The following is a 137970-nucleotide window of genomic DNA, read 5'->3' as shown; positions in this document are numbered from 1 at the left end:
AAACCAGAAGTTTGGAAAAACTGTGAAACTCAGGAACTTAATTACCGATTACCTGACCTAAATAACCATCTCGATCTAGTTTAAATAGCACGCCAAAGTCGAACAATCCGCATCTCCAAGAAAATATGTGAAAGCGTATTTTTAGCCGCAGTGAAATAAACTCTCAATTTGTTCCGCGAGTGCTAATGCCTCCTACCAGTGACTAGCATATTTCAAAGTGTTTTTATGGTGCATTTGTTTATTTTCAATAATGAGTTCACTGACAATTAGGTCACTGAAAAAAAGTAAAAACGTCTCATGTATCTTTATATATCTTTTTTTTTCGAATAATACGGAAGTGGAGCATTTTACATCAAAGCGTCTTGATGACGTTGTACGATAATGAATGTGATCTCAATAATGTCGATGTGAATGATTTTCATATGAAATGTCTGATGACGTCGATGTTACTTATTGTGATGACGATGCTTAACTAATATCAATTTAATTATTTTGTATATTTGTTTTTGATATTAAGGACTTAAAGGTGGGTTAAGTCAGATGATGATAAATGAAATCGTGGAGCTTCGCTTTTCGAATCTACTTTTATCTGTAGACCTTTCCAGGGGCAGTTTCGAACAAAGCGATTTACAGCGAGCGTCCCTGGTTTTTAGAGTGTACGTCAGTGTTGCCTGACCGCGCCGTGATGTGGGTTTTCTCGTAAGTGGGCTGTGGCAGCCTAAGATGGTGTAATTCCGGGGCGTCAATAGCACCACTCTGGCAGAGTTTTTTTTATGTTTTATGGCAGACAGAATGTCCTAGAAGGTTAAAAAAACAAAAAAAAAACCATTGCATTATTTTTGAGAACAAAGAGAAACAAATAAAATCTATTTTTGATGAGTCCCATGCGCGACAAAACAAATGCAACTGGATTATTGGTTTGATTCCATTTTGATTCTTTGACCGCACCTTACACTCAGCAGTGTCAATATAGAAAGGTCTTAACTGTCAAAAATATTTGACAACACAAGATAGCTGAACCGCATGGGTATTCTCCGCTCACAACATGAATTTAGATAGGTCTGTTCGATTCGCCTGAACTGGCTGAACTAGTTCAGCAGTGCAGGAACTGGTGCATTCGATTCAACCGGAAGTTGTACGGCCTCTGCACTGGCGCGTTCGATTCATCCCAGTTCCGAACGAGTTCAAACCCAGTTCCTCAAAATCTTGCACCGGCTCCGGAGTCAGTTCAGCGTCCGTGCAGAAGCAGACGACAAGAGCAGACGGCTATAGCAGACGACACTCCTCGTCCGTCTCTGCTCGCGGTGCCATTTTTTCGCAGCTCTTGCTCAAATGTCTGCGATGTGTAAGAATAACGCCGATACGGAGGTTGCGTTTCCTCTCATTTATGATAATAACGTACCCGCAGTGGACGCGGAATTGAGATTATAACCGAGGGTAGGAATTTGATTGATTATGATATTCTGAAAGCGTTTTAGGCACCTGCTCGTGTAGGTTTGGCTCCCGGTGGTAAGTGTTGAAATGTTGGCTCACGTAAAATGTTTCTTTTTGATGCTATGTGGGGATCCAAAGTGTTGATATTCTTCCTTACAGACACGGGAAACGTATTGCACTCTTGATCGTCCCAGACTTCAGTTGCTCTTGGATGCATACTGACGACTCCGATACATTGCAGATGTCTGGGATTTAGTACATTGGCCCTCGCATACCCCGTAGCTGAGCATAATACTGCATGCTTTATTCCGCTGGTATCTGTGGACACCCACTAACGGGCATGAGAAAAACGCCGGGAATCGGAATTGGCTTGGTAGTTCCACGCAGGTCTTTCTTGAGAATCAGAATAAACGCTTCAGCTTGACGCCAAAGTTACGGTCGATAACTGTTTTGGCCAAAACGCTATCGTCAGGCCGTCGTCTTCGAGGTGACCGCCACCACTAACTCCCGACGGAAAATCATCCTGATGCCGCGAACCTATCGTCGAAATGCGAAACTCGAAAGACTTGGAGTGACTTTACTATTGCTAAATGAATGTGAAGGACACGAACGCTTAGGGAAACGACAGGAACCGAACGGCCGTTAAAAATGCAAACAGAAACACATTTCGCGAAGAAAACGTTTTTAGTACACTCGAAAAAAAAAATATTCACAGAAAAGATTCGGTTATAATACTTTAAAAGAAACACGAATGGTCTCATCAAACCGCAACTAATTAAATGTAGCATACAACGTGGCGTGGAGAAACAAGAGCCAACAGATGCAGACGACACCCTGCGTTTCCGCTCGGAAAGCCGATCACAGCGCCAGTCCTAGCGCGGCGGCTGCACTGGTTCTGCACCGCCGCTGCACGACTCCTGCACTCCTCTGAACTCGGACAGAACTGGTTCAGAACTTTCTGGTCGAATCGAACAGACCTAATGAGTCCCAACAATCGCAGAAAAAATATATTTTACGTACCCCAGGGTGCCGCGTTATCCGCACAGGATTTGAGAACAGTGTCAAATAAAAGCATAACCAAATACACACTGTCGACGCTAGTCACTTCACGACAATCGGACGGAATTTGGTGGGTTTTTTTGTTTGTTTTTTTCGGCACGTTTTGATTGGAGATGTTTTTTTGTGCAGTACCGAAACGACGAGCGTGTCTATTCACTATACCATGGACCCGACCCTATCAGCTATTTTTCGCGAAGACCGGGCACATAGCCGGGAACACTGATCTCAATGACGATTGCTGGATCGCGCTTCCCGGTCCCGCAAGTGAAGCCACCGGACGCAACCTTGCTGGGACACGATTTGCGGTTTTGCCAGCGTTTTGCTGCGGTTTTCCAGCGTGCTGTAAGCACGTTTTCTTCTGGTTTGTCGTCATTCACCGAAGAAGTTTTTTTAAGACTCTGTGTACCGTTGAGACTTGCCGTTGTGAACACGTGGAAAAGTTTACGAAAGCGCAGTGTCGCAGGAAAAAGGCACAACTCGTCGAAAGCAAGTTTCGCCTGTCTGGCGGCGTGTTCAAAGGTTCCTTGGCACGCCGAAGTGCCGTGTCTCTGTGCCTTCGCACGCTTGGATACCGACCAAAAATCGACGCCGTGTGGATGTATTTTGCGAGTGTAATGTGCGCTAGGCCGTACGTATATAAAGGTACAACTCATCGAAAACAAGTGTCGCCGGTCTCGCGACGTGATAAAAGCTTCCTTGGCACGCCGAGTGCTGCATCTTTGTGCCTTCGCACTCTTGTATACCCATCAGGAATCGACGCCGCACCAAAGTTCTGAACGTGTGTCACGCGCAGATGCCTTTAGATCATTTATATATACATATATACACTAAACGACTAAATTTTCGCGAGGACCTAATTTTCGCGAATCGCCTACAATTCGCGAAAAATAGTTCCGCGAACAATTCGGGCAATATGTGAACGCTATACGGAAACTACACTCGATTCGTGAAAATTAGAACCCGCGAATAATTTAAAAATTTCATCTTTGGCCCGATTCGCGAAAATTTTGAGCCCGCGAAAATTAAGTCGTTTACAGTGTATATATATATATCTATCTATCTATCTATCTATCTATATATATATATATATATATATATATATATATATATATATATATATATATATATATATATATATATATATATATATATATATATATATATATGTATGTATATATATATATATATATATATATATATATATATCGGCCACGGAGTTCTGGATCGTCCAGCTGTTCCGGTGAGTTGCTACCAATAAAGAGGGGAGGGGGAGATCTGTGCGTGTTCTTTTGTACTATTACCATGGCTATGTTCCATGTCTACTCTAATGGATAACATGAGAGCACGAATAGATCAAAGCTGTGGAGCAAGGAGGGTTTTAGAAGGCAAAAGTACAAGACGGCGAGAGTGAAAATCTTTGAAGCGCGGCCCGTATGGTCGTGGGCAATCCGTTGACCAATCACAAATAGGCGAGCCACGCTCAAACGTCAAATGCAGTTAAGTGGGTTGATAATGAGCCAGCACTGGTCAGTGATGAGGAGCTGTTTTGTGAAGTATTCTGTAAATAGTCTAAAGGCAAAAAAAAGACGTACCTCCCCCCCCCCCTCCCCCCCCCCCCCCCCTCCCTCTTCCGTCGCTACTGGACGCTGGAATAAGCTCGTTTCTGGACCGCGAGTGCCGCAGTATACAGTCGTCAGAGTAAAGTAAGACGCTGATCCAGAGGTGCATCGGTTTCACGCACATTGCACTCGCAAAATACATTCACACGGCGTCAATTCTTGGTCGGTATCCAAGCGTGCGAAGGCACAGAGACACGGCACTTCGGTGTGGCGAAACTTGCTTCGACGAGTTGTGCCTTTTTCCTGCGACACTGCGCTTTCGTAAAATTTTCTACGTGTTCACAACGGCAATTCTCAACGGTGCGCTGAATCTTAAAAAACTTCTTCGGTGAATGACGAAGAACGAGTAGAAAAGTGTCTACAGCACGCTGGAAAACCGCAGCAAAAGGCTAGCAAAACCGCAAATCGTATCCCAGCAAGGTTGCCGTCCGGTGGCTTCACTCGCGCTGCAGCGAACTAGCGGGGAAGCGCGATCCAGCAATTGTGATTGAGATTAGTGGCCAGGAAGGCTTTTCAGAGATTAGGGAGTTTAGCAAGTTGTTTTTGGAGCACACAGTTCCGAAATCACGAACGGGGCCGCTGGTCCGTCCTGTCAAACTGTACGTGAAATTTGACGTAGTTTAGCGAATCGTAAAACTGGCGAAACCATATAAACTATGATGATGATTGCGCTTGACCGGCAGCGCCATCTTCTAATAAAAGTATGAAACATTCTGCACCGTGCAAAATCGCCGCGGTTCGTGTTTCCAGAGCACGACTAATGTAATCGAGATGGCCGACGAAACATATATCGGTCGGAATATCAAGCCCTGCGAAGCTAGGAAGAGTAAAAGTTTCTGAACGACCGGATAGGTATGCGGTGCGCAGGTTCGTCTGCTTCTTTTGCAGGGGTTGTGGTGACGTCATAGAGACGTCGAGCTCTGATTGGCTCTGATTGAAGGATAGTGGGTAGACCTCAAAGCAAGCTGCCTTGAGGCCTACCCACTATCCTTCAATCAAAGCCAATAAGAGCTCGGCGTTTTGACGTCACCACAACCCACGCAAAAGAAGCAGACGAACCTGCGCTCCGCATAAGTGGTGTGTCTTTGTCGTCTTGAACTTGAACCATCGTTTACGTTGTGCCGTCAAACCAATTCATTTCGTTTGCTCGGGGACGTCAAGGCTAGTCAACCCGCAGATCGCAACAAATTAGTAGCATGCGTAGTATACAGCGTTCACTGTCGTTTACCATTGTGAGCCGTCTTCGAAATGACTTGGTTCAACCTCTCGAACGAAGCAGGGTAACATGAATGGCGAATCGCCTCCCGCTGTCCTAAGCCTAACGCTCGGCTGGGGAGGGGGACAAACCGACCACTATCCTTTTTTTACCCGAGTCTCGAACGGTGCTGGCTGCGTTCTGGTAACAACTCCAGCGGCCGGAGTGGGAGATATATGAACGAGAAGAGCCTCTCAAAGCCCTCAACGACTCGCGCGCGCATGCGCAGTGACGTCGCCGATGCGTTCGAGGACGAACCATTTGTGTAGAAACGACTCGCTAAAACTCCCTAATACCTCTACAGAAATAATCCTCGAAGGACGTCGAACGGCCCGCTGCTGCTTGAGGTTCGCTATCATCGTTTGTTCCATGCGAAGGTCGAGCAGCCTACGAGCCCTGGTATTCTCTGGCTCTCACAATGCAACATAACACAAAAAGTGTAAGCGTTTTGAACAGGCAAATAAAGTGAAAACTTTAAAGAAAAGCCAGCGGACTCCGAATGCACATTGCAGGTGGGGAGTCGTGCTGACCGGGTTTTCACAGCTCAGGTCATTGGCAGAAATTTCTGGCTGATAGGGGTCGCTCGACTTCCAGAGTGGTGGCGACCAGAGAGCTGTTTTTTCAAAAGTCTATATCTATCCTTTTCTTCCCTTTCCTCAACCATAACGCACCATAAATTATGATAAAGAAAATGTCACTCATTCACTCTTGACACCAAAATTGTATAGACTGCATTTGCTTGGTGAGCCTTATCATCGGTGTTGAGGGTGAACTGCGGCGTGGCGTTCACTCAGAGATTTTCGGATGCGTACATATAGTCCAGGAAATAGTGTGCTCCAATAAGCACAACGCATTTATCAAACTCAGTCACAGGTTGTGACGCGTTCGGTTTTTGCGCAATCAACGGAGTCCGTAAGTGGAGTTTCCTGCGACACGACTCTTCGCCTGGCCGCAGGGAGCTCCTCCTCAACGTTAATCCAATGATGAGCATCGTCGCACTGCTCAACAAACCGTACAAACTCAATGTGGGCGGAAGGTTCAGCGGTAAAATGGAGAACCATTGCCGGTTAGCCAATAATACCCCCCCCCCCCCCCCCCCGCCAGAGACGTCTCTCAATTGAGGAAGCTCTCAGGGGTGGTGGGAGAGCTCGAGAGATTCTTCGAGAAACAAAATCGGTCTTAGATCTCTCTTTCCTTGAGAATTGAGGAAGAATATCGTAGTACAGTGGTCCGAAAATGAGTTAAATGACAACTTCGTGCGCCGCAAGCTGCCATACCTGTTTCACATCAAAGGAGATCCCCGTGAACTGGATAATTTTGCAGGCCCTGAAGAAAACGCAATTATGTCCTGACCCGCTTGAACATGAGACAAGTCAACTTTAGTATCAGGGTAATAGTTTCAAAATAACGAATAAAAAAAGCGTGCAACAAGCTAAAAAGAAATGCCTTCTATTATTGGACAAGGAGGAAATAATCAACCAGTTCGTCGTTTACCCTGAGACTGAGGGGTTTTTAGAAGAGCAGAAGTAACAGAAAAAACAGACAGGTCTCAAACTCAACTACATGTTTATTTCAGCAACCTCCTCTTATATAGTTCGTTCTCGTCGTAGGAGAGTTGTCTCCAAAGTGTTTTGTGAAAAGATTTGTGGATGATATTTTAGTTTGCTCTGTTTAGGAAGGGTTGGACCAAGTTTTAGAACAAGTAGTAAGGTCAGCGGCGCCAGAGTTGAGATTCACGTTAGAGAGGTCAAGGGGCGAGGTCCTGCAATTTCTCGACCTGCGTTTACATTTGGAACGAGGTCTTTGTTGGGAGTATGGGAAGGAAAACCCAAAACCGGTTCTGTCAAAGAGTAGCTGTCACTCGAAAAATGTAATCAGATCTTTGATTAGTAATGCTTTGGTGAGATCTTGCATGCATTTCGGACCGGAGGCACTAAAAAACCAGTGGGAAAGACTGGTAATGGCAGGATATGGGGAAGAGTACATCAAAAGCCAGATTTCCCTACAGTGCAGGGAGAAAAAGGGGAAGACGCAAGAAACCAGGAATAGGTACGCCGTGGTTCCGTATTTTTACGAGGTGTCCCACAATCTTAGAGCATGTGCAAGAAAATATGGCGTGGATGTCGTATTCAGCACGGATTTTAGGTTAGATAGATTGACACCTTTTAAAACGGTTCAGAGGGGCTGTCAGAAGGCGCATAGGGAAAAGTCGGTGCCGTGTAGCGTAGGCGTGGTGTATGAGGTTCCTTTGGCGTGTGGTTTTAAGTATGTAGGCCAAACCTCGATCGTTTAACAGAACACAAAAGGAATGTTAAAAATAATGCAGCAAATTCGGAGTTGGCTAAGCATCTGGAGGAGTGTAGAAACTGCACAACGGATTGGTCTGGAACCGATGTAGTTGTCAAGGAAAGCAACGATGTTAAAAGGGTGGTACGAGAAATAATTAGGATTAGATCGTTGGGAAATTGCATTAGTCAACCTTCCATGCAAATAGGGAACCGCTGCAAGCAATTTTTACAGTTTTAAGTGTTTTTTTTAGTCATCCTGAAAGGCTTCTTTGGTGTGTATTGTCTGTGGTGTGTATTGGTGTGTATTGTCTGTTTTCTATAATTTTGGAGGCGACCAGTTTTGAGTGGGATGTTGTTGTGGATGTCCTGTTTATTGTGAGGACACAAAGGAGTTGCTTGAAGTCTTTGTGAAGCATATCTTCTGCTAGAACCTTTTCACTTGGAAACGTTGGGAGTGTCCGCTTCTGTTGTGATAGAGTGGAACCTGTAAAGTCACGGTGCAGAGGACAAGTCGTATGTGATTGGTGGATGACGACGAGAACGAACTATATAAGAGGAGGTTGTTGAAATAAACATGTAGCTGAGTTTGAGACCTGTCTATTTTTTCTGTTACTTCTGCTCTTCTAAAAAAAAAACAGTCTCAGGGTAAACGACGAAATGGTTGACTTCCACCAGCTAGCCTGTACTTTGACCCTTTTCTCGAGGAAATAATGGCTTCTGCTAAATGTTCCAGGGCACGCTTAAGTTTTCGAAGAAAACCAATTTACTTTCATCAATAGACCCTTTCAAAAGTTCATCAAGCAACGTTGGCGGTCACCACTGCTTTCTCACGAAGCTCGTGATTGGATCCGAGTCCTCGCCGAACGCTGACGCAGTGCTCGTGACCAATACAGGCTCAGAGTATCTGAGCAGGCAATGGCAGACAGGCGTGGGTGCGGACTTTTGAAAAGGGTTGATTACGGAGCTTCTTGGCAATTGATTACGTGCACATGATTGTTCTTTTTCGTTCTGTGCACATCCACTCCTGTAGAAGCCCTATTAAAAGTTTACAGTATCCATAAATAAACGAATCGATCGTAGTGATTCACATTCCAATGTCTGGAAATCTAATCCATGTATACGGGAATTTGACAGAGCACACTCAGCAAACGTTTTTACGAGTCCAGAAGCCAGTGCATTCCGCATTTTGCCTGGATCTGACGTAGCCTCGATATCTAAATTCGATCTGTTTACTCTCCATAGATAGTAATATTTGAGTATACTAAGATACTTATTTGTGTATGCATCGTAGATAAGCTTCGAAATGGTCCAAGAGGTACACTGCAAAAAACATCCGTGAATCTCCTGACCTCATAGCTTGCGCGTAGTTGATCGCTGATTTAGACTGAATGCACCTAAAATTCATAAGATCCAGGAACGTATTAGTCAATGTAACTCAATCAGATGCACTTTTTGACTCTTCTCGCATACTGTCAACAGTGCAGTGAAGGTTTGACTACTTCAAAACGCATGATAAACACCAGAGAAAATTACAGTAGTAATTTAATGATGCAGAGCGTTCGCTTTCTGATAATCAAGCTAGCTTCGTACATGGTGCCATCTCTGTTCCAACATGTAAACTTAAGATCTGACCTCGAGTGTTGACACCTTGTCACCGTGGCTAGATTAATAAAAACTAGTACTTAAACTAAAAAAAACAAAATAAACACAATGTAGATATAAAGAAAAAAAACTCTCCACATTCAAATTTCGGTAAACCTCTGTTTTACAACGTTCTCGTTAACTGTAAATTGATGTTTGAGCTAGTTATGTCCTTTTAAGTGTTGCTGTTTCTCACTAAGCGCATCCATTCTTTACAATCCACTCACATTATACGAGGGCTTAATTGCATGGAATATATCGATCCGAAATATCAGTGTATCAAAAGAAGATTTGAAACAAAACACAAGGTGGCGCACCTACACGAAGAAAACCTTCCGACCCCAATGTGTTGTCTGACATGGGACACTAAACATAAAATTCACCACACACAGTGACTCACGACGGTTGACGAATTATCTGTCCAAAAAAGCTCTGCTTTCCTCTATTCGCGAACACCCTAAAACGTGCCTGTTAATATACTGCTTCAAAATCTCCTTATTTATTTGACTGCTTAGTTTCAGAATAAAACCGTATACCAAGGCCATAGTGCTCGCCCCGTAGCGCCCCCTACACATTTTCTGGTCCAAACTTTGATGGTGCGGTTAGACTCCATGGAAATCGATGTCAATTCTGCAACAGCATCAAGCCCCAAAAAAGAAGAGATGGACTGGGAGACAAGAGCCTCCCACCTGTCTGGTGCGCAGGGACCGAACCAGGCGACGAGGGAAGCTGGGACGACGGACAACGGGAGATTGGAAGGGGGACTCTTGCGCTGGAAACGGGCGATGTCGGACGTTCGCGGTGGTGGCAACCGCGACGTCAACTCTGGCGACGGCCCCTTGACATGGTCCGGACTTAGACCCAGGATTCAAAACTCGACGGCGACGTCCCCGGGATGCGGTGTGGACTAGCACCGCAGGAACGATCGGCATGCAGCATGCGGCATCAGCATGCATGCATGGCGCACCCCTTCCAGTCTTCCTCAATCACCTCTCCCGACTCCGAAACCCCCCAGCAGAATATGAGTGGAATAAAGCCTTTCTGCCGAGAGCTATGCATTGCTGTGTCACGTTCATCCGGAGAGAGGGGACTGGGGAATCGGAGGAGAACCCTACAAAGTTAAGGCAAGTAGGCAGGCGAGCTGGTTAAGGATAGAAATAGTTTCATGACTCTCCGTCCTCTTTTTTTTCTTTTTTTTGTTATCTCGCTTTAGGGTTACTATGTCGATCTACTTGTCATGTAGCAAGCAATGCGACGAAAGATGTCGTACTTGCATGCCAGCGATAAATTGCCACGTGTACTTATCGCAGCAGCAAGGTTTTATCCACCATGAAAAAGCGCGATCTCAAAGTGGCTAGACTCCATGGAAATCGATGTCAATTCTGCAAAAGCATCAAGCCCCAAAAAAGAAGAGATGGACTGGGAGACAAGAGCCTCCCACCTGTCGGCGTGATTCTCGTGAGACACACGCCGTGCTACGCGCCTCGCTTTTTTGTTAAACTACAGGGTGAAACAAGGAGACGCCAGGCTCTTTAAATCGACCGGAAAAAGTCGGTTTCTTAAGATAACCGCGCTAACGACTTTGTGCAGCGTTGCCCACAGATGGTGCATTTTTTTGTGTAAAAATTTGCGAAGAGCGAACTTACCTGAGGAAAAAAGTAAAGAAAGAAAAAATGAAAGCCGTTTACAACTCTCTGTAACACCGAATTTGAGCGCAGCTCTTGAGGAGGAGGAGGGAAGGGTACTGGGGGGATCAGTTGACCTCGGAAGGGGGGGGGGGGGGGTCACGTGACCTGGGAGATCACGTGACCCCCCCCCCCTAGGTCCTCCCGAAGGAACCCGAGGTCCTCCCGAAGGAGCCCGAGGTCTTCCCGAGGCCCTCCCGAAGGAACCCGAGGTCTTTCCGAGGTCCTCCCGAAGGAACCCGAGGTCCTTCCGAGGTCCTCCCGAAGGAACCCGAGGTCTTTCCGAGGTCCTCCCGAAGGAACCCGAGGTCCTCCCGAAGGACCTCGGGTTCCTTCGGGAGGACCTCGGGTGGACCTCGGGTTCCTTCGGGAAAATTTACCCATAATGCACCGCGCGGCGACGCCGCTCAAGCCGGAAACGGGCGCCTAAGAGCTGCGCCTCTAAAAGGCTTAGCTCCTATGGAAACGCAGTGACGCCACCGGTCTTCAAAGAGCACGGCGCCGTTTCGCACGGGAGACAAGAGATGGCGCAACGAACGCCGCCAACGAACGAGCATACGGCGCCGAGAGCCAGCGTCTTTAGCAGACAATCTTTTCGACTCAAAAGCGGCGCGCGTTCCGCAGGCGGCGACAGTCGCAGAAACAAAAACAGGCGCGGGAACCTCAGGGACCTGCAGTTGCTTGTCTGCTAAATACGCCGGCTCCTCGGCGTCGTCTGCTCGTTCGTTGGCGGCAGTTGGCGTCGTGACCGCTTGCGCCATCTCTTGTCTCCCGTGAGAAAACGGCGCCGTGCTCTTTGAAGACTGGTGGCGTCGCTGCGTTTCCATAGCAGCTAAGCCTTTTTCTTTCTTTACTTTTTCCTCAGGTAAGTTCGCTCTTCGCAAACTTTACAAAAAAAAAAAAGCCCCATCTGTGGGCAACGCTGCACAAAGTCGTAGCGCGATAGGTTAAGAAACCGAATTTTCCGGTCGATTTAAAGAGCCTGGCGTCTCCTTGTTTCACCTGTAGTTGTACCTCCGCCAAATCTCCGCAGCTCCGCTTTTCCTCCGCTAGCTCCGCGCATGGGCAGTAGTGGGATCGCTCTAGGTGACGACAACCAAGCTCTCAAGTTGCCGTCACCGCCATTGAACATATGTTCGCGGCGACAGCGGCGGTTCGTCAACATGAAGGAGGAATTTTCGTCCCTTTTTCAAGCGCCACCAGGTGGAGCTGCATGTGAATCAATAATATGAAGGAAGGGGTGCAATTTCCTCCCTTCCGTCGGCGACAGGGAAATCCATCGTTTATTCCTCCATTTCTCCTCCTTCTTTTTTTTTTTTTTTAGAGTGCATGGTAAAGCTTTTTATTGCTTTTCCTTGGTAGCCTTAGCCATCTCTAGCTTTTTATATGATCTGCTAAAGAATGTTGTATGGGGAAGGATTGTTCTTTTTGGAACATGCCCCACGAATTATAAAAATTTGAAGCAAAATAAAAAATACGACTGCACCTCGTTGTCTGAATTCAAATGAAAGGGGGTAAAACGACAACCATGAAATTTCGGGGGGTGTTCCGACCCTTAAACCCCCCTCCCCCCCCCCCCCCCCCCCCCCCCCCCCCCCCCCTGTCTACGCCACTGCACCTGGGGGAATACGCTGTAGGGATTGTGGATGCATTCTGAATTTGGAAAAACGTTCTGTAATTGGAAGAAGTCGGGACCCGCTGACCAGAGAAACAATGGAAGCTCAAAAAATAGAGCTTCTCACTGACAAGTCTGTTAGTAGACAGTCCTTAACACTGTCTCAAAAAGAGCTCGAATTTTTATCCTGATAATTGCGGTGAGGAGCGAGAAGCACATTTAGAAGTGTTTCCTGCACTCGTGCTATTGTGCTGGTCATGGAGATTGGGAGAGTCAACCCAATGACGAGAACAAAGAAGTGACAGAATACAAAACGAGTTCTAAGTCAGCGCGTGTGTTTGTCCTTTTGTGCGTCGGTGTGTGTGATGGACCTTGCGCTGTTAACCTTAGAAGCGTTTGCGTTTGCATGTGGGGCTTGTGCGAGACGATGAGTTCTCCGTGAGGCCTGATTTCGCTTGAAGGCGCAGAGAACTTGTGAGGGTTCGTAGCGGTATTGTGACCTCTCGCGGCATACTCCCGGGAAATGGGGTTGGCCCCCGCCTCGCGACAATTTCGCCGCGCGGAGACTTGGTGCGGTTTGATTATCGGGTTACGGGTGGGAAAGAAGGGATTAGAGCGAGCTAAGGCTCGCTGCTTGGCCGCTATTTGATAGCGCGGTTTGCGCATCCCGCGGCCGAAATCGCTGCCACTAGCGGTGCGCGGGCATGGATCGCGAGGTCCCATTTCTCATGAGCGTTTTCTCCCGTAGCGATGGCCAACGGGAGAAAACTGGTCATGGTGGTTGAACTGATTACACTGGTTGACTTGTCACGCTGGTTTGACAAAACATATTTTAATTTGTTCACACCACCACTGCGCTTCGGAAAGTCTTGTTATACACAAATGTTGGCATAATACGCCTACTACAAGCATCAGCTGAACATACATTGAGCGGATACACATACACGGCGCATACAAACATCAATACAACAGCACACTAACCCAATCACTACTTCCAAGCTGCGTTACCATCTTTTATACTGGTCGTTTTGAACGTACGGAATCTCTCGGTGACCGCTTAAGCAATAAAAAATATTCCCAGCGTGTTGATTTTTTTTCCAGCAATGTCATACGTCTGAGAGTATATTGAACGGCTCAGGGGATTAGTCTCTTAGTAACAAGTAAACGCTCGATCATGCCGTAATTATTTGCAAGCCAATAAATCAAATTGAGAAAGCCAATAAAGAAAGTGAGAAAGAGGCATCAAACTGGTAACCAGTTAGACCAGGTAGGCCAATCTGGTGACCAGTTTGGTCAATCTGGTTACCAGTTGGACCAGTTCGGCCAATCTACTGACCAGTTAGGCCAATATGGTGACCAGTCAGGTCATTATGGTGACCAGTCAGGCCAATGTGGTGACCAGTTAGAAGGCAGTCTGGAGACCAGTTAGGCCAGTTAGATCAATATGGTTACCAGTTAGACCAGTCTGGCTACCAATTGCACCAGTTTGGTTTCCTGTTAGACCAGTCTGACCAGTCCAAATACCAGTTTGACCAATCCAAATACCAGTCTGACCTGCTAGATTTTCAAACTGGTCTTTCCAATAGGGCGTGTATAGAAACTTTTATGGCCCCGAGTCTAAAGACTAGGAACCAATAAAGTTTCTTTGCCCGCCTAAAGAAACTTTTATGGCACCGTGTCAAAAGGCATAAAACATGCGCTTTAACCTGCTATAGAAAATCGGATGTCTCCAAGGCTATATCCCTGTGAACATTCAACCTTCTTTAGCCGGACATAAATAGGTGGATGCCTCAAAAGCTATAGACCAGTGACCATTTAATTTCTTTAGCCACCTGTAGAAAAGCGTATCTCCAAGGCTATTTGCGACTCCAGCGAACTTGAGGGGGCGCGCTGGTCAGGCAAAATAGCGGACAAATGGAGGTCGTTTTCGTCGTTCAGCACGCGGATCGCCATAAATTTCTTGCACTGCAGTGTAGAATCGGTGTTACATATTACTTTTCGACAGTAAAAAGCATATAAGATGCTAAAATGGCTAACGACACCAAAGGAACAGCCATCGATCGGCAGCTATAGCATATATGCTGGCTATAGACCAACACGCGGCCCTGACGTCACGCAGCTGCGGTGGCACTGTCGACAGCACTGCATATGCGCAGACCCTTCACCTCACGCGAATTCGGTTTCTGCGCGCGCGCAGTGCCCACATTTGGTGTGGGCAAACGCCGGCTTGTTTGTAAACAGCATGTTGGTCTATAGAGAGCCATAGGATGACCCACAGAACATCCTTTAGCAGAACATGTAAAAAGCTATAGATGGCTAAATAAACCAAAGGAAAACCAATAAGAAGCTATAGCACACTGGCTTAAAGGGATACTTTAAAGAAAGTTGAAATATTCCCGTCGTGTTCCAAAATAGGTTGAATATGATCCACAATATCCGTAGATGACAATCGCACGTTTGTATTTTGAGCCTGGTGGCTGTATTTTTCGTTATAAACGGCCCACTCTGGCAAGCGCTCGGAGAAGGCCCAGCGGAGACCACGTGACATCTAACGCAATCGTGACCTAGGTCATCTCGAGACGAGCAAAGCTACGGCGAGGCTGACGTCGAGAGGATGGCCTAGTCGTTCCAGCCACCGAAGCGGCTGCTTTTGTACGAATTTTGAGTGACGGGTTAATCTCTAATCTTGTAGGGGGACAATATCAACACACAAAAGGCACACACTTCTGCGACACACAAAAGGCATTCTCGGGAAGAGGGGAGTTCCTCTTTCCCCTCTTCTCTCGTCGTGGCCGGAGGCGAGACACTCACCGTCACTAGCTGTCAAGGTTCCTAGACAGGCATTACAAGCGAGGCGTTAGCGACATCTACCAGGTGCTCTTTGCTAATCGTTTAATTCGTTTTAAAATTTCTTTTCGAGACTTTTTTGACGAGATATTGGTATGTTCGATGTGATACTGCTCCTTTGAACACATATAGACCAAAAAATGAGCGCCGAAATTTCGTTGTAGTATCCCTTTAATGTCCTGACATGTTTTGTCTCTGAAAAAACAAATCTCAAAGAAGCAGGAAAGAACGACGTGGTTTCGACGATTGTCGTGTGTGGCGTTTTTGAATCACTATCAATCTCAAAATATTCAAAAGAGCTTCTATATTTTTTATTGTGATATATATGCAAGTAGGTAACACGATAGTCAAACTACTATTTATTATTCGTCGCTCCAATTTTTGTAAAAATCCCCAAACATGCCTCCGCGAACAACTGTAACCTAAACTGCGGATCTTTTTTTAAGTCCATTATGCTTAGTATCGCTTTTAAAATAATACCACGTGTAGAATCTTTCATTGCTTTCCACATTATGTAAATTTTGTCTCTTAATCATATGTACGACTATTGATAAATAAATTGCAAAACAGAGAAGGTTTTCACTTTTCTTTAGAGCGCAGCTCTTAGGCGCCCGTTTCCGGCTTGAGCGGCGTCGGCGTCGCCGTCGGCGTAACCGCGCGGTGCATTATGGGTAAATTTCCCCGCTAAATCTAGCGGAAAAATTTCCCCGCTAAATCTAGCAGAAAACTTTCCCCGCTAAATCTAGCGGAAATATTTCCCCGCTAAATTTAGTGGAAAAATTTCCCCGCTAAATCTAGTGGAAAAATTTCCCCGCTAAATCTAGCGGTAAAATTTCCCCGCTAAATCTAGCGGAAAAAATTTCCCCGCTAAATCTAGTGGAAAAAAGTGAAAGCCGCTTACAACTCCCTGTAACGCCGAATTAGAGCGCAGCTCTTGAGGAGGAGGAGGGAAGGGCGCTGGGGGGGGGGGGGTTAGACTAACCAGGGGGGGGTCACGTGACCTTGGGGGTCGCGTGACCCCCTATGCCGATGATGTCATCACTGACGTCACTGATGATGTCATCAGTGACGATGACGATGCGGGTACCGATGACGTCATTAGTGACGTCACTGATGACTTCACCAGTGATGATGACGATGACGATGCGAATGTCGGTGACGTCATCAGTGACGTCGCTGACGACGTCATCAGTGATGATGACGATGCGGATGCCGGTGACGACATCAGTGACGTCACTGATGACGTCATAAGTGATGATGACGATGACGATGCGGATGTCGGTAACGTCACCGGCATCCACATCGTCATCGTCATCATCACTGATGACGTCACCGGCATCCACATCGTCATTGTCTTCATCACTGATGACGTCACCGGCATCCGCATCGTCATCGTCATCGTCACTGATGACGTCATCATCACTGATGACGTCACCGGCATCCACATCGTCATCGTCATCATCACTGATGACGTCACCGGCATCCACATCGTCATCGTCACTGATGACGTCATCATCATTGATGACGTAATCATCACTGATGACGTCACCGGCATCCACATCGTCATCGTCATCATCACTGATGACGTCACCGGCATCCACATCGTCATCGTCATCATCACTGATGACGTCACCGGCATCCGCGTCGTCATCGTCGTCATCACTGATGATGACGTCATCAGTTATGATGACGATGACGATGTGGATGCCGGCGACGTCATCAGTGTCGATGACGTCATCGGGGGTCACGCGGCATCGGCGGGGGTCACGTGACCTCGGGGGGTCACGTGACCTCGAGGAGGGTCACGTGACCTCAGGGGAGTCACGTGGCCTCGGGGGGTCACGTGCCCCCCCACGAAGTCACGTGACCCCGGTGGGGGGCTCGCGCAGTGCATTATGGGACATTTCCCATGATGCACCGCGCGGTTACGCCGACGCCGACGCCGACGCCGACGGCGACGCCGACGCCGCTCAAGCCGGAAACGGGCCCCTAAGAGCTGCGCTCTAAAATTTCTCTGGGGGTCACGTGACCCCCGTGGTCACGTGACACCCCCAGGTCGCGTGACCCCCACGTGACCTTGGGGTGGGGGTCATGTGACCCCACTAAGGTCACGTGACCACCCCCCCCCCCGAAAACACGTGAACCTCAGTACCCTTCCCTCCTCCTCCTCAAGAGCTAGGCTCTAATTCGGCGTTGCAGGAAGTTGTAAACGCCTTTCATTTTTTTGTTGAATTTCATCAAGTATGCAGACGGCTGAACTAAAGTCCCCTTACTCTTTAAGTCTCAAGGACTCTAATACAATTTCAGGGCAGCGAAACAAGATTTCAAAATAGCAATACTCTGATTTTATGAACCCTATAATGCGGAAAAAACGGGACAACAAAATGACGAACTTAACTTTTTTTTTAGAGCGCAGCTCTTAGGCGCCCGTTTCCGGCTTAAGCGGCGTCGGCGTCGCCGTCGCCGTCGGCGTAACCGCCGGTGCATTATGGGTAAATTTCCCCGCTAAATTTAGCGGAAAAATTTCCCCGCTAAATTTTGCGGAAAAATTTCCCCGCTGAATCTAGCGGAAAAATTTCCCTGCTAAATTTACCGGAAAAATTTCCCCGCTAAATCTAGCGGAAATATTTCCCCGCTATATCTAGCGGAAAATTTCCCCGCTAAATCTAGCGGACAAATTTCCCCGCTAAATTTAGCGGAAAAATTTTCCCGCTAAATTCAGTGGAAAAAATTCCCTGCTAAATCTAGCGGAGAAACGTCCCCGCTAAATCTAGCGGAAAAATTTCCCCGCTAAATCCAGCGGAAAAATTTACCCGCTAAATCTAGCGGAATAGTTTCCCCGCTAAATCTAGCGGAAAAATTTCCCCGCTAAATCCAGCGGAAAAATTTCCCCGCTAAATCTAGCGAAAACATTTCCTCACTAAATCTAGCGGAATAATTTCCCCGCCAAATCTAGCGGAAAAATTTCACGTCTGAATCTAGCGAAATTTCCCCGCTAAATCTAGCGGAATAATTTCCCCGCCAAATCTAGCGGAAAACTTTCCCCGCTAAATCTAGCGGAAAAATTCCCCGCTAAATCTAGCGGAAAAATTTCCCTGCTAAATCTAGCGGAAAAATTTCCCTGCTAAATTTACCGGAAAAATTTCCCCGCTAACTCTAGCGGAAATATTTCCCCGCTATATCTAGCGGAAAAATTTCCCCGCTAAATCTAGCGGAATAATTTCCCCGCTAAATCTAGCGGAAAAATTTCCCCGCTAAATCTAGCGGAAAAATTTCCCCGCTAAATCCAACGGAAAAATTTCCCCGCTAAGTCTAGTGGAAAAACGTCCCCGCTAAATCTAGCGGAAAAATTTTCCCGCTAAATCTAGCGTAAAAATTTCCCCGCTAAATCCAGCGGAAAAATTTCCCCGCTAAATCTAGCGCAAAAACGTCCCCCGCTAAATCTAGCGGAAAAATTTCCCTGCTAAATCTAGCGAAAACATTTCCCCGCCAAATCCAGCGGAAAAATTTCCCCGCTAAATCTAGCGAGAAAATTTCCCCGCTAAATCTAGCAAAAAAATTTTCCCGCTAAATCTAGTGGAATAATTTCCCCTCTAAATCGTGGAAAAATTTCCCCGCTAAATCTAGCGGAATAATTTCCCTGCCAAATCTAGCGGACAAATTTCCCCGCTAAATTTAGCGGAAAAATTTTCCCGCTAAATTCAGCGGAAAAAATTCCCTGCTAAATCTAGCGGAGAAACGTCCCCGCTAAATCTAGCGGGGACGTTTCTCCGCTATATATAGCGGAATAATTTCCCCGCTAAATCTAGCGGGAAAATATCCCCGCTAAATCCAGCGGAAAACTTTCCCCGCTAAATCTAGTGGGAAAATTTTCCCGCTAAATCTAGCGAAAAAATTTCCCCGCTGTCTAGCGGAAAAATTTCCCCGCTAAATCTAGCGGAAACATTTTCCCGCTTAGTCTAGCGGAAAAATTTCCCCGCCAAATCTAGCGGAAAAATTTCCCCGCCAAATCTAGCGAAAAAATTTCCCCGCTAAATCTAGCGGAATAATTTCCCCGCTAAATCTAGCGGAAAAATTTCCCCGCTAAATCTAGCGAAAACATTTCCCCGCTAAATCTAGCGGAATAGTTTCCCCGCTAAATCTAGCAGAAATATTTCCCCGCTAAATCCAGCGGAAAAATTTCCCCGCTAAATCTAGCGAAAACATTTCCCCGCTAAATCTAGCGGAATGATTTCCCCGCCAAATCTAGCGGAAACATTTCCCGTCTAAATCTAGCGGAATTTCCCCGCTAAATCTAGCGGAATAATTTCCCCGCCAAATCTAGTGGAAAGATTTCCCCGCTAAATCTAGCGGAATTTCCCCGCTACATCTAGCAAAAAAATTTCCTCGCTAAATCTAGCGGAAAAATTTTCCCCCTAAATCTGGCAGAAAAATTTCCCCACTAAATCTAGCGGAAAAATTTCCCCGCTAAATCTAGCGGAAAATTTTCTGACCACCTGACCTCCCGAGGTTTAAGACCTCGGGGGGTCACGTGACCTCGGGGGGTCACGTGACACCCCCAGGTCACGTGACCCCCACGTGACCTTGGCGAGGGGGTCACGTGACCCCTCCAAGGTCACGTGACCACCCCTCCCCCCGATAACACGTGAACCTCAGTACCCTTCCCTCCTCCTCCTCAAGAGCTGCGCTCTAATTCGGCGTTACAGGGAGTTGTAAACGGCTTTCATTTTTTGTCCGGTTATTTTTTTTTAGGGTTTACTCGCCTGTACTCCTTTAGCTTCAGTAACACACCAACAAAAGTGTAAAAACACACACAAAAAAGACATATTTTTCAATTAAAAAAGATGCAAGAGAAAAGCGGCCGCATATGCACTTTTGAAGCAGCTTTGGAATGCTCATAATCACTTGGTTTCAAAGCTTTCCTAGTTGACTTCTTTAATCGCTGCAGTGGATAATGCTTACATGCTTGCGTTCAGCACGTGAGTCGTGGAACTTCCTTTACGTATATTGACTCTCAAAAATTAGTTCAACAGTCAAGCTGTTCCCTGACGCTTTTTTTAAGGTATGATTATTGACCTGCCACTTCAAGCGTGCCATCAACGTCTCCAACAGAGTCGCCACATTCGCGTCAGGCAGCATCGTCCGCCCTAGGCAAAAGCGATGTTGTGGCCAATGACGTCGGTCTCTATGTCGCAAGCCTCGATTTCGAGCAAATCTCCTGCCTCTGCGGAGCATTCGTTTCGTTAAATAAACTTCCTGAGGAAGTACTGGTTTTGACAAAGATGGTGGAGGGACCGCGCCGGCTTAGCACGTCTCGGCGGTACAGGCAACTTGCATTTGTCCAGAGGCCTTGTATCCTCATGTAAACCGCCTGCTGCAAATCCTGGCCACCATGCCCGTTAGAACCGCTGAAGCGGAACGTTCGCTCTTGAGACTTTGAAAACTGAAGTCATACCTGAGCGCTTCAACGACCCAGGAGCGCTTGCTACACCGTTCTAAACCTTCAGCGCGAGCTCGCTGGCTTCGGAAGCGCTTTGGTTGCGCGTGCCTGCACGATCAGTGGCACGCCGATCACTTTTGTTAACAAGGCGGAGCTTCAAATTGCTGGTATCGCTGTAGTGACACAAAATACGACCCCAGCCAAAATATTACGTCCGTGGGAAGCCGCGTTCTCAACTTATGCCGATAATACAAATGCGACCCGCCGCGAGCCGCTGCTTTTTAGCGGGCGGTCAGCGGGTTGCCGATCGCTAAAGCAACATTGGGCCGTGACGTCAGTATCGTTCTCTTTTTTTCCTCCGGTCCGGGCGTTGCGCGGAGTGCGCTTCTTTGAGCCGCTACCACCACTACTTCGGCTTGTGATTGGCGTGTTTAGCCGTTGCTTTTATCTGTAGCCCGTGTAGCTTCGGTATAGCCTTTTGTTTATTTGCCCTTGTGAGTACTCCAAGACTCGTTTTAGCGAGCAATTTGGTGCGCCCAAGACTGCCCAGCTGTCGGTCTGGTCTCTCTCGGTCTTATTCGGTCGCAAGAGTGTGAACGGGCCTTTAAGCGCCATTCACACTCTTGCGACCGAGTAAGACCGAGAGAGGCCACCAGACCGGTTTTTAAGCCTCTTGCGACTTCTTAGGACCGGATGCGCTGCAGCGGAGCTGGTCCTAAGAGATCGCAAGAGGCTTAAAAACGGTCTGGTCTCTCTCGGTCTTACTCGGTCGCAAGAGTGTGAACGGGTCTTTAACCTTTCTTTCTTGGCTCGAAAAACTTTGGTCAACGTTATAAACGAGCCTTTCTTATATTCGGCCACATTAAACCTCGAAAATCCCGCAAAACATTCGCTCTTGTGGTATGCAGTTCCAGAGTCACCGCATAGATGGCGCCAGAGCGCCAGTGTGTCCTCTCATCCTAAGAAATTTTAAGAGGTTTCAACAGGTCTCGTCTCTCTCGGTCGTACTCGGTTGCAAGAGTGTGAGCGGGCCTTTTGTAGTCCGTTCTTAACACTGTCTCAAAAAGAGCTTGAATTTTTATCCTGATAATTGCGGTAAGGAGCAAGAAGCATATTTAGAAGTGTTCCCTGTATTAGTGCTATCGTGCTGGCCACGGAAATTGGGAGAGTCAACCCAATGACGAGAACAAACAAGTGACAGAATACAAAACGAGTTGCAAGTCAGCGCGTGTGTTTGTCCTTTTGTGTATCGGTGTGTGTGATGGATCTTGCGCTGTTAACCTTAGAATATGAATCACCAGGACGCCCAAGTTTCCATTTTAACTAAAGCTTCATTTGATCTCAGATCCAACGAACTGATGACCCTCACCGCCGTCATGGCCCTTACACCCCTCACGCACTCACGGTCCTCACACCCCTCACGCACTCATAACCCTCGCGCACTTGCCGCCCTCACGCCCCCTCGCACTCATGCCCTTCACGCACGCACTAGCCTCACACCCCTCACCACCCTCACGCACCCATACACCCATACCCGCCGCGCACTCACGGTCCTCACACCCCTCACGCACGCCTCACGTTCTCACCGCCCTCAAGCCCCTCACGCACTCAGACCTCTCACGCACTCACGCCCCTCACACCCAGGGGCGGATCCAGAATTCCGTTTGTGCACCGGGGGGCGGGGGCGGATCCAGAACTCCATTTTTTTTTTTTTTGGGGGGGGGGGGGGGGCGGAAAATTTGCAAGGATACTATTCTCTCATTCTTTCTTGTGCACCGGGGGGTCCACCAATGGCGAATTGCCCTCCGAGAAGGGGGATGGCCTTGTTTGGGGTGGCGGCCCCCCTCGTCGCCACCCCCTTCTCCTTGGATCCGCCACTGCGGATCCACCCATGTCTAATTGCCCTCCGAGAAGGGGGGAGGAAGGGAGGTCGACTTTGTTTGGGGGGGGGAAGCGGTCGCCCCGTCGCCCCCCCCCCCCCCCCCCTTTGGATCCGCCCCTGATTCAAATAACGGAAGTCTAGGTAGAAAGGTGCATGTGTATACACTTTCCAGAAACATATGGTTCCTTAGTGTGCGGCGAGTACGTGTTTAGGCATCAGTAAAGATCTCTTAGTTGGAGAATTGCAGTCAACTGTACTGCTGCACGCCTTGTCATGGATCTCTTATTCTGCACATGCATCCTTCCTCCAACGAGTAAAAAGAAGTATAACAATAAAGAGCCGACCAGCAAAAGTACTCGGATCTTTTTTAGTTGTTCACTCGCACGCGAAATTCGAATTAACTAAATGTGACAGCGAAAAACAGCAAGAAAGTAGAGAATCTGCCTTTTTGCGTTTCCAGGAAGTTTGAAGTTAATTGCTATAAATTACTTACTCACCGGCTTCTTTTTTTTTCAATTTAGCAAGCAGAAAAACTAAATCTATTGCTATCGCCCATATCCAAATGTAAATTCCGATACTTCAACGAATTTTGAAATATTCCCGTCGTGTTCAAAAATAGGTTGAATATGATCCACAATATCCGTAAATGACAATCGCACGTTTGTATTTTGATCCTGGTGGCTGTATTTTTCGTTATTCGCGACTCCAGCAAAACGGACGCCACCAAGCGGGAAAACCGGGAACCAGCCGGTCCAGGTCGCTCCGCGCCCCTCCGCGTCTCAGGTGGCTTTCGCGGACACGTGTTGTCGGAGCGATGGCGAAAAGTGTAATTTCACGAAGGTCCGAAAATTTCTTAAGTTTGCCTGAGTGTTCATTAGTGCGGTGAAGCCTCAGTAGATTTTTTCCTTCCACCACGTGTTTTCGATTTCTTGGATGGGGACGAATCGCGGAAAAACGTTTTGATTTCTTGTCTGTCTCGAATCAGATTCAAAGTGACGACTGCTTGGTAACTGATAAGGGGTTTCTTTATAAGGATGTAGAAAAGTGGGAGGACGACAGACGAGGAATTTCACTGGAGGGAACACCAATGCCACCTCCTTCAAGTGAATGGGAAGGTTCGATAGCTGCTTTTCTTGAGCTTGGTTGTGTTCGATTAGCTTCAAGTTTGAGCCACCCACGCCGGTCAGTGCGTTGGCTATAAAATCCTCTGGACCACTCTGAAGGAGTTGGGCTGATTTCGCAATTATTTGATTCAGGAAAGCCTGCTCCCTGCAAATGATGAATGAGGGAAATTATCTGTTTTTTAAAAGGTGGGGGACGCGTCTCGCAACGTTAGAAGCTGTCACGGCATTATGATCTATCGCGCCTCCAATATTTATATTATACCCCCGTCGAATTAAGCCAGCAGCAATGTACGTCTACATTTCTCGGGTTGACCGGCCACAAAAACACTCATTTTTTCCGTTCAGGATTCGAAGTCAAGTTCAATGCTGAGAGGTTCTGCGTGAACCTCCAATGAATAAGTTTGTCCGTATTCGTCTCCGTGCTACCGGCCAGAACCATTTCGCTAAGTTTAACTTAGTATCTCTCTGTCTGTCAAATATACTTTTATTCAGCAGTTCACCTACTAGCTAATTAATTAAGCTCATATTTCAAACCGAAGGATATACCAATATCGCTTTAGTGGGACATAGTACGTAATATAATACATAACCCGCTCGTCAAAATGACTTCTCGATTGCTACTAAAACCTGAATTGAAATACGAGTATCAGCTGCTAAGTGGGGCGCCAGCGGGTTAACATGGTCCTTGGCTCAAGAAGCGCTTGCTTAATTTTCTTAATTTTCCTGCAGCCTGTGTTGTTGACCGAGCACAAGACTGAAGCTGTTTCTTAAACGCGGATACGCACAAAAGCCCGATTTCGCGGACAGATAAGTCGCATGGTCGAGGCATGCAAGTTGGCTGAAAATTACTATCGGTAGGAGAATTCTGCAGTCATTGCCGCTTTCTTTAGATGATCAAAACTGATTAGTATATTACCGTCTCTCCAGAGCCCATAGTTTCGGTTTCGAACGAAATCTCCGAAACGAAAGTTTGACATGAAAAGAACAAAAAACACAGTTGGAAAACAAAACTATGCTCTGCAAGTTTACGTGCACCGGCTACACTTAACCGTCTCAGTTCAAATACCTATAAAATTGGGCATTAAACAAAAGAAAATCTGTTAAATTGAACGTGCCACCTGTTCAGGCGGCCCGGCCGAGCCGACGCGACCTGGACTCAGCCGCCATGTTTGTTTGGTGGTGGCGCCCCCTATAGGTCGCTGGAGTCGCGAATAAACGGCCAACTCTGGCAAGCGCTCGGAGAAGGCCCAGCTTAGAGCACGTGACATCCAAGGCAATCGTGACGTAGGTCGTCTCAAGACGAGCAAAGCTACGGCGAGGCTGACGTTGTACGAATTTTGAGTGACGGGTTAATCTTCTATAATCTTCTAGGGGGACAATAGCGACTTCTGCGACACACAAAAGGGATTCTCGGGAAGAGGGGAGTTCCTACTTCCCCTCTTCTCTCGTCGTGGCCGGGGGCGAGACACTCACCGTCACTAGCTGTCAAGGTTCCTAGACGGGTATTACAAACGAGGCGTTAGCGACATCCACCAGGTGCTCTTTGCTAATCGTTTAATTCGTTTTAAAATTCTTTTTCGAGACTCTTTTAACAAGATATTGGTATGTTCCATCTGATACTGCTCTTTTGAACACATATAGACCAAAATATGAGCGCCGAAATTTCGTTGTAGTATCCCTTTAAAGTATAGGTACGTGTATGAGTCACACCCCTCACGATCCTCAGTCACCCTCACACTCATGAAGATTCGTGGTTTGGAAACTCACTCACCCTCACCTTACCTCTGATGATGAGAGTGTGAGGGGATCGTGGGGTTTCCCGAGGTATGGTATCCAGGCGTGCGACGGCACGGAGGCGCAGCACTTCGTCGTGCCAAAGAAGTCACGCCGCGAGACCCGCAAAACTTGTTTTTGACGAGTTGTGTCTTTTTCCTATGGCACTGCGCTTTTGTAAACATGTTCTTGTGTTCACAACGGCAAGTATCACCGCTTACACAGGGTTTTATAAAACTTCTTCGGCGAATGATGACGATCAAAGAGAAAACTTGTCTGCAGTATGCTGCCGTTGGCTCTGCAACGCTAGCGAAATTGCGATTCCGCTGCATGCAAGATGGCCATCCAGTGGCCCTTTCAAAGATCCCTCCATGCAACACTGTGCGCGTGGTACGCTAGAAACCAGTTGGCCTCGAAGCGGAGTGGCATGGTTTCGGTTTCAATTAGACAGCCGCTGTCTGTTCTCCTGCAGCCAAGCACTTGAACTTCCAAGCCTGCAAAACTTTTCTTCGCGCGCACGCATGCTTGCACGACAGGGGTACCAGCAGGGACCTAGAAATCCATTGTTCTACATTTGTCTACCTTTGCCCAAAATCTGGCACATCGTGAACCACAAAAACAGTGCCAAGTATTTTGTTCAGTATCTCTCGGCAACGCCTACAGTATTGTGCACTTGTGGGAAGTCGCAGCAATGAAAACGCAATCAGCGTGTACCGTCACGACACGATAATCATGCGAAAATCTGAAACTGAAACCAAAACTAAGTGGTACCCAGAATTCCTTTTGTGCCACTGTGCCACCAGGGGCACCAGGGGCGCTTCGATTCGGGAAAAGATCTGTGCTTGGCCGGCTTGGCTAGGTTGGCTAGGTCGGCTAGGTCAGCTGCACTGGCTAAAGGGGCTAAAGTGAACTCACTGGCTGATAGATAACGGTGCCGACGTTGCCGCACGGTCAGCTGGATAGCTTTCTTTCATTGCTTTCGTTTGGTTGGTTACTCAAAGGGTAGTAACGGGTAGTAATACGTACTTTCGTCTAGTATTCATCGGTCTATCTTCTCGTTTGTAGCGGATTACTCTTGGTTGGTTTGTACGCTTCACTTTTCTGTTTCATTTCTCGACTGCGGCGTTTGTGCCCGATGTGCCGGCGTCTTGGCGGCAAATAAGAAGTGTAATCTCAAATATTCCAATTCCGTTGACGATCAGGTGAGCGCATTCGCTTTCATCAGCAGGAGGGATATACGCGCGAACAATAATTGCTGATTTCCCGGTACCTTTAAATGTTTTCTTTTTTACCACTTCACGTGTTTATTAAGTTTTTATCCCTAAACAAAATTGTTTTTCTTCTGGTTCGTACAAACTAGGGCATTTTTGTTCCTTGCAGGTAATCCTGGGATGCCCGACACCTTAATTCAATACTCCGAAAAATACTATGACGACAACTACGAGTACAGGTGGGCTCATGATAACCAATGCCTACGTGGCCTCGCACATTACACCTCGAACACTACTTGGAATACTACACCGATCAGCATGGCTGGCTGTGGTCTAGGCAGTAACGTACCAACTTGTTTTTAAGTTTTTAAGTGAGGGGGCAAACCAGACCCCCTCCCCAGGCCCGGGGGGGGGGGGGGGGGGGGGGGGTGTTTTTGGTATCCTTTGGGCGCCGCCGGCCAGGGTTTTCCCTGCCCAGTGGCTGTTTCATGGGGGGCAAAACATGCCTCCCCCCCCCCCCCCCCCCCCCCCTACTTTGAGAACTGGGGGGCAAGCGGCCTTGCCCCCCCGGTTGGTACGCCCATGGGTCTAGAGTAAGTGTTGTGTCTTTGATCCCCTCAATCTATTCAAAATTTATTCCAAAACGCTGGTTGGACTAATCTAAAAGGCAAGGGGCAATAGCCGTTAAGCTAATTGTGGTCAATTTGGAAAATAGTTACAGTCCATTGAGTCCTACTAGTTCACTTGAAAAGGCATATCTGACCAACGTCTCATGTTAATTGTCTTTGGTAGTTTGTTCCCCAGGTGACAGTAAACTCGACTGTGCACTTCGGGTAGCCTAACACCGGGAAAAAGCAAGCACCAGATTTCTCTTGGTGCTGCTGAGCCTTCAGCAACTGTCCATTGTTGACGTCGGTGACTGCACAGATGACAAAGTTTAAAAAAAATGTTTTGGGTAATCTGTAAATGTGAGGCACTGTACTCGTGTAACAAAACATGCTCCTTGGGGGATAAGATGAAATACCGCTGGCTAATCGTCCCAAACATAAAAGCTTTCCGCCCATGCACATGGAGCATGTTCACTTCATTTGTACCGTGCCTCGAAGCAGCTTTCTTTTGACTTGCAAACACTTAGCTTTCTACTGCCAGCTTTAGTGGTGTACTCCTGGCTTTCCCATAACAAACATGCGCTGAAGCACACCAAATCTGTGAATGTTTATTTCATGTTGCACCAGGAAACACTGGTACAACGTCGGTTCTTCCAGATTGAAGCAATCGGGTGCGAGTGACTTTTGCATTCTTGCACCTTGTGGATATTTGACACTGGACAGGATCGGGAGTAGAAGCTGCGCATTAAATGTAGCTTTGGAACAAGAACAAGCAGTTCTCTACATTGTTTCTAGGCACGTAATCCTTCCACCAGAACTGGCCCAGTCGGTTCCCAAGACACACCTCATGACCGAGACGGAATGGCGCAACCTTGGCGTGCAGCAGTCTTTGGGCTGGGAGCACTACATGGTCCACAGTCCAGGTAGGCTGCAGCCATGCAAACAGGCTGACGCTACTTGTAAATGACATCCAAGCCAACGTGGAGCCATTAGAAATTCTCGCAGAGCTGAGCCTCCTCGCTACAATCCAAAAGACTTGGAATTTAGTACCAATGATTTCTCTGGTTGCGAGGTTCCTTTTTTAGGGCCTTATGTGTCATCATGTGCAGAATCTGAAAGCTCCGAGCAGCAATCGTTGTAGCTTGAAGGAAGCAGATTTCACCTTGTAGAAGCTTGAGCTGTGGGCCAGTTTGATTTTATGTTTCTTGTAGTTTGGAGGAGGTAACAAGGAGCAGTGTTGGCTGGTCAGCTCTAAGTGCCTGAGGTTGCCCTGATGGAACTTGTTGAGTTGGTTCAAAAAATCATGTGGGGTGTCAAGGTCAGACCTTGTAGCATGCCTTGCATATTGTTGTGAACTGCCGTCAAAGCCGATGATAAGCAGATGTAAGATATGTTATGTTCTCCAGACAGTGTTAGTCAACTTTTGAGTGCCTGTGTCTATTAAAGGGCGACTCCCCTCGATTTCGGAAATTTTGAGATAGTGGGTGATATAAACGTGAAAAGTACTTCAAAACAACCCTAGACCGTTTGTCTCATTAAAGGCAAAATATTTTTCGTGCGATTTGTTATTTACCATAATCGCAAACCGAAACTGAAACTTCGGCACAGCCGGGCAACATTGTACCCTCAACGTCAGTTGCATACGCACTCACGTGGAACACAATGGGTCACGTGATCTACCAGCAGTAACCCAGAAAGGACACGGATGCGAGGGGAAGGGCGAGGAGGGAGGGCAGGCCTAGCCGCGGCGGCGAACAGGCAAAGCAAGCAGCGACGAAGCTGGCTATGTAGGCAAAAACCCAGGCGGTTAGCAAATAGTATTTGTGGTTAGTCTGTTGGCACCGGTTGGCATGTATGTCAGCGACACTCATCCCGTACAACTCTCTCTCCCTCTTTTTGTTTCTCTTGTTCTCGTTCATTTTTTTTTTCTTTGTCTGTCTCGCTTCTTTGCTTGCCCAGACGTGGAGCGCGTCCGTAGCACCGCCTGGTAAGCTCGCCCTGGAAAAGAAAATGCCAAGAAAAAAACTGCATATGCAACAGACGTCAACCACAACGGAAATGCAACGTTGGCTGCGCCACACGTCGCCCGCTAAATTAGCGGATTTTGGTGACTTCGCGCATCTCAGTTTTTGTCGGCTGGTTTAGTGATCTTTTAGGTGGTATTACGTTATAATATTTGACATTCGGTCTCTCTAGATGATACTAAAGAGAGTCGCAGTGTTTGCTAACAACCGAGAATGAAGCAGAGTTTCCCTTTAAGTGGCTATGTACCATATTTTCCGGTGTATAAGACGCACCCCCCACTTTTCGCAAGTTTCTAAGTAAAAATCGGTATATAAGACACACAGCCGAAAATTGTGGAAATCAAGTGTCTTATGTATGAAACGCATCGTTGTAAATATGCATCCCCCACTTTTCGCAAGTTTCTGAGTAAAAATTAGCATATAAACCGCACCGCCGAAAATTTGGGAAAAAAATTGTGTCTTATACACCAGAAAATGCGGTATCTGAATGCATATCTAGAATTCATTCTTTGTGCATTGTTTTCGCTGCACATTTAGCAGGGTGTCTAGTGATTGGGAATTGTCAGGGAAATTTTAATTACCGGGGAAAATCAGGGAGATTGTCAAAAAGCGAGCCCAGTCAGGGAAAATGAGCCGGAAACGCCATCGAGTGCCCTGAGCAAACACTTGAGGACTTAGGGGCTGAAAAATAGGCAATAAGTTCTGCTTAGAGGGGAGCGCAGGCTCTGCTCAACCAATGTACAGTGTGCTACCCGATGCAAAGGGAACAGCCGACAAATCCAGTCCAAGCCTTGGATTGAGTGTGCGACACTAGGCTAGATCCAGTTAGAGCTACTAGATTTAGTAACAAATGGAAAAGCCGTAGACCTTAATCCAATCCTATCCTTAAGCCGAAAGTATCCGAAAGTGTGCATATGGCTGCCATTCGGTTGTTGACGTGTGTGGTTGAGCGTCGTGTTTTCATCGTGTTTCCGGAATTGGCCTCTTCACTGAAGATGTCGGCGGCAAGAAAGTGCTCATTTAATCCGGACTGGATGAACCCAAATATTTCGGAATATGCAAGTTGGATTAAGCCCGTGCAAAATGATCCTCACGGTGCTTAATGCTCAATGCCTAGTGTTGTAATGGTCTTGTATCTTTAACCGCCTCTACAGTGGTCAGGGAATCTCACCTGAAATTGTCGAGGCAAACCTGGAAAAGTTGGGGAATTTCAAAATAATAATTTGCTAGACACCCTGTTAGGAAAACTTGTATGTGGAATACCTAGCAAAAAAAGGCTGGCCTGAAATTATACTCGGATGTTTGTCAAAGAACAAAGATCACCCTCCACTTCCGTACAAAAAGGTGTCAAGAAATAGAAGCAATATAAAACCCGAGTTCCATATTCCTTTTTGTACAGCTAAATTGATGACAAGAAAGATTCCGATTAAAATATTTCTACCTTTTGCCTTGACCGAGCAAAAAAAAACCTTTTTGTGGTTGTCTGTGCATGTGCATTGTTGCAGCAAAGCTTTCCATACACCATTGTCTATGTGAAATTATCGGTGGCCAGTCAGAGTGTACTAGAGCCAGGTTTTAGTTCAGCGTTTTAATTGCAACACGTTGTGGTTTGTTCCACCTTCGTTTAGACCAACCACACAGGCATAAAGCTGGTTAAAGTTTTTTTTGAAGGCCATCAAAAATGCTGCCTGGCTTGCCAATTGATAGTGTCAAACAGTTGTGGAAAAAGGGCTCCTTACTTGGAAGGCAAAATATTTGATAGCACCTTACTAGCACAGATTTTTCATCTGCATTCTGTCTTGTGGCACCCTCCGCCTTGTAGACTGCTTGGCACTGTAAGCCAGATCATAGCATTGCCACTTTTTCATCATTTAGTTCTGAAGGGAATTGATGGGCATAAAATTTTACCACTTTGGCAGATTAGTGCCTCAGATATGCACTTCTTATCAACTAGCGGCTTTGATAATAGTCCTTTGGTACTAAGAAATAAACAAACAAACCTGGCAAATGCTTTTTCGTGCTAACAGTGTAGTGCAGTGTACATGTTTCGGTTCCCTTACCAACCGTTTCCCTGGTAAGAGGAAACCAAATTTCGTTCGGGTGTATGCAGCGCAAGGTTGGTCTGCCTTTGAAATGCGGCAAAACTGGTTAACGCCGTAGATGAGAAATTTAGCCAGTGCAGTACGATGGCTAGCTTGGGGTGTTTAACGTGCTTCACGCAGTAGTGATACATGACCGCATGCCGGTGCAATGCTGCTCCAGGTCGAAACGGGCAGGGGTGGTGATTGAACCCAGAATCCCTGGGTTCTTCAATGCAAGCTTTTGCTCCACGTGCTCCGAGCTGAGCTGCACTAACATACTCGGCCGCCAATCCCCCACCCGTTTTCCTGGTCTTATGCCAAAACGGGCGGGGCAAGCTGTTGTGTAAATAATTACTTGATAGGATTAATTGTTGGAGGAAATAATAGGCAGAATACTTACTCTAATTACTACAGGCTGACATGGATCCACACCAATTCGTTGCTGAAGAATATTTCCATTTTCAGAAATGTAGCCAGTACTGCTGCACAAAGATTGAAAAAAGAATAAAGAACCTGCTGGAAGTCTTCAGAGTGGCAGTTGACACCGTGGTGGCTCGATCGCGGGCATAGTTCTGCAATCTAATGAGCACTTTTAGCGTCCATGCTGTTTCACCTTACGATGAACTGCACAGGACGCTTTGAGCCATAGAAGCCAGTCCGACGATGTGCAAGTGTCATGTGACCTCTGGGAAAAGCACAGCAATGTGGGGTGTGCGTAGTCACATGATACATTCATGGTAGTGAATTGGTTGGGATGGATCATACCATCTGCTGCGGCCCATCGTAAGGTGAAGCCACTCGAGTTCCCCTTACGGTGGTTTCCCGCCTTGCTGTGGGCTGGCAGCCGCTTTCTTCACCATCTAGTGGGAGTATAAGCAGACGCTTCGAGGAGCCCAGCGCCGGGGCATACCTTGTGGGATCGTTCTATGTTTTACTGCACCTGGTTCGATCCAGCCACGCTCCAGTCGTTCCCAAGGAAGTTGCACAACAGAGTAAGTGCAATCAAACAATTTAACTCGCATACCGTCGCCCCAAGTCCTGTCTTCCTCCGGTGGTGGCTGCAGCTGAACGGCTCCCTACAAGACCATCTACTAAAGACTATCCATGAGTCGAAACTCTCTCCACCCAAGACCTCCGATGAAGCCTCCCGATAAAGACCCCATTAAGACTGTCCCTTAAAGGACTCCTAACTGAAGACTCAAATCAAGACTGGCAAGCGAAGACTCCGAAAAGTGAAGACTCAAATCGAAACTGTCCTGACCCCTTGCCTGCTATCTCCTTATATAACCAGCCAAATCCCTTTGTCTCCTACTCCCTCACGCCTCATTCGAGAAACTCTTGCCCATATAAGGCCACGGGCAAGCGCTACGGCACCTGTCTGGCGAGAAATCCCAGCTCGGTACTGTAACCTCTACCTGAACCTGAGCCTCGACTGTGGTTCACTGGTAGGCAAGCGGCGTATGCCATCGTTGGCACTGTTTATGTGGCAGTGTTCAAAAGGTCCCAGACTGGCGGGGAATGTCGGCTTCGGCACTGGAGACAATGGAAGAGTCAACAAGTATTCACACTGGTGGGGAATGTGGGCTTTGGCACCGGGGACATAAAGGCAAAGTCAAAGGTTCTCCACTTTTCCCTCCCCTCAAGGCTCAGCCTCTGGGGAGCAGTCAAACCTTTGAACATCTTTGCTGGTGCCAGTCAAAAGAGATGGCAGAGCCGCTACAGCCGGACGGGGGGCAGGCGTCGGTGGGGGCCGGCTCCGGGATTTGGCTCCAAGGTGCGGTCGGCTCCAGGGCCGACCACCTCGTGACCCGGGACGCCAGGGTTTTGGGTGAGCACCCTGGGTGTCTGGAGGAATGGTTGCACCCACATTTGGGCAAAGCGGGCCCGCCGAATGGGGCCGTCTACGACTGGCACCACTTGCTCCTTCTAGACAATACTTTGAAGCAGGCTTCCTGCATAAAAATAACATTTAGAAACATGGAGAATGACTACGCTCTATATTGAAGGTTGTAACGACGGTCAGAGTTTTCCTCTGAAGTTTGCTCGCCAACGGTGTCATGCCTTGTTTGGCTGTTGTGTAGAGTCCGCACTCCATATTGCATATAAGGGTCACCTGAACAGGAATGTCCCATGTCTCTCTCCACAGACCCTGGTTCACTGCCGCCTCGATTGCGAAGGTAGTAACCCTTCAAGTTGGTGGTGTGAACAGGGCCGGACTCCTCGTCGGTGCTCGACTGATCAAGTCTATATGTAATGCGCGACACCGCGACTTTACCTCGTAAGGCTCCTCCCACTTTGCGGCCAGCGATGTTGCTAACTAACTAGTTGCGTTACTCAGCAGGTGAGTTCTTCTTAGGATGAAGTTCCCTCACGTTGTACTCCAGGTGACGATGGCTCTTATCATATTGGGCCGCTTGCTCGATCCTTGCGCCATCGAGGTTTCTTTTAGCGTCGTGCAATGCACTCGACAGGAGATTCTTGAGCTCCACCGCATACTCCATGAATCAAGACCCTCTGCTAAAGATTAGCCTCAAGTCGACAGTCTCTACTCAAGACCTTTGATGAAGCCTCCCGATAAAGACCCCATGAAGAATGTCCCTCAGACTCCTAACTGAAGACTCAAATCAAGACTGGCAAGTGAAGACTCCCAGATCAAGACTGTCAGGTGAAGACTTAAATCGAAACCGCTTCCACCCCCTCCCCTTCCCCCGCCTGCTATCTCCTTGTATAACCAGCTCGACCCCTTTGCCTCCCACCCCTCATGCTCCAAGCGAGGACGTCATGCCCAAGGCCACGGGCGAGCACTACGGTGCCTGTCCCGCGAGAAATCCTGGCTTGGTACTGTAACGTGAACCTCAACGGATGTTCACTGGTAGGCAAGCCGGGGCATGCCATCCTCGGCGATGTTTATGTGGCAGGGTTCAAGAGGTCCTGGACTGGCAGGGAATGTCAGCTTCAGTACTGGAGATAATGGAGGTGTCAACACATGTCCACACCAGCGGGGAATGTGTGCTTCGGCACCGGGCACGTGGAGGCAAGGTTGTAGATTCTCCACAACCTCGCACAGATAGTGAGAGGTGCATGCGGGAGCGCTGACCTTGGATGACACGTCCAAGGTCAGCGCTCCCGCGTGCATAAATACTCCTCAGATATGCTTCATGTGGGTTCTCCTTTAGCTTTGAGCAACGCAGCTCGAAATACCTGCTTTTCTCAGTGAAGAGTCAGCTGCCACTCTGGGGCTTCGAGAAATCCTTTCCATGTCTTGCGAGCCATTATAGGTTTTTTTTGGCTAAATAAAGGAACAAGGACCATTTAAAAGATTAAGGCAGCCTATGCTAACCTGGATTGTTGCAGTTGCTTTTAGAGTTTGTGCAAGTTTGTCTTAATCACCAGTGTGGCACATGTTCGGCTGTCAGAAATGTGCGAGGTCCATGTTGGCACGGTACCATAAAGTCGGGTCAACTGCACGGTTTTAAGGGATGTTCAGGAAAGAAAGTGATGGAGAACTTTTTTTTTTTTCCAGAGCCACACATTCTTTTGTTCAGGAGGTCCTTACAGAAAGGTGTCCAGTAGACCACTTCAGCAGACCCCATACGATACTCCTTGTACAGCGGTATAAACGGCTCTGGTTGCCGGTGGCGGGAATTCAGGCCACTGCCGCCACAAGACAACCGGATCTGTAAGCACCTTTCGGTTGCCACGGGAATGTTTCACACAGCTGAAAAAATGTCATTGTAATTCCACATGTTCCTTCATTAAACATACAATTTGCTAAAGGTCCGTGTTTTCGGCAACAATGCATAGCATGTCTGCTGTGCCGACTGTTTGACCCTGTCAATTTCTACTGTGTTTGTGATACTCATGTGAAAAGACCCTGGATCGTCACAAACACCATTCGGATTGCTGCACAGGCAGATGAATGGAGCTCAACCTTTTGGGTATGTCCAAATGCTTCCAGTTTGTTTAGAATCAAAGCGATGCACAATCTTTGTACCTCTCCGTAAGTCATAAGAGGTGCAAGGCACAGTCAACGTGGCTGTGGGGTTCGCCCTCGCTTACGTGTTATTTGTGTAGGTGAGCCTAGAGCAGAAGACTCCTTACAGAAGACCTTACCTTGCTCTGCCTGGAAATTAGGATTATCACATCTTGCAGCAACATTGCTGGAATTGCCAAAGAGGGAACATTGCCCCACTGACATTATTTTCATAGACATTACAAGTACAACTTTTGATTGAACAGCGCTTAATTGAAAAACTGCAAGCAGCAATGTCCCATGGACAAATCTGCCATTTGGGAAAATCAACACAGTTAGGCACGTACCTAAAAGTAAATGATTTTCTAGCTTTAGCTTGAATACTGCATTCCTAGATGAAGTCAAGAAAACAAATATCTTCACTGTGAAATACTTCTCCAATTCCGACCTCCCTGAAGAACTCTATCTTCAAGGCTGTGATGTTTCCCAGCCCCAAGAATCGTTCAACTTCTTATCTTATTTCTACCCGATACGAGCTGCAACTGAAAGTGAGGCTTTTCATGACCATTTGGCCATCACCCTGTGCAGAGGTTCGAAAACATCTCTAGGAACCTGTGTCTGCCTTGAATAACAGTTGGGGAAGCTGTCCGGGTCTTGGCATTCATGCAATATACCAGCGCAGAAGCCTAGACTTTCTCGACAACCCACACACTGGGGAGCGGTTGGCTCATAAATATGTAGCAGTGGGTGGTCGAAATAGTGCTTAGATTAGAAAAGCACTTTACTCAGAAGCCTGGACAGTTGAGGATATTTGGGAGCTTGGAAATCCAATAAAAGTGTTTTGGGTTCCTAGGAATACAGTAGGACAGTTCACAAACAAATGCATGTTCTCCCCCGGATAATATGAGCTGGGACACCCGATTTGGCCTCTTTCTCCATCTGCAGCTTCCAAAAACGGCCTCCAAAAGCTCTATTACCTCTCAATTTGGCAAATAGTCTGATGTATGAGACCTCAACTTCGCATTCCATTCCCAGTTCGGATTGCAGTGCTCTCGAAAACCGGAACGTACGCCAAAGAAGCACGAAGTACTGCTTTTGCTCATACTGTCCGCGACAGTACATTGCCACCTTCCGGTGTATATGATGTTAGAGTAATGGGCAGCTGCTTATAGCATAGCATCCTAGCATGCATGGATATCTGTGGCCTCGGGAAAGCAAGCAAAGCACTTGCTATTTGCACAAACACCAAAACTGGCACTGGCACAAACTCCAAAAATGGCATTTAATCTTAATTCAGAATTGGGTGTTTTACTACAATTGTTCGGAACTTCAACGAAACAACAATTTGGGGTGCTCGTAATTATTATATTCTAACATTATTTCAGTGGAATATACTATAGTCACGAAGTGAAAATGGTGGGGAAGAACTTCAATTGTCCTACCTCCAGCGCAAGCTTCTTACTTTCGGCAACGCTTGGGCGCCTCGTGCTGCTCGGCCAAAGCACGGTGGGAGGATGTAGCACATGCTGGAGGCTGGGAGTTTGAATGACCCGCCCTGCTGTTCTCACTTTGCCCGAGACTATTTTTTTGCTTACCTTTGATTCCATACCTAAAATAGACATTCAGAGCTGTTCATACTCTGTTCTTCATTACTCAGCATCTTGTTGCCGTGCTCGGTGCTTCCCCACACAACTAAACGGCTAGTTCTGTGTTTGAGGGAATCGAACCTGCCATGCAACTGTAGCTGACAAAAAGTTGCACGGGGGCGGGAAGGTTAAGCAGACATTGTCTTTTAGTTGAACGGGCCAACACGTGATTATGGACATAATATTGGCGGTTGTATGAATGAAAATGAAGTGTGTGCTTATGCTCCAAAATTGATTTCTAGCTGCTCCAAGAGGTGCTCCAAAATGGCTGGGACCAATCACATCGCTGCACTGGCCTTTTTTTTTCTTTTTTTTTTTTTCTCTTAGGGGCTTGTTTTCGGCTTGAGCGGTCAATGTGACCCCCCCCCCCCCCGAGGAGATTGAAGAGTGAGGGGAGGAGAAGGAGGAGAAAGAGGCGTATACCCTCCCCTCAGTACCCTTCCCTCTTCCTCCTCAAGAGTTGCACTCTAATTCGGCGTTACAAGAAATTGTAAATGGCTTTGACTTTTTTTTTTTTTTTTAAAGTAATGGTTATTTGTTAGGAGAAGTGCTCCACAGGTTTGCGGAAGGCATGCGTGCAACCTGAGGAGTTAGAACCATACATTATGTGCATGGAGCATGGAATAACACAATAGACGGATTTCGAATCGATGTGCTAGCATGCCAGAGGCAATAAAATATTTTCGCCGGCAAGCAGACTTTTTGCCTCCAAAGTACTGAAAGACTATGACTGATATGAGAATGTGGAAAATAAGCTTGCAAAATGTTTTAATCTCATTGTCAATGATAAAAATGCTAAAAAATATTTCTCACAAAAAAAAAAATTTTTTTTTTTCCGATATAGCTGGAAATAAGCTCTGAAAACATGTAATCTTCTCTTGTCTCCTAAGGCTCGTGATCTCTCCCTCCCTCCAGAACTCCCCTTCCCCCAAAACACCTTCAGCTGAACCACCTTTTCTGGAGTCTGATAACATCTGCAGATGATACCATTCTAGTGCTGTTTGATTAAAGATCCCTTGTTGTAGAGCTTCATTCAAGAACCGTAATGATTCAATGAAACATCTAAGACGAAGCGTTTCCGGCCCTCATTCGCTCGGCATTGAGGACAGTGGCACCTGTTCTAGCTTTTGTCTAGTTTCTCGGGGCCAAAGAAACTGCTCTATTTTGCACGAACACTGGGTGTTTGTACAAAAGCCAAACTGTTACCTAGAAACACTGCCAAATTGAGCATTTTTTTCAGAATGCAGTAGAATGCTGTTTGCACCTTCCATCTTTCTAAAATAACTTGATTTAGTGGCTTTCAATGATCCTCAATTAAGAAGTAAATTACTTGAAGTGAATTAATAAACAAATTATGCCAAACATTATTAATATTAACAAATGGTCCTTTAGGCAGAGAGCAATACGGCATTAACCTTTTTTCTTTGTGATGCATACTTTATGCAGGAACGGTATGGTTCACATTTTGAGAACAAGCTGTCAATACATGTATTTGTTTTTATACATGATCAAGTTCATGCTCGCAGTATTTTGCACGTTTGTCTTTGTTTGAACATTGCAGAAATAGTTCCAGGGAAGGGCTCGGAGTCGTCCTTCTTGAACATTATCATGTTCTTGCTGTTCTCGCTATGAGCTAGGAGAGGATAAGGAGAATATGGTGGGGCATTTGAAGTCTGTCTTGTATTATCCTTCTTCTCCAAGAACCATTTCTCTGTGTGTGCTGTGCAGGGCTTTGAAACTCTTTAATTTGGAGAAACACCGAACTGCTTTGAGCAACGACCATGCAGCCCCTCTCAGAACTTGGCGGGAGATGCGTCAGCGAACCGTCAGTGGCGCCATCTGACAAGAGTTCGGGTACCTGCGATTGACTATGACGGGCATTATGCTGCCACTGACTGGGCCTATCGTGACATAATATGCTGCTTGGTTGGCACGTTTGTGTGTGTCTATATATTTTTATTTGATTAAGATGCTTCTTGTTTTCTTCCTTTCCCTTTTGTGTAATAAACAACAGTTGTTAGTTCAGCGCCGTCCTGTCGTGTTTGTTCCTTTACTCTTGTCCAAGTTTCTTTGTTGCTGTTTCTTACCAAGATGTTCGCCTCGAACCAACTAGCCCAACACGTCACATTGTAGCCCCTCTCTCTTTCAGGCATTGTGTTGAAGCAAGTCAACATGTTTTGTTAACAACAATGTACAATAGTTTCATTCGATTTACCTGCACCAGTGCAAGAAAGTGTAGGGTCGTATCTCGATGCACGTACCGGAAGTACACTGCCCTACACTTTTCTGCACCGGTGCAGGTAAATTGAACGAAGTTACTATTGGCGACGTGCGCGACCGAAAGCATCGCTGTGGTCGGCCTTCCATGATTGGCCCAAAAGCTATGACGTCGGAAAGGGTATACCATCGACGGAAATAAGCGGAATGAAAGAACTTTAATTTCGACGGTGTTGGCAGTGTTGCTTTGAGAGCGCAATGATTTCAGGCTTCCACCATGCTATTTACAAACACCATCGAACTTGTTGTTTGCAAGGTAATGACGTCGCAAGGGGGAACCATAGGAGGGCGCCACCACAACATCTCGCCGCTAATAGGGAGCGCTTAGTTCATGCTCGGCTCAGATATGCCTAATTGGTGCTGGGAACACACCTTAGTTGAGGTCAGAGCGGATAGAGAATTTTGGCGCTTGAGGAGCTCCCGAGTTCCAATTAAGAAACCCAGTTCGACAATGCATGTTTCCCGAGACATGTCTGTTATGTGCTAATTGTAAAGGGAAATGTGAAGCTTGAAAAGGGTCATTTTTACTGCAAGGTGCCGTATGATGACGTTTAAATGAAATTTTCGCCCCAAGTATGCGTTTGGAATAAGCTTGTTGATAAATAGTAGGACAGCGCGCAAGTCTTCCGTCATGTAAACTTCCCATGTGAAGTTTCACATCGATTCACAAGTACACATTGTACTGCCACACCCATTACACGCTGGAAAGATTCATTTCCTCTTTCTTTTCTCTTCCGACGGGAACGAGTGCAAGTCGACACTCTTGTTTCCTATCGTGTCTCAACAGATGAAGTAAACCCGATTCCCCCTAATGCGCCGCTTTCCATGAAATCAGAACCGACGCAGCGACGAAATAATGCGATCTCACAGCGCGACTACTTGATGCTGTCTCGCAAACAATACCTTCGGCGGAGATTCCTCGACATGTTTCCCTGCCTGCGGCAACGGTTCGTTCGTCCTTTCTCTTTTATTTTTCTTTCTACGTTTGAACGTTTCAACTTTCAAACCCATCCCCAGCGACTTTCCACAGCTCCAGCCGCCACAGCGTCGCAGCCGTCGACCGCAGCAGCACGCCGAGCACGCATCGCGAGGTAGTAACCGTAGCAGCGAGCCGTGCGTCACCGCGAACGTAGTAAGCCAAACAGCGTCAAAAAATAAATAGGCAAATGTCTTTACCCTTGGAAAGGAGTTCGTGATATCATCAACCCTCGCGAGTAGCACCAAATATCGCCCATATGGCTTCGCTCTCGCTCATTGGCCGTAGTAGGTGACGTCAGGGTTTCCTGCGTGCACATGCTGTTACCGCACAAAGCCTGGGCATGGAATCTGCGAGCCGCCAAGGTGAGGCGTCGATCCGCGCTGCTCTTTGCTGCGTCTTAGCACGCTGCACTTGCAACGTCGCCAGCATGACAATGGCCATTTGTTGCACCAGCGCGAAGGCTCGGGGCATGGCGGGCGAGTGCACCAATTAGGGTTACCTTGCTCGGCTGGTGCGAGTGCAGCGAATAAACAATGTGAAAGAGCCGTGGGTGCACCGACCGCCACCAATCGGATCACAGAAATTCTTTCTATGGGGGGGCACGTGACGCGGTTCGGCCAATCGTGCCATTGCACAGTACTAGGTAACTACTCATTCACCATTTTTGCAGGGCTTGGTTTTGCTGGACGCGAGCGGAGAATTTCCCTTTTGCGGCGTTTTTCACGCGTTGATGGCCTCCGGACACTAGTTGACACCGGCATTCATGAAGGTGAGCGCCCGCAGGTTTTGCAAACTGCGACGAGTGTCATCCGTGTACGGGCCCGTGTGTCATTTGTGCGCGGTTGCTTCGCTTGCTGCCTGTGATGACATTTGCTTCGTGTTTACGCTCTTGTAATCAGATAATTATTGCACTCAAGTAGAGGGTCGGGAGGCTGGTGTGCGCGTCGTGGCATGTTTGCTGGACGCGGTGCATTGACCATATTTGCAGCTGCATCGGCCGAAGCTGGGCATTCGCGAATCGCGAGCCTGCACCCCCCCGCGCCTGACGCTTGCTGAGAAAGCCATATCGGATCTCTGAAAACTTAGCTGGCGTCCCGTCGTTACGGTCCGTTTTCGCTGTTCGCGACAACATGTCACTTTCAGTAAATTGGTGCTGCTACCACACGGGCTGCCAGTGTTTCGGTCGCGAGGCGTGCGAGACTGTTTTCTCAGCTGTTGGTCTACATTGCTTTTTGTTTTTGGTTACTTCGTCGGTGCCTGCCCCTGCGTGCGTTTTGTTTGTTTTTGTGGACTGGTTGTGTAAGAGTGCGGTGAAAATGGTCGGTTATGCCGCACGATCGCGGTGTCACCGTCTCCTTTTGCGCCGGACATTGCAATTTAAACGTTGTAAACATTTGCAATCGGCACTCGGAAAAATTGTTTTGCGCGTTGCTCGGTCCTGTGAAAGGTCTACAGAAAAGTTCATAGTTCGTTGTCATGGATCGCGCAACTTTCCGTTCAGCTCGGAATTTCTCTATATATTGTCTGCGTGCAAAGAAAGAAAGCTGCATACCATTGTACTATAAAGTATTAATGAAGCGCTCTCCTAATTCACTAATAACGTTTTTAATCACACCTGAATTTGATGTACCCATATGACTTATATGCGTGACGTCATTCGTTTATTCCCCGAACTACCACCTGTACCGTGCGAAATTAAGGCTGTGGAGCGATAGGTCAGCCTCTATAGCGTTGCCAAATTACGGGACAAAGAGAATATATATATATATATATATAATAGTAATAATATATATATATATCTTTTATGTGTGTGTGTGGAAAAGACATGTAGACTTTGCAATGTTATTTGCCATTGTTTATCAGTTGACTTTGCAATGTTATTTGCCATTGTTTATCAGTTGTCGTCTCCTATTCGCCATGTTTAGCGATGGTGGTACTGCGGTGTGAGAATCGAGCTCCCTAGCTCCTAAATGGTTGCCTTCACAATAAAGGTGCTTGCCTACACCTTCCCGACTTGACAGAATAAAGCAAGGCTCTAATATTGCTCATACATAGCAAAACTAGAATTACTAATACGTCGCAGACCCAGTCTCGTACTGCTGTTCTACAATGATCATCCAGATGGCAGTCATTTTGATAGGAGCCAGTGCGCCCCCTGTCGGTCGTGAAAGTTGCGAAAATACAGGAATAGGAATCGGACAGTATAGTTTTCTTCGAGGTCATCTGGGAAACATTATATACTTAATTATGTAAAATATGAGTGTTACATCTCTTTGTCCGGTATATATATGCTGATGCATATCGCCCATTGTCACAGACATTTGTTCTGACATTACTATGTTTTTGTGTCTTGTGATCAGCAGGTATTCCTTGCTCGCATTGCACCATCAAATTGTTTTGGATCGAGTTTGGTGGCACTGGTAGTTGGTCCTGCTGCTACATTTTTTACTTTTTCTTGCCAGGTCAAAACCTGTTCCTTGCTGGATATTCATGGCAATGCCAGAAATTAGAGAGCCACCATGAAAAACCCACAGCCCAGCTGTAAGGTCTGTAGCCCCCGCTCCTTGGAAACCAGCCGACTCTGTTCCTTCAAGTCCTTCCGAAGAAAGGACATAATTTTCTTCGGAGAAGCCCGCCATACTACAGACACTGGCCCGTTCTGCTTGTATTAGTTTGGCCAGTCTACCACAACCATGGATAGAGGAGTCACGAGTTCCTACCAAAGCTCCCTGGACTTAAAAAGGAAAGCGGAGGAGAAGCTGCTGCTCGAGGGACCAACTGTGGTTCAACAGTTGGACATTAGCTCTCTGCATCGCAAGAAGTCGGCCGAGTCGGGATACGAGGAGGAAGAGTCAAGGCTGGACGACGAACTAAAAAAGGCTGCGAGCAAGCTGCCGAAGAAGCGCAAGTTTGACTTTGACTTTGCCGAGGTAGACCCCCCGTATGGCGTTCGGAAGGGAAGCAGCACGGCGGACCTCGCCCCGGCCGTCGACCTGCGGGACTGGAAGGGTCAGCGCGTGCTGGTGCGTCTCAGGGACGTGTACGAGCCGGCAGTGATAAAAGACATTGCGGGCGACCGGGACGTGGTGGTCCAGGTGGACAGCTGCCAGCGGCAGCTGTTCTGCATAAAGGATGTGTTTGATTCGGCTCGCCTGGACATCATCAGCGACCACAGTCCGTCTTTGGGACAGGTCTCTGTTGGGATGGATGTGTGTGTGCGCGTCGAAGAGACAGTCTACGCCGAGGGAGTGGTGGTGGAGATAACGTCGCGTCCCCCCGTCCAGTACCGTGTCCGCTTCCCTAGGAGACCCGGCTGTGTGATGAGTGATACGCTGTCGGTGCCTCGTGCGGGGCTGCGCCTCAAGCAGCCCCCCTGGAGGGAGGAGCTGGAGTCTGTGTCTCCACTCTTCACTGTGCGCGAACCGCCGCCGCACATGCTGAACCCTCCTGTGCACCTATGCGAGGACGGCATGGGTGCGGTGATGCCTCCCGGGGCATTGCCTTCACACAACGTCTCAGTCATCACGGAGAGCGTCCACCGCCCGCTGCCTGTGCCGATGCTAATCCCGTTTGACCTCGACCGGTCCTCGAGTGAACTCCTGACGGCCCAGCGCATCCGCAAGTTAACCCTGGGCAGCTCTTCCCCGACCAACGCTGAAGACGACTCCTCGGACGACGACCTCAAGACGGGGCGCATTGAGTTCGACCCTAACCCGAGCCCGTCTCGTCCCAACTATTGTCGCGACAACAACAACCTTACCCCACGTTCGCGCCTGGCCACCTCCTCGTCTGCGGAGATGCGCGTGCTAACGCCGCGGTCGCCAGCATCCGCTGCGTCTGCTCAACAGAAGTACAAGAAGGGAGACATTGTATCCACACCGAACGGTATCCGCAAGAAGTTCAATGGCAAGCAGTGGCGGCGGCTCTGCTCCAAGGAAGGCTGTACCAAAGAGTCGCAACGCAGAGGCTACTGCTCGCGACACCTTTCGCTCAAGGGTAAGGCCAGTGGCAATGGCGCCCCTCGGAAACCGGGCTCTTCCCAGCAGCACCCCTTCCAGCCCGGACGGCTTGGCTCCGGCCGCGAGTGGGAAGAGTCGTCGCGGGAGAGTGACACGAGTCCTGGTGACCGCGGCGGAAGTCGCGTGCAAGGCCGCTTCGACTTGGACGAGACGGAGGCGGCCAACATGCTGGTCTCACTGGGGAACTCCCGGTCTGCAACGCCCTCTTCGGCCAGTCCGCCCGGAAGGCCCGAGCTTTTTGCCCCCATCAGGCACGCATCGGCGTCCCTTTGGCCTCCCGATCCGGCTGTGCTGTCTCCAGAGTCCAAGTTCCGGCCGACCGCGGTGGTGGTTCACCGGCCGAGAGTGGTGAAGACTTCGGAGCCGGTCTCGGTCATCCAGCACTCGCTGCCCGAGGCTGTGGCCCACAAGTTGCAGACGGCAGCCGCATTGAGCGAACAGCAGACGGCAGCACAGATGGTGCTCCTGCAGCAGGCTCTGCAAGGGAGTGCCAGGGCCAGTCTCGGGGACATGCCGACGTACGGCACAATCCAGCTGGCGCCCGGAGCGGTCAAGGGTCCAGAGCGAGAGGCCTGTGGCAGCATCAACGGACAGGTGGCCGCGGTCGCCTTGCAGACATCGCAGCACATGCAGCACCATCCGAGCCCGGCCCACTTGCTGCCCGTGATGCCCGTCGTAGTGGCCAATGGGGAGCCCGACAAGGAAGAGGCAGTTCTCGATTCCAGTGGGGGAAGTAAGTGCTTTCCCAGCTGTTGTTTTATTCTGGGGCATCTTAGTTGTTAGGCTTGCAGCTTTGTGTACATCTTTCATGCCTGCTTGGAATGCATCATTCTAATTTGGCGTAAGATTTTTTTTATTTACTCTTTATTCTCCATAAAAGCTTTTTTTTTAAAAACAACTTAAAAACCAAAAAATAAATTTTTTAAAAATTTATTTTGAAATGTGGCATCCTAACTATACCCTTTTTCTGTTTGAGAAAAGCAGGACAAGCTCCTTCTCCACTCTTTCCACTTTTGCCTCCTCTTGATCCTTTACTGTGCCAGGTGGAAAGAGTGGAAGAAGAACTTGTCCTGCTTTTTTTAAACTGCAACAATGTATAGGGTCCTACTTTTTGGAGTGCATTTTTAAACAGAATCTAAGGTTTTTACAGCAAAGCTGCTATATGCTGGTGTCTAGAAAAAAAATGCCTCCTCACATGTCAACAGAAAACCCCCCATTAATCGTGGCAAGTATGAATAAATAAAAAACAAAAAGAGGGGTCAAGTATGAATAAGTAAAAACAAAAAGAGGGGGCAACCAGCTTGAGTCAGCCTTCCTGGGCATTATAAGATCAGTGGTTCTCAGCCATTGATGATTTGCGGACCCCTTGTGGAGCGGCGGAGATGATGGAGGACCCTGTTCAATGTTAGGGGAAGGGAAAGGTATAGGTTAATTATGATGATTTATTAAGCGGATATTACTAAGGGCTGGTGTGACATAGACTTGTCTCTGACATATACGAGTGCGCCTCGTCCTGTTTACTCTCGTCTTTGTCCTGTCGTTTTTTGGCGCTGTATATACTGATCATGAATCTACTTTGCTACATATACATGAGAAAGCTCACCCGAAAGTTGGAATGCTGCTTCTCAGTCGGATAAAAGACAACTTTTATTGCCTGGCTCAATTGACGAGGGACGGCTTCGTGGACCCCTAGAATGCCTTCGCGGACCCCGAAGCATCTGCGGACCCCCATTTGAGAAACACTGTATTGGATAGTGAGGTCCTGATCCCTTGTAATCATTTCTAGGCATCGTCCTTGAGGTTGTCCAAGAGCTCGTTCTAGGGGTCGACCTTGAGGTCGATTTAGAAGTCGTCCGAGGGGTCATCCTCTAGGCGTCATCCTTGAGGTCGTCCTTTAAGTCGTCCTAAACGTCATCCTTCAAGTCGTCCTAGAAGTCGTTTGAGGCCACCCTAGGCATCGTCTTTGAGCTCGTCCTAGAAGTCGTCCTTGAGGTCGTCCTAGGCGTCGTCCTCAATGTCATCCTAGTCTAGAAGCCGTCCTTGAGGTTGTCCTAGACATCGTCCTCTAGGACATCCTAGAAGTCGTCCTAGACGTCCTCTAGGCATCGTCTTAGACGTAAAGATAACAGCTTCGCTGGTCCTCCATCTTCACGTAAAGGGGAAGGGCTCTACAATTTCCTTGTTTTTTCTTTATCCAGAATTTTTTTTTATGTTTAGCATTATTGGCTTAGAGAGAGCTATTTGTGAGTCCACTAAAGCAGCCATTTTTGTAAATGATGCAACGAGAGGGAATCCTTTCACCGTATAGACTTATTTGTCTGAAATGAGCATACATTTACTTAAATATATACATCTGTCTGGATACTGGCTCTGCATCCAATACTAGCTCTGCATGCAAACATGCCCATCGAAATTACAACGCTTTCTCCATTAGCCATGCTAACTGTTACGTAACAAAACTTAAAAACGTGAGGACAATAATGTCGTCACTTCAGATCACTTAAAAGTTTAGGTAATCTTTGGCTTAAATGATCGGAGAGCTTTTGCTTCCTGCCCATCGTGGGGAAGTGCTGAAGTCTGACTATCTTTTAGACCCCTGTCGTCACCAATGACGACAAGTTAATTAACCTTCAACGAAAAGAAACCAGGAAAGAGAGACTAACTAGAACGTCGGGCAATGCAAGGCGTATTGTTCGACTGTTGTCGTGGGAGCGCCACTTCATTTTTTTGGTAAAGGGTAAAAAGACATTCCTTGTGACGCTCACGCACAAAAATGGAAATGAGAAAAAAAATAGCAAAGGGTTGGGATTCTACAAAGTTCTGCCTGTCCGCAAATTCAGAGTTCTTCGGATATTTGAATCTTTAGTATGTTTACTTGTGAATATTTTATCGAAATTATCCAAAAACGTAACACCCTACTGATAGCTTTACTGCAAACTGTGGGGTGCTTAAGAAGGCAGGATCTGGTATTTGAGTTTGCTAATTCAGTTTATTATTTTGGTTTTGTTATCTTAGCAAGAGGCTTGAAACAATAGTTGTTCAGACAGTGGTGTCTATACAACACGAGTTGTACTGACACCACTCTCTAAATGTCCGCTCTGTATTTTTGGCAGTTCTTCTCAAAAGGAACAACTTCCAAACTGGCAATTTGCAGCTAACCTCTCATATTAGCGGAAAACAAACAGCGCAGGGACAAGGACAGAGTAGAAGGCAGTAGACACACACAGTACTGACTTACAACTGAGCTTTATTGGCACTGACAATCTGTGTAAATACACAATTTGCCCGGCCCAAAAGCCAAGAAAAGAAACAACACAAAAGGAGGACTACACGTGTTCCCAGAGTCATCTGGAGGCGCAGTTGTTCTTTGATCTGAGTAGAAAAATACACTCCTTTTCCGTCAAGGCAAGTCACGGGGCACTAGCACACTCAGAGCCCGAATAGAACCAATTGAACAATTTGTTCTATTTATTCTAGAAAGAGGAACAGTTCCTGCTTTAATGATAGATAGATAGATAGATAGATGGGGTTTATTTGCGTGCCTGCAAACACTCATTATGAGTGTTTGCAGTATAAGACACTCATTATGACTGATGCCAGTCATAATGAGTGTCCTATTTGCGGCTTCGGAGCCTGCAGTTCCGAAGCCGCAAATCAGAAAATTAGGCCTATTGTAGTGACAGTATTTACGTGTGGATGTTGGCATGGACCCTTATTTTTATTGGGTTGAATAAACAAGGCCAGGTTCTCAATTGACCTGTGACATATATAATTTGGGCAGTATTTTCCCTGGAAGTTAGCCCTCACAGCTCGGAGCATGTGGAACGAAAAGTTGCGGTACATGATTTTGGATTTGATCCTTTTCTCTGCCCGTTTCAATGTGGATGAGAATTGTACTAGCATGCATTTGTCTACCGCTACTGCGTGATACACATTAGAGGCACCAGACTAATGGTCATACTGCACTGGCTAAATTTCTCATCTGCAGGAAAGAGATTTTATGCCCCTTGGGGAAGACTAGCATTATATAACAAATTACCCTTTTTTTTACTCAAAGAAGGCTGAGATCTGATATTAGTTTGCAGCTTTGGTGCATGTCAAAAGCTGCTATAGTGCTGTGGCAACTCCAGTCACAAAGTTTACATACAGCTTCTCTTGAAGTGGCAGTCATACAATACAGTTGGGGAAAATAAAAGGAATGAGAGTGAAAGAACTTGACAAACTCAGTCCCGTTGATAGCGAAGCTTCTATTCATCTCTCGGAGCAAGATAACAGAAAGCAAAAGAGGCATACGGCATGACTGACGTGGCCCTGTTATCATGGGTCAAAAATACGCACAAAAACATTTTCTTTCTTTTAGCTTTTATGCGCCTATCAGCAAATAATCACCTAGTATGTCTATGTTTTTTTTTTCTCTTTTTTGTCCTTGCGCCTTTGCTCTTTTCACTCGGGTCGTTCAGCAGTCATCTTTAAGCAACCTGCAAGTGTAGCAGTATTTACTCGAGCGAACTGGCTTTTCGAGGGTAGCATGTGGCATGTGAATGTTGGGCTCAAGGCCAAGTCTTTCCTTTCTTGTGCTTTCTTTGTGTGGCGTGTAGTAGCTCGATGGGAGGGAAAGGGCTGGACGTGTCTACTCGCCTCTCTCCGCGTGTGCAGTACCTTTTGAACCTTCCAAACAACAATTGAAGGCGAAAAAGCAGTTGGCAGGAATCGGGGTTTGCTGTTGCAAGGCTTTTCCAACAAGCAGATGTTTCACAGGGCCCTTTGTCATTAGACTGCGTAGTTACAAATGCAACGAAGTTGCCGACAGCATGTGCTTGGAGGAGAACCCCCCTTTTTTTTTTTTTGGCTCCCCTTCCGTGGTGGTCTTTTCAACAAATCAACCTGAATATCATTTATAGTGTCTGTTGCAGGAAGATGAATAAGCTTAAAGTGCGAGTTATTAGTCATGGCAGATTTATGAACCCTTTCTTTCTTAACTCGCTTTGCAATTCCTTATTTCTTGCTTTTGCTATTTTGCACTAATGACTTAATTCTCTCTTGACTCGATAAAAAAGCCAGATTTGTGACATTGGCAAGTTTATCTGTCAGTGTTACTTTGTAGCAGTTTTCCGGCTACCAATCACTTCGCAGGAAACTTCAGAAGGCGAGTCCAATTTGTAGTTTATGTCGTCCCTCACTCTTTGTCAGAACCTCTTCTGTGTACATTCTTCATACTTATTTCCTCCACTGGTGGCACGCGCCTTTTAAACAGGAGAGACGTCCAGGGTTGAACCCAAGCTTTTTATGGTAGGTGGGTTAAAACTGTCAAGCACGCAGAGTACTGGAAACATGCTCTTTGGTTAGCGACCTAGCTTTCGGTGGCGTGAAAGGCTGGTAGTGATAAAGCCTTGGGAATCTGACGAGAGACTGGCTAGTTAGATTGACAGCAACATGCTCACAGTTTGAAGTTAAGTGGGTTCATTGCAAAAGACTTCAGCGCTAATTGCCATACTGCTCGGGCTAAATGTCATAGCTTCCTGCAATTTCAACCAAGCTGCACTTCGCTGCATTGCAGTAAAGCCTTCATGCGTCACTGACCGCGACAGGAGAAACGTCTTTTTTGCTCCCGGGTAGTCTTTGCACTTCCCCACCTCACCCATAGTGGTGTTATAGTGTCCCTGACACCCCCCAAAAAACTAAATTTCTTGCATTCAGCTTTATAATATGGTGTCAAAATTGCATTCAATTAATTCTCTTTTTGCCACAGAGTCATACATTTGTTGAGAAAATTAAAATCAGATTAGGGGACCGTTGCTGAGGAACGTGACATCAGTGACTGCAAATGTTTTCAGGTTTTTATCATTTAGGTTGTTTTGAAAATTGCGTTCCAAGGTTTTCTTTGTTTCTATTGAGGATTATATTCTGCAGATGACTGATTACCTAAATATTCTGAGTTTTGTGTTGTCATTGCATGTGTCTAAAGAAAAGGGAGCGAAGGCTGCTGCAAGCAGCGAGTGATATGCCTTTTCTGTTTTAGATATTCACGTTTCTGTGAAAACATAGGCAGGCATAAATACCATGCTGTAGTTCCTGAAGAGCTGCCTATTTTTGGTGCTAGTGCAGAGGCTTCATCATAGATTTGCTGAAGCAGGTGGCACTGCTTAACACTGTACGAACGCACAAATACTCGAATTATCTCCTTCGACGTCACTTCAATGTTGTGGGCTGCAAGAAAATATGGAGCCAGTGATACGACGCTAGAGTCCTGCATATTCTGAGTTTAATTTTAAACCAAACTCAAACCGTTTTTCAATTTTTTAAATTTCTTTTATTACAAGTTTGCAGTTTTTTAGAGCTTTCGTTCGTTGTACACAAAATCTTGAGTTGTTTGGGTGTTTGGTGCCATTGGTCTAGGTAGAGAATAGCAATCCGAAAATTTAGTAAAGTGACCTTTTCATAGTCACCATAATGAAAACTTGGCTTTTCACACTATAACTTAATTTTTTGGAAATAAACACAGAGTTAGTAAAGCACACTTAGTGTCTCGAGACTAGGTCTCTTCAGCTGGATTTGCCAATTGGAATACAAGTATTCAGTAATGTGCACCCTTCCCACTGGAAGTAATTTTAACTATTCAGTTCTGTAATAATGACATAGTCAGTTGCATCATGATGCATGAACCCTTGTTTACCTTTACATGTGTACAATTTGGATGCCCTGGCACTTGTTTGCTCCGCATGTGACAAAATGTTAAGAAAAAAAAAAAAGATTTCAGCTCTTGGGGCTTTCATAACAAAAAAAAAAAAAAAGAGGAGGTGTTCTGGAGTGTGAATAAAGAGCCCATGTTTTGTTTTCTTTTTGTGCCCAAAATGGATTTTTTTTTTTTTTAGATTGGCTTTAGTTTGAGATGGGAGTGAAATGTAACATTAAGAAATACTTCATTTAATAGTGGATGCAGGTAATTTTGTTGACATCTAAACCAGAGTTCCATAGTCCACCAATTTGTCCATATTGAATGAGTAACTGGGCTTCTGTTTCATGATGCTTAAGAAGGCCACGGCCCCAAGATTCTGCTGTCGGCAATTTATAAATGGGTGTTTAAACTGGCACACCCCAGCTACCAGCAGAGTTGGTCATATTTAGCGTTAAGGTATGTGTGGGCGGCTGTTGAAATTTTTTGTGGCTCCTTTTGAAAACCTATTTTAGGACCTATTTTCTGTGCTTCCTCTTTTTCTTCGTTAATGGTGTTAAGTATCAATTACCTCTGTTTGATTTTGTTTTTTCTGTCGATCTCTCACAATCATCTGTTTTAATCCCCCCTCTTGTTGCTTGCAATCTTTCTTGAAGTCAGTGAAAGTGGCTGTAGTGTTCTTATCAGTAGTAGTACCATGTGAAGTTTCAGTTTCAAGACGGCTTGTGTTGAAAGCTTGGTTGCATGCATGAAAATAATTGTTTTTTGAAACCATTTATGCGGAGCAATTTTTGTTGTTATTTCACAATACTGCCAGCCCTGTCAAGGGCCAAGGCAGGAGGGGTGGTACAAACATGGAAATCAAATGCAACACTGCTTTCAAATATCAACATTCATAGCAATCTTTAAGGAGTGCACCCCAAAAAATATGCACTCGTACATACACACAGAAGCGTCACCCTGTTACAGTTCGAATAATACGCGTATGGCATTCTCGAATTCAGAAAGGGTTTCCAGTGCAACGACACCATCAGGAGTTTATTTCACAACTCCACCGCCTGAACAAAAAATGACTGCTTGAAAATATTTATACGGCCATCAATGGCGGTTAAAACTCTTGGGTGATATAAGCGATCTAGCCAGTAGCTTTTTGGCTTCACATATTTGAACTTATCAATTTTAAGAAGGTTATTGTGTATTTGAAAAGAACAATTTCAGATGCTGGAACATTCTTTGGTTTTTTAATGGCTGAAATCCTGCCTTTCGTCTCAGCGCCGTAACAGGTGTATTATTTCTAAAGTCAGAACATATCTTTATTCAAAGCTACACTTTATTGTTGCAGAGAATCAAAGTCGTGAAACTAGTATACTCTGACTCTCGACGTGACCCAGCAGATTATGGCATGAACTTGGGGAACAATATACCTCTACTGTAGCAGGATCACTGAGGCTTCCTGGAATTAAAAATAGCTCATTCGCACTTCAGAGTTTTCACCAGTGAAGTGAAATGTTTCGATGCTATGCCGGATACAAAAACGGAGTAAAAGCAGCTGGTTTAGCAGCGCCACAGGCTTGGTAGCGAGGTGCCGGGTATTTGTGTTTTTTAGATACACTTACTGAAAAGCAGTGGGAGCCAAATGTTTACTTTCATGCCTTCAGAGATATTTCATAAGTTATTAAAGCATGAAAAGCTTTTTAGCAAAAACCCCCAATCCCAAAATTTGGTCTGTCCATCCATTTCCCACAGCAAGAAACTGACCTGATGTGACCTATCCACAACAGTTTCCCCAATAAACTAGTGGGGAAATTGATAGAAATTCTTCTTGACTCCCCAAAACGACTGTTCAATGTCCACTAAGCAAATTTAAATTGTCGTTCCTTATCTACTGCATTTCCTCGGCTAGTATAGGACATCAGAGCTAAAGGTCGCTGCCAAACTTTTTGTGTGGTTCTCCGCAGACTGGAACGACGGCAAACCCATTCCGGTGTTTCCGTGGCACTCCTTGGTTCCCTTCCTGGGGACGCATCCGTCGCCTCCGAGCAGCGCTCCACCTACTGTGACCACCGCCCCTGTCGTGCCAGACACGACCCTGCAAGCCGCCGGCGGTATGCTGCATTTCCTGATTTCATTCTTGCACCTAAAGGCCCGTTCACATAAAAGCACCTAATGGCCCATTCGTAATTGCATTTGTGCATCGGGCTGCTGGCTTCGCAAGGCGAACCGTCACTACTGGGGCAAAAGAGCTGTTCGTTATTATTTTGCCCGAATAGAAGGAAGCCGGCTCGGTGGCTCCGAGGCGAGAGCGTCGGCCTACGGATCCCCATGTGGCGGGTTTGAATCCCGGCCGAAGTGCCCGCAATCTGACGGAGGCTTATTGCGGAGAAGACGCCGTGTAACCGAGGTTTCGGTTGCACGTCAAAAGATCCCCAGGTGGTCCAAATTAATCCTCAGTCCTCTGCTGGGGCATGCCAGATGCCCGTCGTTGCTTTGGCAAGTAAAACCCCCAAATTCGATTTTGATTTTTGCCCGAATAGGAAGAGCACCTAAAGGCCTGTTTGCACTTGCGTTTGTGCATCGTGCTGATGGCTGCGCTCGGCCGACCGCCACTACCCGGGCAAAAGATCTCTTTGGTGTTATTTTGCCAGAGTAGGAAAAGCACCTAAAGGCCCATTCACGTAAGAGAACTTAAAGGCCCTTTCGCACGCTTGTGTTTGCTTACGACCGAGTTTTGTGTTTTTTTGTAATGAGAGAACTCGCTGATAAGCTCCTGGCGTATCCAGCCAAGGTGCAGCAACAAAAGGAGTCCTCCACAGTCCAGATACCAGTGGGAGAAGGGGAAATGGAAAAAGTGATGAGAATCTTCTTAGCCTACAGAAAATGATTTTGTAGGTCAGCTTTAAACTGGTGTTGAAATATCCATTTCAGACAATGGGACGAAGAGGATTATATGCGTACAAGCGATCTGTATGAGTGTCCCCTACCGTGCTGCCTCCCTCACTTGCGGTACAGCGACATTTTAGACGATGGAGATTCATTGGTTTATTTATTACAATACCTTCAGGATCATACAAGGGTTCATTGTCACTAACAAAAGCTTCATTTATACAAAGAAGCTTTCACAATTATTTATCATTTTTGTGGGTAGTACTGGATTCCACTCCCAAAGGGTGTAAAAAAAGATGAAAAGAAAAAAGTAGCAGATGGGAACTTGTTGTAGCATTTTGCTGTACTATAATTACAATCTGAAAAACGTTGCGGCAGTTCTTTGCTCATACCCGTCAAGATCTTCATACATAGAATACCTTTTTGCATTGGTGAATCTTGGCGCAATTGTCTCGCATACTGGGACAAGTATTACAACTTCTGAGGAGAATATTATTGTTTGTCGCTATACATGGCTTGCATTGACGGCGCATCATCCATTGTTTGTTCTTCTTGGCAGGCGTTGTCAATGGTTCCAAATGTATGCCCCAGAAGTTGCAAGCAGAGGAGAATAATACAAAGATATGGCAGCTGGTACGATGCCGTGATGTCACGTGCAAAGCATGTATGGTCACATGATTGTCTTGCTGCGACGGTGATGCTATTGCAACGGTTACTAAAATTCGAGATGCACCGAGTCAATGAAACCTGCTAAATTGCCCGCCAAAGTTAGTGGCACGGTGGTCATTTTACTATGTCACACTGATGACGTCACTTCCGTGTTTTTTTTTTTGTGTTACTTTTGGCTTTTGACTTTGTTGGTATTTCCCTACGTAGCCTGCCCTGTAACATGTTCTATGCGAAAAGATGTTCATCAGCTTTAAGCAGCGCTTGCTTGCTGCTGGTTGCTTTGGTACAACCCTGCCAATCATCAATTAAGAAGGTGTCTAATTTGTCTGTCAAGGTCTAAGTGTTACTGTGATGGCTATAGGATAGCCATTGAGTTACCATTGTAAATGAGACATTTACGGAGGCCATATTGGTCAACAAAGCCCTACCACAGCTTCACAGCTGCTATTCAATGTGAGAGAGGGCACCTATAGTACTGGAGGTACGTTGCAGCTGAATGAAATGCACCTTTCAATGAATGCCCTCACTGACTCCCTCAGGCACCGATCAAGAGGAAGGTGATGATGACGTGTTCGACACCACGGATTCTCCAACAGCAATTGTGCCTCCGTCCACAAAACGGAGGTCCCAGTCACTCAGTGCCCTTCCGAAGGATGACCTCAAAAGCCCACGAAAGGTGAGCCTCTAAAAATTTGGCAAAACCCTCGTTCACTTGGAAATTAACTCCGATTCCATTGAGGGGGCTCTCTGAGGTAACCTGCATTTTAAGGTAAGAGAAGTAAAAAGAAAACCTTGGACCTGTTTAGCCTCACATTATGAAGACATTGTTTGCCCTTGGGTCGTACAACCCGTTTCTTGCCGAAGAGCCTTTCTTATTCCGGTTGTAGTGTGTGAAGATAAGATGACAGGTGTGGCTAGATGCCTACTTGGCTAACAAATGCTGGATTTTTTTTTTTTTTTGGGGGGGGGGGGGGGGTTAATGTTTCTAGTTGTTTGTGCATGCAATAAATTGTGCAGATATTTGCTATGGGGGAAAGGAAGGAGAGTATACTACCGGATTGACATAGTACTCCTCCCTTCCCAAAGGGGAGAAATGTCTCTGACTTCGACCCGATTGCCTCAGCTGCAGCCAGCCTGGAAAGCACACACTCATTGGCTGTGCAATATTTAAAAAAAAAAAAAAAAAATCTTTTTTGCATTTTTTTTTTATTGTTTTTTCTGAGGTTAGGTTTAGTTTCTTGGCCTTTTTTTAATAAGTCTTGTTCTTTTTTGTAGGACCGAATTTAGAGATAACTCATGCATCTACTGTCGTGTAATGGCATCATACATGGGTAAATTACTTTCAAAATGTAATTTAATTACAATTACAATTACTTAGCTCCCAAAGTAGTTTAACTACAATTACAATTACTACTGCGCGAAAGTAGTTCATTACAATTACAAATTACTTTTTAAAAGTAATGCAATTACTTTACAATTACTTATTTGTGAGAGTTGCCCACCTTGGGCCATATAACTGTAAACGAGTTATATGGCCGCTGTATAAATGTCACGCATTGTACTTTCTTTTATGAAATTTGTTAAATGGATTATAGAACTTAATATTTTGGAGTAATGAACTCCTGCGTTCTTATATTTTCAAAAAATAAAAGAATAAATGCCGACAAAATTCACAGGTGCGAGGTGAATCTCCTTAGAGCTTATGCAAATGGTATCCAAGTAAAACCAACAAAAATAAACTTAAAAAATAATACAAGGAAACAAATATGCGGCAGTACTGGCATCATAAAACTCACGTAAAAATGGCTAGTAAGAGAAACTTGTAAACGACGTCAAACATTTAAAGAATACGACAACTTACGAAAACATTTCAGCCACGATGATTCGCTACCTCTCCCTGTCTGTGGACTTGTAACATGTCGGATGTGGGTAACCGTAGCACGCGAACTCTGGTCGCTTCCAAAAGACTAGTGTCACAATAGCAGCAACTTTATTGCCAGAGATTCTGAGTTAATTCAGTGCACGGTAACACCCAAAAAGCTCCTGAGATAGATAATAAATTTAGTATCGTCATGTAGCTAATCGTAAGGATAGCAATGATTGTATCGATGTTATGCGTCTCACAAAGAAGACCAATTTGAATCTAGCATGGCAAGAACAACCCCGAAAAGTTGATGATACACTGTAAACGACTTTTTTTTCGCGAGTTTCGCGAATCGCCTACAATTCGCAAAATATAAGTCCCGCGAGCAATTCCGGTAAAATGTAAACACACTGGAATCTATATTGCGACCCCACCGCGTTACGAAAATTAGAATCCGAGAATTATTCTAAAACTGCGGCCTCTTGGACGCCTCGATTTCATGAGTTACTTGAGCGTGTTTGAGTTGGAAGATATAGACGAGCCATTAATATTTTATTTGTAACTGTAAGTATTATTGAAAGTGACAAAAAGTTGCCTACCTGCAAATGTTTCCGGAAATTGGAGCTCGCCTTTCGGTTTGTTGAATTTATTTTCAGAGACGGTGCGGAGAGTTTGCACCTCAGGATTATATTTTTTACATTGCTGCTAATCTGTTAAAAGAATTTTTCGTAACAAGGCCCTGGCAGCCTTTCCTTTTCCATTGTAGATAAGAATTGCTGGTTCTCAATGCAAAGCAGCACTGCGCGCCTCGGGACGGTTCCACAGGCCAGGACAAGAGGATAACCCCTGGAGGGTCACGATAGAGGTGTAAAAACAAAGTGCAAGCCAAGCCCTCTATAAAAAAAAAAAAAAAGCCTTTAACGAACAACACATGTAAAAACAAGCTCCCTACAGTCTAAAGCCGCGGTTTGTAAGTTTTGGAATTTCGTCCAATCAGGCTGACAAACGGCTGAAAGGGTTAGGTTGAGCGAACACTAAATAATGAAGATTTATACAAAACGGTAGACGAGGATTGGGAGAAGGAAAATCAGTGTAGCAACAACAGTTGGAAGTAAGGCTGTGTGAATTGTGTTAATGAGACCTGCTGCCTCTTTGCTTCTTCGCCTCGATGTTAGAGTAGCACGGTAGCACGATTCACTCTTAGTGGTACCAACATACGAGATAGAGGAGAAGGACGTGAAAAATTCATAAAGAAAGGAGAATAATTTCATGCACAAAAAAGTCCCCAAACTTGACTGAAATATGTAAGCGAATATGCTAGCGGCGAAGACGCGTAAGGAGAACCTCGAACCTTCCCGCCTCGACCGGATGATATGATCGGAGCCAACCAGCTTGACTTCGACCCCCGATGCCCCTGTGTGGGAATGAGAAATAAGAAAGAACCCTAGAAACAGGAGCAACAGGAAGCAAACGAGACGAAGAGTCAGATTCAACTACGACAGGAAGGAAAACGGACTCGAATGCAGCCCTCATTTATCAAATTATTTCTCAAATTCTTCATTAAATCGTTTTACAGTCTGCAAAATCCGTCATTTCGTTCTATCCCAGCCTCTCTTTCCCATTCCTCCTTTCCTTCCTTTTGAGCAGGTTGGGATACAGTCTCTCCGCTGTCGCTTTGGCTGTACTGTCGTCTCCGTGGCCAGGAAGGAAAAGCGCTGCCGCCGCAAAATCTTGCAAAAGTAATTGTAATTGTGCATGAAATTTAGCAATTACTGACGCTAGAAAGTAATTAAATTACAATTACAATTCCTTTTAGCCAAAAGTAATTATTAAAATTACAAATTACCAGGAAAAGTAATTAAATTACAGTAATTTAATTACTGTAATTAAATTACTACCCAAGTATGAATGGCATACAGAAGTCTGTTGTCGTTTAAAGAAGAAAAGCAGCGATTGATGGGGCGCTGGTATAATGTTGGGATCTTGAAAATATAATCTGCACTTGGATTGCAAAGACATGAATATTGTGCTGAGTGTCTTAGCATGGGCTTGGGTCTGAATATTTGTGCCATATAATTTGCTCCTTCTCTAAGTGGCAGCAGTATGTGCCCCTTATGTTCTGTGGGAGAGTAGATGGGCAGGCTTTGGCATGTAGAACTGAAAATATCTGCAGGAAAGAGGGTGTTTTCTGCGCTTTTCCTGTTTTGAATTTTGCACAAAGCTCATCAGAGTCTTTACTTCTTCCTTGAGTATACGAATTTCAGCAACATGTATTTAAATATTGGATTTCCACAGCTCTTATTTCTTTATGGTAGTAAGTTTGGAGGTGATTTAGCAAACTAGGAACAGTATGAGCAGTATTAGGTGAGAGTAACTTGGGACTATTCCTGGTTACATTGTCTTGACTGCTGGGTGATTTCAGATACGATTGACCGAAAGGTGGCTGGTCAACATTTTTAAATCAACTGATGTTTTTATATGCTATTGTCTAGTGTATGGTATAAATGAATCCAAGCTTAGTTTTGACCAGAAAAAAAATTGGGGACAGGAAAAATCGTAAGGCATGAAGAGGCGGACAGTTGCATTAACGCGCACTGATTGATGGAGAGGGCACATTTGAAAGTGAATAACTAAAAGGATAAAGTTAGAATAATTCTAATACTTTTTAAGAACAAACTATGGGTACAGCTTGCTTGTGATGTAAAGTTATAATATTTATTTAAATTTTATCTATTTTTCTGAAAATTGCCAAACATGCTTGCTCGAATGACAAAAAGGCAAAATTTGGAGGCCTGTATCTCATGAAATAATTTAATGATTATCATATCATATCATAGCTATTTAAAAAATAAATAAGGCGTCTAAGTGATACGATAGTCGGGATATATTTAGGCAAACATGGGAAAAAATCAAGCAACAAAAACTTCCGATGCAAATAAATAAAAAAGAACACCACCTTCGATTTTTTTAAAAATTTGGGTGCCCTGTCAAACTCTATTTAGGCATTCATTTCTATTAAAAACATGCTGCATTATTTTATTGAGAAAAATGACACAACTCCCCAAATGGGGTCCTTTTTCAAAGCCGACACTTAGCGGTGCCCTATTTGAGAAGTGACTCTGAGCTTCAGTTTCAGGATACTAACATACATATCTCATATGTTTTTATTCAGATGAGGTCACTGACAACTAGAGCAATCGGCCACACACTAAAAGTGAGGAGAAACTATATACAGCATTTTACATACAGCGTACTAAGAGGTATCATATTAGAGACTAGTGATTCGAGAAAAGGTGATGCATTGTGAAGTATTACTTTCCGGTATAATTTATATTTAAAATAAAAGATACAACTTTACTTACACACACAAAAATGAAGAGAATACTAAAATGTTTTAGGTTAGTTATGTATTTCTAACCAGATCCGACTGTCCGTGCTACATATATGTCACAGGTTCCTTCTGTTGATGACTTGCACAGCCGCCACGCATGCCAAGACTGAATGCCAGGAAAGGCGTGCACCGTCAGCCACTCTTCTTCTTTTCTTGTTGACGATACCGAACAAGCTCATTTTCGTCCAGATACGCAAGATGCACCCAGTTTCTCAAATAGTAGGCTCACCATTGTCCCGGGCTGTCTGAATTGCGTGTATTTAACGTTCTCATCAGGTTGTTCAGCGTGGCCTGGTGCTTCACGGGTCCGCCAGCGCCAAAGGTGCAGAAAATAACCACTGGGCTTGTGGGCAATCATTCTGTGCAAGCTGGTGAAGCTGGTAGCAATTCTTAATATGACTGGCGGCCCCGTCACTTACGTATGTCATGTGCGAATATACCGCAACATTGTCTTCAACCCACTCTTTTAGGGGCGAAGCTCCTTAGGGTCTAACCTTGTTCGTCCGGCGTCCGTGCTCACATCGATTGCCATTCCATCTGTCTTCTTAAAAAAATTAAAAAATGTTTTGCGCAGTCGACAGGATTAGAACCTGTGCGGGGAGACCCCAGTGGATTTCTAGTCCATTGCCTTAACCACTTGGCCACGACTGCGGGACGAGTAGGGGGCTCTGAGATGTGGTAGTAACTCAAGAGCTGGGGGATGTCATGGATGAAACGTTGCATGTAGCCGCTCAACGTCCATACAGGAGCGGGCACTGCGGTCAAAAGCGTATATAATTGCGTTAAACTTTGCATGCATTGGCTCAACGTTATAGACGAGAGGGCGCTGCGGTCAGATGCTCAACTGTGTATATAGGTAAGCACGATCCATACCAGACATTCTCTTTCTGACATGGACCGTTGACTTAAGTGGTGGAGATGCGTTCCCACGGTTTCTAGCGGATCCAAGCTGATCCGCTAGAACCACTGGCTCTGCATTTCACCAACCATAAAGCAGTAATAGTGAAGTCGAAACGCAACCCAGAACTCAGCACTACCTATGAGCAATAAAACAAATCAGCACCATCCGCACTACCTATGAACAAAATCAGTATCATCAGCACCACCAGAGCTTCGCCCCAATCAACATGATTTACCACGTGGAGATGCTGTCATTTTACTTTTTCTAGAGCCAAGCACGTGAGAGCGACGTCGTCACATAGGTCCTCACTGATTATAGCAACGCTGTTTGTAGATTTTCTTGTCGTGACTACACATGTAGATATCGTAACTTTTTTTCTTCAATGGTATGCTTTAACTTTGTCAGGAAGCACAATGGTCCAGTTTTAAGCAAAGTCAGAATGAAAGACAATGCTCTCGCGTTGCATGCACTGCTTTTCATCGTAGATCGCTTTATCTTGCGTTTGTCAAATATGGTTGTGAAATATCCAGCTTTCAACCATTACTTGAACGACTTTGGAAAGTCTCAGGATTCAATGTTTTTTTCACAAGGTCACCGGACTTCCGTGTTGTAAGCACAATCTCTTCATCCTCTTGGATATGAAGTTCCTCGAGTGTAAGAGACTGGCCTTTTGGGCAGTGATCACAGTCTCCTTAAAGACGCAGACTTGTTCGTGGGTTGCACAGAAATGCTGAGATCATTTCACCAGTATTGAATGTTGAGCCTGTAACGTTCTCTACAGCAGCAATACAAAGGTAGTAGTAGTACAGTCTAAGCTCATTATAACAGACCTGGTTAGAACAGTCATTTGGATATAACATACTGATTTGTGAGGTTCGGTTGTTTTTCCTCTATGCACCATTGACTCGACTTGATATCTGCATACAACATACTTAGGGTTGTTCGTTTTCGGGTTTTATATTTTTTTAAATTCGGGGGGTGAAAATCGGGTGCTATTTTTCAAACTGATAATCGGAAAGAAATCGGGTTTTTTGTGCAAACATTCTGAAATTCGGGTTTTTTTCGGGTTAAATTTACAAATGTACTCAATAATACTTTTTTTTTATTGGTGCGTATTACGAGTTTCGTAACGTTAACGCGTTAAAATTAGGGGTCTGTTTCAAGCTGGTTATTGGGGGGACATCAGTGTTTTCTAGCTCCGATTGCCGTCTGTCGCTTCAAGGGAAGCACCACCCACGGAATCCTCCTCTCTGATCGAAGATAGTCGTCTTCGATCAGATATTTCACTATGGAATAAACCTGTTAAGTTTTCCCGATCTGTTTACGCGGCTGACTGGTTCAGACGTTGTTCGTGAGAAATTTTGGACGCCAGCGCGATGGCCATGCTACTCGAGAGTCCCTGCTGGGCGTCGACACCTCAGCGGTCGAAGGGGGATCGATAGTGCATTTCACAAGCTGCGTGCAGCAGGGCTGAAGCTAGATGGCGTGCCGAGGCGGTTCCGCCTGCACAGCGGGGGGGACGGAAATGTCCCCCCGAGGCCCCAACGCCTATTGTCGCTTTTCTTCAACCAGCCTCCGTAGAATGTCACGGTGAGTTAGGCGCGCTTGCTGGGCAGTTCGTTGAGAGTCGTGTAGCGTCCATAGTGCAGCACGCAGCTTGTGAAATGAACTATAGAGCACTCTTGTCCCGAGGCAGGGTAGCTAGCGTGTGTGCACCGCAGACTCCGTGCGGCGTAAAAATAAATAGGTTGGTTATGTGGTTGTGGAATTCGGGGAGAAATCGGGTTTAACCCGATTCTCCTGAATCATGTTCGGAGTGTAAAAATCGGGTAAAATCGGGTTTTACCCGAAAACGAACAACCCTAAACATACTCCTTTTACAACAGACCGAAATCCTGGTCAAAATCAAGATCTGTTATAACGAGCTTAGACTGTAATTGGTGCAGCGCACACAAACGCACGCTTCCTGGTGTGGAATAGGTACATTTGACCCATGTAGGGCGCAAGGGATAAAATTTCGTTAGCCCAACGCCGGATCCAGATGTTTTTTTCTGTATACACAAAAGGCCTCTCGGATTGAGCGTGTCAGGAAGCGCTTTGGCACAAACGTTTTCTCCCCGTCGAGCATGACAGATATCACGTCCTTCTAGTTGGGACCTCGGCGCAAACATTGTAGCTTGTCTTTCGTGAAGTACTCAAGGGCAGCAGACACGTTCTCGGGGCTCACCTTGCACCTCGTGTAAGAATCCGGCTCGTACCACACGACATGCTTTTCCTTACCTAAAACGTAGACACTGTTGCCATGTGAACCTTTCGTTAACATGTCGACAGTGTTTACGCTCTATTGTATTAAGGCAGGGCTCGAGTATTCGGGGGTTCCGCTCTCTGTCGGTGTGCCTCTTTGTGCCTGATATTATTGCCCGTGACGCCAGCGAGTGGGATGGCGACAGCCACGACTGCTCAGTAAGCAGGCACCGGCGGCCATATTTTGCTCGTTGAAGCAAACCCCCTCATCCTTGACAGCGAGCGGGGAAATGCAAGAAAAGATTGTATCGGCCGTTTTGCTAGAACTAGCGACGAGTGTCGCCTGCTACTTCCGCCAACTATTGCACCATAATCGTGATCTTCACGAGGAAAGGATTGTTGCTAGGCCACAGAACATTATCACGCAGAAAGGAAATGCTTGAATATGTTTTTATTCTAGATATAAGTCAGGGATATATATAAGAGAGAGAGATCGAGATAAAGGGTAACTGAGAGGAGCATACAGTGCCTTAGGAAAATAAAGTAAACAAAGTTCCCAGTGGCCGATCGCTGCAGGATCTTTTCTCGTATCACTACTTTGTAATATCTTTGTACACAGTAGTTTCTCCTCAATCTTAGTGTGTGAACGATTCCTATGGTTATCAATGGCCTCATCTGAATAAAAATATATAAAAGATGTGTGTTAGTTTCATGGAACTGGAACTCAGAGTCACTTCTTATATAGGGCACTGCTAAGTGTAGGCTTTGAAAAAGGACCCTACTTTGGGGAGTTGTTTCGTCTTTGTCAATAAAATGATGCAACATGTTTTTAATAGAAATGAATGCCGAAATAGAGTATAACAGGGTACCCAAATTTAAAAAAAAATCGAAGGTGGTGTCTTTTTATTCCCATCGGAATTTTTCGTTGTTTGATTTTTTTCTCATGTTTGCCAAAATATATCCTTACTATCGTATCACTCAGATACCTTATTTATTTTTTAAATAATAGCCATATATAAGTAAAATACTAGCTGCAATTTATATAATAATGATTAGTAAATTATTTCATGAGATACAGGCCTCCAAATTTTGCCACTTGTCAATCGAGGAGGCATGTGTGGCAATTTTTAGAAAAATAAATGAAATTTAAATAAATATTATTACTTTATATTACAAGCAATCTGTAGCCATAGTTTGCGTCTAAAAAGTATAAGAATTCTCCTAATGTTATCGTTTCAGTTATTCAGTCTTAAACGTGCCCCCTCCATCAGTGCGCGCTAATGCAACTGTCCACCTCTTCATGCCTTACAATTTTTGCTGTCCCCAAATAGTTTTTCTGCTCAAAACTAAGTTTGGATTTGTTTATACCAGACACTAGACAATATGTGAGAACTTGAGATTGGGCGAGTTGGTTGCTCATGTTTGTCGACGTTTAGCGCACTCAAAAGCTGTCATTCAAGCATTCACACACCCAAAGAACACTCCTTTCACACAGCGCTCAGCTGTGTGAAAGGAGTGTTCTTTGGGTGTGTGAATGCTTGAACGACAGCTTTTGAGTGCGCTAAACGTCGACAAACTAGACAATAGCATATAAAAACATCAGTTGATTTAAAAATGTCAGCCAGCCACCCTTTGGTCGATCTTATCTGAAATCACCCTGCTGTTCTTTTTTCTTTTTATGTGGTTCATGTGGGCAGGAACCACTAAACCAGTGTTACTCTTCATCTTCTCGGTATACACTGTGTAGTAGATACCTGGGTATTGGCCACTGGCTCTAGAAAGGGCACCTCGAAAGCGTGGCCACGGTCGACAATGCATTTTCTGGTTCTGTGGGAGGCCATAGAGAGGACTGACTCTACAATCTTAATCACAGTTAGCGGGAACACCGGAGCACGTGGATCGGGTAGTATTGGAGCATTCTAACTGCCTGGTACACAACTGCAGTGCATCCGCATCGCTGCAGTTGCACGCCGGGGCATTACAGTACTCTGATAGTACCCGATGCCACGCGCTTCCATGTTCCCACACTGCAACTGTTGAGCATTGACCCTCCCCGTGACTTTTCCCCACACTCTTTGGAAACTGACAAGGAGATGTGGCCGCCTTTGCTTGCCCCTTTGTTGCTGCAGGCCAAGGAAAAGGACCACATCCGGCGGCCCATGAATGCCTTCATGATATTCAGCAAGCGCCACCGGGCACTGGTTCACAAGCGCCACCCAAACCAGGACAACCGCACAGTCAGCAAAATCCTGGGCGAGTGGTGGTACGCCCTCAATCCCTCGGAGAAGCAGCAGTATCACGACCTTGCCTTCAAGGTGATCCGTCCTCTCTCGGCCTCGACTCTCTTTTTGGAACACGTCCATGTTGTTCGGTCGCGATGCAAGTCCAGAGATGCCTTCCCACTTTTATGTTTAGTCGTCGGTTTGGATGTGTGGACAGATATACTAGATGCTTTGAAACTGGGGCTTAATTTACATTTTTATTTGTGGGAGCCTGTGTAGTAATATATTTTAGGTTCACGGTAGCCGGCACATAGGCATGGAATGGTTTACAATCGGTTTACGCGTCCTGGTGTTCGTCTATGATCGATTGTTGCAATTTTCTGTTCTGGAAATACTGCAGGTTTCTGTTAAACTTAGGATGGAGCGGGCCATGCACAGAACCAGATAATCTGTACTGTGTTTCGCCTACAACCTATTTTGCTATGCCCAGTCAAAAGAGATTTTGTTATCAAGTGCATTCGTTTGGCTCAATTGTGGTTTGATCTTCGTTACTTATTAAATCACCCAGACACTCTTGCCTCACTGACAACCTCTTTCAAGGTGCCATTCCATGCATATGACCCAACTCAGACATTCATGCCGGCTCCGCCGTGCCTCAGGAGTTGTCCAAAAGGTTTTGCTGTATTCTGAAGCTGCCAGTGGTCCCTCAGTTATCAGGTCTTCAGTCTAAAGAAGTGGAAGATACGTAGCTTGCAGTGGTATATGTAGATCAGTTTAGTTTTTGTTCCACAGCTCATCATGCACAAGCAGTGAGACAGGGCATCAGTCTTCCGGCGTATTCGCCGCTTGCTGAACAGTGTGAAAAGGAAACCGATTTTGAGATATCCCACTAGGGCCACGAAATATTCCCAGAGTGCAAACTGTCGAGCTTCGTCGTGGAACAGCATCGCTGCGCTGCAATCAATGGCTCTAAAAATGGCAACTCCGTGCAGCCGAATGAGAGTGGGCAGAGCTGGCAGAGCCTGCTCACCAGCGGCCGAATGGGCCAGCATTCTCCTTTTCTGGTCTATATAACGTGCTGCTCTATACAGAAAGCCCAGCAAAACTAAGACACGTAAACCGCTTGTAATTCAACAGCTGTTCAGAACTGCTGCACAATCCCTTTAGGCACTTTTTTTAAACCGGGGTTTAGGACGGGCCGCTTTCAGACGATCGAATAGCTCGATTGGCTCAATGTTTCGGTTCGAGAGGGTGGTACGGTCAACGGTACTCCGCGGGTGTTCAGTGGCTCCGACCCTTGCGATTTGAACGAGCCGGACAGCAGCCCGTCCTGTGTGTCGTCCACAGGTGAAGGAGGCCCACTTCAAGGCCCACCCGGACTGGAAGTGGTGCAGCCGGGACCGGAAGAAGTCGAGCCTCGGGGGACCCCAGTGCAAGGATGTGCGAAAGTGCCTCAGCACCTCGGACGACCTGGGCGGCACCCTGGCCTCCGGGGACAGCCTCGACCAGCACGAGGGTACGCTCCATGCGGCTGGCTGGAACCAGTGGCCCCGCGGGAATCTGGCACCCGGTTTCTCGGCCGTGCAGGGAAAGAAGGTTTCTTCGCAGGGAAAGTTTATCTCGGAGGTCCAAGTCGAATTTGTTTGTTGCCTTAGAGAGCTGGAAGTAAATACGCCTTGCAGGGAGTGGGAAATGGATGCTAACCAAGGGGAACCAGGTGACTCTTTATTGCCGTCCTACCTCCAGCAATCACAATTAAAGAAAAGCTGAATAGGTTCTTGAAAAAAAAAGGAGATAGAGGTGAATTCTTGTGTATTTTTGTCACGTGAATTCGAATATCACAAGCATTTGACCCAAACACATCACTGGACGCGAGAAAAACCAAATAACTAACCGTCGGATGTTACGTCGTACCCAGAAATTTCAACTGCTTTGTGCGTGCCGCGTGTGAGGGAACGTGTACAGCGCTTTTCACTGCTCGGTTAAGGCTCGCGGTAGGCGAGGGAATGTTGAGATCTCTGCGTGACGTTACAATTACCTCCTCCTCACCGAATGCGTCGGGAAGGCGCAGGCGTCAGCGCTATTTTCAAAGCACTGTTGTGGCTACATGGCACATCAGTGTGAAATATAATTAATATTCATGATCCCAAAGGCCAAATAAAAACAATAGAAGTTTTTTTTTTTTTAATACAAAAGCGTTTTAACTTTTTAATTTTTTTTTTTTTTTTTTTTGCATGGCTATTTTGAAATTTGCAGTCCTTTCCTTTTGTCTGCCAGGTTTCTAATTTTTTAGACCGGTATTTGACCCATAATATCAGTTTATAATATCTTTACAGGTTGAATTTGCATTGAAATCCGTGCTAAAACAGTGCTTTCTCAGAACACAAATTTTTACTCTTGGCAAATTCGTAGGAAGGATATCTGAGCATCTAGGGCATAAAAACATTTTTTTTTTTCTGCAACACATACATAAATATACAAAGCGTACAACATTGAGAGCATATTCTTAAGAGCAGGCATAGTAAATATTTTTTATTATCTATTGTTTTATTACTTGGTGACCACACATTGAGCACTGAACTTTAACATTTTGTAAAACCGCTAATAATGGTTCAGTCTCAAAATTACTTTCAACATCATATTTTTTATACTTTGTAATATCTAGCCATGTATAAACAAATTTTTTGTTGAGTAGTTTTTACTACGGGCAAGTTTTAATTATCTTAAGGACTACAGTCGCCGACCGATTATCCGAACTTCGCAGGGACTGAAAAAACGTCCGAATAATAGAGCAGTCCGAAAAATCAGCAGATTAAAAAAGTTGCCTTTATTACTTCCAAGTGGGCTTAAAAAGGCCGTAAATAGTGCCTTCTTTCAAGTTACGCCTGCATGCCTTGTTTTAGGTTACACCTACGTTTGCGTTCGGCAACTTTCTGTTAGCTTGAGAATCACTGCCTTGTCTAGCGTTATGGTCGAGTACGTTCTGCGCTTCTTAGTGACGCATCGCGGCAGCAGAAGAACAGATGGGGCCATGACGTCCAAGCCAGCGTTGTCCGAACGAGATGAAAGCCCCAAATCCAAGGGCGCACAATGGTGACGCGAAAGTGGGGTGGAAGTGCAAAGGAATGGGAGGAAACAAAGCAAAATGATAATTATGATGATGATGATGACGTGCAGCTAAATGGAAAAAGAAGGGCTAGCATAGCGTCACCTAGCAGTAGGAGTCGGAAGTACTCAAGGAGCGCTGCCAAACCAAGCCAATCCATGTGCAGCCAACATTAAATTCAAAATGGCCGCTTCTCGGTGGTGTTCCCCGCTGATCGCTCACAACGATTTTGTCCGAATAATCGAACTTTCGGACTTCAAACTGTCCGAAACATTGGTTGTGAATATGCACTATTTCTATGGGGTAAGGCATGGTTCCTTCTTTAGGTCCGAAATATCGAACAAGTCCAAATTATCGGAGTTTGAAAAAACGGTCGGCGACTGTAGACATATTTTTTTTCCATTTGTGCTTGGTACCCGTGCAATGGACCTTTAGCGGGTTTACGCATCACTTTGAAATCTTGTGTCGCTATTCTTTCTTCAGATAACCAAAAGGAAGATCTGACCGTCACCAAGAATGGAGAAAGTTCTGATGTAAGTACTACTTTTTACACACACCCTATTTTCTTCAACCAATGCAATGATCTTGTATGTACAGACAGGATGAATTTTAGCATTATAGTAAGCCTATCAATGGTCTGATTTTGAAATTCAATCTGGCCACTTTGTTGGTTATCATGATCCAAGCTTGTGGCAGCTGTGCCATGCTGATGGCAGCCTTTGTGTGTCTGGTATGTGAAAAGTTGAAACATGTACCCAGCAAATGGCACGTGTCTTTCTATTTGGGACTTAAGCACAATGCAACACACGATTCAGATACACGTGCTGCGTCGGTGTTCATATTGCTCTTGTGGTAGATCTTGTCAGCACACACTCGACTTTAAGCCCCTTGATGTAGTGAATTTAAAAGGGGCTTTACTAAGGTCAATGCTTCATACAGGCTGTTTCTAATTTCTGTTCATCGTTGAAACTGAAACAAATGGAGAAAGACCTGGATGGGGAATAGCTCATTCTTGTTTGCCACTGAAGTATACTACTTTTAACATAGAGTGTGTTTATGAACTGAATTTCATGCAAAGGGTCTAATGCTGTAGTGTGACGAAAAAGCATTGCATGCAGGGCAAGGCAGCATGAAGTATGTATAGCCCATTGCAGGCAATGCATATGCATACAAAGCATATAGAAGGCATACCTGAACATCATAATTCATACATAATCATAACTAAGAACAATTCACTTGAACCAGCGAGATTCACCAAAGGGCTCAGTGGGAATCGAACCTTGGACCATGCATTCTGCAGTGCGGGGTTTGATAAAAAGGATATGGAAAGAGAGCGGAATCAGCTGGACTAGGTACAGTAAACTTCCATTAATTCGACCTCGACGGGACCTTGAAATTCGGTCAAATTATCCGAATGATCGAATTAAAAAAAAAGGACAGAAAAACGGGTAAAATTAAACTTCTTTTTATTGTCCAAAGTACTCACAGATGGTCTGCTGCCGTCTGAGCATAAAACAACTGTCTAAAAGCATGCTCCGGAGAGCAGCTTAACTAAACACCACGTCCTCAAAATATTGCGCACAGCTACAAAAATATATATATATATATATATTAGCCGATTTTGGCGCCGGGTGCCCAGACCGTCAGTGACAGAGAAAAATAACAACAAGAAAGAAAAGGAAAAAAAGAACCCACGCTTCCCGGCGCGCAAGATGGACTGCACACGATGCTACAGAAAGGCGCTTTGACAGCGCGCTGTCTCCGCACCCTACCATGTGCTATGTTCTCTGTGCTGCCCCTTGCCAGATTGATTGCGCTGGCTCGAGTCATTCGCTACTGTCCATCTCAATGGCGTAGAGGAGCAGACGCATATTTGCGCACGTTTGGCTTTGCAGCAAAGCGGCCCGTGTTTCACCTTACGTTGTTGGTTTTTCTGCCGTGGTGCCGTGCACGGTGAGCCCACACGCATTCGCTCGGGGCGAATTATACGATGCGGAGTCTTCCCGAGTTCGAACTATCAAACTTTTCCTTTCATAAAAATGTATGGGCGCTCTCCAGGACTTTTGGACACGATCGAATTAAACGAAAAGTCAAATTAGCTGAGGTTGAAGTAACGAAACTTTACTGTATAACTTAGTGCCGACGGTCGTCTGCGGTGGCGCGCGTCTGTCTGTGGCGAGTGGTACTTAGTCCAGCATGCCTGGTTCACAAATGACTTTGGCGGTGAATCATACCTAATCCACAAGCAACCGTCAGAGGCAGGTCATACTTAGTCCGGCATGCTTAGTCCGCAAGCGGCTGTTGTCAGCGAGTCATACTTAATTTGCAAGCAACTGTCGGTTGCGAGTCATGCTTAGTAAAGCATACTTTTTCTGTAGGCGACCGTCGGTGGAGCCATACAGAAATAGCTCAATAACTCGAACATGGCTATCTCGAAATAGTGGTTAAGTTGTAAAATTTCCTTGTCATGGAATGAACTCCCATAGGCACAATGCATTTTGTCCTTGCTTATCTCAAAAGGTTTTCAGGGCGGACTTGAAATATATGAAAATCATGTCAGCAAAAAGCACAAAAAATGCACAATAAACAACAAAAACTGTGCCAAAAACAAAAAAAATATGTGTGCACAAAAAAAAAAAGAAGAAAAAATTAATAAAATGTGCAGGCACATAAGAAAAAGAACAAAAAGCACCATGTTTTTTGCGCGGTGCGAGGCACAAAAATTCGGAGAGACGTGTGCCTCAAAAAAGTTTGTTGTCCTAAGTTTTTTCTTTTTATTGTTTCTTTCTTTTTTATTGTTTCAACGACTCCGTTTAGACAGGCCAATGACAAGCCGGGATGCCTGGCGTTCAATGCCCCCTCTCCCTCGCATGTTTTTTTCTGCTCTGTCTTTTGTTTCTCTTCTTTGCTTCTGGGTTCTTCCGTTTCTCTTCCCGGTCTGGTCGACGTCTTGTCAGTCACGTCTCTCACAGAGGTGTCTCGTTCATTTCGAGAGTATTGCTGTTCTTTGTTGCTTGTTCGCCATTTTTTTCCGGGTGTTTCGATCTTATCACGGTGCCATATGAGCAAGTGTCAAGTGTTCAATTCGGTCATTGGTTGTGAATTCTCCGACATTGTTGGTGCGTGACTCGATTGACTGTGAAGATGGCACAGCCCAAACAGTGCAAATCATTGACGCTTGAGAGGAAAGTTGCTCTCATCGGGGAAGTTGAGAAAGGAAGTAGAACAAAGTCCAGTATCACGAAGGAATTTGGGATTTTTTCATCAGTGCTATCAGCAGTACTGAAAAACGAGGACAAAGTCTTTGGCGGCTTTGAGCAAAGCTTTTCAAGCAAGACGAAGAGTCTCCAGGATTCCAAGTTTTCAGACGTCGAGGCAGCGTTTCTGTGCTGACTGAAGTAAGTCAGGGCAGCCAACCTTCCAGTAACCACCGCATTGATGACAGATAAGGTTTGACCGCTTGAAGAAGCGGAAGAATGTGATATTGAAGCCAATACACGACGAAAGTGGCACAGTGGATGAAGCGTCTGTGGACCTCTGGCGCAACCACCGACTCGCCGAGCTTCAGAAAACTTACCGTCAGAAAGATATCTTCAACCCGGATGAGGCGTCCCTCTTCTACATGATGCTGCCCAGTTGTACTTTCAAACCGAAAGGAGAAGCATGCACTGGAGCAGTACGGCAAAAGCTGTTTATATTTGGGCCACTAAATGTCACCAAACTTCGGAAGCGGTCTGCTCTTAGTGCTTTGTTCATGCAGCTGCTTGTTCCTTTACCGCGGCTGATTGCGGACAATGTTTCAGAATTGCGCCCTTCCTGCGTCGTGGGCCGAGGCTGCGTCGGAGTCTTCCATCAACAGTGCCGTCATGGGAAGCATCACGGATAAGGATGGGGACGCTTCCAGCGACGATGAGAGAATGATAATCTGCGAGGATGAAGGTAGGCTGACACTTCTAGTCTGAGCTCTCGGCAGGTGCCAGGTCATCCATTTTGCCGGGTTAAGACTTTTGACAAGTCTCGTGTATCTTTATAACGAGCGTGTTGGTATAAGTATGCTTCTAGCAGAATGTGCCTGTCTCTGTCACATCCTCCTGGTTTACTCTTCCTGCTAGAGTATATTTAAATGCGTGCGAATATTCCTAACTTCAAATAATTTTTCAGCTGCCGTAGAATACCGTGCATTCGCCCACTCCGCACTAAGCGCCCACCCCCAAAATTTTAAATATCTGAAAAACTATGCAAAGTACATACATATATGTAAAATTGATGACTTCACATGTGCCCATCCCCTATTTTTTGCGATTATCTTTGAATTTTGAGTGGGCGCTTGCTCAGTATTTTACGGTGTGTTCATAGTGTTTGCTGTTTCATTTGATTCGCAACACTTTTAGTGTATAAAGTATTTGAGTTTTTCGAATATTTGAAAATTATGAATAATGTCTAAAGAATTCTCCAGTGTCTTTCATCAAGCTTTAGCGCTTTTCAAGAGCGCTCTGGTATCAAACTCCACTGCTTCGCACCAGTGCACGTGAACCACAGTTTGTCGCACACAAAACACAGAATTGCAGTAGTGTCAAGACTACTACAGTGGCAAAGTGGCAAGTGAAGTTTGTGACTAGGCTGGAGGACCACCTGCGTCATTGACTCTAGTGGATCAATAGCTTCTTAAAGAGCTGCAATTGTGTACCTTGTTGGATAGATGAAGTTATTTCTCGTGCTTACATAAGGTTGCCATTGCACTGGTTGATTCACCACTGTTCTAAGCACTCACCGTGGTCAAGTAGTCTCAGTGTCCTTTCCATCCGTCGGTGTTGTACAATATTTTGCCACTAACATTTCTAGTGACACGACAACGGTTTCCGACAAGAACTGTAGCCAACAGTGTCGCGAGAGCGCATCTAGAGGCGACTGCCGACTGCAGCACCGCGATGTGCCAGACAGGAAAAAGTGAACCGTGACACGTACACTCGCTACGGCGGAAGCCAGTGGTGACGTCGTCCTGTGTCGGTCCTTTTATGTATAATCTCTAACGCTCTGAATAAACGGTTATCGTTCTACCTACCCAACAGCTGCGACAAACACTATGTGTGGAATTGTGGCTTTCTGTTGCTTAAGAAAGGGACACAAGGTAGGGAATGTGGTTTTGAAGATAGAAGCAGCCTCCAGGACGGTTTTATGGGTGTTGTGTTCAGAAAGACTGCTGCAGGTGGACGTTTTCTCCCTGCGTAGCTTGAGTTTTTCTTGTTCAAGGACAGCTCTATTTTGAGGTTTTTGGTTTTCCCCGATTTTGAGAAACCGGCTTGGTGGAAAGAGTGCAGGAGGAAAGAGTCTGAAGTGGAAAGAGTGTAGGAGGATTTTGCAGTAGAAGCTTCTCCTGCTTTGGTAGAGTTAGAATTTACTGACAGTGAATTATTCCCAAACATTAATGGTTTTTAACCACCAATGTTTTGGAGACCCGTTCTTTATTGCAGAAGTGATGAGGGTCTCCATCCACTGGGGGGGAGGTGGGTCATTGAACAATTACAATGACAAAAGGGTAAAGAAAGAAAACTGAATGCATGCAGACCAACCTTCAAGCGCTGAAACAGGCTCAGTGCACATGGTTTAGTCAATGTAGCTTTGTGAGACAGCCAACATCATTAAAAAAATTTAATCCTTTCCACTCTGGTGAAGGAAGAGCAGTGAAGTTGTAGCTTCTGTTCTCAACGGTGGCTTTCCAGGCGAGCGATCTGCTCTTCTATCGCGAGGGAATCTGAAGCGCTCTACACAGTGGAACTTTAGGCGATAGCGGTTTCGCGGCGGTTCCATTCGCGCTGCTGAGCACATCGCCGCTCCTTCCGTTCCTGCTCTTCTTCTTCCGAAGAAATGTTGCCGCCATCTATGAGCGACGGCAGCAACCAGTTGTCTGGTCACTGAGGCTGGAAAGGTTGCCGCGATCTATGAGCGACGGCGGCAAGCAGACAACCGGCAAACACAACACACTAGACAGCTACCGCCATCTATGAGCGACGGTAAAAACCAGAGTGTTGTGTCCACATTTGTTTGGTACAGGATATGATCCTGGGGAAACTAGCCCTTAACATCTCTGCTGTAAACAAAAAATTTTATTGCTCGGCTTGACCGACGGCCGCGGGCTTCAAAGACCCCCCGAAGGCCTTCAGCGACGCCAGAGGGGTTCACAGACCCCCATTTGAGAACAGCTGCCTTAGGCTATGTGCTGTATGTAGATGTACCATAATCGGGACTCGTTATAGAGATAATCATAGTTTTGTTTGCCTTCACGGGAGGGGGACTGCGGACTGGCACTTGCTCCGCACTGCGTTCGACCTTTCGGCTGCGTCGTTGCAGGGGACATGGAGCCCGCGATCGACCTGCAGTGCAAGGAGCGGGTGGCCGAGAGCGACTCGGAGGGCGGGACGTCGGACGCGTCCCCGCGGCTGTCCCCCCTGGGCACGGGCCCCCCTCCGGGGGAGGTTACGCACCGGCCCACGCCCATTCTGCGGGAGCCTGCCCCCCTCCGGGAGGCCCCCCGCCCCATGGGGCCCCACCTGGCTTTCCAGCCCACTGGGGCCGTCTTCAGGGACGTCCACTCGCCCAAGAAGAGGGCCCCCGCCCTTTCGGAGGACAGGCAGCAGCGAGAGGTCGCCGCGGTGAGGCTCCCCAAACTCGGAACAGAAAGGCCAAGCTCAGGCCTGGCCTTTCTGTTCTGGCGGTTTCAAAGGCCGCCTACTCCAGAAGCTTCCTACCTACATGGCCTAATGGGACCACGGAAGTGAGGGCTCTCAAACTCGTCGATCCCAAGGAATGCCTGCTTCTCTTGGCAGATAGTCGAAGAGCTCCTCTCCATCTCGGTGTCGACGCAACGAAGCGGTGCTCGGATCTTCCGAAACTGCGCTCGAGCTCGAGGAGCCATTTGCCTGGGGGTGGGATGGGCAAAGAAAATGTGCGGGCGGGGAACTCCCGCGGGTACTTTGGGACAGAGTTTGAGAACCCGTTCACTGAAGAATTTAGGAAATGATTTTTTTTTTACACGGAGTACCTTAAGGCTGGTTTTGATGAGACAAGCGTAGCATTAATTTATTATCACTAATTATAATAATTCAGTAACTTTAAGGGGAGAAATGTGTGCATCCTTCTGCACGCTTTGTCTCCCAACTTTTTCTGCAGAAATAAAATACATTTAAAATTTTTCTGCGAGACTAAAGTGTGCTAAGAAGTAATGAGGGCCGTGAGTCTATTTTTTTGTAGAGTGTACGTAGGGCTGATCATTGTTATCTATGAACAGTAGCAGAGCTTAGCGAATGACAAAGCAACTTTTGGCACCCCCCACTCCCCTCCCCAAAACATTCCCATCTATTACACAAAACAATTTTGCCTCTTCTTCCTGTCAACTTTATTCCCCTCTCCTACATCGTGCCTCCTCCTTTTTTCATTCCGCGCATGCGTGGCACGAGGCAGTCAATGGATGTGTTTCAGTTTTCACAATGCCTCGAAAGAGAAAGCAGCATACTGAAGACGAGATGGCTGACGAAAAACGTCAAATAGTAAAGCAAAAAAAATGCATATCAAATGGCTGGGAAATTGTGCTGCGCATGATTTCCCAGCCATTTCGGTCGTTGATACATCGGCCCGTTTGACCGATGTACTCCGCTCCGCACGAAAGAGGGATCGTGTACACTTTCTCTCGCGCGCAGGGGCGGAAGCACTGGGCGTGTTTTTTAGTGCAGGAGGGCGGGCTCGTGATCTCCCTCGCGTGTTCACGGAGACGGTCGTTGATACATCGGCCCGTTTGACCGGTGTACTCCGCTCCGCACGAAAGAGGGATCGTGTACACTTTCTCTCGCGCGCAGGGGCGGAAGCACTGGGCGTGTTTTTTAGTGCAGGAGGGCGGAGGTCCGTGAACACGCGAGGGAGATCACGAGCCCGCCCGAAGATTCCGTGCATCCGGTTGTTGTCCACGCAAAAAAATGTTCCTCTTGCACACCCCATTTCACCCAAACAAAAATCATAGGTGGACACCGATCTCGATTCGGAAAAGAAATAATAGAATCCGTAAGTATCAAGTCAGCGACAACAAACCTTTCCGGCCCTTCCCCTTCCCTCTCGGAGAGAGAGATTAGCTTCCTGCGAGGGAGGGGAGCCCCCCAGCACACGCGGCACTAGAACTTAAAGGTTTGGGAAAACAGTGGCAAACAAAAACAACCCCGGAAAGCCGCCCTCTGTTCTTACTTCTTCTCGCCTTCTTCTGTTTTCGCCTGACCCTCTGGTGCTCCGGTCCGTCTTGCGCCTTCCCCGGGGAATTCCGATGACCCCCCCCCCCCCCCCCCCCCCCCCCCTCCCCCCGCTCTCCGCCGCGCCCCCGACGGCACGAAGCGACGCGAGGTGTCGTCTACGAGAGAGGCGAGACGGACCAGACCACGCCGTGGACCAGACTCCCGACCGCCCGCTGTGTTCGCCCCCGCAACGGTCTCCCTGTGTTTCTTACACCTCCCCTCATCCCCCTCCCCCCCTTTCCCCATCGCCTCCCCAAGTCGAGCTCTGAGCAGCGAGCCGCCCCAGTAAATCTGTAGTTGCAAGTCGAAAGCTGTGTCGTCTGTTTCGGCCTCTTTTGTGTTTCTTTCGTTTTAATTCAATGTAGATTACCAACACGCTCAAGCCTATAATCATTTAGTACCCTCCCAGACGAGCTGTGCTAGTAACCGTTAACCTTCAACAATCAACTTTTTTTTCTCAAAAGATGTTTTCCAGTGGTTGGGTTTTGTTTCCAATGGAGTAGCATAAAAAAAAATAAAACAACAGTTTCTTTTTTAAGTTATCTAGTGCGAGCACGTACAGTACTTGCAAGATGTTTAGGTCTAAAAGCATTAAATGAAAATATTGAAGGCGAAAAGTTTTCTCCTTTCTTCCATTGGGTTCAATTTTGGCACGTCCACTTCTGGAACATTCCAGCAGTTTTAGATTCCTAACCCGAGGCACTTCAGGAGGCTTTTAAGTCGGATGATGAGTTCTCACATTTCGAATTTAATTCCTAAAAGCATCAGAAATCTTAATCAGAAGAACCAGTGCTCTCAATCACACCACTGCCAAAGCGGTCGGTAAGTGAAGTGAGCATCACGTGCGCGGAGCGTCTAATTTGAAAACTATAATTAGCTCAGCGAGGCGAAACTTGTGAATATGACGTTTAAAGTTTGCCGAAGGCATAACAAATAGCAGCACCTCCCGCAGTGTGCGCAGTTTTGCATTTAGGCGGACACTTTCAAATGTGTAATTGCCTCCGTACATGTACAACAATGGCCGTCAAAGAGTTAAAAAAAAAAAAAGACTACTGGTGGCTACAGTATCTGACTGCCACCGCCCAGACCCAGGTTCGAGCCCTGCCGCATTCAAACTTTATATATACAGTCTGTATAAAACCTTATTGTCTGTTATGCTCCCAGCGTGTCACTCATTCATGACATTCGTCATGACGCTCCTTTAATGAAAATTTTCTAATAGAAAACGATCCATAAAACACTTTCTGCGTTAAAAACTGGGCTAGCAGGACTCAAATTCGATTCTTCCACGTGGGAGCCGCGTGCACTGCCTACTTGGCCACGCATGTTGCATTACCCCCTCCGAAGAAAAACTAGCTGAACCGAAGCTGCGACATGTTTCGGACAATAAATAGTTTAGTTCTCTCTCTGTGTAATGTACGTCTAGAAAATGTGGTATTTTGTGTGCTTCTTTTTGCTTTGCTAGCATGAGCCAAAGCTCATTCATATCACACCATCACATTTCTTGTAACCTGTAAGGAACAAGCTGTGCTGCCCAAATTCGACCCAAATTACAACATTTGTTGCAAATTTTTACCTTTGACGATGGAGCCTCGTAAAACGTATAAAAGCTTAAAAAAAAAACAAAAAAAAAAGATTGTGTTTTGTATTTTGGTTTACTTGTTCAGATGTGTCTATCGATGCATTGAATCAATTTTGAGGCAAACGAGTGACTATCGAAATTTGGACTAACTTTAACAATTCGTGTCCCGCGTGGGCAGGCATCCCCACTGCGCACGACCTCCAACCCGGTGCCGATCCTGTCTAAGCCCATGTATGGGCACCTGGGCCACACCCTGCTGGTGCCCGGGGCATCCCAGTACACCCTTCTGAGCCCCCCGCCGTCCAAGGGTGACCGGGCGGCACCCCTGACCGGCGTGATGTTCAGGCCGGGCATGCCCCCCTCGCCCGACGGCGGGGCTCCCGTGCGCCAACTCCACATGGCCCCCACCCAAGTGCAGTACCTGCTGCCGTCCTCCATCTCGCTCCAGCCGTCCCCGGCGGGGGTCAAAAGTGGGTGCACCTGCCACTGCCGCCCCCTTTCTGAGATGTGTAGCATTTACGGAGGCCATCTTCTAAGCCGCGGTCGCGTTGCGAATACATACGTCGTATAAAAGAAAAGTTGCAGCCGCTGTCTGAGGCATGTTTAACTCTCGTACGATGGTTGTGCTTGTTGATCGTACAAATGCTGTCTGCCGACATCTAAAATGCATGAAGCAAACCTGCTTTGAACGTACCTGAGGCATGTCTTCAGCGAACATTGTGCCTTTTGTAGGATGCTTGAGCTGTGTGACCGCGGCTTTAGGGTCTTCCTGTCGGCTCGATGGCGGCGGCGCGTTGCCATTGTCACGGCGTTTACGGGAGTCGGCGTCTGACGCTAGTGCCGGAGCGGTAACGAATCCTAGGAGAGGAAACTCTCTGGTCGGCGTCTTTGTGCGACACCGTGGCTTCGCCCAACGCCGTGATGTCGGGACTGCAATGTCACATGACCACACGCTTTTTTGATGGTTTGTGACGTCGCGTGGCTAACGTGGAGCGACATCGTAACATTGTGGAGGACCTATGAATGCTACGCATTTAGTGGTCCTTTTAAGGTATGCCGAAGAGACGCACAGTTGGGGCTGAGGAGGGGGTTATATATGGGGTGTATAAAATGCTGTGGCTCAATTTAAGAATGGACGTAAAAATCGGCGCCTGCATGTTGCAATCTAAACTTTTCGTTAAAGGTGTATTTCACAGTTGGGTTTTACCTCGTAAATTACGAGGCGTACCTTCCTTTCTGCAAAAAAGAGGGCCAAAAAACAGGGCCAAAAAACTTGCCAGTGTTGACGGCGAACGCCAACGTGGACCGCCGAGTTGAGCTTTGGGGTGCATTTGGTGCACATACAGTAAAACCTCGTTATAACAAAATGGGATATAACGAACTAATGGATATAACAAAGCAATCATAATTCCCCTTGCATGCTAATAGGGAAGAAATGGACATTGGCTATAACAAACTAATGGTTATAACTTATAACAAAATAATTACGATCGCTCCTTTAACTTTTTTATAACGAGGTTTTACTGTATTGATAGATGGCGCTACCTCCTTGTTCCGGTTTGCTTTTTAAAAAAAAATCGAGACTGCCCGCGACGATCGAGGTCTATTCAAATGAACATATAATCTTTATATAATGTACCTTTGGTCTAAAAGTAAGGACAATGATAGAAAAACTTGTAGTAAGAAATATAAAAGAAAATGTGGTTGTATAACCACATTTTTCGCTGGTTAGCTACACATTCCGACACCGCTCCCGACGCCATATATCAATATGTGTGCCAAAAGCGTGCCGCCACTCGACTTGGTCATCTGCGTCGCCGTTTGCCATTAACCCTGGCAAATGTTTTGGCCTTAATTTTTTTACAGAAAGGTAACTTTGCCTCATAATTGTATGAGGTAAAACCCACTTGTGAAATCAACTTTTGACAAAAAGTTTAGATTGCTACATGCAGGCGCCGATTTTTACATCCCTGTCTTAAATTGAGCCACAGCATTTCAGACGCCCTATATTTATGAGCAATCAGCCGATTATTGTTCACTGGTGTCTATTTCCAAACAAGCTCGCTACCACCCGCTATCGAAAAAACCCTGCGCCCTTCCGATTTTCTTGTTTTATTTTTGTTTTGAGTAATTTTGATCTTTCTCGAAGAACGCCCAGAATGTCACAAACTTTGTTACGGTCACGAGTTCCTCGAAGAAACATTGTCTTCCCTGATCGTTGTGTTTTCGTGGCAGAAAAAAAATTGCGCTGCCGGAAGTTTATTGGGGCACGATGTGCTGTGGTGCTTTTATGTTTTCAGCTCACTTTGATCGCAGTGAATACTCACTTTCATCATAATTTGGCAAAGTGTGATAGTTACGGTTCTTGTGAGCCAGTCGGAAGGGTGATGTGGAGCATGTGACAGCCCTCTGTGGGAGGAGCGAATGCCGATGGTACCATGTCGTTCCGTGCCTCGCTCCCACGCTCTGATTAGCCTGCTGGGTTTTTACTTTGCCGTTTGCCAAGTTATGCTGGGGATGTTGTAACGTATCATTTCAAGAGATGACCCAGCTAAAATCGAAAGCAAATCGGGTTAAAATAAGGAGAAAGCTAACTTTCAATGTGCGATAAAAAGAAGTTGAAAAATATGCTAGTTTTAGGTATTGTGACTTGCGAAACTTGTGATCGCAGGGAGGGGCCAATGTTTGCTCATCTCCCGCCGTGGCTAGGTAACACCATTTCTGCTGCTGGGCGGGCTATCTTTCGGTGTTTTTGGAAAAATAGAAAATCACTCCAAAAATAGGGACAGGCTATCTTTCGGGGGTGGGGTCATCTCTCGGGATATTTCGTTAGTCATTTCCGTGTCATAGACCAGCTTTCGTCATTTAAAAATTAAGTTTTTGCTGATCTGTCTAATGGTGATTGTGGGGGGAAGCGAGAAATTGTACCATTGTTTGCAGATGAACGAATTGATGAATAGACATACAGTGTAGACCGCATATAACGTATGTCGCGGGAGTCGCGAAAGTCCGCACTATAAGCGGTACCGCTCTATAACCAAAACATCAATTTTTCAGGCCAAAATGCATGCCATCAGACAACTTACCTTTGTAAAAGAATTTATTTTATGTTAGATGAAAAATAAAGCTTAGTTTGAGGAAAGTCTTTATTTCACCAGACTAGTACACTTCTCACTCAAGTGTGTCACAGATTTTGAAAGAAATGAGCGACTATTGCCTGGCGCAGCGGCATCACGGGTTGCAGACGGACGTTGCGAGCGTTCAGGATTGCTAACCCTAATCACTTTTCTCCGGCGATGAAAACGCGTGAAAATTCGCATCCTTTATACGGTACGCGCCAGTAATACCTTCAACTTGAGCACAGGCGTGAAATGCTCCAAATAAAAAAGCCGGGCGATGTTCGAAAACACAAATGCTTAGAAAGCACCACTGTAGTCGAAGTAAACAAACACGACGACACGGGCGTTTCTGCCGTCTTGAGAGTCCCGCTACAACATCGCCGCACGAGTAGGTGGATCTTCCCTTCCAGTACGTGTTGGGTTATCATAGCGACACACAACGAAAATTCACAGTCCAGGATAGCGCTTTTACGCGGAATGACGAGCTTCTACCACGCCGTCTACGTCGACGATCAAAACCGACGCCATGTTTGCGGATAAAAGCAGCCGGCCGGCTGGCCCGCGACCGGCATTCAACGCGCGCGAACTCTTCTCCTCAGTCGTTGCAGTTGCTTCCAGCCAAGGAGGTTAGCTTCCAACCCTTCCAACGTTTCCAACGCAGCGAAGGGACGCACGCACGTGAACGACACGTCCGTGCGTCCCTCCGTCGCTATGGCAGCTGAAGCCTCTCTCTTCGCTTCTCCCCGCTTCCTCGAGCAACCTCCTTGCCCCGCGAGTGCCGCTTGCGGCTCGCGCCGTTATCTAGTGTCGCACAGGGAAGCGTGCTCTCTGAGTTGTAGGAAATCGCGTACCGCCGCCGATTCGCCGTTTCCCGCGTGGTCCGTCAACAACCCGAGTCCAGACTGGTTCTTTCACGGGAGCGGGATTCCGCTCCCAGTTTATTGGTACAATAACACACAACGCTACAAAACACTCAATCTAAAATACAAATACAAGCTACATTACACAAATATTTACAACAGCACGTTAAGCCCAGCGCTAAACACAAAGAAGGCCTTAGGCCTCGCGTCCCGTGATATCCTAGATCCGGTCGCCACCCACTTGCCTGCCTGCGTCTCGGTCTCGTCCGGAGTTCTTAGAGGCCTCTTGCCCCCTGCCCCACCGAGTATATATCTATCGATGGGCGAGGAGGTTTCTCCTTGCCTGCCACGGGGGCACCTGCAGCGCCCTCCAGTGGCTAGGAGAGAAAGCGGCGCGTCGGGAGCCGAATTCGAGATCTCGATCGACCCCGCGGCAACACGACCATGTGATCGTGTCGCGGCCAAAATTGGCCGAATGGTTTGATGGGCGCCCTCGTGAATTCACGGTGCGCCATACTCCCCTCTCCTAAAAATCGAAGTACGCCGGAATTCAGACGTACGGCTAGGCTGCTGAAAACACCGTCGCTTGGTCGTTTCCCACGTGGTCCGTCAACAACCCGAGTCCAGACTGGTTCTTTCACGGGAGCGGGATTCCGCTCCCAGTTTATTGGTACAATAACACACAACGCTACAAAACACTCAATCTAAAATACAAATACAAGCTACATTACACAAATATTTACAACAGCACGTTAAGCCCAACGCTAAACACAAAGAAGGCCTTAGGCCTCGCGTCCCGCGATATCCTAGATCCGGTCGCCACCCACTTGCCTGCCTGCGTCTCGGTCTCGTCCGGAGTTCTTAGAGGCCTCTTGCCCCCTGCCCCACCGAGTATATATCTATCGATGGGCGAGGAGGTTTCTCCTCGCCTGCCACGGGGCAGAGCCGTGTATTGGGAGAGTTTGGCCAATAGGCGGAGCAAAGGCCGCCGCCAGCGCCGAATATTCCCCCCGCGCTTAGAGCGTAAACTAAATTTGTGACACAGCGTCGACCAATCAGGAGACCGCGACGTCACAATATTGCAAACGGCATTCAAAGCGTGAAAGAGAGGCGTTCAATATCGGCCTCTCTGCTTTATCACACAAATGTCGGCAGTGAAGACAAAGGTACAGGCGCGTGAACCTAGCTCAGCAAAACGCTTTTGTTTGTACGAGAACTCGTGCATAGGAGCCACTTTCCAAAGCCACGCGCTCGTGCTCATGCCTTTCTCTGCACTGCTGATGTTGGTTTGTTATAACAGCGTCCTGTGACTGGCGGAAAGAAAACAGCGCAAAGGGTGGGGAGCGCGAGCGTCTCGAGACGCGGAGTCCCGCTCGGCTCGTGCGCTGGCTTTGGCAGTGCTTTCTTTCACCGTCTCAGCTGAGACGCTGTTTCTAGCAAGTTGGCCCTGGTTTGGAGCGCACGTTCGTTTATTCTACACTTGAATATTGGCGTGACGAAAACCTCGCACGCACAAAGTTTTCAGTCACTGAGAGTTACACCCTTTAACTCTAGCGACGCTAAAACGGCTTGAATTAGTCGTGTCACAAATTTAGAGCTCACAACCACCGCTAGGGACTGTTTCGCGGCCTGTGGTTGGCCCCGAGATGCTCGCCTATTCAAACCAATGTATGGCCAAACTCTCTCGATAAACGGCTCTGCCACGGGGGGCACCTGCAGCGCCCTCCAGTGGCTAGGAGAGAAAGCGGCGCGTCGGGAGCCGAATTCGAGATCCCGATCGACCCCGCGGCAACACGACCATGTGATCGTGTCGCGGCCAAGATTGGCCGAATGGTTTGATGGGCGCCCTCGTGAATTCACGGTGCGCCATAGAGTCAGTCAGTCGGCGCGGTAGCCGGGCTGTTCCGAAAACTGCACTATAACTGGTATTTCCCTTTGCGCGCCTGCATTTTAAGCGGTATGTAATTACATGGAGTTCTATGGGAGGCGAACCGGTGGTTTAAAAAAGCCGCGTTATACCCGGTCCTGCGCTACAAGCGGTTACGTTGTAAGTGGTCTATACTGTACTATCTACTTATTCTTGTAAACATATCCACTATTCATTCCAGCCTATTTAGGTTCTGCACCATGAATATTTTGTCAGTCTCTAGCTTTTCATTCTATCATCCCTGTATTCAATTTAAAGTAAAATCAAATCAATGGTTCTTGATCCTGCGTGATTCACACAATATGCATGTTGCTTGTTTTAGTGATGGGATTTGTTGAATGTCTCTACATGACGTCCATTGCTGACTTTGAGCTCACCTGACTTCCAATCACATCCAACCGCTGTTTTTATTAATAGAGGAAATTCAGTGTGGAAGACATTTTGAGGCTCTGTTTCTGACAAGTACTGCCTTTCGGCAGAGTAGATTGGGAAGAATTATGTTGCTTATTGTTTACTGAAAAAAAAAAATGCTTAAGGAGGGACACTAAGTTGACCCAAAAGGGTCAACTTTTGAACCTTTGGCTTAATATGAATAAAATTTACGGTATATATATTGGCAGTTGAGAAGCAAAATGCAGTGCAAAGTTTCATCTGCATACAATAGTTATAAAAGAAATTGTAGTTGTTTTTATCAGGGACACACAGGCTTAGTTTAGGAAAACTTTCAAAAGAAAGTGAATGTAATACCCAACGTTTACCTTCACTAGATATGCAGCAGAATGCCTGGAGAGTGCAATTGTGAAAACAAAACTTCTTAATTTATTGTTGCTAACATTGTAATGAAAAATCAAATGAATTTCTTGCTTTTTATATAGTCGACAAAATCTTAGCATATTTTATAAAGACATCCACAAAGTAAAAAAGTAGTGCAACAGTTGCATTGCCCATTAAATTCCAGTTAGTAAAAACAATGAGTGAGTCTTTCCCTTCGACCCGTTACCAATTAGTAGTTTTCCCGAAGTGATATTTATGCCAAAAAATGGAACAGAGAAAAACACGTTCAAAGTGCTCCAACCTCTACCTTTTCTTTAGCACCAGTGGATCGAAAAGAATTTATAAAAAAAATTGGCTACGCAGTGTAGACTAATGAATCTTTCTGGGAATACTCTCTAGATGTTGGTAGATATAAACATTACATTTTTCAAAAGTCAACTTTTTTTGCAGGAATGTTCTTTTTCTGGGTAGTGTCCCTCTTTAAAGTGTAAGTGAGGTGGTGTGTATTTAATGTGATTGTTAGCTCTGAGACTGGGAAAAAAAAAAAAAAAGTAAAGAAGACAAAAAAAAATTGCGGTGGCTTAGCTCGGCTATGCCAGGATATATGTAGCGTGAGCTTATGCGCACAAAATGAGAGGCGCTATCAAGCGGCTCAGGTGCAGCATCAGACTTGGCTACTGCGCAACGGAGGCGCACAGCTGGGCACGTGGCGGCGCCAGTGCGTCTGCCGCGGCGGCAGCTTTCGCGCGCCAGCTGTGCACCGTGTGACGTCACTGCTCCTTGCGCTTGCGCAGCACGGAGCACGGCTGATTATGCGAGCCACGCGAAGCTGCTCAACCTCGGTCAGTGTAGCTCACACTACAAGAGATGTTGTGGCTGTTTCAGGCGTGCTGCAGATGGCCATTCCCTCTGGGAGTATTCAGCTGGGCACCCCAAACACCACGGCTGTCAGCAAAATACTGACGTCACCTCCGGTCATGTGAGTTGTGTTTGCATTCTTCCCCCCCCCCCCCCCCCCCCCCCTGCACATTTTTCTGACCCAAGTCTGCTTTTCTGCATTAACTACCGCGTCTATCAGTTGCGATGGGATCTCTACAGCTGAAAACGTTCACAACAAAAAAGTACTGGGTGCTTCGGAGAAAAAAAAAAGTGTTTCTGTTGCTGCGAAAAAAAAGGCTCGAGGCACATGATTTGTGAATGCAAAAGCACGCATGTCGTTCTTCGGCTCTCTTATTTCGTCTGCGGCGTACTTGCGTCGACGGCCGAGCGCGCACTCTCCTCGACGCTCTGACTTTGGGTGTGCAGCCGCTGCCTCGCTGGCGGCAAGACACTTCATGTTACCCGCGCACTGGTGGCACGGACACACAGCGCCATGGGGTGGGAGTCGGTGAAACTGACATGCAGCGGCCAATCGGAACTTCGTTCCTTGAAACTACGACGCACGCCAGCCAATGGGGCCGAAGCCGAAATCGATCAGGTTTTGGCTTAACTCCGCCCCTTTATGATCGAGAAAACTGGGTGCCGTTTGGCTAGGCTTTTCGCGTGGCTTCAAAGCTGGGAACCACCAGATCGCGGCTTCACTAGGAAAAAGGAGTTTACGTGCTGTTTGGCGCAGCTTCAAAGCTGATGACGTCTGCTCGCTCCATGGGACACTTAAAGGGGCACTGAATTTGATTCTAAAATCGTCCTTTTGTGGTGACAACTCAATCTAGACGCTCTAAACATACCAACAAACCCAAACCCACAACCGTCCGTAGCTTATTCCCTCATTAAAAGCGTGTTCAAAGATTGCGACATGCCCTTTTTGGGAAGAATCTTCTTCCGAGTGAAGTGGTTGGCGAAAAACGCGTGTCGGCAAATTGCAAGCGATGGCTTCGCCCGCGGAAAAAAAGTAGTTTTACCTGAATGTGTACCTATCGGGCTTTCTTTTAAACGAGTTATAATAAAATTGTTCGGAATCTGCGCGTATTGCAGGGCGTTCATTGGTTCACACCAATATAGTCCACGAGAAAAAAGAGTCCACATGTTTTTCTATTGCCCTGAGATGAATAGGCTGTTTTGTATTACAGGACTTGGTATATGTGGGAACTAACACTTTTTAAATAATATAAGATCAAAAACTACCTTTTTCAAAAATGACTTCAGTGCTGCCTTTTTAATGCTTTCACATTAATAAACTATACATTGACATATGGTCAGTCTTTGCTCATACTTGTTGTGCTTGTGGTTCAGACTCGATGCCAAACTAACCCTTACCTAAATCAAAAGTTGTCAGCCAAGTTTTCAAAATATTGAATGAGGAAATGGGGCATGTTTTTGATAGTGTTTGTCACTCATCTTCATGTATTTGGAGGCTCCTTTGGTCGCCATTTCCTCATTAAAACTTTCAGAAAATTGCTAATAAATTTTCAATTGAAGGCCAATGAGCAGCCAGAAAAAAGGAAACTTTCCCTAAATTCCCTTTGTGGGTAGTAGCTTGGAGACTCTCTCCGGTTGGGAGAGCAGGAGAGAAGATTACGAGAGGGAATGGAGAAAAGGAAGCTGGGAACTGGTTTTCTGTCCGGCAGACGACGATTCTGAAAGTCGGCCTTTAAGTTCAGGAACTTTGGCAAGTGCACACTAGAGCTGCATTTCGGCGGAGGCCGAGCGTACGCCGACGCATAGATCGGGGTCGTTGCAGGGCGGTACCGAATGCCTCGAGTGTACGTATCGTGAAGCGGTACAAACAAACGGGGCGCATTTTCGGTTGGTCTGGGCTGCTAAGCGAGACACTCTCTCCGAGAACGTTGTCCTGCCCTGGCGACCAGTGCAACAGCACTCAAACGGAATTTCTGGATTGGAATGCACACCTTCCGAGTGTAGCTTATTAGGGGGCTCTAGTTTGTGTGTCATTACCGCCGATGGTGGCTTCTCCCTCCTCCCTGCTACTGCCGTTGCGGGAAAGTTCTCGCTGCCTGCCAAACCGGAGGAATAACGTGGAATAACGTGCAGGGCATCCAGTCCCTCGAGCCCGTCGGTGCAAGGCGTGATCGTGGGCAAGGACGTGCTGGCCCCTCAGCTGATCTCGCTCGGGGGCGGGCCCCTGCCCCCCCAGATCCAGGTGACCCCCGCCGAACCCCCGGCGGTCGGCTCCCCGCGGCTGCTCTCGTCTGCGGCCGGAACCCACTGCCTCGTCCTGCCGTCGCCCGACAGGTAGCGCCCTCGCCGCTCCTCTTGAATCGAAGGAGGCGAAGTAAAACACTCACCGCGAAATCTCCCACGCGAAGCGAGCAAACTCTGCGGTGACTACGACTGCACTTACGCGAATGCGATGGTAACTCGTCGAATCGAGAAGGAATCAATCACACACGCCCCCAATCCCTCTGCTTCTTCCTCTTCTACCCAATCACAATCGTCTTATCTTGATTCGCTGCGCTATGGTCACTTCCGCGTATCTGCAGCTTACGGTGCCTGCAATGCATCTCCAACTGGTGCGTTTAGCGTCCGCCCCAGCCGCTGTGACACCGCGAAAATCGTTGCAGCCAACAGCAATACACTTCTGCGACGTCATCGGGCCGAAATGTAGAGAATACTTTTGACGTGGTAAACAGACCAGTTGAAGACAGGTTCCAGATGTCGTAGCGTAGCCTCTCCTGGCATGCCGCAGCTCCGTGCTACTGCAAGGAGAAGAGGGACGAAGGGGCTTCGATTTTGCTGCCACTGGTTGGAGAGAAGGAGAGGAATTGTTTCATCTGCCCTCGCTCTCTCTCCTTGATTTGATCACCTTTTTTTTTTTTGAGCTGCGGGAGGGTTGGGTGTGTTCTGCCGCACGTTGCACAGATGAGTTGGCAGCCAGTATAAATTGTTCGAGAGCACTGGCATGTTAGAAAGCTTCTCCTGGTGGTTGCATCCGCAGTAATTACAAGCACTGGTACAGCTGTGACACTAAAGCTATAAAAAGTAGCTTTGCGACGCTAATTTTTGTGTTGCTTTTTAGAGTTGTTCGAGTTGCTGTCGTTTCAACTGTCTGCACCGGCATTACACGTTTTGTATGCTGCATTGTGTACCACCTATGTCTAAAAGCTACTGTATGCAAATTGCCTGGAGCTTTACCCTCTTCATTGTTTTCTTTAGGCGAAGTCATTCCCCATCATCTTCGCCCCACCCCCCAGGCGTACTGAAGGTTCACTCGACTCATTCTGCAAAGGGTGAGTTGTAAACTTCTTGCCTCACTTTGGAAGTGATGACTCAGTGGAGCTTGCATGAAGTCTTTCATATTCTGCTAACATAGCAGCCTGCTAGCATACGATGCTCCATTTCATTTTATTTATTTTACCCTTTGGGGGCTTTACATGAGGGGGGACAAACATCAAAATATATAAGCTTAACACTAGGAGAAGACTGGAGAAAACGAAGGTGAGGTTGTTTACATAATGCAGAGAGTGGCGAGTGCGGCTCAGAAATGGATGGGCTCTTGTATGATTACAGTATCTTCAAGAGGTAAGCTCCAGTCAAAAATTTACAACTGTAAAGGAGAAAATTTGAAGAGGTTAGTTGTAGGAGAGGACTTGAGAGTGCTCACATTAGGCAAACATTTCACTAAAGTAGGATCACTCGAAAAAAATTGGAGACTGGGGAACCCAATTCGAGATCCCAATTTGAGTATCCATGGCATAAACATATTTCTTGTAAACATTTTTAGTTCCTCTTTCTCTAGACCAAGGGTTCTGAAACTTTTTTTGTCTTGGGAACCCCAGGAAGCCTCAAAAACTGCCGCGGAACACCTCCCCCCCCCTCTCCATATTTGCCGACTAAGAAGCAACAGATGCACAATTGTAGGCAATTTTGCTCGTGTTGCTTCCCATATATCCCCACCATATCAATCGCGATGTCAGTACAAATTGAGATGAAGGCGCTTTGCATGGTCCTGCCGCGCAGCCTGCGACATGGGGGCGAGGGGGTTGCAATTTGAGACCCATGAGACCAGCTCGTGGAACCCCTGTGTTCCCCAGAACCCAGTTTGAGAGCCCCTGCTCTAGACATTAAACATCAAGGAGGAACTTGACGAACTATGTCGCTGCGCACGTAGAGTGAGCTGTGCTGCCGTAACAGTCATCCATTGAAAAGTTGAAAATTCGGCTTACCATTTTCCACGGTAGAGTCCGTCATTAGGTGCTTTTGTATGCCGTCTCTGCCACTCGCTTTTCCCGCCACAGCTGTGGCGGTTGCACTCACGAGACGGCTTGTGCCTGCGGGTCGAACTAACCCCGGGGGACGCTTCCCACCCCGTTTGCGTGCAGACGGCAGAGACTCCCCGCGCTCGGCGCTAACCCCTCCCGCCCCGCCGCCGCCCCTCGGCTCGAAAGTGGCCGTTGTCACAAACAGCCAGGGCGTGCTTCCGTCCAGCTCTCCTCTGAGCTGTTCTCTGGCCAGGTCGCGCGTTTCACCCTTTTTCACGGGTGAGTATGGAGTCCCGGTTTGGCGGCTTCTGCGCAGACCCATTCAAATCTCGCCTGACCTGTATATGACTTAAGGCCGGTTCACACACTTGCGTTTGCTTGCAATGGAGCTCTCACAGTTTCTTACGACGGGAGAACACTAGAGAGACCGGATTTAAGAGAGGAAGCAACTCAAACCGTGGGGAGCGTTTGCAATTTAATGGCGGACGCCTTCCGCACCGAGTTATTGCAAGCACGCACACGCTGTATCGTCGGTCGGGGGGGGGGGGGGGGGGGGGGGGAAGCAGGCGGGAAGGCGGAAGCGCTTGCAGACGATCAACGCTTTCAACTCCTCGTGGCACGTGTTGCGAAATCTCCGAAATAAGGCTCTCTAAAGAACACATTCAACACGCTGGCGCCACCTACGAGGTGGCCCTAAATTTGCATTTCACTAGGGGGAAGGTTTTGCGGTATTTGCAAGATCAAATGTACATACTATTGACGAGAAATGGCAGTTCATAATGTCGTCAAAAGATTTTCGAGCTAATAAAAAAATGACGATGCGCGCAAGTATTTTAGGAAACAGAAAGCTCGAGCGTTTCCGGGCCACCCGACGGATGGTGCCAGTGGCCTTCACTCGTAGTAAGAGATCACAAAAAGTTTTAACGCTTTCAGACATAAGCAGTCGCGAGTTTGTGAGCCAGTCTTTAGCCTTATACAACCTCACCTGATTTAACTTACTAGTATATATAGCCTAACCCTAAAAGGCTCAGTCTAGGTGCTGTGCATAACTTTGTCAATATTAATATGACATTGTACATTTTAGTTGAACCCCCGTGGAACTGAAACGGATGGGCACTAAATTTTACTGCGGTGGATCAACATGGTTCCATTTCACCATGGTAGTTTTGATGACAGTGCTTCACTCGTGACAAAAAATGGAAAACCGGCGATAAGTTGTCCGTACTAACTCTGTTGTGCTCCTCTATATAAAAAAAAAAAAAAAATTATCTCAATGTTTTGATTAGCGCCCCTCTATAAAATGCTCCTATATATAAAAAAAAATATTATGATGTTTTGATTTAGTGCCTTTCTGTGGAATGCTCCCAATCACATTTTTAGACGAAATTTAACTTCCGAAAACCACAAAATATTGCCTTCACATCAGAAGTTGCTGTACAAACTGAGTTAGGTGCAAAAAGTTGGCCAGGCAAAGAAAAGCAAGTTACAATATATATTCATAAATATAGAATAGCACTACTGACCCTCGTAGTTTGAGGACTATTTTTCTAGACCCTTGAGTATCCCCAAACCACTTTCACTTTTCTTTTTATTAAGAGCCTTTGAAAAAGAAAATCCTAGAAACTCTTTGTGACAACTTTGTAATTGAAGGTTTCATTTTTCTAAGGTTGGCAGGTGGACTTTGGACAGGACTTTTTTTTACACAAATTAGCTTGAATGTCATTGGAAGACACTGACTTTACGACTAGCAGGTACAGATGTCCAATGGTGTAACCAGGAATTTTTTTTTTTTTGGTGCAACGCTAAGCTGCAACGATCCCTACAGGAGTGTGTGCAAACATAAAACTTTGATTCGTTTGCCCTTGTCTTTGCGGACAATCCCGTTGTTGTTCCTGCCACATATGCTGCAATCGTAAACCTTACGTGCGGTCAGGGTGTTTACTAAGCTAAGTCAGAGAGGCACCTTGGCAAACGCCGACAACTGTGGAGACCCGAAGCATCCTACTGCTGCTTTGAAACAAAGTGCAGTGCAGCGGCAGCAGCAGTGTTCTTGCAATGCCTAGAGCAGTCCGACGAGAACTGATGCCTGGATCAAATTATCGGCAAACACCACCTAATTATTTTTTTTACTCTGTAAAGCTGCTGTGAGTTGTTCATGACCAAGTTTTGTACGATTAGATATACGGTCAGAGTGTTCTGCACTGTTCCCGCCCACCTTCAAGGCTGCTATTGCTGTTTTTTTTTTGGCTCTCGCTTTTATTGAATTACCGCTTAAATAGAATATTTTTGCCGTCCCGTTCACTTTGTCAAACGAGGGATTACTGTATGTTTTATAGATGCTATTACAAAACCCATGATTAGGATCTGCTCCAAACATTCTGACAGACCTGTCTGAAAGCTTGACTAAACAGAAGCATGCTGTTACGACCCCTGCACGCACCAGTCTCTAATGACCTCACATCCGTTTCTTCTAACTGATGTCAGGATATTTGAGCTTTCCGCATGACGCCCAACAATGTTTCAGGTGAAGTTGATGAACACAAGAAAGTACAAGGAATCGACTAAATATAACGGTCACGCAGAGCGTTAACACTCTCCGTGGTAATCGTTTGGGAATGCAAGCCACGAGTATTCCGTTGTGTGTGCTTCCTTACTGTCATTGCATTCATCAAACGTTTATCTTAAGTATGTTGAAGCAGTCTGCTCTTTTGTTACATGAGCATAAAATGTGCACGTTCGTCCTCGGCATGAGAATGAAAGCCACGAAATGAAAGTCTCGGCGGTGTTTCGTGCCTCACTGTTGCCTTTTGAGTAAATGTGCATCGCTTCGCCGTTCTAATGAGAAAACAAACCGTTTCTAATGAGAAAACAAACCGTTTCTTGCCAGGGGTGCTTTCCATGAAATCCGGTAACCTCACCCCAACGGAACCAAAGCTGGACTCTAGCCCTCGATCTCATAGGACCAAGACACTCACTGCCTCCGCCATTATGCTCCTAGATTCGAGACTACAACCCGACAAGTCTGACGGTGAGTTCTCTCGGCCAGCTCCGAGTCCTCGTACGGGGCGTACTGAGAGGAGCCGTGCCATCTGAATGCATACTTTCTTTATGTTCTAGATTTCAAATCTAGTAGCAGAGCATCACCAGAGAGGACTTCGAGGGGGAGCAAAAAGACCACGGAGCTCGGCGACAAAATGGTGAGGGGGCTCTCCTGGCTCTGCGCCAGAGGCACATGCAGCGTTTCAGACGTAGGCGACTTCGTAATTAAAACGGCGCGACTGTACACAAACAGAGTGGGGAACTGGACAAAGCAAACTCTCGTTGGTCCAGTTTCTCGCTTTGTTTGTGTCGAGCTCAGTTACCAATTCTGGTAGGCAGCTCGTGACACTTCAGACGGTGGGAGTTCACCCTAGTTTGTAGAGCAGCACTGTTTATAAGTGTGTATGGATGTTCAAAGTTTTGCATATTCACTGAATAGTGTTCCGATTTTGTTTGATTCGATTTGCATCGTGTTTGTGCCGTGTGAGGTGTTAATACCTTTTCCGAGTAGTTCCTGGAAAAGTTGTGGTACGGCGCAGTAATAATCACAGCTGCTCTGCTTTTGGCGGAAAATCGTGTCGGAGACGTCACAAAGCATCATTTTGCTGGTCCATTCTTGCGCATAATTTACGGAGCATAAACAAAACACTAAATGAAATATTAAGCTGGCAGAGTAAACTTGAAAGTGAGTGTCCTGGAAGTTTCGGAAGGGTAGCCGACGTTTCGCTCTGAAAAAGCTAAGGTCGCTTGGAAAAATGTCGGCTGCTATTCGAGGCTTCCAAGAGTCTTCTTTTAAAGATTTACCAAGCAAGTACTAGCTGCGAGTGTGTAACGTGGCCGTATCGTTTTTTTTGCGATGCTCTAAGGCAAGCGGGAAAAGCTGTTTGATTTGCAGTAAAATTGAAATTCGGTGGGCAGTCTAAATTTTCTGTGTCCACACCCTTTACTGCTTTGAACAAAGTTTGTGCACGCACAAATAGGGTGCACGAAAAGTTAAATAACCGTAAGCTTGGGGTACATAATCCTAATGCAGCCGCACAAAGTAGGATACACCTGTGTAGTAATTTTTCGGGGGACGGAAGCAAAAAACCACATGATCGGGCAAATTGTAACTACCGAAAAATATATAAACATGGTTCTGGCGTAACATACTCTTCTGAGTTTGAAACGTCCAAAGATATACCTTGCGTTAGATTCATGCAGGTACGCTAAAACGCTCGCCATCCTCCTCGTGTCGTCATCTGTTACGTGCTGTATAGAACTTTTACATATATACTTGTCCCCAGCAACTTGGTTTCCAATAAGGGACATCCAAAAGACAACAAAGTATTAATACTTGGAATAAGTAAAAAGAAGTATAGAAGCAAGACGAGAACAAGTGATAGTCACGGTCAAAGTGATCACTTCCCAGTAGTGTGGTGAGAGAAAAGACTGTTCCTATGGTTTTACGAGCCTGCATAAGCATCTCCCTATTCCGTCCACCTCTCAGAGTCACCTGTGACCAAGGGACCGAGTTGGTCCCAAAACATTGAAAATTTTGTCTTTATTAAAACTTCGGCTAAATTTTCAGTTCTTACTCAGCCTTTTTCTAACCAGACATATATCTCTGTTAAAGGTGTTTACTTTTAAGGGGGTCACTACCCAGAAAAGTCAACTTCTGTACCGCTTGCTTCATTTCAATGAAATTTGCAGTGGAAGTTTATACAAGTGGCAAGACCATCCCACCAAATTTCATTGTCCTATGTCAATTCTGAAACTTGCTATGAATGGTACAATATGGAAGTCAGTGTGTTCGCTTAGGAAAACTTTTGTTTTAAAATAAAATAAACTTTTGTGATTTTTATGTGTAATATTCTCATAGGAAAACCCATAGCTCATGCCCAGCTAGTTATTTTGCTATATTGCAATGTTTTTCCTAAGTATAACTCTATGAAAAGATTACAAATATTTTCATGTCTGCGCTTTTTTACAAAAGTAGTTTTTTAAGCATGAAAGAATGTTAAAGTAGAAGAACTAACCAGCCAGGCATGTTCCTCTCAAAATTCTATCCCAGAAAACCCCTAAGAATAATTCTCTATTGTGTAATAGGCAAACAATAGGTTTCCTAAAGTGAAATTTATGCCGAAAAGTGGAACGGAGAAAGATGATTCAAAGTGCTCCAACCCCTGGCTTTTCGTTAGCATCGGTGTACCGAAAATAATTTATAAAAAATTAACTATGCTGTGCAAAGTAATGAAACTTTCTGAGAATACTCTCTAGATGTTGGTGGATGTAAATATGGCATTTTTGCAAAATGAACTTTGTTTGCAGAAATTGTTTTTTCTGGGTAGTCTAGACTTCAATGCCCACACACAAAAGGTCTATACCTTTTCTCCATTTCCACTGCAACCATTTCGCAGCAGCAAAGCCCGCTGTCGCTGCCTTCCCTCGAAGAGCAGCGACACCTACAGCAACAGCTGCAGCAACAGCATCATCAGCAGCAGCAGCAACAGCATCATCAGCAGCAGCAACAGCATCATCAGCAGCAGCAGCAGCAGCATCATCAGCAGCAGCAGCAACAGCATCATCAGCAACAGCAGCAACTGCAACATCATCAACAGCAACAGCAGGCGCTGCAGCTGCATCAGCAGTGGCGCCTCCCGCAGCCTCCTCCTGACGTGCCCAGCGGCCAGGGGGAGGCGAGTGACGGCTGGCCCCGGGACCAGCCCCGCTTCGTGCTGGCCCCGACGCCGGCCCAGCTGGGACGGGCGCCCGGGCAGCTCAACCCCCGCAAGAGCTCGACGGAGTCCTCGCGCACCGCGGATCTCAGCGACGAGTCTAGTCGGGCCCCGCCGGCCCCCCAGGCCAGGGAGGACCCCCCGCCAGAGGCACCCGATCTCAGGGAGGAGGCCGGCAGCTGCGGCCCCCCCAGTGCCAGGGAGGTCAGGAAGTCCATCCTCAAGCGTACCGTGGACGACGGGATGGACAGGTGAGGGCCTCGGACTTCCGAGAGTCTGTCGGGCGACATTGGCGTCGCTGCTTCTCGGGCATGAATCATGCAACCGTACCCGAGACCTCGCCAAACATTGATGCAGCGTTTGTTTTTTATGCGAGCCGAGCCGGGTTCGTGCTTAGCGCCAACAGAGCCCTTGTGTCGAGCGCAACCAAACAATGACGGACTCGGATGAACGGCACGGCAGCCTCTAGACGACACGCAGTTTGGAAAGGGTCTATTCTCGCTTATGGTTTTTCTTTTTGCTGAGTGGGTGCTGGTAACATTCGTTCGAGCCGGGTTCGTGCTTAGCGCCAACAGAGCCCTTGTGTCAAACGCAACCAAACAATGACGGACTCGGATGAACGGCACGGCAGCCTCTAGACGACACGCAGTTTGGAAAGGGTCTATTCTCGCTTATGGTTTTTCTTTTTGCTGAGTGGGTGCTGGTGACATTCGTTCGTTTTGAAGTCCAGCGCTTGAGTGGTTACCTGGGTTGAAACTCGCCAAATGCGAGGGGAAGCGTGCAATGGTTTGTGAATTGCATTTCCACTCTTGAAAGTGCTCAAACTTTTTGAGTCCCATTAAACTTGGAGCCCGACAGGATTATGTTGAGATGATTATGTCCCATCTTGTCCATTCTGTCTGTGTGTACCTTGGCAGTTGTTTTCTCCTCGCTCGTCTTATGGCCGCACCAGCCTTCCCAAGCTTACCTCGCGCGCCCAGTGGTACCTGGCTGGCAGCTGACGCAGAAAGTGTGAAGTGTGCGAAATATAGAAAAAAAGTTTTTTTCCTCTTAGGAATCCTTAGGTAATTTTCGCTAGATAGAGCCCTGCTCGGGCCTGTCGTCTGAGGCCCGACCCGGCTCAGGCCCATTCAGCAGTCTCGCTCGACCCGGGTCCAACCCAACGAGACGCCTACCCGACCCAGCCCGGCCTGAGCATGGCCCGGCAGGAGGTTCCTCGACAGTGCGAGTTAAGGCAGTTAAGGCACCGAGCACGTTAAGGCTCGGTGCCCGAAAAAGATGCACATTCCCCGGGATTTCGGGTTGGCCCAGGCCCGTGTAGAGCTCTAATTCGCACACTCCCTTTCCCCCGAAATTAAATTTAAAAAAAAAAAAATGAGGTGCACAAACTATACGAGCAAATGCTGTGTTTTGAAAGAGGCATTCGGAACTCCTTCATAAGTCTTCAAACTAGACTTCTAGGAAACCAGGGGTTTGTTCTCTTCGAGCACTCGCAGTTTCAGACTTTTTTGATGTACAACACAAATTTAAAGGGATGCTGAACCGAAAGCTGGATTCCACAAAACACGTGGCAAAAGCGTGCAACGGGATGCTACAAACACCAAAACATCCCTCATACAGCGATATCGCGAACGGGTGACCGTATTTTTCAAAAAAAGCATTTGACAGAAATGTTTATGTCGTGTTTCTTCGAGAAGGAGAGGGAACAACCTCGCGTCTTCTCCGCCTCGCTAACATGAGGGGACGAAGTGAGGAGAGGAGAAAACAAGATATCTTCACCTCGTCGGCCTAGTTCAATCTCGACCTTTTTGTTCCCAAAATACGGCCGTCCATTGGAGATATCGCCTTACGAGTAGTGTTGTAGGGATTGTAGCATCCCGCCAACATCTCTTGCATTGTTTTTTTGAAATTCAAATCTCGGTTCACCATTTTTTTAAGGCCTCGCTGATGGTCGAAGTGCCATATTTTGTTGTGTCACTTAACTTGTTGACTGTTTATCGGAACTCTGAATGAAAAGGTGAAGGGGAAGGAGTTCCTTCGGTTGCAGAAAATATACAGTGGCCTCGCTTTTTGCCGCACTTAATTTCAGCGCAGCTGTTAAGGGCTAGTTTCCCCAAGACCATGTTCACCAGCAAATAAATGTCGACAGAACACTCTGGACAGCTACCGCCATCTATGAACAACTGCGGCAACGAGACAACCGGCTTGCTGGTTGTCTGGATACTGCCGTCGCTCATAGATGGCGGCAACCTTTCCAGCCTTTCCACTCTGCCTTGCCGACTTGCAGCCGGCCATTACTTCATTGCCACCATAGTGCAGCTTCGCTGGTCTTCCTTCTTCACCAGAGTGGAAAGGCTGAAAGGTTTCTTCTCAACATTTTACTGTCTTCATTCCTGTGCTGCTTCCAATATCTAATGTCGCATTGCGCCGAGAACTGGGCCGAAGTTGATTTTGTAGAACGTTGGGCCCGCTGCAACAAAGGGGACTTGACGTTTTTGCACCTCATTAACAAATGCAGGGTGTTGGAAGAGGTCAACTTCAACGCTCAGTTCGCCAAGCTCCCAGAGTTCAAGCCAGAAGAATCTCCGTCCGGGGCCACTTCGTTGCCTTCCTCTCCATTTGTACAGACATACCGAAAGCGGCCCAAGGCGACAGGTGAATGCCTTTCGCCCGTCGGCCGTCTGCCGAACGAGTCCCGCCTTTGCATCATTGCATATTTGGAGCGATTGTCGCCGCATTTCAAAATTGAGCATGCGTGACTTTGTTTGTTAACGCACATGGTGTGACGGCATTAATCCAGTGTGTAGCTGGATCCATTTTTTTTTTCGAGAAAGTCATCCACCCGTTCCTACGATTTCTTTTCACCTAGTTTTACTTGTCAATACTGTTGGCCAGTCTAAGGCTGCTGTAGTCAGTGGCAGGATTAGAATGGCAGGGAGGCGCACCAGTTGGCCTGCCTCCGGCGCGAGCTTGCTACCCTCGATAACGCTCGGATGTCTCGCGAGCCTCGAGTGACCACGCGCACCCAAAGTTTCATGGAAAGCAACGAGCGCATGCCGGAGGCGAGTCCTCTGAAAGAGGGGCACTGCTGTTCTTATCTTGCCAGTGACTATGCAGGGGTGGAATAGGAAGGGCAAAGTGAGACATTGTTAGCACGGTCAAGTGATCACCATTTGTTGCTTTTCCCTTAGAATTGAAGGGTTGTTAAAGGCCGACCTACAAAATCGTCTTCTGCCGAGAAGAAAACTGGTTCCCAGTTTCCTTCTCTCAATTCCCACTTGCCCGCTTCTCCCCTCATGTTCCTAAGAGTGGGTCTTCGAGCTACTCCCTGCAGGAAGGAGGAGAGCCTCCCTCATTCTCGAATGGAAAGGAGGAATTGAAAGAGAGTTTCCTCCTTTTTGGTTTCTTGTCGCCCTCAACAAGACTACTGGTGCGGTGGGAGCAGCTCATTTGAGGCACTTAAGGGGTTAAATTTGGTACCTGCAAACACTTTTTCAAAGTCAAATATGAAAAAGGTTATGCAAATGCCATGGCACTAACAATGCTGTGCAATATGCAATTGCATAAACATATCAGTTACCAACCCAGGCAAAGATATAATTGAGGCCGTACTGGTTTATAAAAATTATGCAAGCTTGATCATGCTGACAAAGACTCGTAAGCGCAGAATGTGTGATAGGCCTTCCAGGGAAGACGAAAAAGGGCATCTGAATGACAGTGCCTAACGAAGGTTTGCTCTCATTTCTGGCGTACGCTGCGAGATGACACAGCATGACAGGAAAAACCGCATAAGGTGCTACCGTGCGTTCACGTGCTGCACTAATGACTTCGCATTTGGCTGCTTCGTCCCCCGACCCCGGGTAGCTCGTTCGGCAAAGTACTTGGCTCACAATCTCAATCCTTTTATATGGTTCCCTATGGTAGTACAGTATAGACCACTTACAACGTAACCGCTTATAGTGCAGGACCGGGTATAACGCGGCTTTTGCAAACCACCGGTTCGCCTCTCATAGAACAACTCCATGTAATTACATACCTCTTAAAATGCAGGTGCGCGAAGGGAAATACCAGTTATAGTGCGGTTTCTGGAGGAGCGCGCCGACTGACCGGCGCAGCGAGCACGCTTCCCTGTACGACACTAGATTGACTAGATAAAGGCGCAAGCCGCAAGCGGCACTCGCGGGGCAAGGAGGTTGCTTGAAGAATCGGGGAGAAGAGAAGAGAGAGGCTTCAGTCGCTATAGCGACGGAGGGACGCACGCATGTGTCGTTCACGTGCGTGCGTCCCTTCGCTGCGCTGGAAACAACCGCAACGACAGACCAATCGCACGTCGAAGAGCAGTGTTCGCGGGCCGGGTGCTTCTATCTGCAAACATGGCGTCGATTGTGATCGTCGACGTAGACGGCGTAGTGGAAGCTCATTGTTCCGCGTAAAAGCGCTATCCTTGACTGTGAATTTTCGCCGTATGTCGCTATGATAACCCAGCTTGTACTAGAAGGGAAGATCCACCTACTCGTGCGGCGATGTTGTGGCGGCACTCTCAAGGCGGCAGAAATGCCCGTGTCGATGTGTTTGTTTACTTTGACTACAGTGGTGCTTTCTAAGCATTTGTGTTTTGAAACATCACCCGGATTTCTTATTTGGAGCATTTCATGCCTGTGCTCAAGTTGAAGGTATTACTGGCGCGTACCGTATAAAGTATGTAGGTTTAGAAAGAGTTATATACGTAAAAACAGGGGACGGGACAACACATCTTTCAACTTTCAACAAACAAATGAATTTATTGCCGGACGCTTCGCCTTCGGAGCTCCACTATAGGAGAGGGAAAGTTAAAAGGAGGGGGAAGGGGAAGGAGGGCGGGGGGGGGGGGGGGGGGGGGGGCAAGACAAGGACCCGGGAGAAAACTGGGGGAAAGTAAAGCGCAGAGACAGCGAAAAAAGAGGAAGGAAGGAAGCATCCCGATTTCCCTCTCAGGAGCAAGGGGCGCTCGCCCGGCCCGCCAAGGCCGTCAACTCCGGTCTCAGGAATGTAACCTCTCTCTCGGACAGCGACAACGAGGCCGAGGAAATGTTCTTCGGCGCCTCTTTTATGACGAACGCCTCCACGATCTCGCGCCCGTAGCGGTTCTTGTTGGCCCCCAGAACACGCGCGGACGGGAACTCGGGGGCGCATGGAGCGCAAACCTTGAGGTGATGGACCATGGGGTGTTGGGAGTCCTCGTCGTTTTTTTCTATTTCTCTCTCATGTTCGCGCAGGCGTCGTTGAGGCAGCGGCCCGTCTGTCCGATGTACTCTGCCCCGCACGAGAAGGGCACTGAATACACCCGTCCGACCGCGCAGGGAACAAAGGGGGCCGCATGCCTCTTGGCGCAGCTGATCTTGGGAGGAGGGGGAGAGTTTACCAGGCGGCACATGGCGCTCAACTTGAAGGGGCACGAAAAAGCAACGTCCATGTCGAAACATCGAGCCACTGCTTTTAGTCGGTGGGCGGTGTTGTGGAAATAGGGGATGGTTGTATACCTCTGCCGGGCAGGCTTCCGAGCGGCGGCTTTTTCAACTATTAGTTTTCTGAGCATGGAGGCCAGCAGGTCGCGCAGGTATCCGGCGTTTGTGAGGCGGCTGAGCTGTCCCTCCAGGCTAGATGAGGAGAGGTGTTGTCAGGACTTTGTGCGGGTGGAGGAGATGAGACTTTTTGCGATGCCTGCTTCTCCTTCCTCTCCTTTCGCTGTCTCTGCGCTTTACTTTCCCCCAGTTTTCTCCCGGGTCCTTGTCTTGCCCCCTCCCCCCCCCCCCCCCCGCCCTCCTTCCCCTTCCCCCTCCTTTTAACTTTCCCTCTCCTATAGTGGAGCTCCGAAGGCGAAGTGTCCGGCAATAAATTCATTTGTTTGTTGAAAGTTGAAAGATGTGTTGTTCCGTCCCCTGTTTTTACGTATATAACTCTTTCTAAACCTACATCATTACCAACGCGCTCACTAAGAAGTTTACCGTATAAAGGATGCGGATTTCACGTGCTTTCATCGCTGTAGAAAAGTGATTAGGGTTAGCAATCCTGAATGCTTGCAACGTCCGTTTGCAACCCGCGACGCCGTTAAAAGGCTGCTCCAGGCAAAAGTCGCTCATTTCTATCAAAATGTGTGACACACTTGAGAGAGAAGTTTACTAGTCTGGTGAAATAAAGACTTCCCTCAAACTAAGCTTTATTTTTCATCTAACATAAAATAAATTCTTTTACAAAGGTAACTTGTCTGATGGCATGTATTTTGACCTGAAAAATTGATGTTTTGGTTATAGCGCGGTACCGCTTATAATGCGGATTTTCTTGACACCCGCGACATACGTTATATGCGGTCTACACTGTAATGCTTTTCAGTGTCGGTTTTGGTTACAGCCAAACATTACGGATCTCCATGGAATTCGGCTGATAAAACACATTCTGCATTAAAATGAATGAATGCTTATGTCGGTCCGTGAACTATGCAGTCATTCGTAAAAACATCCGACTTAAATTGCGAATGCACCTTCGAGCCTAGATTTCACGTTTTGAGCAATTTCACAGTTGACAGTTTGTGAGCAATGCTCTCAACGTTTACTTTCGCGGATATTTAGCTCTACATGTGCCCACTTTTTTTTTTTTTTTTAGTTTTTATTTGTTGTTTAGGGCATCGGCTGAGGAGATGGAGGGGAGGCAATACCCCGAGCATTTGATGTTTGCAGTTTGGGGCCACGACTTTGGTATGCCATAACGGGTGATTTTACGTTCCAAGTGAAATTGGGTCAGAGCCGTCATGTCGGCTCTTTCCCACCAGTAGCAACGCTCATAGTTGCACAAGTCGGTAGACGCCATAAAAAATCGAAGCAACAAAAATAATGCTAGAACACCCCTGGACCTTTCGAAAAAGAGTCTTCTCTTGTCTCGGAAAACCAAAAGAAATGATTGGTCGATTGGAGGACAAGCGGAAGGAGGACAAGGCAGTGTCTGTGTCCTCGTTCTGCCTGCCCTTGTTCCCGTTCTTCATTCAGTTTCTCATTCCTGAAAGAGCATGCTTCCTGTTGTCCCCAGGGCCGGAGGTGGAGGAGTGCGAGGCGTCTTCCCCGGGTGGGCGCATGCCCAAGAGTTCCCCCGTGGGCACCCCCCGGACCCCCAAGACGGGCTCCAAGCTGGAAGGGACCACCTTCTTCGGCCCCAGCTTCAGCCTCGACGCGCTGGTCGACGTCGGCGCCCGCAACGGTGAGCCCCATCTTCCGGGTCGACTCCCGGGTCGACCGACTACTCGGGTCGTCTGCCATTTGACCGACTCGTAGGGTTTTCTGTAGACAACAGCTAGAGTCCTGTATGGTTAGAGAGGGTGCAACTGAAAATATGGAAGCGTTTGGTCACGAGGCTATGGCTGGCTAATTGACCGGCTGGCTGGCTGGATCGAGCTATCTAGAGAGGCTATACAGTCAAACCCACTTATAACGATCCCACATATAACGACCTATCGGTTATAACGACCAACTTTAAGAAAATATGAGAGTTCAAGGCCCTACCCATTAAAATTGGTCTAGATAAAACGACCGTTTTTTAAAGCATCATACTGTTACAACAAACATAAAGTCTGCTTTAAAAAAAAAAAAAAAAGCAACAAGGAAAGAAGAACAAAAAAAAGAAAGAGAGAGAGAAAAAGAAAAAAAAAAAAAAAAACGAAGATTAAAAGAGATGTTAGGCGCGGCGGTCCGCGAGACGCTCAAGGTCATTTTCACAGCATCGTGGCAGGGGAGAAAACAAAACTACAAAAACGAAAACGTCCTCTCGGGTTGCGTAGTCTGCTCATTGTGCGCGTGCGGGAAGGAGAAGAGGACGAGGGTCAACTCTCCTGCCGTGCTGTGTTCGTTTGTTCGCGTTCGTTCTATGCGAACTGTATGCAGCTCAAGAAGAGCTCAATGCTCGGTACAAGTTGGTTAGCCCCATCGCCATTGTTACAGTTTGTTTACGTTCGCCATTTTGGTATCATGCACATTCTCTCGCATCTACAGACTCGTGTCTGTCGTTTTAAGATGGAAAAAAAAAAAAAAAAATCCACCAAGAGGCTTTGTTTAAACGAAAGGGCATCACGCTGGCGGAAAAAGATGACAACGGAGCAGCACTGCGTGGCTCGCAATCCCTGCCACCCGACGAGCTCGCAAAGTGTTGTTTGAAAGACGACCCTGCCAGAGGCCACGGCCGCGCACTCGTACATGCGCAAGAAGCACGGCACTTAAAACGTTTTAGACCAAAGCAAGTATTAATTATCTCTGTAGACAGCGAAGAACCATCGTCGGGCTAGTGCTCGGCATTTATTTTTGCGGTGTGGTGCGTTTCATTAAATCTGTTCTATGAGGTATGTGGTCAATGTCCATTATTTTCCTTGTGCAGTAGAATCGGCAGCAATTTACTTTTTATTTATCTGAAAGCTAAATCTGCAATCGCGTTAGAATTGGGGGCCCGTTAATATCGTGCAAACAGTTTCTTTAAGTAAAGAGCTGGCAGAGTGAAACTACCTATACCAGCTTCATTTTCCTTATTTATAACGTTTTAAAGGGAAGTCCAGATATAACGAACTACTGATAAAACGACCACTTTTCGCGGAACTATCACGTTCGTTATAAGTGGGTTTGACTGTATCTGGCTGGTTGGTTGGCTGGCTGTCTGGCTGGCTGGCTGAATCGAGCCGTCTAGAGAGGCTGTGGCTAATTGGTTGGCTGGCTGGATTGAGCCATCTAGAGCTTTCCGAGTGGCGCTCTGCCGACTGCTGCAGGCCCTGTGGGCGGCCCCGTTCGAGGAGACGGTTGTGGCTCGTACGCTGTCCGTCCAGACAGTCCGGAGTTTCGAACAAGTGCGAAGGTTGTTAGCAGTCCCTCGGTGGTCACATAATTGTTACAAAAGGAATCATAGTAGAATCATTCACGTTCTAAACTTTCTGATAGGAGGTTTCACCGCGCTCCTGTCCATAAGTTAAGTACCTTTGTGCAAGTCGCAGTACTCTCAGCGTTTGGTATTTCCTGGCCAGGCGATGGCGGGACAACAGTGTTCGATTTCATGGCATGTTTGTATTGAAAGGGGTGAAATGCAAGTGCAATGCGGTTTCATATCGTGGCAGACTGGAGCGTGCGCGACAGTCTGCAGGCACGAAAAAGACTCGGATGTCATTTCGAAAAAGACTCGAAATGAGACACGATACAAGCGAAATCACAGCCTATTAATTGATTTATTCAAATTCATACGTTGAAATAGGCGACAGAAGGAGCGCATTGCTAATGGATTGATGCCTCAATGTTCCTCTGCTTAGTGCGATGTGCCACACTTTGTAGTACCCAATGCCGCTCGTAAGCGCAGGCGCCACAGAAAGGCGTGCAGTATAAGCCGTAACTGCTTCGAAACAACTGAATATGGAAAATGGAACATCATCACTGGTAGATGCACGTGGATAGCTCCGACGAGCGGCGAGCAGTGGGTAGCAGTGAACGGCGAGCACTTTGGCAGAACCACACTGGTAACAACTGCATATTTATAAATGTAAGGATTAAGGTGTGATTGGGCAATTGGTTATTTGAACGTTTAAAGAATCTCACATAATATAACGATCCAGGGTTGTTATTTATTTCGTAACCACAGTGACCATTGCCTCGTGATCGCTGTGGTAGACCACCCCAGGGTGTACGCTGACGGCAGGCACGTTCTTCGTGAAGGCGAGGTCTATGCACGTCCGATGCCTGGTCGTAAGCGCCATAGGTTCGTTTACACACGCGAGCTTGAAGTGCTCGAGCATAAACGAAGTGAACCACTTTCCTCTGCTGGCATGCACTGTCAACGTTAAAGTCACCCGTCACTACGGCAGACGTGTCGTTGCCGAGCATGACCCAGCCGAAGACGTCCATCATGAATGCTTCAATGTCTCTCTTGAGCTTCGAGGGGGGACGTACACGATGGACACCCCTGGACCATTGCACACCTTGATGGAAAGGCTGGAAAGGTTGCTGCCGTCGCTGATAGATGGCGGTAGCTGTCCAGAGTTTTGTGTAGTTTTGTGTCGACATTTGTTTGGTACCGAACACGAAACTGGGGAAACCAACCCTTAACAGCGCCGCAGTAAAAGAAGGTAGCTAAGCAGAGAAATTTTCACTGTGTGTAAGACCTGGATGTCGATTCTCCGAAGAGGATCGGGCAGAATCCTCCAGTTCCGCATTCTCCCTTTGTAACCACATTTGGAGTTGACCGATTTTTTCGCACTCGTTAGAATTATTGCAGCACAAGTGAGTGCTCCGCAAAATTCGTCGGTCTGGTTTGAAGAGGGACAAAAGACGGACTTCTCAAGACGCCAGCGCAGGCAGCTAGTGCACTCAGTATCTTTTTTTTTTTAGGGGCAAAGCTCCTTAGGGTCTAGCCTTGTCCGTCCGGCGTCCGTGCTCACATCGATCTTGCTGGTGCTCGTGCTCATGCTCACATGCTCGTGTAAAGCAACAAAAAAAATGTTATACAGGAGAGGGTGCTGCGGTCAAATGCGTATATAATCGCGTTAAACTTTGCATGCATTGACTCCACGTTTATAGACGAGAGGGCGCTGCGGTCAAATGCTCAAATGCGTATATAACCACATTCCATACCACACATTCTTTTTCTGACATGGATGAAAACGGACGAAAGGCTCGGCATGCTGCGGCTCAGCATCTACGCAGACAAGCATCACCAGAGCTTCGCCCCAATCAACGTCATTCACCCCGTGGAGACGCGATCAATTTTTATTTTTAGTGGCGAAGCTCCTTAGCCTTGTCTGTTCGGCGTCCGTGCTCACATCGATCTTGCTGGACCTCGTGCTCGTGTAAGGAAAAAAAAAAAAAAAAATGATGAAAAAAAATGTTTGCGCAGTCGACAGGATTCAAACCTGTGTGGGGAGACCCCAATGGATTTCTAGTCCATCGCCTTAACCACTCGGCCACGACTGCGGGACGAGTAGGGGGCTCCGAGATGTGGTAGTAACCAAAGAGCTGGGGATGTCATGGATGAAATGTTGCATGTAGCCGCTCAACGTCTTTACAGGAGAGGGCGCTGCAGTCAAATCCGTATATAATTGTGTTAAACTTTGCATGCATTGGCTCAACGTTTATAGACGAGAGGGCGCTGCGTTCAAATGCGTATATAACCACGTTCCATACCACACATTCTCTTTCTGACATGGATGAAAACGAACAAAAGGCTCGGCCTGCTGCGGCTAAGCGTCTGCACCACCAGAGCTTCGCCCCAATAAACATCATTCACCACGTGGAGATGCGGTCAATTTTGTTTTTACTTTTCTAATTTCATGTTTTCTACTTTGCGAGAATAAATAATCCCAAATGTTTTTAATCTTAATGGACATCTTGTCTAAGGTACCAGTGAAGTTGCAGGTTTACCTTGGTCAGGCAGACATGCAACCATCATGAATAACAGTGTAGCAAGCTTGGTGGCTCAAGCATTCCCACTTTATTACAGATATTTTTGTAAGTACAGTCGAACCTCGATATAACGAACTTCAATGTAACGAAATCCTCGATTTAACGAAGTATTTTATTTTTCATAATTTCTTGCCCATAGACCCCATGTATTTTTAGTCCCTATATAACGAAGTCTATTTTGCTGCTATTTCAATATAACGAAGCGCCATTGCCATAGAAGGAAATAAATAAATCAACTCTAAAAAACAACTTCGCAAAAAAATTGTGGTTAAAAAAAAAATTATGCGCAAACGCGAGCGCTTGATAGGTTACTTCACGGGGACAGGCCTTCCAACGTTCCTAGGCTGCCCGAGGATGCGGCGCCGGTAGCGCCGGCGAGGCATGCGGCAAAGCGGATTCCGCGAGGCTGGCCAGAAAATGCCGAGCAAAAAGTTAACACGGCATAACAGCATCACCACTGACATTCACTGATCATCATAGTCCACTGTACCGCGGGTAGCGCGGGAGCCAACTTCAGCGGGGGAGCGACGTGATGGCGCGACCGCGCGACCGCACGGGCAGTGCCATCTAGGAGAAGACCGAAAAGACCGATTATCGTCTTGCGAGCGTGATGTAAAGCAAAGGCGCAAGCACACTGTGGGCGCAAGGGGGCAAGTAAACTGTGCGGTCAAGAGTGCTGTGTAGGTTGGAAACATTGGCACCGCCTAAACTAAACAGCTTTATTTTTTAACCGGGCGGTTCACTTACGTGCTTGCTGCCATAAGGAAACGTAAAATTCTTTCTTTGGATGAGAAAGCAAACGTTTTGGACGCCATCCGGAAGAAACTGCCGAGATCACGAGCACTCGGGAAGTGCTCAACGCAATGGACGTACTGAGGAGGTACCCGGCGCCGCATGGGCAGCAAGATGCCGTGCAAGCGCTCTGGGCGCTCGAACGCCGTATGACGCCGCCGACGCCGCTGCTACTGTCGGACAAGGCGCAAGCAAAACTCGCGGACTACTTTGCCCCTAAATAAATGTCATTTTCGGTGAGTTTTCATACCCGTAAAATGTTTCGGAATTTTTTTTTTCGCATGCTAAAGCCAAATTTCGATTTAGCGAAATTTCAATGTAACGAAGTAAATTGCGAATTTTACCGACTTCGTTACATCGAGGTTCAACTGTATTTGCTTTAATATCATTGTCAATATTTCTTTAAAAAAAAAAATGCTATCTTTCTTTTTTTTTTTTTTCCTCTCAACTCTCCCCCCAAGCTTGGTGACTCAATCATTTCCACTTTATTGCGAATATAGGTGTAAATATTTGCTTATAATTCATTGTCAATATTTGTTTAAAAAAAAAAAAAAAAGTATTTCTCTACTTTATTTTTTTTTTGCCTCCCAACCGTCCCCACAGGCTTAGAAAATCGCCCTGATTTATTTTATCCGAACTTGGCAGGTATGCTTTTATAAAAAGGGAACACCTCGGTCGACGCCGGAAATTGCCTACAAGGTCACCTTCCGAACATTCTTACAGGGAAATAATTAACATTAACGGTACCACTTCCAACTTAGGGTCTTTAAGATGCATCATGCGGTAGTGATCCACGACCATACGCCGGTATGATGTTCATCTTGATCAAAACAGGCAGAGGTGGGGATTGAACCTAGGATCCCTGGGTGATGCAGCGCGTGCTTTACTTCTCCTTGCTCCTAGCTGTGCTGCGTTTGTATGCTTGGTATACCATTGGATCATCTGACCTGTGACTGATCTAACTTGATTGGTACGTTAAATTGATTCTTAGTGTAGGAGTTCTCAATTTTTTCAATTTTGAGGAGAACCTACCTCTTGATTGATAGTTGAGGAACCTTTCCAGGCTTTGGCATTGATGCAGTAAAGCGACGTAGGAGTCTACAGAGCTTGTAGACAATGACATGTGTATTAGGAAACGTTTGGAATAGTTGCCTCACTGGATGGCCCAAATCTTTTCAATATTTATTTAGCTGAAAAGACACAGTACTTTGGATCTGGGATGGCCGAGGTACTTGGTAAACTAAGAGGACCCTCGAGGACGCTTTGAAGAACCCCTAGGACTCTAGGAATACGGTTTGAGAATCCTTGTGTCGTTGAATTCATTTTCATTTATCGTCATGCTCACAAAGCTCGCATCGAGCGCAATGAATCTTTAGACTAAAGAAGTAGACATGGTCTCAAACGTATACCCTTCTGTGTGCTTCCCACAGTGTCTTTATTTTCTTTATTTATATTTATCCACATTCCTGCTCTGCCCCTAAGGCACTACTGTAGAGGTTGTACAATAGAGTTACGAAATGTTCAAGAGCACAAATAAAAAAAAACATAAAATTACTGCAAAAGAAAGACATCAACTGACAGACAGTGGTACAAAAACTGACAATTATCAATAAAAGAGAAAAATGAACGAACAAGTTCACAAAATTGCCATAGCATGTGATGTAATGTAATGCATTGCCATAAAGTAACGCAAAGTTCACTGTAATGCATTTTTTGATGGACAGCAACACCTGCCGTGGACACGGTTTCAGGATTTCAAGGCTGCCTTTTTGTTTGTCTTTTATTGTCTTTTGTCTGCGTATAAAATCACATATTTTTATTGTATTTCATTAACATCTGTTCCTTTATGAGCATGCATCAATAAAGCTCATATGAAGGATAGGCCATGCAGGAATTTCTATCGTAGTATTGCATTTTTTTAATAGCTAATGAAATTCAGACAATGCCTTAATTGCAACACTTAGTGCATTCAATGAGTTAAATATAGGAACTCGGAAAGCATGGTCCTTCTGCTGCTTTCTTTGATAACAAAACCAATTGTTTGTGGCAAAATAGATGATCAGAACTAGTTTTTCTTTTCTGTTTTATTGTGATTTCTAAGTTTGGAGCTCCTATCTTTTGTTCATCTCATTTTTTATATTTTGTTAGATTGGCATCATCATAACCGTGACTGGGAACTGCTAAGCCTCCAGCTTTGAATTGTTAAAGTGGCATGTTTAAATACCTGCCATTTATGAAACATCTACATTGGTTCATACCAAAATGTGTTATAAGCTTTTGCTTTATGGGGATAAAAATACTGACAGATAAAAATTAAACTTTTTCTTTCTCTGAAAATTCCAGTGACGGTTTCTAACATTGAAAAGAACAATTTCTAGCCATTGAATAATAAAGTTTATTTTATTGGATAATTACAACCTCTGTGGCTTCCTGTGATGGCTTCTGAAAATTGTCATCCTTGAATATGGCAACTTGTAGACTTTCAAAAATCGAATCTTTTGAATTGGATAATTAAAACCTCTCTTCCAGCAACGCTTTCTGCGAATTGTCATATTATTCAGAATTGCAATTTATGGGCCTCTCACTGACTGAATGAATGACTGACACAATACAGACCTACATTACTGCACTCTAGTGGACACTAAAGGTGCCTTGATGTCTGCCTGTCTCATTCCAATCTTTATTGCAACCTACAGGAGGTCCATAAATCATAACTTTTGTGGATGATGATCCTCAGAAATGATTATTCTCAGTGGTGGAGGGGCCATATTTGATTTGACTTTCATGACATAAATATTGGGTCAATTTTGAAACTTTTAATCTTTTTTAGAGCTTTTAATCGGGTTCCTTCCTCCACAGTGCTGTCACTACTACCACTCACACGAAGTGTGAGTAGTACTACTTACTTGCCATGTATTTGCACATAATATGCCGAGACCTTCTAAATAGAGTGCAGTTCACTTAATCTTAGTTTATGTCATTCAGCTTGTGGCTTTTGCCAATACATTGTGAGTAGGAGGCCGCATGCACAGGACAGGCCACGAGAGTAAACATTTTTCGAGACAAATCTGGTAAATGGTGGTGTTTTGTGGGCTTAATACTATCAGATTTTCCCAAGCGCAATGCTTTAGAGCACAGCTCTTGCGCGCCTGTTTCCGGGCTGAGCAGCGTCGCCGTTGGCGTAACCGTGCATTGCATTATGGGACATTTCCCATAATGACATCACATGTGACGTCACGAGGGTAAAATTTTCCTGCTAAATTTAGCGGGAAAATTTCTCCGCTAAGTTTAGCAGAAAAATTTCTCGCCAAATATAGCGGGAAAATTTTACCCTCGTGATGTCACACGCAACGCCACTCAACCCGGGAAAGCTTTTACCTGGCGAAAAAATTTTCCTGCTAAATTTAGCGGGAAAATTTCTCCGCTAAGTTTAGCAGAAAAATTTCTCGCCAAATATAGCGGGAAAATTTTACCCTCGTGATGTCACACGCAACGCCACTCAACCCGGGAAAGCTTTTACCTGGCGAAAAAATTTCCCTGCTAAATTTAGCGGAAAAATTTTTCCGCTAAATTTAGCGGGAAAATCTTCCCGCTAAATTTAGCAGAAAAATCGTCCCGGGTTGAATAAAAATGTGTGATGTTACGAAAGAAAAATTTTTTCTCGCTAAATTTGGCGGGGAAATTTTCCCGCTAATTTAGCAAAAATATTTCCTTGCGAAATTTAGTGAAACCATTTCCCGCCAAATTTAGCGGAAAACTTTCACCCTCGTGACGTCACATGTGACGTCATGTGAATTAATGTGATGTCACGTCACATTTAGCGGAAAAAGTTTTCTGCTATATTTAGTGGTGAAATTGTTGTCACATGGCCTCAGCACCCATTCAGTTTTTCCGCTAAATTTTGCGGGGAAATTTTCGCTAAATTTCCCGCTAAATTTAGTGGAAAAAAGTTGGTAAATTTCCCGCTAGATATGGCGGGAATATTTTCCCGCTAAATGTAGCGGAGAAATTTTCGCTACATTTAGTGGGAAATTGAGCAAAAATTTCTTGCTAAATAGTTGGGGAGCGGGAGAGGAAGAGGGGAGGGTACATAGGGGCATAGCCTCCTCTTCGTACCCTCCCCTCCTCCTCAAGGGTTGTGCTCTAATTCGGCATTACAGAGAATTGTAAACATATTTCATTTTTAAAATAGTTTTCAGGGGATGCAATTTTTCAATAAAAACTGGTCTATGAATGCCAACTATTGTACTAATAAATGTGGTATTCTTACATTACCTCAACATAATTATTTGTCGTTAGTGGACTTTGCGAAGATTAAATCACCGCAAAACAGAAGTTGTTTAGCGTAGGTATTGAAAAACGTCAGCAGATTTTCCCCACAAACTGGCAGAAGGACATTGGCTATTCAAACAAAACAAATTGAAGAGCCCATTCACTTCACGTGAAAATGGAGGACCAGCGAAGCTGGTCCTCCATCTTCTTGTGAGCCTCGAGTATGATTCCTAGAGGATGACGTCTAGGACAACATCAAGGACGACTTCTAGGTTGACCTCGAGGATGATGCCTAGAGGATGACCTCAAGGACAACTTCTAGGACAATCTCTAGGATGACTTCTAGGATGGCCTAGAGGACAACACCTAGGACAACTTCTAGGATGACCACGAGGATGTCGTTTAGGACGACCTCGAGGTGGATGCCTGGAGATGATAACAAGGGATCAGGACCTCACTGTCTAATAATGCCAAGGAAAGCTGACTCATGCTGGTTGCTCCCTCTTTATTTTTATTTATTTATACTTGCTCTGACCAATAAGGAACTGGTTGCCCCCTCTTTTTATTTTTAATGCGAAAGCATTAACTGGTCTCATGGAGCGAGCCGACGTCATCAGCTTTGAAACCATGCAAAATGGCACCTTAATGAAACCACGCTCAAAGCTAATCAACGGCACTTCTGTCCCATAGGCTGTCACGCGTCGACGAGGCTCCCATTAGTTGCTGCGCGTCAGTTTGTGTGGTGTCATCTTAACTGTGTTATCACACTGTTGTGTTATCACCGATAACCGCGTTCGCTCGCCTCTTTACGGTTGTAGGCGCGTGGCAATATATACGGCGCATGGAATAAACCAAGGGGTTCGTTCTGCTGGGAACTACGTTGCTGTCTGTTCCTTTCTGGCGCCGCAAGGCACACGACAGTTTGAACAATCGCTCACCCAATGGTGCTGCGTGTCCACAAGGCAGCAGCCCCACCGTTCCATGCCCAAGGTCATCGTGTTGTACGCCACGTATTAAAGAAGGGAGCGAAGAGCGGCGTGCGTGCTTTCACATTCACAACTCATAAGAAGTGCTTAGGTGCATTTTGAGCCTTTTATTTATTCATACTTGCCACGACCAATGGGGAATTTTCTGTTGACATGTGAGGACACAGTTTTCCCCAGACCCTAGCCCATAACAGCTTCGCTCTAAAAAGTGACCTTGTGCGCTGTTGTTGACGCTAGCATTGCCCTTGGTCCAAATGCTGTGCAGATGCCTTGGATGGAGGTGACATGGGCTCACCAAGAACCCCAAAGACACCGGCCGACGGGGAGAAGAGCCACTCGTCACTGCGCCGTACCCTGGAGCAGCGGCGCCAACTGGTCATGCAGCTTTTCGCCGACGAGGGCTGGTTTCCGTCGGGTGAGGGTTTCATGTTGCAGCATGATTTGGCTTAGTTGTACGTCACAACACGAGTTGGCTTATGCAACGAGCATGCAGTATGTGGCCGCCATGCTCCAGGAGTCCTCCCGCCACGAGCACCTCCGCGACACTGTTAATGCAGACAAACCATCGACGCTTTTTTTTCTCTCAGAATTGAAAGGCTGTCATTAGAACTACTATAGTATTTGAAAATGCTTAATGGAGATACTAACCTAAGTGGTAAACTATGATGCCCACCATTACCCTTTCGAAGTAAAACGTGGAAAAGCGCCAAAGTCTTGTTTGCGCTTACAGTGTCCCGCAGTGCGCAGGCACGTTTTCTGGTGTACAGTAAAATACCACTTGAACGAACGTCATTTAAACAAACTATTTAGTTTTACAAACTTTTTTAAATCCCCCGCCGAAGCGCCATTGAACCCAATGCAAACGCCCTTCAGTTTAACGAAATTCAGCGCAATGCGCATTTCAGTTCTACGAACCTATTCCGCGGCACCATCCTATATCTTCCGGGTCATATTGATCACTCCAAGAAGTACAACCCGCACGTTTTGTTGCATATTTTCACGTTGAGAAGCGCGCGACGTATAATTTGCCGCCATTTTAGCTTTGAACTGGATTGGCTATCTAGATAAGCTCGTAGCCAGCCGAAGCCATAGCTGACTTTGCGTGTTTAGCTGGCTTCACAGCCATAGCCATAGCCGCAGCTTCAGCCACCAAGAAAAGGCGATTGCGTGCTGGTTAATCGTGAGCGCCAAGCGAAAGCGCCTGTCTCTAAATTGTAGCGAGCGCACTACCTCAGGAAGAAGAAGAGGAAGAAGAATCAACCCTTGAAGAGGAAGCAGCAAAAATTTCAGCTAAAGAAGCACTGATGTGCTTGGAGAAACTGAAGGCCTTTGCTGCCCAGCAGACTGCTGTGCCGTAGAAGGTTCATGAGAGCTTGGATACAGTGACTCAATTCACGACCAGCGCAGTCCTAAACGCACAAGTGCAGCAAAAGATTACTGCATTCTACACAAAGTGCTAAGTGGCGGAAATACACTTGCAAATGAGCAGAGTGACAAATAAATGGGTTGAAATATCATTTGAACACTCGATTTTTCCTTTAGTTTGTGATAACAAGCTGCAACATACTTATTTCAGTTGAGTGAACTTTCACTTTAACAAACTTTTTCCTGAGGTCCCTTGAAGTTTGTTCAAGTGAAGTTTCACTGTATAAGCTTTAGAAACAAAGTATCATCCTCTGCGAGACATGAAAAAAACAAAGCAGCGCAAAGACAAGGACGAAGTAGAAGGAACCACCACAAGGCGAGAGTTGAGAGCCACGTGGAATACATTGCGGTCTGTTTTTGTCATTTTACGTGGTCTCTAAAGGGGAAATAGTTTAAATATGTGGACGAATGAACCGTACTAGTCGAATGGGGTAAATGTTACGAAGCCGCCGAAAGACAAAATCTTCGATGGTGCTGGGATTCGTAGACTCATGGGAAAGCGTATACTGCCTGCAAAACTTTATGGTGAGTTGTAAACACTGGCTTTCCACGGGCTTTGAGGGAGAGTATTATATAGACATGGTGGCTCGTTCATAAAATGAAAATGCAATGTATTTATAGTAAATGTAGTTGCCTTAACACTCACTTGCCAGAGGGCTTCTGTTTAGTGGCGTAGTAAGATTCTGATGTTAAATAGGGTCTGCACCATTTTACTTGACTATACTGCCTTCCTTTTGTTAAGATACCATAGTTCCGTCGCTCTCGAAACGACCATCATGCACCGCGTAAGTGCGCAACAAATTCTTCAATCTTAGCCCAGCAGTATAGCCGAAAATGTACACGTCGGCTCCGCTTTCGCTCCCAAAGCTTCTCGGCCCTAATCTCTCGCCTTTCCAAACTGCAGCGCAAGCGACCGCCGCCTTTCAGCAACGCCACCGCGAAGTGTTCAACAATAAGAACACCCTGCAGCTGAAGATCCGCGAGGTGCGGCAGAAGCTGATGGCCCAGAACAACCAGGGCAGTGTGGCCACCACGCCCAACGCACACGAGGGCGCCTCCGAGGCCGCCTCCACTCCGCTGCCCGCCCCGTCCCCCGCCACCAAACCTCCCACCGAGGCACAGCGCTCCGAGGCCCAGAAGCCCGATCCCGCGACTCCGCGAAGTGCCACGTAAAAGCAAACCCCGGCAGCACGCCCGACACGCAAGGGTCTTCATCGTGTTGTTGCGTCCCGTTCCTGGTCTGCGATCGGCTTGCCCGGTTAGTGCCCGATTGGTCCAAGGACACGAATGTGCGGACAGATTAGCTCCCTCGATAGACGTGATCTGGTTGTACTTACTGCGTTTGAGATTCCGGGACGAGGGAGGGGTCGTCTGCAACGATGAGGCGATTGTGCCACGGTGTGCACAGTGCTCAAATTCAATTATAGTTCCGTGTTACTGGTAGTTTAAACTCGGTGATTAGACTGCGCAGGAGTCAGAAGCTTGCCACCTGTGGACGCGGCTGCCGTCTTGGCTGCTCCCTTCGCCTCGGGCTCGTCGTTGCGGACGACCTCTTGTTTTTCTGTCGCTAGAGCAATACTACCGTCAAGGAGAACACACAGAAATTGCTGCGCTTTGGATACTGCATTCTAAAAGCTACTACTCCGGTGCGAATGTACCGGTGTGGTCATTCTTTTATGCGATGCCCGGTTGTGTCTGGGGAATTGTGAAACCTGAACATTTAATTTGACATCAGGGGATCACTGTCTCGTAAGCCTGTTTGGTTCTTCCCGTGGGACAGGTGTTGCCCACTGCAGTACATTGAGATTGTCAGCTGGCATGCGCAGCACTTAAGACGTCATCTCAGGGGTGGTGCCAGGGAAATGGGGAGTTTTGGCAGGTTAGTTTTGCAGTCACAACATCGACATTGGAGGGCTTATGCTGCCAGTCTGAAGCACACGTTGAGGCACTGGCACCGAAATACTGCTGTGGCCACGAAAACGATCAGCTAAAATTCCCCGTTACTTAACAGCGGGTGCCAAACACCCACGCTGTTTTTGTTGTTTTCAGTGAGCTCGTTTACAGAATGTTCTGAATAATGTGGACATTATTGGGAGTCTTTGCCGAGAGATTAGATGGAAGGAAGGGCACATTTCTTTGAGTTTCCCCGTACGCTTTGAGCGAGAAAAAAGATTTGACACAGGTGGTCAACCAATGTGGTGCCCAGGTCACCGTTAGTAGAGTATGTCTATAGAAATAGTAGGCTTTAAGACTTGTGCTTGCTGAAAGAAAGTGTAAAAATGGTATATACTGCCAGTCCGGGAAATTGTTTCTAAGGAACAGTATGGTAGACTCATCTCGTTGCCCGTCATTCGCAGTCACTTCTTTGCACTGAGCCCGCTGCTGCCGTTTGTCGATGGGTCCTAACTTCTTCCAACTTGTAATAGTAGTTTTTAGTGTTTTGTTTTTATGATGTTTACACAAATTTTAATTAGAGAAAAAGAAACAATATAGGGGGGGGAGTCCAGAGGGAGAGGCTGATTTACAAGAGGCATGAGCTCATGCTTGCAGCATACATTTTGGAAGCAGCGAAAATGTGCAGTACATTTCGTTCTACGGTGCTTTCTGCAGTGAACCCCTGTCAGCTAGCTGTGTAAAATAAGTGGTTGGGCAAAAGCTTTTGCCATAGATGCGACCATCCTGTTGGGTTCAGCTACACTGCATTGTTGCTAGATGGGCTAGCGTAGAACAGCGACCGTGATGCCATTGAAAATGGTTGGCGTACCGAGGACTTGCAAAGCAGGCCTTGCGTGTATTGGAAAGCGGAACGGCCTCACGAAACTCTGAAGGCATGCACAGAAATTGCTGTACGCGGGAACTTGTTGGTGGGAGTCGCGTCCTCGTGTTCAGCCCACCAGAGCTACCCCTGTTGAGCCTGGTGCTGGCTTTTGTTTTGTTGCAAGTCCTACTACCAGTGAGCACAACAGGTATACTTGCCTTAACGAGAAAAACTCGTTGACTCCAATTCGTCTGCAGCTTTGAAACCTGGAGTTATCCACCGTGCAACTTAAGGTCCGTAGAAGTTGGCTCTTTCGGCGGTGTCAGTTCTATTTCTGGGTGCATCATGCTGAACTTCACTGGGTCAGGGCATTACTAGGTAGTATATCTTGTGAAAAAAAACTAACGAGGATGGACCTACAAATGGGCTAAGTGACTTTGTAATATCAAATTGCCCATTAAGCTTGTTTTCTATTTTTGTGAAGGTACAGTGCTGTGGTGTTTATTTCAACTTTGAATTTGTGGGAGGAAAGAACAATTGATCTGGCTTGCTATAGTCAAAGTCAGTGCTATTGTGATTCTGAGCAGTACAGCTGACTAACGAAAAAAAAAAATACCTAGACGGGAATAAACAAAAAGACAAACTCGCACGGCGAAGGGTGATGTCAATGTGTTTGTAAGATACCAGCATGAAATGCAGAATAGAAGAAAACAAATATTTAACAAAGAAGACTGCTTTATTTGTTATTGTCTTGTATTCTTGACAATGACAGAGCAGACAAGTGTGTGACCCCTTTCATTTTCCCCCTAATCATTTTATTTTCTCAAGGAGAACAGTCACTATACTTGCGGTCAGCTTTCTGCGGCAATGCAGGCAATGCTAAAGGAGAGGGTGAACCAACCGCCGTACACGCGCCTTTCCTCCTCTCTTCGGATTGCCACAGAAAGTTGACCGCGAGTATAGCTCATTTGTCTTAAATATGATTTTGATTGCTTCTTGGCTGACGAAAAATAGACCTAGCGGTTAACTCTGCATGGGATAAGAATTGATTTTGGTTAGAGCTTTCACTCTGCGAGTTCATACTTTAATATTTTTTATTAATTTATTAATCTAGTTCAACATCCTTCACTCTGGTCAATTTCAGCATGCTGCACCCAGAACTGATCCGTTTAAAGACCCAACTATGCCAGAAATGCAGCATGCATTGCATGTGACAGTATCTTTGGTATGGGTTGGGTTTCGAGCTTAAAGACGTTAGAGGCCTTGAATATTTTGTCTTAAAGGTGGGAATACCTAATGAAAAATGTTATAACCACTAGATGTAAAGGTTTTAAGGTAGTCTTTGGAGTATACATTGCTGTAGTTGCTGTGGTGTTGTAGTGTGAATACTGCATGTGAGAGGCACATGTTTACCTTACATGCACATCCCATTGAAGACGGAATGAGGGAAATGAAATTGCCGAGCGTTGTGCGGGTGTCTTCTCGCCAACTGGAGTGTGGGTGAGGTGACTTGCGATAATGAGGCTGCTTCTAAAATTCAGCTAACTGTGTGGTCCATTCCTGGCTTGTGCTTGGCTGCATCCATGCAAGTGTTTGGGTGGGCAGTGTACTTTGCAGGGCTCTGCACTCATGCCTGCTGGCATGCTGTTTTTCGGGATAGGGATTGTGTGACTGATTTAAAAAACAATTTTAAGTGACCAGTGCTTCTTGCACTAACAAAAGTATAAACAAAAAGTACAACCTAAATGCATTGTTCTCTGTGGTTAATTGCTAGAAATTATTTTCTTTATTGTTACAGTTACCCTTACTGATGTTCTTGCAGTAGTTGTTGACATTTCCTTGTTTTGTTGTTCCAAATCGTCGGTGGCACGAAGCATCATGAAAGGCACATTCTTCAACAAGCATGTACAAAGATTAGAGTTCTGAGTATGATGTCACAGCTTAACATTGTAAAGCAGCATTTGTAGACTTCTAGTGACTCTGCCTCCGGCTTCATATAATTTTTGCGAAGGTGTCTACAGTATCTTGGTTCTGGTGATATCCGGATGTCGTGTTTGTTGTGTATAGTTGGTGTTCTTGTCGATGGGAGATTATGACATCATTGTGCTTATTACTTGCATTGTTCTCATTCGGGCAGTTCCATGTTTACTGTCTTCCGAATTATTTTGTAACGACATCTGATGTCCTTGATTGGTTGCTCTGCTATTTTTGTCTGGAAGAACCGCAGTGCGTATGTACCTTCCCTTTATCCAGGTCATTCGAAAAGCTTTTCCCCCAAATTGGCTGTTCCTTCGATTGAGGATGCTGATGCACTGTTGTAGGACCGACAGCGTACGTTGCCAGCCTGTTAATTTCGGTGTAACTCAGCTCCAAGGATTACCGCCTGGTTCAGCCTTAGACTGGGAAGGCCCAGTTGCTTTTTGTGCGCAGCTCATGTTTGAAGGCTGCTGCATGTTTCTGAAATGCTACATGACTAAGAGGATGGGAGCTGCAGATGGACACATACACACATACAAAGATATAGATGCTTTCATATTTTTAATGGGAAAGGCATAGTGTTGAGTACACTGTGTCATGTACATACTATGTAGCTGCATGTGTCATTATTGTGAGTCTCCTAAAAAACCAACTGTTTGTCAAAAAAAAAAAAAAACTTTGAGAAAGCAGGGTTGCAGTTGCATTGTTCCATTGCTCATGCAAGGCTGCTGCAGTATATACAGTGTACCATTGTCACCCATGCTGTTCATAATGTTGGCTAATTAACTGGATACAGCCATATTCATTGGCTGTGTGTGAAAAGTCACTTTGCACAAGCCCTTTTCCTGACCTGTGGGGTCTTTGATTGACTGCTTGAAACCAGTCGAAGAAAAAGAAAGCAGACAAGTGCCAATGATGCTAAAGGCATGCAGTGTTCTTGGCGAAACAATCAGTCAGTGTAAATACAGTGATCGTCTCAATCCCTCATCAGCGAAGGGGCCAATAACGTCGAAAAAAAGTTCTACAGTCCCAGTGGTGTTAAATTGCCAGGATGCCTTGGGCTTACATACCCTCATTTCTTTTTCTTCCTGTTTTTATGTGGTATACATATATATATACATATATATGTACACACAGCAGTTGAGAAGAGTGCTTGTTGACAACAGATCTGTCTGCTCTTGTATTAGCATTTCTAATTACATTTTATGTCTTACCTTACTTTTCTGTGATACTTTCACTACAGATCTTAAGCATAAGGTGTCGCATCTTCATTTTTACTTGGAGGCATCTTAGTTTAATTTTTTTTTTGTCCTCTTTATTCATGCCGATCATACCGCTTTGAGCTCATGATAATTTGTATGTACATTGTGCGAAAGTATAAATAAATTACCCTCAGTGCATTGTTACTTCCTGCTCACAAGTGTCCCCTTTTTTCGTGCGACTTCAACGTGCACCAGGGTTGTGTATTCGGATAACATGACTCTCTGAGGATGTCGTCGATTGTTGTGGCACATTCACTCTGAAGAGTGTGCTGCAAGAAGGTAATCCGGAGATGCCGACACTTGCATTAGGTTGAGCTCCACTTGTTCCTTCTTAGGACTGGGAGAACCTATAAATCTGTCTTTTACAACCCATCAACATTCACATAGTAAATGAAGTAACGCTAGAGATATTGAAAACTTTTTCTGGCTAACAGATCTTGTGATGAGACATTCTATTAGGGTGTCTTAAATAGCGGCCAGGCTCTTTAAATCTACCGCGAAAATCGGTTTCTTAACCTATGGCGCTACGATTTCGTGCAGCATTACCCACAGGTGACGCATTTTTTAGAGTAAAATTTGAAAACAGCGAACTTACCTGGGGAAAAAAAGCCACTGGTCTTCAAACAGTAGGGCATCCTATTGTTTGAAGACCGGTGGTTTTGCTTGGCTTCTATAGGAGTTAAGCCTTTCTCCTTTTTTACTGTTTCCTCAGGTAAATTTGCTCTTTGCAAATTTTATTTTAAAAAATGCGCCACCTATGGGCAACGCTGCACAAAATTGTAGCGCAATAGGTTAAGAAACTGAATTTTGCGGTTGATTGGAAGAGCCTGGCCGCTATTTGAGGCACCCAGTAGATGTCCTTGAGTGTTTGGATAGATGTTTTGAACAAGACTGAGAACCCTTATAAAGAGAGAATGTACAGCATATATGCTCCATCTTCCTCCTCGAAATGTTTCCTCCTTTCTTGTTGTGGGACAAGTGGTGGGAACAGGACATGGGATTGCTTTTGTCTATTTCCAAGTCGACTTTTAAGCCAATCAAAGCCCAGGAACAGCCAAAGTTTTTTCATACAACTAGAGGAAACGTGAAACAACATTGGGTTATATTTTTTACAAGTTCATCTAGTGCAGTGCAACTCAAGCTCATTAGCACATGAGAGCAGGAAGCTAGCAAGCTGAAGAAATCGGAGGTAATTATTATGTTCCTTGTTTGGAAAGCTTGTCATTTTTATTGCAATGTGCTCAGTGAGTAGTGCAATTGTTGTGCCATTTGCACCAAAATACCTACCCTGCTGCATCCTGCTACATTTTACCAAAATCTGGGGAACATGCACCGATAAGAAACGAGCCAGAAGTAGTTTCTTATTACGAATATGGAAACTAATCGTCCAGGCATTGCTGCACTGCTAGTTTGTCCCGGTAAGCTTGCTTGAATTGTCAGAACTTTTGGTCATCGCCTAGATTAATGTGTGATTTGATTCAATCTTACCATTGATTATTCAGTATCTTGAAGTTTCATGATATTTCTAATTGTTTGGCAGTTTAATTACCTCTGCTGAGTGTGTGTCTCACTGCACACTGCTACAAACAAAAGAAAGTAAAACCAAAATAGAACTTATTTGCAAAACAAAAATAAAATTATGGTTAGTCTCTATATGATAGACAGACATTTTGACAAATTGCATGTATCATTAATCATGGTTTTATTTATTTACTTTTAATTCAAAATTTAGGGAATACTTTGACCATAGTTACTGGGAAAGTTGATTAATCACATTGAGTAGGTGTAACCGGGCTGAACTGTGGGTTTAATCTTTGTTTAACTGCAATTAAAGCTTGGGAATAACATTCATGCATTCAGCTAAATTTTTAAACCATATTAATTGTCAACAAGCTGACTTTGCATCATTATAAATATTTATGTGTAAGATGCCATGGATGCGCATATTTAAATTACCTTTACAATTTTAATATGCTTTGCAATGCACAGAAGTGGCGAGGCAAAGTAGTAGTGACTCTTAGTTGGACGGGACAACACAGAAATGTGAACATAGTATTTGCAGTGGTATTAATGAGAATGGAGAGTTTGCTCATGTTCCGAAAGTGCTTGCTTATGTTCCAAAATGGGCATTCAGCTGTTCTAAAGGGTGCTCCACAATCACTAGACCCAATCACGACTGCCAGTGCCACACAACAACGAATCCAGAGCCACAGGGGCTATTGGCAAACTTATCTCAGTCCATGCTGTTAATTGCGACACCAGAACACTACAGCTGAATGCAGCTTATAGATCCAACAGAGGTGCTGTGGAGAGCATCTAGCTAATGATGAGGCCAAAGGGCTGCATACAACATTTCACTTGTTCACTGTCCCTCAGCAGGTCATGCTTCCGATTCATGCGGCCTTTTACACCTTGGCATTCACTGGATGCACTCCGCAGCCTTTAATGATTAGCCCATGGCATATTCATCAGGAAAGTAAATGCACAGGTATTTTGTAAAGTATCTATTATGAACAGTAAAAACTAATCACTGACAAAATTCATAAAAAAAAAAAAAATTCATTCAAGCACTGTTTATTATGTATAGGGTGTCCCAAGTCACCAGGCTCGATCTAAAATGGATCGTAAAAATCGGCCCTTGCACGTAGCAATCTCAACTTTTCGTCAAAGGTGTATTTCACAGGTCGGTTTTATCTTGTAAAATTACAAAGCGTAGCTCCCTTCCTGTAAAAAATAGGGCCAAAAAACTTGCCCTGGTCAACTGCGGACGGCGACACAGCCGACCGAGTCGAGTTGCAGGGCGCGTTTGGCGAACATATCGATAGTGTCTGCTAAAGACGCCGAGAGCCGGCGTCTTTAGCAGACAATCTTTTTGACTCAGAAGCGGTGCGCATTCCGCAGGCGGCGACAGTCGCAGAAGCAACAAGGAACTGCAGTTCCTTGTCTGCTAAAGACGCCGGCTCCCGGCGTCGTATGCTCGTTTGTTGGCGGCAGTTGGCGTCCCGACCGCTTGCGCCATCTCTTGTCTTCCGTGCGAAACGGCGCCGTGTTGTTTGAAGACCAGTGGCGTCGCTGCATTTCCATAGGAGCTAAGCCTTTTTTCTTTCTTCACCTTTTCCTCAGGTAAGTTCGCTCTTTGCAAATTTCACCAAAAACAATGTACCATCTGTGGGCAACGCTGCACAAAGTCGTAGCGCGATAGGTTAAGAAACCGAATTTTGCGGTGGCGTCTCCTTGAATTACTCTGTAGGTGACAATATGTTCTTAAACTTTCGCATAATATCCCAACTGCTAGCGCCACATTCTGATGAAGTTTTAGCTTTCTTTGCTTAGTATATTTAACCAGTGAAAAAACACAGTTCTCGTTTCTCGGAAGCTGCCTAAAAAAATTACGGGGTTTTTCTCACCGCAAAAATTAACTTTGCATCGCCAAACGCTCGTTCTGCACTGAAAAGTAGTGCTAGAGGTCCAAACCAGATGCGAAAGTTTCAGCATGAACCGATACCTTAATCAAAAATTACGGGATTTTATGAAAAATTCAATGAAAAAATGGGGCCCATTTTCGGTTACTTGTGCCATAGAGCCCCCATTCGGGAGCTCCGTCAGCTACCGTTTTCCCATTGCCATTTTTAGATAATCACTTGTAACTTTTCAATAAAATATTGGTTCGCACTGAAACTTCTGGAATCTGGTTCGGACCCTAGCGCCACCTTTGGGTGGAGAATGAGCGTTCAGCGACGCATAGTTTATTTTTGCAATGGAAAAAACTCTGAAAATTCTTTTCAGGAACACCCTCTACATCCTAAAAGTACTTGAAGTACAAAGTGAGGGGTTATGTAGTTTGAATAAAGTAGTAAGTACACCGGGCACAATGTACTTAAAGTAGAGCAATATAAATACAATGTATTTTCAAAGTAAAGTACAAGTACTTTTTTAACAGAATCTTTCATGATGTATGAATTGCCCCAAAGATAATCGGGGGTGCATCAGTTATTTCTGGAAATGGCGGCAAATATGGCATAAAGTCAAGTGACCACAGAGCAATTATTTTACTCTCGCTGACAAACTATTTAACGCAACCCACTTATATCGGTCTTACAGCCGCCATTACTTTAATCAGGAAAATGACCAGATGACGTCTCGAAAGACAGCTGGCTTTCACACCGCGACACGATGCTTTACTCTGTGTGGAGCAATCTATCGTCTGCTCGTGCGTCTGGTGAGAGTTGAATATCTTCCCCATCATTGCTCTATAGAGCTGAAAAAGCAACATTTTTAATTCAGATTTAGCAAGACCAAATTTGGGGCATGTACTTTCCTCGGAAAGTGCCAAAAGTAAAGGACACATGCAAAGGAAAAAAACATTTTTTTTTAGATAGCTAGATGGAAAAAGGATGTCATAAAACGATTTTACAACGAAGAAACAAAATTTTTAGAGCTATATTTACGGCGCTATACGAATTTGTAGTTGGCGCTCGCGGGAGCCGCCGCTGGTCACGTGGTAGGCCCGCGCGCCGCCGCGCTGCGTCGCCGCCGCACGCTGAGCGTTGTGCGAACGCCGCTTCAACGCGTTTCTCCACGCCGCCGCCGCACAAGTTCGTCTGCTTCGGGGCGCCGCCGCCGCCGTCTGACCGGCGCACAGGTCTATCGCGTCTGCTTGCGCTTTTTCAGGAGTTTCCTTTGGGCTCTAAAAGTTACTTATTCGTCTTGGTTTTTTGTTATACTTCAAACAAAGATGAATAAGTTATTTTTAGAGGCCATAGGAAGCTTCCGAAAGAGCGCAAGCACCACGTGATAAAGACCAGTCACGTGATAAATACGGACCACTTTTTCGCGGTGCCTGCGGGCGCCAACTACAAATTCGTTTTGCGCCGTAAATATAGCACTAAAATTTTTTTTTCTTCGTTGTAAAATCGTTTTATGGCGTCCTTTTTCCATCTAAGCCGTTTAAAAAAATGTTTTTTTCCTTTGCAGGTGTTCTTTAACGAAAGTACACTCGGAAAACATACTTCAAGTAGAGTACAAGCTTTCCAAACCTACTTGAAAAAGCACTTTAATTGCAATATAGTACTTCCCAACACTGGGGACAACTGCATATATTATTTGCTAGCGTTTCCAACGCAGTACTCGGTTGACATAGCCGAACGTCGCGTGAGCGTTCGGATGCAGCTCATGTTCCATCAGCAAAGCACCGATGAACCATGAGTCCCAGTGCTAACACCGACGCAGCACTTGTGTCAAATCTACGCCCTAGGCTCGATCGACACAGAGGGCGAAGCGACTCCAGTCTAGGGGCCGTGTAGGGCAAACACTGAGCTCTGTAGAAAACAAGCAGGACACATAACTGTCTTTGGGAAGAACAAGCATTTTCTCTTTTTTTCAGTATGGCATACATTGCGTTGAAATGTCAGTTGCTAATTGGGTCCTAAAAGTCCTTTGTCAGAATCGGTGCTAGACGAATGAGGGAGAAATAGCTAAAATGTCCAGCATAGACACAATCTGTGGCCCAGAGCTGCACACGAGATGACGGCACGCAACATGGCAGCTGCTTCTGTCGAGGGTCGGGCGCGTTTCTTTGGGGGCGGTCAGCCGCTGTCGGGGTCATCCCCGCTGACTCCACTTTTGGCTGTGGCCCATCTGGCGGAGGCTGAAGGCCGACAGCAGGATTCCGAGGGTGGACAGCGCGAAGGCTGAGGAGGCCACAATGCGGTCCTTGCCAGGAGTCAGTTGGTTGTCGAGGTAGACATTCTGCAGCGAACGGTGCACAATACTTTGCATCTGTTTGATATGCAATAAAGCTTGTCCCCCTAACGACAAAAAAGCAATGGACAAGGCTAAAGCTATGGTGCCTAATACGCACATCCCACTTGTATGGTTACCACATCCTCAAACGTGATCCATCAATGTCTGCCTGATGACGTCATAGAAGAGTTACGTTGTCGCTGGCCACAATCCTAGAGGTGTCACAGCGGCGGTTCAGCTTGACAGTTCATGGAAGCTTCGGCAGCCAGGAGCTGGGACAACGCATCGACAGTGATACACACATTCTCTCATGCTTTTTGCCGGAACTTCTATGACTAACCACTAGGATTGCGACATCCAACAGCATGATGCTTCGGCTTCTGCGACATCATCTTTTGCCACTATAGGATCACTCTGATGTACGGGCAGGATAGGACGTTGGACACACCGGCCGAGGACAAGTTCCAGGCACCGTAACTGAATGCTACCGCCCCCCCTTTCCAAGAAGAGAATTCTCACCAAAAAAATAGGTGGGATTCAGCATGGGAGTCTATCGTTGCAACACCAGCAACAGGGTTCTCCCGCAATCACACGTGGCAACCACTGAAACTCAGATTGCCAAATGGACCTTTTCTACATACCGACGGCTGCACAAACTAAAAATCGAGGAAGTGACCTACCTGCACTACCAATCGATAATAGGAGCTACGCTACCAGTTTCTTTGCTCTCTGAGTTGCGGTGCATGCCCAACGCGACTTTAGAGAGGCGAAAGAAAACCATGACAGAAACGTCGTGCTTTTCTTTCCGTCCACCTTCTTTTTTTGTGTAACACAATTATATATACGCTGCAATTATGTGTTCCACTCGCTGATCCAGAGCCTCTTTCAGAATTTCCTCGGTTTTTTGTGCAGACTTCCGCCGCTTGGCATCGGGTGCTCGCGCAGAACGCTTCTCAGAAAAGGTCCATTGTAATCTTCTTGCACCACTTAGACAAAAACTTAAGCAAATTGTTCATTGCATACTACAACAAGGTCTCGAGTTACCATCTCCACCACGGGGGGTCACATCAAAGTATTACGTCCCCGATTGGCTGCTGCTGCTTCAAACGTCTCCGAGTTGTTTGAGTTGCTCGCCTGTTTCGTGTTGGTCCTAATTCCAACACCACTTAGGATCTAGGGAACAACTCAATGGCAACCCCGAAACTGCTTGGAAAATGGCCTTATTTGAAACAGGTTTCAGCCCGTTGTTGCCCTGTGCATGCTATTCAATAGAGTGATGTTCACACCATGGGCACCCACTATTATAAGTAATGGATGAAGCTATGACGGTCAATAAAGAAGATTCTGTAAAATACTATATTGCACTGCCCTCAGCAGGCTCAAAGCATGCTAAGGATAGTTTGAACCTGTGAGACCACTACGAAGCAGTTAGATAAAGTATCGGCAAAATCCACCTTTTTCGAAATAAGTGGTACCACCTAGTGGTGTGCGACTGGGTTCGAGATTGAATGGCTAGAAAACAACCTACTTACAAGCTTCTTTGATTTGTTCGACGATGCTATTTGGGTACATACAATGTCACCTACATTCTAATGGTTCGACACTGAGGTGGTGCGAACTTGATATGGCATTGCCAAAGATCGCTTTTGTACTCAGAGTGGATTATCTTGGCCCCGAAGTTGATACAATTCAAAGAGGCCATCCGCCCCCTGTGCTCGACCAGCAGAAAGAGGAAGAGGGTGCCAAATTCATTTACTCCAGAACCCATATTTCGGGAAAAGGACCATTGGATTCAATGGCTCTCTTGGCTCTACATTAGGACAACAATCACAGCATCACCTTCAGAGATAGTCTTAGTCTAGTAGAGAAAAGAGCTATCAGAAAAACAAACAAAATAGAATGAAGTCAGAGGCAGCTTGTACATTGTATGCTTCTGTAAGGCTATCAGAATCAGGGAGCGTTTGGCTTAGGGAGATACATTACTACTTGCATGCGTAAAAACTGCGCACGCATTCATCAAGTGTTTAATTCAGAAGATTTGAGATTACAAGGTGTGGCTCCAAAATAAGCTCGAAAAGGCGAGGCAAATTAACATCGTTCGTGCGCGTTTACATTTTGCGTTCAGAATCTCTTCCAGTGGTCGTGCTTGTTTTCAAACTTCGCCTGGATTAATCTACGAACCGTTAGGTTGAATTACAACGATGAAAATGATGAACAAAGGCTACTCACGTGGGAAATTCTGAAGGCGTACCGGCTCGCTTTCGATACAAACATACTTCAGCGGCCTGGAATCAAAAGACGACACATCGATCAAGCAATGCAACCAGAAAGCATCAGCTATTTCTAGGAGCACGTCAACTGCAAGAGTTCACTGGGTACAAAATCAGAGAAATGAAAACCGAGGCGACGACTGAGCTGTGCGTTCTTAACGCTACGGATGAAATAAGAGTTTCAAAGCGCAGGGAATGTAATTTTCTTGTAGTTCACACGTACGTTAGGCGCCGAATTTTGAATGCTGCGGCCTCTTTTCACTTCACCTCAATCGCGAAAAGGTCATTACGCAACCACCAGGCCCCCGCGCTGCCGAAAGTGTCTACTGCGACATTCCAGAGCCCAGGACGCAGAAGCGACGCTCGTGCCACGTTTCGAAGCGTGAACAGCACTCGTGAGACTATTAATACAAAGGAAAACAACCCTCCCCGTATTTTATTCTTCCAAAACGGCATCTTACGGGAGAGCCATGCGGTACGTACCAGCAGCGTCCTAGAACTCCCGTGGGGAAAGGTTCTCGGTGACAGTGTTGCCCGACGAACACGAAAGTTTCTTCCGGTATGCCGCCAGCGCCGCCCTGTCAGCCCTCCACCCGTGCACTCCGCCGCCCCAGCGCGTGCCGCGTCGCCGTTTGAACTGGCTTGAACCGGATACGCGCCTGCTGCAATCAGCTGCTGCGCTAACAAATGAAAACAACATTTCCAGAGCACACTCGTTCGGCCTCGTTCACAACAGAACTTTTACCACGCGGGAAGAGGCGTTTAGTGGACAGGAGAGAATTCACCGCCGGTCCGTCAAACGCAGCTTGCTGCGGGCAATTTACTGAACTACAACAATCAATTTCTTGACATCATTTTCTACAAACAAGCAAACGATTAGGTGATAAATATATATTATATTTTCACTCTTGCACGGTTAGCTAGATCAAAAGTTTGACATGCAAAAGACAGTTGGATTTTTTGACGTTCAACAGTCGTTTCTGCCAAGAAAGAAACAGATTTAGGGGGGGGGGGGGGGGGGGGGGGGGAGGAATCGACCGCCCTCCTCCCCGGTCAGGCGAATGCATACCGCCTGACCCATAAATCCGCCCCTGCTTGAACTGTGTGTTTTCTAATATAACCAGAATGAAATCGCATTTTAACATTTCCAGATAGGATTGATTAAGTACAATTTAGGAGCATATAATTTACTATATCCAAGTCAGCCTGAACATATCGGATCGGCGCTTCGTTGGCACGGGTTATTGTTATCAAACCAAATAGTTTGAAACGAAAATGCCTCCTTTCTTAATTAATTTCATGTACTACAAATGTGCCTCTTTTACTTTCAAAATAGCGGACTAAAAAAATTACACATGTTATTTTCACAAAAATAGGCAATCATTGGTTTATTATTCAACAAAGAGCGCGTGAGGTAGTTGCGGTTTTCTGATCGGTACACTGAGGCAGAGAAGTAAATTTAATTTATATTTATTAGCACAAAAGAAGTGGATCCTTACACGCCGTAATCCTTACGCGTAGAAATGTGAACTCGCGACTTGTTCGACTGCTGGTTATATCTGTATTGTATTGTTGTGTTCGTCCGTTTTTTTATCGTTCCCCATCTCAGGGTTTACAAGATGTCGTTATATCGTTCCTCGCGACTCAACGGCGGAAAACAGGTCCGGAGGCCACGATTTCACTCCTGGATGAAAATCTGGCAGACATGTTTGTTTTGAACGCGGCAGTTTCTCAATGGAATACCCCACAGCTTGTGTCAACAGCGGCTTACACATATCAGCTAAGCATCGAGTCTCCAGCTCGTTGCTCGCCCTCCCGTGGCAGAAAGAGGAAGCGCTCTAGAGAGGGTCTCCCGATTCTCCTGCTCAGCGGGCACGGCGCAACTGCGCCCTATCATGGCTCGCGAAATGTCATTTCCAAACGCAAACAAGACTCTTCATTGTCCCAGCGCAGTGCTGCAGCCGGTATGGGATTGTACCTTACTAGAGAGTTTTAAACGAAAGCGCTGTGCGTTTGCGTTAGAGTTGCATGCCTTAGGTTGTGCGTGCGCCTCATCGCCATGCGCCAGTCCAAGACGGCAATGTTGGGCTCCCCGTATGCGCTAACGCAAACACACAGTGCTTGCGTTCGCTCGTATACACAATACTAAAACTCACATCTGTTTCACCGGCTTCAAACGCCAACGCAACATGCTGCAGTGAGGAGAGGTGCAAGCAGGTAGACGTTCCTTCGAACTGGAAAGGCTGAGATTGGCAAAACGACGGCGCGTAAAAATGAAAGTAACTAAATGTTATAAAAAGATTAATAATTAAAAAAAAAAAAAAAAAAAACTTTTTTTTTTTTTTTTTTTTTTTTTTTTGGTGGCGTTTGGTCTGGGAGGATTTTGGCCGCGACTTTGTAACTCTTGCCGATTCTCGAAAGTTGCGACTTTGATAGCAAAATATGCTTTATCCACAATTAATGTAATTTTACGTGAATTTCTCACATTAGCGAGAATGTTCTGATTGATTTTTGACTATTTTTATTTTATAACTTGGCAATTAAGAATAATGCATTTGGCACCAGTGATGATAATTAGCACACTTTTGATTGTCATTCTTGTTCGCGCGTTTTAAAATTAGGACATAAGCAACAAATCATATTAGAGTTCGAAAAATTGCGCATTAAAATATCTGAGTTCTAATATTAATATTTTTAATACAAATCACGGCGATGTATGCCCCCAATTAAAGCCATGATTACGAAAATACGCCATTTAAAGTATAATTTTTGGTTTTGTTTTTAGCATATGAAAAACTCTGACGTCGTTATCAAGGGGCGGCGGAGAAAAGCTCACCGGAGAAAAGCTCACCGGAGATATGCTCACCGGAGAAAAGCTCACCGGAGAAAAGCTCACCGCAAAACCGGCAGATGCGGAGAAAAGCTCACCGATTATTTTAACTTAGCGGATTCTACGTCAAACGAGGCAATTTAACACAATTCGCATTCGTCGCTTCATTATTAATATGTCCTCTTTATTGCAATATTCTTGAAGTTCATTGGGTATATTTACTAATTCCTCAGAAATTAGTAATCACCCATTCTGTATATTAATTAAGCCGCAAGTATAAAGTAAGAACATCGTGCACTTGTTAAACAAAAAAAAGAAAAAATATTGACAGCTGACAGTGCGCCTTCGGTAGCTCTGTCAGATAAAGAGGTGCGTCCTTTGCGAGCTAATATGAATACCGGTGTGGGTGAACCGTTTCAGCTCCCAATATTTTGTAGTACCTAATAGATAAGTAGGTGTTTGTTGATGTAATCACGGTCGGCTACGCTGTTAATTTCTCTAACAAAAGTTTAGTTGCGAGAACAGCCTCGTCCTGTCGTGCTTGTTGTCTTCACTCCGGCGTCGTCGTTTGAGCGGTTTTCATCAACTCGCCCTATTGGCTACATTACAAAAGGCTACTTATTATATAGGTCACGAGTAACAACACTTAGAGTGTGCAGCTCTCAAGGTCACGGGTGGTTCGCAGTAGAAGGGCACTATCGCACAAAGGCAACGAGTGGAAATACCAGCACGAACGGCTAGAAAACGTGCATGTCCGCGGAAGAAAGAAGCCTCGATATCCTACTGACTGTTTTATCCTGTTTTCAAAGGTGAACAAAGGCTTCAAAAAGAATTTCAGGCACCGCATTGTTGCGCATGCATTTTCGGATTATCGGCATTTGCAGTTTTGAGTTTTAGGCTTGAGGTAGACATTATTAAGTTTTCGAACTCTTTCCTGTTCTTCAAGAGCACAAAGTTTTCAGTTAGGCCTCGTTGCGTAGAGAGTAAGACATAGAAAACACTCGGCCGCGATTATTAATTTGGGAGCCATATACCCAATAAGGTTAACAAATACCACAAAAAAGATTATTTCCTTTTTTACAAAGCTGATGAATTTTAATGTTAATGAATTGATATAGGTTACGGATGATCCAACAGCCTCCATATAAAAAGAAGAAAAAAATTGGTGAGCTTTTCTTCGCATACGCTCAATGAGCGGTGAGCTTTTCTCTGCATCCGCCAGTTTTGCGGTGAGCTTTTCTCCGGTGAGCTTATCTCCGGTGAGTTTTTCTCCGGTGAGCTTTTCTCCGGTGAGCTTTTCTCCGGGATTCGTTATCAAGATAGACAAAGAGACAAACACTGGATGCAATATAAAGTCCTAACCGTCACGCCTTGCGTTAAACACACACACACACACACACACACATACGCGCGCGCGCGCTTCAGCTGCCTGACCCGTATTCGGTCTTTGGGTCGTTGTTATACGTTTAGTGGACATACTTTTAGAAATTGGATTTATTCTTCTGCTTACTCATCTAACTACCCGAAATACATTACAAGGCCCGTAGTTCATTATTTCACATTTATTTATTTATTTACAGAATACCTACATCGCCTCGTGGGCATTATCGTAGGGGGGGGATCACGAAATAACAAAGAACAGTGATTTTCACAAACAAGAAAAAAATACATCATTGTCTGAGATACTGACCAGTTCCTGTTGCAGCAGGTTCCAGTCTTTGATTGTTTGAACAAAAAAAGAACTACCAAAATTGTTTGTTTTATAACAGTACTCAAAAACCTTTTCAGAGTTATCGAACCGCGCTGACATGTAACTTGGTTTATACAAATACTCATTTCTATCAATGCCAGTTTCATTATAATAAATCCGATGAAAAAACTTCAACCTTAACTTATACCTTCTAGTGTTTAATGATTCCCATCCCAGCATGGCTTTTATTTCAGAGATACTTGCATAAGGGTTATAGTTATTGCTGACAAATCGTGCCGCTTGATTCTGTACCTTTTCTAATTTTTCGATAAGATAATCTTGGTATGGGTCCCAAATGATGCATGCATAGTCGAGTATCGACCTAACATGCAAAATATAAAGAGTTTCTTTCACCTCTGTTGAAGCGCCCTTAAAATTCCTCCGGATAAAATATAACATTTTGCTTGCCTTTGCTATTGTATAGTCAATATGATTGTGCCATTTAAGTGATTGGGTGAAATTAACTCCTAAGTATTTACAGTCGCTTACTCTGCGGATTATTGCATTTTTAATGGTATAGCTGGCGGGAGACCTTGATATATTTTTTGTGAAGCTGAGATAATTACATTTTCCAATATTTAAACTCATTTTCCACTTATCACACCAGTGTTCTATTTTATCTAGGTCGCTTTGCAATATTTCTATGTCCATTGTTGAATATATTTGTCTATAAACAACGCAATCGTCCGCAAACAACTTAATCGGCGATTGAATGTCAGTTACAATATCATTAATATAAATTAAGAACAATAATGGTCCCAAGACACTGCCTTGGGGTACTCCTGAACTCACAGTTATAGGTAATGACTTGCTACCATTTAAAACCACGCACTGCTCTCGGCCACTTAAGTAATTTTTTATCCACTTTTGAATATTGTTAGTTATATTTAAAGATGCTAATTTCTTCAGTAGTAGGTGGTGTGGTACAGTATCAAAGGCTTTACGAAAATCAAGGAAAATTGCATCTACATTAGTATTGCTGTCAAGTGATTTTGAAATGTAATGTTGAAATTCTGCCAGTTGTGTGTTACATGAACACCCTCTGCGAAAGCCATGCTGGGAAGGGGCAAGAAATTTATAGGATTCCAGGTAATCAAAAACTTCACTATATATAATATGTTCCAACAATTTGCAACTAATTGACGTCAAAGATATAGGCCTATAATTTTCTACAAGTTTTTTATCCCCTGACTTGAAAACAGGAATAACATTTGCTACCTTCCAATCGTGTGGAACTGCCCCAGTTTCAAGGGAAATTTTAAACATGAGACATAAATACTGGGCTATAATATCTCGACACTTACAAAGAACAATCGATGGTAATCCATCAGGTCCGGTTGCCTTCGAGGTATTCATTTCACGCAAGAGGCAAGTAATACCGTTAACATCAATTTCAATATCTGCCATTGTGTTACCAGAAATAACAGATACTGGTGATTCATCGCTGGTTGTTTCTTGAGAAAATACTGATTTGAAGTAAGAATTAAAACATTCTGCCTTCTCAGCATCACTCTTGATTATTGTATTGTTAACATTTAAGTATGGGATAGAAATATCATCTTTTCTACTTGTTTTAACGTAATTCCAGAACACTTTGGGATTTCGCTTAAGATCATCGTTTAGCCGGGAGAAAAATAACTTCTTTGCTTTTCTTATAGATAACTTTAATGTGTAATTAATTTCCTTTAGCCTTTGCAGGTTTATTGGACAGCCATCTCTGGAAACCCCTCTATATGCACACCGCGCTCTTCTTACGAGTTTACGAATTTCAATATTAAACCATGGTTTTTGCTTTCGTTTTTGTCGAATAATCCTCGATGGTACAAAAGTGTCGATTAAGTTTGTTATTTTATTACGAAAGATGCTCCACAGATCTTCTAGACAGTGCGATTCTGCTAAGCATAAAAAGGTTGAAAAATAGCTGTCCAATTCAGTGCCGATGGCGTCAAAGGTTCCTCTCTCATACATGAATACCTTGCGTGGAAGTTGTGCCCTCTCGGGTGCTCCAGATACATTTAGCGTTGCAACAACCACACTATGGTCACTTATTCCAGGATACACCCCGACCTCTCAGCGAGAAAAGGCAGCGAGTACGCACAAATATCAGTACCGATTTTTTTCAACAACTACACTATTCTATATGTCACCTCTAAGGTGTATGAAAGACCCTGTCTTTAAAGTAGGGTGACCACCTTCCTGCTAGCGAAATGCGGGACACGCGGGGCCGGGGCAAAGGGGTTGAGGGGGGCGGGGGGGGGGGGGGGGGGGGGGACTTAGGGGAAGTTTATGAACGTTCACACAACAAACCGAGGCTCTGTTAGCACGTTTATTATCCTGTACTGTTTATGCACTCGCAGCAATTAATCTCAAATATTTTCCACTCATATAGTTTTTAATGACAAACATGTTATTAAATGTGTCGAAGTTGAAAACCAAAATGGACGGTATCAAACCTCAAAGCATCAAATGTAAAAAAAAAACAAAAAACAGTAAATCTTTTTTGGGTTATTGTTTCCTGTAGACGCTTATTTTTATCAACATGGTCCTACACAATTTTGTTTACATTAGTGAACAAACGGTCAGGGCGCAAACGAGCTGGTGGTTGTCAAACGTTTGGCTGAAAAGTTAAAACCCCCCGTCTGGGACAAGGGCCGAACAAACACGAAGTCTCAAGCACAGTTGAAATTTATTCGACAACGAAAAAGCTTATATAGGCATCAAATCCTACACAAAACACCAGGGAGAGAGAGGGAGGGAGAGAGAGAAATGGGGAATCCTATGCCACCAGCAGTACAACAAAGCAACCTTTACAATAGAACCGAGAAGCAGTGACCTTATTTAAACAATAAAAACAAAATCTTTTTTTAAAAACATTGTCTACACCGGCAATCCGTCCCTTCTCGTCCCAGTCTCGGAGTTTTTAGTCAAATTTTTTAACGTTATGTTCTCTTTCGACCATTGCAACTGTAACTGTCTTCATTAAAAAAAAAAGAAGAAAAAACTTCACAGCCACCTTTTCGCATTGACACAGCAATTTGAAAGTAATTAGTACAATGTTATATATTTAAACTTTTGGCGAACTATTTTTCTCGCAATATTTAGCCACCAGGAGGGAGGCGCAACAGCGCATGCGCCTCAGGTCTCCTGCAAGAACGACGATTGCTTCCCGCAATGCTTAGATAGAAAATGGCGTATTGTGGGATTCACACGATTACTAGCGTTCTCCGCGCTTCCCCATGCCCCGTTTGTTCGGCAACACCATGAGTTGCGGAGTGAATTTTACAGCAGTGTGAAATGCGGGACATTTTGGAGATTTTGGAATTTCTCGCGGGACGCGGGACACGAGCCCTCAATGCGGGACAGTCCCGCGAGTCGCGGGACGGGTGGTCACCCTACTTTAAAGGGACACTGAAATCTCCAAAATATTTTGAGGTGCCTGAATCAAACATGTATGTCACTAAATAAAGTTGCCGCGAACAACTTCTTTAACTAAATAATTACGATGTGAGGCACTGAAACAATTCGAAATTAAGACTTATATCGAGTAATTAAATCCAAAATAAACATTAGTTTCGGTTGCGTTCCAGAATTCAAACGTGTATTCGGGCGCAAATATTACGCTAAACACCGTTTTTGTTTTCAGGATAACGAGGTGACCTGTGCTCCTAGCACTCTAGCTTCATCGCGTCTACGCAGAAATAATTTGTGTCGTTCAGTGAAGCCAGCACACTAGACAGGCTCGGCAGCGGTGTAGCAGCGGCACGCATTTCCGACCCTCACTATAAACGTCCTTTTGGACGTTTATAGTGAGGGTCGGAAACGCGCACGTGCGTTGCCCGTAATCGTTGTATCTGCCATTGGAAACGGACTTGTTGACTACCGTCGTTGGCGCAGCCAGGATTTTCGTCTTGGGAGAGGAGGGGGTGTCCAAACAGGATACTACAAAACGCACGACTCCGACAACTCGTGCGGCGCTCCGCTTCCGGCGGTTTTTCTTTCGCGGGGGAAACTTTCCTCCGCTAAATCTGCCGGGGGGGAAACTTCCCCCCCTCAAATCTCCCCCTCGCTATTTGACGGGGAGAAGTTTCCCCCCGGCAGATTGGACAGGGGAAGTTTCTTTCCGTGAAAGAAAAACCGCCGGAAGCGGAGCGCCGCACGATTTGTCGGAGTCGTGCGTTTGGTAGTATCCTGTTTGGACACCCCTTTAGGAGGGTTAGGAAAGCTATGCAATTTTTTAGAAACTTATTTCCGAACTAGAGCTACGGTTAAACGAACTTCGACGTGCGGTGTTGAGATCAGTGATTTCCCTACACACCCCCGAAAAGGGGTAAAGGGGGGGGGGGGGGGGTGTACAGCCCCCCCCCCCTCCGTTTTCTGAAGGCACCCCATTAATTCGCAACGACCCCTCTATTCTCAATGCCCCCCCCCCCCCCCCCTAATTTCAATTCCTAGGGAAACCCCTGGTTGAGATAACCGTGCTGCACGTGCGGCACGTTCACTGGCACACATTTTTCTTATCCATGGTGTAGTTATCCATGGAGGGAATTATTCGCGGGACAAATTGTTTGTGATT

General features: G+C 46.0%; 2 protein-coding genes and 1 long non-coding RNA gene across 6 annotated transcripts; 2 read left to right on the top strand and 1 right to left on the bottom strand.

Moving 5' to 3' along the window:
* The first annotated feature begins 26588 nt into the window (after positions 1-26588).
* Positions 26589-39227, top strand: LOC115323233 (cyclin-dependent kinases regulatory subunit). 2 transcript variants are annotated; one of them, XM_042291375.1, is made up of 5 exons: positions 26589-26612; positions 27043-27112; positions 28277-28404; positions 35110-35265; positions 38934-39227. In XM_042291375.1, exons 2-4 carry the CDS (start codon positions 27054-27056, stop codon positions 35157-35159), a joined length of 237 nt encoding a protein of 78 aa, XP_042147309.1. In that variant the 5' UTR covers positions 26589-26612; positions 27043-27053; the 3' UTR covers positions 35160-35265; positions 38934-39227. The 2 variants fall into 2 exon arrangements, with proteins under 2 accessions (XP_042147309.1, XP_029839480.1); XM_029983620.3 differs by lacking the exons at positions 26589-26612; positions 38934-39227 and adding an exon at positions 26622-26864 and having other exon boundaries at positions 35110-35362.
* A 1440-nt stretch (positions 39228-40667) lies between these two features.
* LOC115323227 (protein capicua homolog) lies at positions 40668-117940 on the top strand. Of its 3 annotated transcripts, XM_029983604.4 has the most exons (22): positions 40668-40823; positions 41132-41230; positions 42924-45213; positions 53112-53258; positions 55245-55381; positions 65235-65420; positions 66675-66843; positions 68917-68966; positions 72237-72372; positions 74782-75083; positions 78467-78758; positions 85854-85947; positions 87960-88160; positions 89082-89155; positions 90248-90406; positions 93015-93155; positions 93245-93324; positions 95566-96134; positions 98402-98538; positions 102943-103110; positions 113649-113798; positions 115713-117940. In XM_029983604.4, the coding sequence occupies exons 3-22, from the start codon at positions 43155-43157 to the stop codon at positions 115979-115981; spliced, it is 5520 nt and encodes a 1839-aa protein (XP_029839464.3). In that variant the 5' UTR covers positions 40668-40823; positions 41132-41230; positions 42924-43154; the 3' UTR covers positions 115982-117940. The 3 variants fall into 3 exon arrangements, with proteins under 3 accessions (XP_029839464.3, XP_040358942.2, XP_040358941.2); XM_040503008.2 differs by lacking the exon at positions 90248-90406 and having other exon boundaries at positions 40706-40823; XM_040503007.2 differs by lacking the exon at positions 40668-40823 and having other exon boundaries at positions 40844-41230; positions 95569-96134.
* An 8210-nt stretch (positions 117941-126150) lies between these two features.
* On the bottom strand, positions 126151-129440 carry LOC8052345. Its single transcript, XR_003919125.4, has 3 exons — positions 129301-129440; positions 128777-128832; positions 126151-126553 (listed from the first exon to the last, which is right to left on the bottom strand). It is a non-coding gene; the product is annotated as an uncharacterized LOC8052345 (long non-coding RNA).
* Between the last annotated feature and the right edge of the window lie 8530 nt (positions 129441-137970).

Source organism: Ixodes scapularis, unplaced genomic scaffold (assembly GCF_016920785.2).
Source record: "Ixodes scapularis isolate PalLabHiFi unplaced genomic scaffold, ASM1692078v2 PGA_scaffold0__279_contigs__length_252992795, whole genome shotgun sequence".
Lineage (NCBI taxonomy): Eukaryota > Metazoa > Arthropoda > Arachnida > Ixodida > Ixodidae > Ixodes > Ixodes scapularis.
Note: the sequence above shows the minus strand (reverse complement) of the source record. Positions and strands in the feature narration are given on the sequence as shown.

What these genes read in the sequence shown, in the direction of transcription:
- LOC115323233 (XM_042291375.1), top strand. Translation starts at nt 27,054, where the DNA reads ATGCCCGACACCTTAATTCAATACTCCGAAAAATACTATGACGACAAC. An exon ending in GACGACAACTACGAGTACAG is followed by an intron (nt 27,113 to 28,276) that starts GTGGGCTCATGA and finishes CATTGTTTCTAG; the next exon opens with GCACGTAATCCTTCCACCAG. An exon ending in CTACATGGTCCACAGTCCAG is followed by an intron (nt 28,405 to 35,109) that starts GTAGGCTGCAGC and finishes TTTTTTTTCCAG; the next exon opens with AGCCACACATTCTTTTGTTC.
- LOC115323227 (XM_029983604.4), top strand. Translation starts at nt 43,155, where the DNA reads ATGGATAGAGGAGTCACGAGTTCCTACCAAAGCTCCCTGGACTTAAAA. An exon ending in AGAATGGAGAAAGTTCTGAT is followed by an intron (nt 68,967 to 72,236) that starts GTAAGTACTACT and finishes ACAATGTTTCAG; the next exon opens with AATTGCGCCCTTCCTGCGTC. An exon ending in ACAACCCGACAAGTCTGACG is followed by an intron (nt 93,156 to 93,244) that starts GTGAGTTCTCTC and finishes TTTATGTTCTAG; the next exon opens with ATTTCAAATCTAGTAGCAGA.